The sequence below is a fragment of the Juglans microcarpa x Juglans regia genome, chromosome 2D, assembly GCF_004785595.1.
Source record: "Juglans microcarpa x Juglans regia isolate MS1-56 chromosome 2D, Jm3101_v1.0, whole genome shotgun sequence".
Taxonomy (NCBI): Eukaryota; Viridiplantae; Streptophyta; class Magnoliopsida; order Fagales; family Juglandaceae; genus Juglans; species Juglans microcarpa x Juglans regia.
The window spans coordinates 37,028,042-37,170,810 of NC_054596.1; the positions used below are offsets into that span (position 1 = coordinate 37,028,042).

The window sequence follows — 142,769 nt, forward strand, 5'->3', positions numbered from 1 at the left end:
CTCACAAGTTGGCAAGAGGTGAATTCTACATGAGAAGACTGGTATGCATACAAATATGGCTGAGCATACACTGATAAATCCAATTAGAAAGGAAATGGTCATGAAGGCACTCACCGATAAGATGGAAAACTCATTCCAAGAACAGATGCAACATCAAGGTCTGATGCTTGAACAACTACTCCTTCATCTAAAACACGACATGCCTCATTCACCACCGGAAAGAGTATCATTTCCACTATTTCTTTGTCGGTAACAGATATAGGCTGCCAGCATTAAGATAATCCAGCAAACACATTAGGCGACTTTGTCTCATATGGAATGAAAAGATGAACTCCTCAGAAATGGGACCAGTAACAACTTTGAGGCAGTACTACGCAATTGCATGTAAATGGAATATATGTATTGATGTGGAGCAAGATTACCTTTCCACCAGGCATAATGTTAGCTAGTCGTCTAGACTCCTTAATAACTGGAAGCACAGAGGAGTCAGGCTTTGGCTTGCTTCCCTTTTCATAAATGTAGTATCCTTTTCCATTGTTTTTACCTAAACAAATGGAATGGATAGGCAGCCAAAGTATAATCATAAAAGGCATTAGCAACTTCAAAATCATAAGCAATATTCATATGGGTGGTTCTATAAGTCTTATTACCATTTCTTCCACTTTTGACCAAAAGTTCAACCAACGGTGACATAACTGTGCGATCGGGGAATGCATTAGCAAATTCTTTCGCAACTGCAAGGGCCACTCCATATCCGGATAAGTCTTGAAGCCTGCAAGTCAGGAGCAAAAGGTACTTGACATCACAATTCAAAATCATTTTTTACGTTAATGTTTGAGGCTTTCAATGATAAGGTTCAAACAGGAAGCTCAAGCTGCTTGAAACTCTATTGGTGCCCCAGGAAGAGCTTTGCAGTGGCAAAAACTTGATCATCACATGCACATATGCAAAATAATATTTTTTTGACAAGGCAATTTTATTAAGAGTGCATAGGTGCGCAGCCCAAGCATGTATACAAGAGAAAAACTCAATTAGGAAGATTGCAAACAAAAGAACATAAAATAGAGGGATAACGTTAAGCGAGAATATAAATGCAAAGGATAATGTTAAGGGAAGAAGATTACTGGAAAGGACCCATGGGAAGGCCAAAACTACTGATCACTCTGTCAATTCTGAACACATCCACACCTAAATTTACCAGAACATATGCGCCTTGTGTATAAGGGAAAAATGTCCGATTGACTGCAAAGCCAGTGCAGTTACCAACTACTACAGGGACTTTTTTTATTGTTTTCCCAACTGTCATGAGATCGAGAATAACTTGAGCAGATGTCTTCTCCGTCCTTACAATCTCCAGAAGAGGCATCACATGGGCAGGACTGTTCATCAAAAGATAAACATTTTTTTGATAAGTATGATTCAAAAGAGAAAAATTAACCAAAGGAAATATGAAAGGCATCACAATTGAATAAATGCTTGAACTAAAGAAGAGGACTACCGTAGTAAGATAGCAAAGTAATTGGACTACCATGATGTGTTGCCACAAAACACGACTGATGTAATAAAGCATGAAAGTTAGACACGTAAACCACAAAAGATTATGCTGCCATGGCGAGTTCAAAACAAGGGCATTGCCCTGTAATCACGTTATTAGTTTAATTTTCAAAATCAAAAGAGAAGAACCATATTTTTTATGTCAATAAAAATTATGGTTATTCTTTTTTTAGAAAAGAATTATACTGAGAAAAGAATCTATTAAGTTCAAGATGTTCTGCGCAAATTATACCCCATCTTATGCCATAGCATGTTGAGATTTGAGTTCCCTTTGAAGACCCATAGGTTGTGTTTGGATAAACAAGTTGAATTTGGATTTGAATTTTTAAATCAAGAGATTTAAACTGTGTTGATTCCAAATCTCTTGATTTTGAAAATTTTTGTTTGGATGAATTTTAGAAATGAAGGGATTTTGAATTTCATTGTAACCTATTTGTTAGAATGATTTGAAATTCCTTTTCAATAAAAATATAATTTGAAATCCAAGATTTTGAGGGATTAAGATCCTGCTTGGATTTGATTCAAATCCAAATCCCATCCTTATTTTATGTTCCAAAAATGATATTCGGATTTTAGAGGACCAAATTCAAATCCTCCCTTCAATAAGGTATTTACACCATTTCCTGAGTGAAGAAATCACAGAACCTGTGGGGCGAAGAGTCCTGACTTATCGAGGAAAAAAAGAGCCATCAATGTATTATTTCCAACCAAACAAAACTTCAGGAGAAAAGTTTTCAGAAACTAATAAGTATCCTCGTTTTGGTTTCATGAGAAAGACCTTTCTGTCATCCAGAGAGGTGATTGTGCCTCAGATCATATCTATTTGATGTAAGAATCTCATAGTTCAATAATTGAGTAGTTCTTCTCTTGGCTGAGTGCAACTAAGGGCCCTAAGTGAGTGCGGTACTTACAGCTATTATTGAACATGTACTCAGACAACTAATGAGAAGGTGTAAAAGATTTTTTATTTTTTATTTTTTTTTAAGTAGAAGGTGTACAAGAAATATATTAACCTTTAATTTAAAGAGCATATGATAGCAAGCATGTATTTGTGTAGAGAATAAAATAACCTGAAGAAATGTGCCCCCACGATCCGATCTTGAGAGCTGGTCTTTTCCCCTACCAAATTGAGGTCAATAGTAGATGTGTTTGTAGCCAAAATGCAGTGGGCAGGGCATGCTTTCTCAATTTCACTAAATATTTTTTGTTTTAAAGGAAGACTTTCAATGACAGCCTACAAAAGAGGACAAACCGAATCATGTTAAACAGGCAGCACTAACAAAATATCAAGGTTTTCCATTCATAAGACCTTTCAATTTCAGAAAAACACGATAATGAGTAGATGAAGAGAACATATTGAGCAAACATAATCAGGATAACGCTTCTGCCAGCTGTAGATTAAGTTTACCAAATCAGTTTTACAAACCGAAAACAGTGCTGCTAGGATGTTTTAAGTTTAACGTTCTAGGTTTTCACTATCAGCCCACCTCAATGACCATATCCACTTCTTTGAAGTCTGCATAGTCCAACACACCTTTGACCATTGATAAGGTTTTTTCTGCCTTATCCTGTGTCAGCTTTCCTTTTGTTACTAAGCCTCGAACATTTGCTGTCACACAAAATTCAGTGCCGTAAATTTCTATTACAGGGAAATATTACAATAGTAGCATACGAGAAAAGATTCCTACAGCTCATATTGCTGAAAAATGTCCTTACCAAATAAAGGCAAACTAAATGGGAAATAACATTGAATCTCAATAACCCCATGAATAAAGTAATCACCTTCTATTGTTCTTATTCCCTTGAGAAGATATTCAGAGTTGACTTCCTTGAGAACAACATATATGTTATTCAAAATAAGAGCTGTAGCTATGCCAGAACCCATTAGACCTCCCCCGATAACAGCAACTTTCTTTACATGCCTCGGTTTGAGCCCAAGATCAGTAACATTAGGCACCTATAAAAAAATGTTGAAAAAGAGGAAATGTTAAAAAAAATGAATTCAATTTAAAGAATACAAACAAAACAACTTGATAAAAATCATTCCAAGAATGTTTTTACTTGGTACATTAGGCTTGGATTAATTGTATGTCTTCAAAAGTTCAATGAATTTACAAGGTTCTTTACGACTGTTCAATTTTACCCAAAAACCAAGACATTTACGATGATGGCATTTTTGTTATATGTTTGTTTCTTAAAATCTGGACATACCAAAACTTGAATTTTCGTTCATCCGTGAAAGGACACCAATCATACGATTTTAGGGCTTCACATTGCTGATTATTACCAACTCGAAAATCCAAAATTCAGCATTTCCATTATTAGAAAGGCAACTTTTTTGCAGAAGGTAGCAAAAGATGACAATCATGCTTGTTGAACCAAGAAAGGAAAGGGATCTGAGTTCCTTCTTACAGGTAAAATAAAACTTTATTGAATCAAAATAAATTTTCTCTTACTTGTTAAACCAAGAACAAAAAGGCAATTTGAGTTCAAACTTTTGGAACAGAAATAGAAGATTCCTCAAATGAAGTACATTCTAGGAGCAGCATAAGCAAATTAACAATTCACCCATTGAAAGGAACATCATCTCTTTTTTTATAAGTAGAACTTTATCAATATCAATAGGTGCAGCCAAGTACACTGGATGTATATAACTTGAATAGGCATAAAATACTTTCCTTTCATTCAACATCAAAATTTGAATAAAAGACAGGGTTTGCAAAATTTTAGTCCAATCATATTCTAACTAAGTACTGAAAAACATACCTAGGAAAGAATCCAGACAGATGCAGACAAACTACAAAATATATGGCATGTTTGGAAATCATTTTTATCTCATCTTATTTCCTTCCCAATCATTACTCAAACACTCGTTACAAAAAAAAAAAAAAACATTACTCAAACACAAACACTTTCAAGCTAATCATTACAACTTTTCCAAATTTTCAAACAAAAAATAAAAAACAATTCAAGTTTTTCAAATCCCAAAACAAAAATTATATTCTAATAATATTTTTAACTTTATAATATGTTTTATTCAATTGTTTCTCTCTCATTTCCCAAAACTCAAAAAAACACTCAACTCAAACTATCTCACTATTATTCACAAACCATCTTACTACTATTCACAAAATTCTCATCTCATCTCATCTCATCTCATTCCCCAAGCATCCCTTTAAGTCAGCACATACAAATATCTTAACATAATTCAAACTATGTGTTATTGTCTGGAACCTTATTCTCTATAAGCATCGTGCAAACCAATTTTTTTTACAAGTATTGTGTAAACCAATATTTTAACAAGAATTTGTCGTCCAAACCCAGGTAAAATTAGCATGATTGAATCAAAATATAACATTTACAATAAAAATAAATACAAGACCACTAGCATCCAAGCAAGGATCATGCAAATTGATAAATCCTAAATTTGAAAAACAAGCAAAGGGCCAGAGATAGTACATCATCACTTCTAGTACCTTGGATGTTGCACGCTGGGCAAAAAAGACATGAACAAGTCCTTTTGAAGTGTCTGACAAGACCAACTCCTTGAATAATTTTGCCTCCTGCAATAATTTCAAATATTAGATTATGATTCCAGGGTGACCAAACATGCCTACAACTCCAGTAGCAACAACAAATATCTGATTCCCAGAGGAGAGAACCATAGATTGCTAGTATTATACAGGAGCACACATTTAATGGTAGATCCCAAAACCCTAATTACCTTTAAAACACCACTATATCCTCCATGAACAATGCCCTCCTCCAGCACATCAAGGCAGACCTGGTGCTGAGGCATATTTGGTGCAGTTTTTCTGGCTTGTTGTCTTGCAATTTTTATCATGTCACGGGCTTCAGACAGGGAACCAAGCTTGTCTGTCCTGTAAAGGGAACGTATCCATGGCTTGCGCCTATTTGCAATGTCTAAAGCCCATTGCCGAGATACTTTCAACAACTCTTCAGAGGCCACAACAGCATCAATAAGACCTAGCTTCTTCCCTTCTTCCGACATGATTGGTTTCGACAACTGAAAAGTTTATACACTTGGATTAATGAGAAAGGAATTGAACCACACAAATGAGAGACAAGCTCACACCTTCCAAGATTATTCAGATAAAGAGCGTGTGTTGGTTTCACTCTTCCCACAATATTATTGTAGTAAGAAATGTCAACGCACTTACTTTTGTATTTGAAAATTTTAAAGCATTAGAAAATTTCATGGCTAAGTATCACTAGCGATTGGAATTACATGTTAAATACACCGTCACACTACCATCTAATCAAAGCATGATACAGGGATATGGAATGAGAACCCTCTTAATGTCTCTTCCAACTTAATTCTCCTTAAATCTAATCAAATAGTGTGCTAAAGATGTGATTTTATATTTAAAGCAAATTCGTCACAAAACATTATTATTGTGCAAACTGCTAACTTTCTCCCCTTCTCTACCACTATAACCGACCATGGAGATTCCATCATCATATCTTCTCTCTCCTTCCCCCAAAAATATATCTTCTCCACAAGCAAACAAGCATCTATATCAGTAAGTACGTAAATTGGAAAGTGTGAAAATCAGTTGACAAACTCTAAGCAATTTGAAGTGAGAAAACAAAATGAATAGAATGAAGACCTACCAGCATCATTTCAACAGCCTTTGACAGCCCTACAAGCCTTGGAAGACGTTGTGTGCCTTATAAAACAACCAAGGTTTTAATACTAGGTCAATGATTATAACAGATGAAAAAATAAAGAGTCATAAGAAAGTGTCTGTGTGCGTGCACCACTGTGTGAATACAGGCGTACCTCCAAACCCTGGAATAACTCCAAGTGTCAGCTCGGGTAAGCCAAGCTGAGTTCTTGGTGCTGCAATACGTGCATGGGATCCCTGCAAGAGTCTAACCGGAATGAGGCAATCGTGCAAAGATTCTGACCATCAAATTCAATAAAACAAGAGGATAAAGCAAAGGAAGTAAAATAATGGAAACTGCTCCAGCCTAACAACAAACACAAACCAGTGCCAACTCTAAGCCACCTCCAAGAGCAAGTCCTTCCACAGCAGCAACTACAGGCTTTTTGCAATCTGTGGTTATGAAAAAAAAAGATTGAAAAAGTCAAGCATTTATTGAGAAGATACAAGACTTTTTCTTTAAAAACATAAAACATGAACTTTCGGAAATGAATAATGCCATACAATCCGCAAGCACCACAAAATCCTTTCGAAAAATAGTAGGACTATTAAAAAATTAGTTTCTTTTCATGTAGGTCCGTGTTTTCCCAGAAACAATATCCACGAGACTCAAGGTTAAAGTTGTGAAAATACCTTCGATTGTGTCGACCACAAGATCCACCGATACATCGGGCATAAGCGAAATATCCCCTGCCAAGCCAAACGATACAGTTGGGAATTCTCAAGTACTGACGCCATAATCTAGAATGTATGCTTATATAGCTCAACTGTTCAAGGTATGTCAAACTAACTCGTACCAGTCTTGTGAACCTTCTCGAAAACATTGATGTCAAATCCAGCAGAAAACCTCCTTCCTTTGCCTTCAATGAACAAATATAACCCAAAAAAAATACAACAGAGCCCATTGTCCAGTAAGTAAATGAAAATCTCGCACCGATCACTCTCATAAAACGAATTCCCAGAAGAATATTAGACAATATTCACAAATTTGCGCATGGTACATATTGGAGCAAGATGTGGCTAAATCGAGTTGTCGTAAACATGATTTCCAGGAAAATTAACACCTAGAACTACATAGCGATCACCGGCTTACAGACCGTTCAACTCGATCAAACGCACAAAAAAAAAACACTGAAACAAAGGCGAGCTGAAAGAATGTCATCAAATAAAGAATCGAGGCTCGAAAACGTTACCTGTCAGAACGATAGCTTTCACATCACCTCTCCTCGACGCCTCGGTGAATTTCTCCTTCAAACCTAAAATAACTGCACGGAAAAACAAATCTGAGCCAAAACCGAACTAGACAAAACAACAGTATTACATAATCGGAAAAAAAAAAAGACGGAAAAAGGGAGTGGAGCTCACTTGGAACGGCTAAGGCGTTAACCGGCGGGTTAGAAATAGTGATGACAGCGACACCGTCGCTTCCGACCTCCAAGGTAACCTTAACCTCCCCCATGTATAGCCGATTAGATCGGAGAGAAGCTCTCTCAGTTACGAATGATAGCAACGAAGATGGACCGCTCTACTGGAATTGTAGACGAGCCTTTTATAAAGGACTAGGTGGCCAGTTCACGGCTGTCCAGGCCTACCATCACTGAGAATGGTTGCAGAGCAGTGATCTTCTGTTGCTAAAAAAAAATAAGCATGGAGAACACTGAGTTATGATTGGGCAGTTGTCTCACTTTAAGTCAAAGAAGGGGGATCCTTTTAATCACAGCCAATAGGATCTCGCTTACGTTGCTTACCTGCGAAAGGGTTCCCAGTGGTAGCACCCGCTGAAACACTCCCTGAGATGAGATCGTTTTTCGTGGTTTTTTAGTCTTTCGAGAGAGATAATAATTATATACTGATTGGTGAATTACTCGGAAACGGCGTCGTGGGAACGGCCATCGGTCAAGGTCTTCTTCTACTGAATGTTGAAACATGCTTATAATATGAAACACGATGCGAACGTTGCGAAGGGAACCACTGTCTACATCTTTCTCATAACAACCTATTAAAATATTATTTTTTCTTAAATTCAAGTGTATTAAAAATAAATGAGCTCCAAATAACTTTCATTTAAGCTAATGTTTTAATAGGTAATTATGTTTTTAAATGAAGATATTCTTATAAAATGATTTGTTTTTATAAGTTATTATATCCAAATATTCATAATTGTATAAATAATTATAAAAATAGTTATGTATTTATTATTTTTTATTGCATAAATATTGTGCAATGATTGTCTATTTGATGAATAATGTCATTTCAATTCAACGTGAAAGATGAACAGCTGCAAAAATATTTAACGGTGATACCCATTGCTCAAATCAAAAGTTGAGGGCTCAATGATAGTTAGATATTTGCCTTAATCATAAATTATGTCAATAGGGATTGGAAATTGTTTCTTCAATAACTTTTCATGTCTTATGAGATTAAAATCTTTCGGTTCCAGGGATGGTATGGTCGCCACGTTGAATCTAAAGTAATTGATGGAAGGGGACAATCAAAAGTGAAGCGTGCAATTTAAGGACTTGTTTGTTTTTAAAGATAAAATAAAATGAGATGAAATTTTTTAGAATACGTATAAATAATATTGAGTATAGATAAGATTAGATGAGATGAGATAAAGTTCTGTTTGTTTATAAAAATAGGTTAAGATTAATTTGACTTTTTTTTAAGTATTTATAGCTGTGAGATCCATAACTAATAATATTATTTTATTAAAGACAAGTTAGCTGCTGAAAACGAATTCAATGCCCGCGTATGAACAATGAATGGCTTTTATAGATGAGATCTCGGCGTTTTCCTGGACTTGAGTGCGTTTTGATGTAATTTTTTTTTTCTCTTTTGTTTCATGCTTCATTTATTAAATATCCATGTGTAATTATTATTTTTTTTTTATCAAATATTTTGTTGAGTCATAGAAATATTAACAAAATATTTGTAAGAAATAAAAAAACCACGGCCTCATTTAAAAAATATTTTGCTAAAATATTTTCTATCTATAATCCTTTTATCAGTATTAAATACACGCGTAATTTTTAAATAACACTATCATTGGCCACCATTTGCCTCCCACATAGAAATGGCAATCTCATCTCTAATTGCAACCATATTGTTTTAGGCTCCAATCAACAAGTCTACATTACAAGATGAGGATGCCCCATCACCAACCGCAAGCTCAATAACTGGTAGATATATCGTACTCCACGTCTGAAATATTCAGTCATCGGGAGTGACCGTTCAAATAAAATTGTGCAGCACACAACACGCTGTAATAATAAGTCATTGCCGCCCAATCGAATATGGAGGCATGTTAGAGAGGATGTTGAATCGTTCTTTTATAACACCAAATGTTCGTTCTACAATATTACGAACTGTTGAGTGACGGTAATTGAAATAATCTTTATACCCATGAAAACCCCTCTAGTTGTGACGATTACTTCGGTGATAACGTTCTCTTAGATATGGGGCAGCAATCCCGTAGTGCATGGATAAGCTGAATCCACAAGATAAATTGACCTGAGAGTCCAGTTATTTTCAAAGCACAAACTTAAATTAATATAACGGCAAAAACAATGAAATCCAACTTAAAAATATTTGATAATGTTAGTAAAAAAAAAAAATTTACCCTCTAGTGGCCATAGAAAACGGGCTTCTGGATCACTAGTAGCATGGTGGAACACACGTGCATCATGCGCGGATCCCTCCCATCCAATGTAAACAAATATAAACTTCATATCGAAGCCAACTATTGCCAAGACATTTTGGGCAACTCGGCCCAACCTATTTCAATATGTCCTGCGCAACTCAGTTGGGACAACAGCTGGTATCATTATACCGTCCATCGCACCATCGAGTCAATAAATAAATTCGTCCTCCATCACAACCAACTAATGCATGATGTGATTATTACATTGTATGTTGTAAAAGAAAGTTTGAATTTTAATTGTTACCTGAAATCAAGGATAATTACGATGGTTGCTTGAAATATAAGGGTGCACTCTGTCCCTGGGAGTTGGAACAATCAAATGTCTCCCAACCTCACATAATGCATTAATCACATTTCTCACGTTTTTATTGATTGTTTGTGTCGAATGTTGGAACCTGTCCCCAACAATTCACTAGCCTTTTGCGTGGCCCACAAGAAGGGCAAACATACCCACAGCTTCCTCCACCGTCACTTCTCTTCTAGAATCACGTACCAAGTGATTGTTACGTAACAATGCGCATAAACAGCAGAATGTAGGTACCTCCATACGAAATATAATCTTGCAGTTATCTGGATGACCATTTAAAATTTCTAAAATATATTGATGCCCTCATAGGCCTATATTATGTTGTGGCCTTGGGTGATTCCTTCTTAGTCCGCGGGACAGTATCCTAATAACGTTCATGATATCTATGGGCTCTATCGGATCATCACTATCACTCCCGTCAGTCCAAGAATTGTTATCATCCATGCTCTACTATATGATGTGGAACTTGGCTAAAAACTCAAGACAAGTTGGGGAATATACCAGCATGAGGGACCTATAGCACTTAACAAGTAGTTTTCATGAGTGGACGTTTCCATTCTAGACAAGAAAAAGCAATCTCAATATATGCAAATAATCATGTAAAGCTTTGGGATTCTTGACCATATCCAGTATCTTTCATTTCCAAGCAAATGGAACTTACACTTATTTCACAAAAAATTATTTGATATATCATTTAAAATAAACTTATAAATTCTTATAAATATATATAATAATATATATCAATGCAGCAAAGTAATGTGTGAATATTGGTTGGTCTCTACTATTCAAATTAACATCATGGTCAGTTCTCTTCCATGAGACTGAAAAATAAAAGCTTCTATGAGACAATCTTTACAAAGTACAGTCCAATTACTGAATAAAGTACTCAGTCTAACTATACTACCATGCTAAAATTTGCAGTGTTTCAAACAAAATATGCAACATGTTATGAGGGATAACATTCGTTGGACCAAACTAGTACCCAAATCTAGATCAAGATAGAGGGAATCATCTTATGTGAGCTTTAAAAAGGTAGCACAATCCAATGCACATTCTCTCCTAATAGTCAAGCCAAAAAATGATGAGTTAAGTCCAATCATTCTAACATATTTTTAAAAGAGAAAAAATAAAAAAAAAAATACGTGGCTGCATTATAAACTATTAAGAAATACCCAAGTAATTGGGAGGTCCTCTTCAGTCCAAATAATTATTTGAATTACTAATGGTTTTTTTTTTTCACTATTCTTGTTGATATGGTAGTTTCCGTGGTCCTATGCATCTCTTATAAAAAAAAAAGTTAGTACTGTTTTTTAGGAGAACTTTATAAATGTTTCCTATTTCTATCTTACTATATTCTATCCTGATGTTTAGAGTTGATTTATTCATAGCTAGACTCTGCCGACTGTATGTAGGACTCAACATGGTACATGCTAATAACTACAACAACATTGTGCATAAGTTTGGCACTTTAAAGATTCTCTTGAAGTTCATAATTTTGTAGCTACTAATTTTCTTATTTCTGTTTATATTAGATGGATTTGTGGGTGATTCTATTTGGTGCTTCAGTGGTACAAATTAATGGCTTTTATTTAGAATTTTGCAATTGATACCAAGAACTACCCTCAGAATTTATGTACTCCATGGGGCAATATCAGGTGCTATATTTTTACCTGTAAACTGTCTTCTTAAGTTCTAAAGATCAGTAAGATACATCTGCATTGGAGTTTTGGAATCTCTAAAGTTTACTTTAGAGAAACTTGATATCTCTATTGTCTAATTCATACATACATGGAATCTCCACCTATTTCATTCTCTTCAATAAAGTTACTTCTACTTATAAAAAAATATATATATATATATATATCACTTATTATATTTGTCATATTGGCCTCTTCAATGATCTAAACACTATCCATAATTAGTAAGTTGTGTATCTTATAGAAATTCTTATTCTGATGTTATTTATCTTCCTTGTTCTAGATGCACAGAAGTCATTATGGTAATGAGCAGTGAAAACAAGTTGTATGTTTTGGAAATTGGTATTTTAGGTGATGGATCAGGTCAAGTTTTGAAGCTTTACAGGAGGAATAACTTTCTTTTGTTTTGTAAATAATGCCAATTACTTGGTGTTCTCTTGTGCCTATGTTTTTCTGCCTAATGACTGCTGAAGTGGCTTAATGCAGGAGCTATCTTAAGTTTAGTTTAGTAGCTTGCCATAAAATGGAAGATATTAGAGAGCTGTCAGTTGGTGTTGGACTTCAGATTGTGAGGTTAGTTATTTCTTGTGCTTTTTTATCAATCACATAAGCCATAATTTTTCTAAAACTCTATTTTTTGTGGGTTAGGTTCTGCAATGACAGGGATTCAACATACCTGTTTATAACTAGAAGCATTGAGTAGTCAAGGCAATTATTTAGACTGGTTTTGAAAATTTAAAATGGCAGTTTGGAGCAGGTTCAGGTTGAATTGTTTGATAAACAAATATGTGGAGATTCAAAAGTGAAATTCTTATCCAATACTCTATGGTGCTATTCAGGCGCACCAACAATGAAGGTTTACTTCTCATTAGTTGACCTTAGTTATGATGTATGGGAATGTATATGAACATGTTGTGAGATAGTTCAGTCATCCATTGAAAGAGGATTTCTGAGTGCCGCAAGAAATTCTGATTGCTCAGATTATAGAATTTCTGATGCTCGCACTCCCCTTTTGACTTGGCATGAAACATGTGTACCCTGCCCATGTAATTGGACAACATCCCTTACTAATTTTTTTTTCCACAGCTAAGTAAATACCAGCACACGCATTTTTGTCAATAATTGTCAACATAATCAAAAGAACAATAACCCCATATAAGCTTAACACAGAAAATCAAGACATTGCACTTTCAATTTCAGCATTCAAAATCAAACTATGGACAAGCAGTAGCATCAGTATCACAAAATAATCAGCAATCTCCAACAGCCAGTTTGAAAACACAATTTACAAAGTACAGAAGATAATATGCCTTTGAGCAGAAGAATAACCTTTTTGGAAGGCAACCTCTACCTTTGATGGAATTTTATGCCTTTGAGAAGTGTTGATAGAGCAAAACCTACAGCTGCTAGTTAGGCAGAGCACCAGAAAAATAAGACACCAAAATGTAAAAAGATGGTACGAGCAGCATCACAACTGGATTGAAATAAATTCAAGAGGCATGAAATAAGTGATATAAACAAACTCTAATAACATTTACAAATACATTCACAATTTTGAGGATTTACCCAACATATAACACAATACTACTAATATAAAAAGATGGTACGAGCAGCATCACAATTGGATTGAAATAATAAAAGTCGACAAGTCTTCCCAAAATGTCCATGAAACCAACAAATATTAATAACAACAAAAGACACATAAAAAATCAAATTACATAACGCCAATGAAAAATTACAACTCAACATTAGCAACTAATCAAGCTCTAATGCACAAACTAGTCACTAATCAACTATGCATATCCAATGCGCTCTAATCAACTATGCATAGCCCACGCTCACCTATGGACATCATCCATTACCAAAAATCCTCGTTGTACCAGGGGATTCATTAACCGATCAAACGCACGTGAGAAAATATCGTCAGGCAGTGGGGGCTGAAGTGCCTGTAACAAGGCCACACATTGTGAAAAATAATCGAAACCATCATCACTATCCATGCAATGTGTGGATCCACTACTACGTTTTTCCCCTGGCGCTTCCCCTCTGCCCTCATAACACTTTCGGCGTGCCTCATAGGAACGTGTGATCACTGGAACCATGTTCGATATGCCTTTGTCGTGATGGTTGCTTTGCCCCCTCTTCTGACGTTGTCGGGACGAGCGACTCGACAGTGTCTCCGTGTCCATGGGAAACTGCGACGGGCCACCAAAGAAAAAATTCCGACTGGCTTGGGTGCCAAGTGGGCCCCGATGTCACATCTCAATGTCAAGACGCTCCTCCATGTCTGAAGATGGTGGTGGTTGGGTTGACGCATGGTGGAGTGTGCCCATGGCAACAGCAGCACCAAAAATGGTACAAAGGTCTGCATATCGTGGGCAACCCAAGGTATGAAACTTCTTTACTTGTGGCTTGGCCTGGACAAGGAATTTAGTTCAATATATTATAGAGGGATTAAGGCAAGAAAAAGTGATAATTAATAGAGGGATTATTGTATAATATGAAAATATGCCGTGGTTAGAGATTTGTTACCCTAATGGCATTTGCCCAGTGTTCGTCGCTCCATAGAACCGTTTTGGTATCGGGGGTCCCATCCCATACCATTTTGGTGCATGAGGTCCGTGAAAATTTGTTGCATCATCTTAAGCCGATGTATTTTTCCCTTGATTTGGCTCGCATCGTATGTCCTTACGCCCACAGCTGTAAGACGTGCAACATAGAAAGCATGGTTCCTACAAGTGATCTTCCCAACCCTCAATGCACCATTAAGGGTGTCAGCTAACATCATGTCAATGAAGATGTCCTCTATTTCATCCGCCCAAATCATCGGATCAACATGTGAAATGTCGGTATCGGGGTCCATGTGAAGTTTAATAATATGATATGAAATCCAAAGACATTTATATCATACGTGGCTAAATAAATGATAAATGAAATCCAAAATATTTTTTTTTTCAGAAGTGGGTCATACCTGCTGAGGGTGAGGTAGTGGAGAGGAGCGTAGGTAGAAATGCTAACAAATGAAAAATATTGTTAAAAACAGTTTGTTGGCAACATGGAATCCAAAAAAATGTGTTGTAAAATTATTTACGTGATCACATACCAAACGAGCGATTAATTACCCACATAATCAATGAAGATGTTGTATATAACATTTTTTCTGGGCAGAGGCTTACTAATTATTAGCAAGCATGAATGGCACAAGGTGTATAAGGGTGCAGAACATGCAATTGTTTTGTATAACTATTGTGGGTGGCTGAAATTGCAAGGAAGTGAAGGACTGAATCTGAAAATTAACTAAGCAATCGTTGTCCACTGCTTCATAATAGCTACTAATTTTTGTGACCGCCAATAACTTGGGCCATCACCACTAACATCTAATATATTTCTCTTTGCCCACGGCCACCACAAATCATAGAAGTTTGAAACAAAATACAACCAACCATTTCGCTTGGTGAGATATATATATATATATATATATATATATATATATATAAGCTTATGCTTCATAATTTGTAAACATAATTATTTTCTCTAGACAGAAATGCATGCAACCAAACTAATTTCTTTCTCTCAAGACATTAACGTAAATGGTTTATTCTAACAATATGATATTGATTTTAAATTTATTTCCCTGTCATTTGAGCCTAAAGGCCTAGGACTTTCACGTTAATACAAGTTATGATCAACGAAAATATATATATGCACTCGGGATGAAGCAGTGAAAACAACAAATTTGTATACATTGATATTGTAGCTTTCTAATAATAGCCATTTGGACAACCTTTAAACCAATAATACAATCTAATCTAATCATCATTAAGCAGCAATGACAACAGTTCAAATCAAATCTTCTCATAGTTCTGCAAGTTCAAAAGTTCATGAAATCTGAGGTAGGATATTAAGGCAAGAAATGGAACTGATATATATATATATATATATATATATATAAAATATAATTTCAAATGGAGTAGGTATGAGAATATGTGATGGGAATTTATTTGAGAATTTGGAGTAACTTTTGTGTAAAAGATTACTTGTTTGGTGTATAGATTTTGAAACTCTCTTTTCTTGTCCAGCATTATATTGGCAGATGGTGATCTTCCCTAACTTTTCAATCTATTTTGCTATTTGGTGGTCATCCAAGTATTTTATGGAAATATGTGAAAACCCAATTGGTAATAGGGTTTTTATCTGTCAATAACTTTCAGTTTGACCAAAAATTTTGATATTTGGTGGTCATCCAAGTATTTTATGTAAATATTAAACACAACCCAATTGGTAATACACAATTCATCTGCCCATCAGGATTTGCTCAGTTTAACTTCAAACACACAAGAAAGTCCATTCAAACCCAAAACAGTGAACAACCACTAATCGATCCACATCCACAAACAAGTCAGTCTTAATGCATTAATCGTCAATAATAAACAAGATATTTGCACAAATTATTGATATAAAAAAAAACAAATATTAGAGGGTACCATGGACTACCTGGTATGACCTCGTTGTTGGACCCGTGCTGGCCTTGGAGACGATGTGAGGGACCGTTTATGGCAGTGGTTTTTGAGAGATAAACCCAAGCTGCAGCACCTCACAGTGGTGGACGAGCGGGGGGTTTTCGCAGCTTTCGGCATCTCCTATATGTAGGGTGGTTGGAGCAATGAAAGGGGAGAAGAGGACTTGGCAGCAATCAGTTCAGTGATGGGTGTAACACCCCGCATTTTAGTGTATTTTTACTAAAGGATTATTTTTATTTATTTAAATTTTATTCTCGTATTTTAAAATTGGTTGGATTTTGAATGAGTTTATTTCCATGATTTTTATTTGGTGAAAATTATTTTTTTATGTGCTTTCTTAATATTTATTTATTGTTATGCATTTAAATTGCTTTTAATATTTATTTAATTACTGTGGGATTTAATTATTTCAATTTGACTTTACCATTACGTTTAAATTATTTTATTTAACTTGAGGTTTTGAAATCGTTTCCGTTGGATCATTTTTGTGACCCAAGTTATGAGGATTGGACCTCATTTCTTTTCCCTCTATTTTTCTTTTCCTTTTCTTTTTCTTTTCTTCTTTTCTTTTCTTTCTTTTTTTTTTCTTCTTCCCGGTTTCCTCCCCGGGTGCGCGAGTTCTTCTCTCTCTCTCTCTCTCTCTCTCGCCGTGCATTGGCTTCTTCCCCAGCCCGCCGCCGTGCGCCGGCGGTGGTCGACACCGCCCGGCTCCACCGCTCCCCCTGCCGCCGGCGATCACCCCCCTCCATTTCCAGCTCCTCCATCGCCGCCGTTAACCACCACGAACCCATTGAAGCCGCGGCGTTCCATGCACCACTGCACCGCCGTCGCGCCACCTCCGGCCACCATCTTTCTACCACATCATCCTCGACCTCTTGGCAACCCATTGGACCCAACCCCAGCTCCGATCCGTCACCGGTGAAGCCCCACCAAGTCCATCTCTGATTTGCACATTTTTGGCCTAAAACCACCCCTTGCGCCGCCACCCACGGCAAACCACCACCACCACTAGCTTCACCGACCTCCCTAGGCCCTGCCCTATCAATCTTGGGTCTTCGTTTGCCTCCGTTTGAAAGTTGGTATTTGTGACCCACGGCCACAGTGTATTTTACACTGTGGTATTGCTCAAACGTCGCCTTTTTCAACTTCGTGATCCTCGAAAAATTATTATATTGCACTGTAAGTATTTCTCCAAAGAACTTTCGTAATTTAAATGTATTTTTGCACTAACCCATTTCACTGTGTTTTTGGCATGCCGGACTGAGTCCGAGGAGTTCGGGGGTCGGATGGATTTGTGATTGGAGTTGTTGGTTGATTTGGTTGAATTGGATATTGGTTGTTGATGGGTTGGTTGGATTTGTTGGTATTGTTCATTGATGGATATTAGATATTGTGTTGGTACATGTGCATTTCATTATTTCATGCATGATCATGTTTGTAAAAGAAAACTGGGTTTTCGTGTATTGCATTCATGTTCATGTGATTTGAAAAGCTATGATTTTATGTGATAATATTTTTGGTGCGTGTGTATCACGACCCCAAGCTGAGATGAGACATTAACTCGGTGGAGTTCCTCTGGTTACTCGGGAGCGGAATATACTGAGTAACGTCCCCTGGATTGTCGCCGGGCGACAATGGGATCGGACGAGATGGTCTCGTGCCGACTCCGTGGTCCTTCTGCTGGCGGGGACTAGAGGATGTCTGGCCACGTACGCGCTGGGCGCGGAACTGGGCATCGCTCGTTGCGTAGTGTGAGTGCTTGGCCATGTACGCGCTGGGCGCGGAACTGAGCACCGCTGCGAAGCCAAGACGTGCGGATGGTCCATAGGGGAGACCATGGTGCATATGGAAATAATGCATGGTGCATTTGGGATTAATGCACTATTTTCTGGGAAAATAGTGCGAGTTGATTTTTGGGTAAATCATTTTCTTGGAAAATGTTTTACGGATAATTTGGACCAAAATGGGATTTTGGTGTGTGTTGAAAATTTATCATTTTCGGGGAAAATGATATTTTGTGGAAAAATGCATGTTTTCATGTGCATGCATGTTAGTTGCATTTAATGCATTTTATATTACGTTGTTGTTTGGGTTATACTTACCTGCGAGACCATTTTGTGGTAACGCAGATTTTGATGCTGATGAGGAGGAGGAGGGCGAGCCTGAGGAGACGGCTCTGCCCGAGGAGTGATCTGGGATCACTCGTTTGTATATCTAAAAACTATTGTAAATTATTTTATGGATGACTGTATAACTGCTATTTAAATCTTTACTGATGTTTGATTGTAAATAAATTCTGGTACTTAGTTGACTATCCGCTGCGTTATTTTATTTGAACACTGTTGCATGTACACACACTGGCACTTCGTTGGGATGTGTGACCGTGTTGTCACCATCCTGGTGTCTCAATCCCTGTGTATTTTTTATAAGGGGGATTGGGGGCGCCACAATGGGTAGGGGAACAAGGGAGATTAGCACGGCAAGAACCGCAAAGGTTCCACAAAGACTTCGATTTTTCTTGGAGATGAGCTTTTCTAGGGATGTCGTTTGGAAGACAATCTCAATGGCGAGGATTATAGACTGCGATGGATGCACCAGAATCAGTTTTGAACGAGAGAGATGGGATGGAAATCTTGTGAGATGGGATGACCTGGTGAAAGAAGATTCGCACAGGTTGAAGTTAGCATTGGGGCTTACGGGAGAGAGGAGACAGACTACGCGAGATTCGCACGGTGCACTGATGGAAAGCAGTCAACAGTGTTGAGTCAAGGAGAGAACTACTGAGATGAAAACCTCGGGGTTAAAATTGTGTTTGTTTTCGGGAAGCTATCTAACCGTATGAAAACTGGTTTTAGGTTTTCAAAGTTTTTGGTTTATCTCCCAAAACAAACAGGCCCTTAATTCCGAGAACTTACCATATCGAAATATAGTAAAAAATTGATCGAATGAGAGTTATTTCTGTATTCTATATATGTGGTGGAGCTTAGTTGACAATGCGACTTGTCTTTTAAGTGAAGGTTTCGATAGTGAGTTGAGATGAAATGAGATATTGTTAGAATAAACAACAGAATACCTCAAGCATATCTTATTAAGTTGTTTCACAAGTCTATCCAGCCTGAATAAATAATCCAACAAGCCTCAAGCATCTCCCCTTGGTGGTGAGTTGTACTACGTAGAATAAATTAGAGTAACACTCAATACATCCACAGCCTAGATATTTTCTCAAGAGGGAACAAAAAGAGAGAGATTATGTACTTTTTGGAATGTCAGAGAATCATCTGGGGGCTATATATAGCCTCCTTGTGCCAATAATCGAAGATACGATGTCGAATAGTCTTCCATTTGCTCTCAGGTAATTCAATTTTGGTCGAACCACTTTCTTAGCAATTCCTCTATAGACCGTATCAATCATGACCATAGATAGCACACCAAAGTAGCAGACATCACAAGCTCCATCTTATGACATAGTCAAGGTAAATAAATGATAATTAATAAAACATGAGACTCACACAGTGAAAAAGAAAGGAACCATTTACCCACTTACTCATTTGGTCAAATAAGCACCTGTAGTATGAAATACATGCTACGGTGGATTTCTTTTCCTCAAAGAGCATATGTCTATATCAACACTGTACAGATATTAGTCTTGCCGCTCCTTAAGCGTCGAACCCAAGTTCCTCTATTTGCTCATCTCTAAGGCATAAAAAAGGATCTCGCATCTGGCTAACCACATGCTACATGGATGGTACCCATGCATAGTCCTCTCAATACAATAGATCTCATCTTAACTCCCACTAAGGTGACATATCTTTGTGTCAACCAACTTATCTCCTTAGACAAGTACCTAGGGACACAATATTTCATCTCCACTCGCTACTTAAACGCTAAAGGCAATCGCTCTTGTGAGTGAGCCTACCTAAACTTATTGACATAACTTGTGTATATGTATCTAGAAAATAATACGATAAAGACCAAGAGCTAAATAAAATCATATTATATTAATATTCCAAATGAAAGTTTACATCTCAATTTCAACTGAAACACAAATTACGTTCGCAATCTGCATAGTCCTAGATTCCTAACATGAGCCACAAAAACATTTCTTGCTATAGGCTTTGTCAGAGGATAAAAAACCATGCAACTCGTAGAAATGTGTTTCAGGACCACTTCCTTTTATACTACCATGTCTCTGAGGTAGTGATATCTGATATCTATGTGTTTAGTTATTCCATGATACTTTGAGTTCTTAGCATATGTGAGAACTGACATGCTATTGCATAATATATTCACCAGATCTGAAGTATCCATGTCAATGTCTAAATGCTTGAGGAACCTCCGTAAGCAGACAGCTTCTTGAACTACTGTTGAACAAGCTATGTATTTTGTCTCCATAGTAGATAATGCTATACATGGTTGTTTCTTATTGCTCCATGTAATGGAACCATTAATAAGCAAAAAGACATACCTAATAGTTGATTTGCGCTCATCTAGGTTACTACCTCAATCAACATCACTGTAACCTCTCAGCTGTAAATCCAAACCCTAATAGCACAACACATAATCCACAGTTCCCTTGAGATCTCAGAATCCTCTTTACTATTTTCCAGTGGGCCAGTCCGCAGTTAGATTGAAATATACTCACCAAGCCAACTGCATATCATATGTCTGGTCGAGTACACATGATTGTGTACATCAGGTTGCCCACAGCATTAGCAAAAGGGACATGAGCCATCTTTTACATTTTTTAGTGTTTGGACACATCTCTTTGGACAAACTCTTACCTCTAACAATAAGGGTATCAATAGGTTACATTCACTCATTTAGAAGCGCTCGAGAACTTTCTTTATGTAAGTCTGTTGGGACAAATATAGAAGTTTTTTTTGATTGATCTCTGTTACTCCTAAAACGTATTCTGTCTCACATTACCATATCATTCATCTCAAAATTGAAGGATAATCAATTTTTTGTGTCGACTATCATCTATTTGTCATTTTCAGCGAGTAGTATGTCGTCAACATATAATGACAACATAATAAAGCTCTTCTTAGGCCTTTTGACATAGACACAATGGTCATTCATGATCATCGTAAACCCATTCGAGAGAATGACTCGATAGAATCTGAGATACTATTGTTTAGATGATTGCTTTAGGCCATATATATCCTTTGAGTTTGCACACCTTGCACTCTTGACCTTTGACCACAAAACTCGTGAGTTGATGCAAATAGATCTCCTCATCTAGTTCTCCATTGAGAAATCCTGTCTTAACGTCCATATGATAGAGTTTCAAATTCATGTACACTATTATAGTTAGGATCAGACGAATTAAGACAAACCTCACCACTAGTGAAAAAGTTTCCACATAGTCTATTCCCTTTTGTTAGGTATATCATTTCACCATTAAGCTAGTTTTGTACCTTTCTATCGATCCATTCGACTTACGATTCACCTTTAGAACCCATTTGTTCGCAATAGCCTTACGCCATGACGGTAGATTTACTAAATCCCAAATTGGTTAGTCCTAATAGATTCTATCTCATCATTTAGTACTTTCATCCATTCATCTTTAGTAGAAGATGAGAGTCTCATGAATTGTTCAAGGCTCATCATCGTCTTGCGAAGTTACCATGAAAACTTCCCCTTCAATCTCAAAACAACAATGAGGAACACTTGTACTTCTATGGGGTTGAGGTTGTTGTGGTTGATTTACAAGTGGTGTGTTCTCACTTGTTACTCTCACAATTTGTATGAGCTTGAGGAATTTTTTCATCATTCTCAACTAAATCTCTAGGAGTGCCTTCCTTTTGACCCACAATCACATAGAGTTCGAAACTCCTATCAACCTCACTCCTACTTGGAAACTCATCATCTATGAAATCCACATATCGTGACTCGATCTCAGTAATAGTTCCATTAGATTGTTCACCTATTAGAACTTAAAAAACCGAACCATGCTTATAATGTTTATTCTTTATTTTTTTCTTATCTTTTTCATTAATCAATTTCTCTTTGAGTACATAATAAACATTTTAGCCTTTCAACTTTCTTTATTTCACTGCAATAATGTAATTATGGCTTTTTGCAAAGAATGAGTTTTTTGAATTTGTTAATTTGCTACATTATTAAAAAAAACAAAATTTATATTGTAATGATAGAACCAAAAACACTTGGGACATTCTACCTTTCCAAGAAAAGATAATATAATTTAAAATTTTTTTTTAAATTTTTTTTTATCTCTTTTTCTTTGTAAGGGAGGAATTTTCTTAGTGTTTTGGGAATTATTGTTATGATAAATTTTGTTATTGCTCAAAAATGTAATAAATATGGCAAATTTTAAATCCTTTTTTCCTAAGTATTTTAGTAAAATAAAATAATGGAAGCCATAATAATAATAATAAACTGAAATTGAAGAGCCAATAATAATATAAAATGTTATTAAAAATTGAAGGTTATATGATTTAAAATTTGTATTTCATTCTTTATAAAAAAAATATATAATTATGTTATTGTGACAAAACAAGAGAAGTGTAATAAAATTTCTTGTGTACTCACTGGGGATGGGATCAATGAGAAATATTTGAATAAAATAAAGAAAACAGTTTTAAAAGTGGTTTAAATTTTTTTTCATCATTTCAAAATATTTGCAAAAAACATATTTGAACAACATTTTTATACTTATTTTAAAGAAGTATAAAAAAAATTCGAACCACGCTTATAATATTTTTTTTTCTTTCTTTTTTTTTAATTTTTGTCATTGATCTCCTCCTCTTTAAGTACATAAGAAACGTTTTACCTTTTAGCCTTTCCTTATTTTTGCTGCAGTAATATAAGTATCACTTTTTTCAAAGAATAGTTTAATAAATATTTTAAATCATAAAATTAGTTAGTTACTAGCATATTTTTGAAATTCTAACCGATCAAATGTTCTAATTGTGATTACTTGATTGATAAGAAACTTTTGTTATATATATATACATATACACTATATATAAACAATAATCTAGAAGAGATCGGATCTCCAAATAAAGATGAAACTGAATATAGTAAAACTATCCAAAAAACAAAAACGACTAAATTAAAATAATAAATTGTTTTATGAATATACAGATTAAAGCACATATGGTATTTACAACTTGCAAATTTGTCATTTGAGTTATACTATCTATATTTTTTTGTAAATTATTTGTCATGAAAGAACATGGTTTTTTTGAATTTGTACATTTACTACATTATTAAAAATACCAAAATTTATATTGTAATAATAAAACTAAAAACGCTTAGGATGTTTTATTCAAATCTTTTTTTTTTTTTATCTCTTTTTCTATGTAAGGGATGAATGTTCTCAGTGTTTTAGGAATTGTTGTTATAATAAGTTTTATTTTTGCTCAAAAATGTAATAAATATGCCAAGTTCTAATTATTTTTTCCTAAGGATTTTAGAAAGATTTTGGTTTTTTCTCATTGCTTAATTTATTAAAAGTTAAAAACTTTAAAGTTAATTGTATACAACAATATTTGTTACAACGTACATTTTTTCTCTATAGGTGGGGGCATCGTCGCTCTACTGGACTTAGATAATTATTGCAAGTCGTGTCATCTGAAACATCTTATTTGTCATATGTGTCTTGTTGCAGACATTGTAAAATAAAGCAATTCTATCATGAAACAAACGGATTTTGCTGTGCTGATGAGACAATTTCTTTAGCCACAAATGATGTCCCTAATCAGCTTTATGATTTTTTTACCTCGAACACAGATGAAGCCGTGCATTTTAAAACATATGTACAGATTTATAATAACAAGTTCACGTTTATATCTTTCGGAGTTAAGTTCGATAGAGATCTTTGTAGACGAAATAGATGAATTTATACCTTCCATACTCAGGAACAGATTTATCACTATATCAATGATTTAGTTCCTTTAAATGGTCGTTCTTCTTATGTCCAATTGTATTTCTATGATACTGAGTATGAATTAGAAAATCACATTTTTTATTCAGACAATGAATCTATCAATTATAGCTTAATTCATTGATATTCTTCACATCAATCCATATTTTATATTTTTCTGGTCTCTTGGTGATTTGCCAAATTTGAAAAATCAAGTAATCCATATAAGACCATATGCTGGCCTAGATCAGCATGTATTCAATGTCCCAACATCTTTACAAGTTGCAGCAATGTGGGTTGAAAATGAATATGCAGATCAGTTGAGAGGACTGGACATTTGTGTCTTTAGTCATTCTGGTGGAAGTCATATAGTTCGGTATTATTTTGGCTTATATGATCCACTTCAATATTCGCTGTTATTTCCTTTTGGGATACTGGTTGGCATCAAGGTATTCAAAAGGTCAATAGAGGAAGTACATTAATATGTAATTAAACAACCTGATCAATAGATCTTCATCAATCAATGTCAGTAGAAAAATTACTTACAAGAGAACAACGAGGTTAGAGTGTAATCTTATTTTTTTCATTTTGTACTTAGTTTGCAGACGTCTAATTTTGTAATATTTCATTTCCCTTTAACTTTTGTAGCATTAAACAGAAAAATGAAGGATCCAATTGTTTTGTGCTGTGAATATATTGCTATAAATTACAAATCAGAGAAATATAAGATCAATTTTGTTGTTGTCTGGTCATCTATTGCAACAATTTGTTGTTGATATGTATGTTAAGATCGAGAAGTCAAGATTAGATTATTTCCGTAGCAAACAACATATTCGATCTGAGTTATATCAAGGTATTGTTGATACCATTACACTTTGGAAAACTAACGTTTCTAATATTGGAAAACGGATTATTCTACCTCTGTCGTTTATTGAGAGTACAAGAGACATGTGAAAAAGTTATATGGAAGTAATGGTTTTAGTTCAGCGTTATGGTAAACTAGACATTTTTTTAACAATGGCATGCAATCCAAACTGGCAAGAAATTTCAAATGAATTACGCCTGCACGAGGAGAGTCAAAATTGGCCTGATTTGGTTGTTCGGGTCTTTCGTGCAAAATTAGAAAAATTAAATAATCAATTATTCAAGCTACAGATATTTGGAAAAGTCTCAGCATATGTTTATGTTGTTGAGCACAAAAAAAGAGGGTTTCTACATGCTCATGTTTTAATTATATTACAGATGGATTGGAAACTCTATGCACCTGAATCTTTTGATGAGATTGTATCAACAGTAATACCTGATAAAAATGTGAATTTGCACTTGTATAACGTTGTTGCCAATCATATAATGCATAGACCATGTGTAGTGTTGAATCCAACAAATGTTTGCATAAAAAAAAATGGTTATTGCAAAAGCAATTATCCAAAAAATTTTACATCAGGTACGACTATTGAAATGATTGTTTCCTAATATATAAGCGTTTTGACAATAGAATAATTGTCAAAGTGAGAGGTCATAATTTGGATAATCGTTGGGTCGATCCATATCATTTGTATTTTCTTGTAACATTTGACTGTCACATTAACGTCGAGATTTGTTCTATAATAAAAACAGTCAAATATCTTTATAAGTATATTTACAAAGAGCATGATCGTCTTGCTTTCAATTTGGTTTCTAAACAAAACCATCAAAAAATTGATGAAATCTAACAATTCCAATTGACTCGATAGATTGCTCCGCCCAAAACTATGTAGAGAATATATGTCTTCATTGTTAATGAAATGTACTCAGCAGTATATAGCTTACATTTACATATTGAGAATCAACATCAAGTAACTTTTCGAGCAAATGAAAACTTAATCAATGTTATCTACTCTGATAGGTCTGCAAAATCGATGTTAACAGAATTCTTTGCATTAAATCGAGTGGATGAGAATGCCAGGACATTGTTGTACAAAGAATTTTCAGAATTCTATATTTGGAGCCAACAATACAAAGAGTGGACTTGTCGGAAAAAAGCAAAGTGTTATAAGTTGAATTGATACAGTAAATCCATTTGAAAGTGAGAAGTATTATCTGCGGATATTGCTAAATCATGTTAGAGGACCTTTGTCATTTAAAGATCTTAGGACAATTGATAGTGTTGTGGCTCCAACATTTTGTGAGGCAGCAACTATGCATGGTTTGCTATAGAGAGACAATAGCTTAGAAGATTGTTTACATGAAACATCTCTATATTAAATGCCATCCAATTTGAGGCGTTTGTTTGTAACTATATTGGTTTATTGTAATCCAACCTATTCGAGAGAGATTTCGGAATGTTTTAAGCAATATATGTCAGTTAATTTTAGGTTAACTGAAGATTCTATGTTGAATGTAAGAATGCAAGTTTTGTGTTCAATTTCTTTTACACTTGAATCAATTGGGAAATATATTAATTCATTTCATCTTCTTGATGAAGACATCTATTTTGATGAAGACCAATTCGAATATAGGGAAATCTATGATGAATTGGCTGTTGAAATTCTAGAAGAAGATATTGTTGCATCAGAAACCATTAATAGTGAACAACATGTCTATAATTCAATTTTGGAAAATGTTTTTTTCAAACAGAATTGCCACATTCTTTGTTGATGGCCCTAGTGGGAGAGAGAAGACATTCCTATACGAGGCACTTCTCTCCTCAATAAGATCAAGAAAATTAGTGGCACTTGCAATTGTTTCATCTAGTGTTGCTACATCTATCATTCTTGGAGGTCGAACAACACATTCGCGCTTTAAGATTCCACTGAATATTTATGAACATAGCATGTGTTGTGTCAGTAAACAAAGTGCCCTTGCAAAACTATTACCTGATGTTGAGAAAACAACACATAGAAGTATTAAATAAAATGCTACGAGGTATTAATGATTCAGAGTTAACATTCGGTGGAAAATTTATCTTTTTAGGTGGAGATTTTCGCCAAATTTTACCTATGATTTGTACAGGAACAAGACAATAACAGGTTGACGCCAATTTGGTTTCTTCTTATTTGTGGCTTACATTGATCAAGTTTCATTTGACTGAAAATATGCGAGTAAGATAGAATCCAGTTTTTTCAGAATATGTGTTAGAATTAGGCGACAGAATGACACCAATCACAGTTGACGAACCTATAAAAACTTGATGGCATGCTTGTTCCCTATGAAGATGATTGTACTTCTTTTGATAATTTAATATATGCTATTTTCTATGATATTCATGAATATTCAATAAATATTTCAAGTATGATGAATCGGGTCATATTAACAACAAAGAACAGTTATGTAGATAAAATAAATGCATTACTAATTTATAGGTTTTCTGGTGAGTTCAAGCAATATTATAGTTTTGATGAAACAATAGATGCATCTGAACAATCAGTTATGGAGGATTTATTAAATACTCTAACCCCAAATGGACTTCCTCCTCATGAATTGTTATTTAGGATAAACTGTCTTATCATATTGTTTAGAAACATTAATCATTTAGAATGACTATGTAACAGAACACGTCTAATTTATCAGGCTTTTAATCGAAATATCATTGATGCAGAAATCGCAATTGGGCACCATAGCTGAAAAAAAGTCTTTATTCAAAGGATTCTATTCTTACCAAATGTTGATGAAAATAGTGGTTTCTCATTTAAACAAACTCAGTTCCCTATCAGATTAAGCTTTGCAATGACTATAAATAAGTCATAAAGACAAATATTAAATTTTGTTGGGATATATTTACCTTAACCTGTTTTCTCACATAATCAATTATATGTGGCTTTATCAAGGACTAAGATTGCATCTACAGTAAGGGTTTTAATACGGCTAGTGTCGATTGAACGATCAGAAAAGAACTGTACAAAAAATGTTATGTATACGGAATTATTAAGATTATCATGTTCAGACTAATGTTATATGGGTATTGATTCAATTATATAATTTGAGCTTAACTACTTAAACAAAATTATGCATTTAATAGAATTCTCTTTTCTGTATGTTTAGTATTGTGTTTTTTAATTTATTGTGTTCTTTAATTCTCTTTACAATTTTTTTTTTTTAATTTGGTATTGGATTTACTATACTTACACATTTAATATCTTTGCATGTGAACAGCTTTAAAGATGCAGAAGATTTATATATCGATAAAAGATATCACTCCAAGTATAAGGAATTGGAAAATCAAAATGATCGTGCAGACAAGTCACCCAAATGAACAGGCCAACGCTCACCAGTGAAGTACCAAAGCCTAACATTGATTGATCAAGAGGTATAGTATTTATTTCTATCTATTGTCTTTTATTTTTTTTGGTGTACTAAAAATTGGTAAATGATTTTGTTATTTTGCATCCTATCTATTAAGTTTTATTTTATTTTTTATTTTTTACTATTGATTTGTTGGGTTTTTTATTTTTGATTTTTTAAATCTTTTCATATTATATAAATGTTGATGATGTTCCGTTCATTTAGTTCTCTTCTTGTAACACATTTTAAAAAATATTATTTTTTTTAAATCCAAAAACAATTTAAAATCAAACAAAATTATTATACTCAATTATTCATTACATTTTTTTTTTTGTAAATTATTCGTTTCAATTTCTTATACTATATAGGAAAATCGAGTGCAAGCGACAATATTTGATAAAGATATTGATTCACGAGATGATACTTTACATATTTTTCAGTCATATTACATCAATAATGCATATGTGTGGCCATTGGATCCAAAGTATAAAATTGAAACAAATGAGTATCAATGGATCTTAAATTCTAAAACGATAATTGAGAAAGTTCTAATGGATGAAGAACAATTAAAGCCACCAAAGTACCAACTCATTCCGTTCAATGAATTAGATGCTTACAAAGATTCAATTGCAGAAATAAGTAATTCACTCTTTATTTTAGAATCCTTAATTATCAATATATTAAAAATTTAAATCTTATTTATCAGATGTTTTAACTGTTGCAATCCATATCAAGCCATGTAGAGAGATAACTTCAGCGCATGGACCAATAACTATTCAGGAGTATATGTTATTGATCCAATGTAAAAATATTTTTTTGGTAGTTCACTCTTTTAGAATTAAGTTTCAGTCTTTATTTCTTGCATATTCTATTAATTTTTTTTATTCCAATTTTGTAGTTCAAATCCCATATGTTTAACTATGTGGGGTCAATTTGTGTAAGATGAATGCAAAAAAAATCTCGAATATAATTGGGACAAAGCTAGTTATACTTGGAACAAGAATAAAAGTCGGTTCTTATAATGATATTTTTAATAATTAACAATCTTACATTTTCTTTTATATTGTATATGCTTGCATTAATCATGATCTCTATTTCCAATGAAGAATTATTTCTTTCGTTATGTTCGAAAAGTATATTTATGATCAATCTTATTCTACTTGAGGCAACTTTATTGCAAGAGTGGTAATCGTCACAAATAAGTCATTATTTGTTTCATGTCACTTGTATATTAAAATCTTCATATTTTTATTTCTTATGTTACATTTGTTTTTATGAATTTTAAGGGCTGTGATTAATGATTTATTACTTAAGAGTATTATTGCAGGATGCTTGACATACCCATCTACATCTTTGTCTTCTCTTGGTATTCGAGAAATAATCAAGAATTGTGATATTGCTGAGTTGATAAAAAGTTTGCAACCCATGGCTATAAAATCCTATTTTTTTGTAACAAATTCAAATATTTATACAATCAATTCATTTAAAAAATTATTTCTAATGTAATGTAGAAAACAAAATTTTGGATAAAGGTGAAGATAATTGTGGTTGACTTGCTCCAAATATTTTTTTACATGTCATGTATTGGTTGTAATAAAAGAATTGGGTATGATTACAATGATAGTTTCCTTTGATACCATTGCGAACACCAAAGCATTTCCTAACCACGGTATGTATCTTTCAAATTTTTTATTCTATTTGATAATTTATGTGATAGATTTAACGTATAATTTTTATTGATTCTAACTTAAAATGATATTCCTATTAATTTTATAGTTGTTGAGTATATGTTCAACTTGACGATGGTACATAAAGACTACCTATTGTTATGTTTGGTGAAGTTGTAGATGAAGCATTCGGTTGTTCGGCAATTGAGCTTATGAATCATACTGATGATGTACGTTTTCTTATTTTCCATTGCCTTTATTGTTATGAGTAAAAAAGTTCATTTTAGAAGTTTTGACATATTTACTACATTATATATAAGTACATTGAGATTTATATTAAAAGTACTATTAAAAACAAATTATAACAAAAATCATTTAAATTGATTTTTATATACTTGTCTGTTATGCTAATTTTATTTTTATTTATAACATGCACAACAATTTAATTAAGAAAATTGCATTCAAAGATTTGTGTTAATTTACAAGACATCAATTTCTAGCAGATATGTTCTTTAAATTTTTATTAATCATGCAAGGCTTTTAAAAATTTCCTTTATAGAAACATTTGTCATATATAGAAAATCTTGTAGCACAAGTTTCATAGAAAGAGTGAATGATTGAACTTTTAGTAGATCCCAATTGACTCAACCAACAACAGCACAATAATTTCAATGTCGTCTTTATTGATACAGTACAAGATGATACAAAATGATGGATCATAGCAAAAAATCAAAGGACTCATATTTTGAACTGATGTTTTTGTTGAGTTTGTTGCTAAAACTATCGATGTTATAAATATGTGTGGAATTATGTTATATTTTGAATTAATGTTTGTGTTGGGCTTATATTAAACTTATTGCTTGCAACTTTCATAAAATGATGTTATAAATATGTCTTGGACTATATTATATTTTAAACTAATTTTTTATCTTCTAATCTATGCAAGCATGTAATTATTATACTCTACTTAACTATCATTACCTCTAAAGATTTTCTAGATTTCACATTTTTTCTCATTTGTTTTAAATTATTGATTGAAATCAATTTTTTTTATGAAATATATACTATTTTTTTAAAATAATTATTTCACCGAACTAGGCAAACGTGCTTTGTATGTTGTTCCGACCTAGTATTAATATAGCTATTAATAAAATGTTATTAATAATTTAAATATATAACTATACTAATAGTCTAATATTAATACTATTATATAGTCTAATATATTATATAGCTATAACTAATACTAATATTTATTCTAATACTAATACTTATACTAATATATTTATACTAAATTACTATAATTAATACTAATATATAGCTATACTAACAGTCTAATAATAATGTATAGTCCTAATATATTATATAGCTATAACTAATACTAATATTTATTCTAATACTAATAGTCTAATATAGATTATAGTTATACAAAATTACTGATATAGATATAGACTTATAGTATAAGAGTTTAGTCTAATTAGACTATTAGTAATAATTTTGATATTATTACTAAACGGCGCCGTTGCACCTCCAGTCTCCCAAGCCCTAAGACCCGCCCCTCTCTTCCTCACTCTCTCACCCTGCCTCTCTGCCTCGCAGCCTCTCTGCATCTCTGCCCTCTCACGCGACCACCGTTTCACTGTGCACATCTCGCCGTCGCCCCCTCAGCCTGAGTCCCCTTCCTCTTGCCGTCGCACCCTCAGAAACACAGACCCGCTCTCTCGCCGTTGCACCTCCCCTCACGGCCTCACCTCTCGAGCCGTTCCCGTCGCACACACAGCCCCTCGGCCCCTCTCTCAACGCTGCGCTGCCTTCTCTGTCTCTCACCGTCTCACGCAGCCGGCAGCCCCTCTCTCACGTCTCTCTGTCTTCGACGGTAATTTTTCTTGGAACAATCTCGGATGTGTATATCATTTTTAATCTCCGTTGGTTTAATTGTTATGGGAACTTTTTTGTTTCAAAGGTTTATTGGTTAAATGGGAACTTTAGACATCTTTGAGAATTTTCGTCTAGGTGTTGCTCGTTGGACTTAATTCCTATACAATTTTGTGCATCTTTCTTTGAGGTCAGGATTATTTAGACATATGCTCCCAGTTTTTAAAAGAAAGCAGAACAGATAAACTATTTTACTTTGGGTTGTCGATTTCAAACACAACAAAGAAAGTCTAATACTTCCAAGTTGAGTGAGACTTACGTCTGCAATGATATGGTTGGGTTGCAGACTTCCTAAGTTTTTTTTTTCTAAGGACTACGTTAGCCTAAAGCTCTGTTTGTTATGTTTGATTAAGCATTTGAGTTGAATGAAAGCTTTCAAGTGGCTTTGCTCCATTGCCTTCAGTCCCATATCTCTTGTATGACTTCCAAAGATGAAATCTCCCATTTTTACTAAGTCAAAAATGAAAAATAAAACGTCTACTGAATTGTAAAAAAAACCTACCTACCAGTTGGATGCTCTTTTGAAAGATTTATTTGCTCTCATACGTAGATGGATTCAAGATATTAAAAGTTAAAAAAAAAAGCAGTTAAAATCATCGTCTTGAGGTTCTTTATTTGTCTAACGTCAATAGTGAAGATCATTATTTTTTTATAAACTTACTAAACATATTATATTCTTTTCTAGGAATTTGTAAAATTTTTGGGTTTCTTAAATTTACTATTATTATTCCTTTCTTAAATCATTTTTTTATAAATTTACTAAACATATCATTTTTTCAGAAGGTTTATGCAAATGTGGGGTAAAGAGCAGCCTTTTACCTCTTAAGATAGGATACATTCCTAAGTATTGTATTGGGCTCTCATCCATAAACAGTACTGTTCCCCGAGAGCACCTGCTTTCATATATAGTGATGAATCTGATCCGTTATAATATTCTAGCTAGGTATCCTTTTGATGCAGTTTCAGATTCCATGCATTTGTCTTCAGCTATTGGTCTCTCTCTCACACATATCTTTGTTCCAAGTTCCAGATTGCTAGCTACTTTCAATGCTTCTCTCTCCACAAATCTCATGCATTCACTAAATTAAAATCAGAAAACCGGACTGAACCAGAACCGGTAAAACCGGATGTACCGGTTTAGGGGGTAACCTGTACGTAATCGGTTTTTGAAAATGCAAAATCAGTACGTATCGGTTCGGTCCTAAATTTTGTCCAAAACCGGACCGGACCGGACTGGTTACACCCCTGAATGACAAAAATGATAAATCACATATTGATTAGGTGAATGTATATTGTGTAAGTCTTCCTTATAGCATTTCTCGTCTTTCTAAACTTTTTGTTTAATTAAACAATTTTTATCTGTTAGAGTTTCCAATATTTTTTCAGAATTTAAAATGATTAATTGATTTATTGAAACTATTTATTGAAACTATTTGTTTTGAAGAAAATGATTAGGAATTTGAATTAGAGAATCCAGCGGCGTCGTTTTATACATTGGTGTCGACCACCTGAGTAAAAAAAACCCCTTTCTCAGTCAAAACCCTTCGTTACCTCGAAACAACAGCACAGACCAGGAATAGCTAGCAGCTCTATACGAAGCCAACAATGGCGTCCTCTAAGGTGATTTCAAGGTTGTCGTCGAGATTACAGCCCCTCGCTCTCAAGCTGGGTAAAAGATCGCTCGCACCTGAACTCTCTCCTCTCAATTCCTGCTCTCAATCGCACACCTCTGTCTCTGTGAGGCGCATTTCTCGGTGAGATCCCTTAACTCTTATCTCTAGGTATTATTTTCTTACATTATGCTCAGTTTCTGAGAAAAGGCAGTGAAAATTTTGAATATTTTCGGATTTTCCTTTATATGAGAACCTAATATAACTGACCTAATAAATGAAGAGTTTTCCCTAAATTGAGTCTAATAGAAAAATGTTTTATTCCTTTTCTTTTCCCTTTAATCTTAAAGAGGGAAAAAAAAAAAAAAACGAGAGCAGAAGATTCAACTTAGTATTTTGCCTTCCTAAGTTTTCCCTTTAACTACTTATAAAAAAAAAAAAAAAAGAAGTTTTCCCTGTAACCGAACAGCGATTAACTGTTGCATTTGTGGTAATTTATTTTTGCTGTGCTTAGATTGCCAGTGGAGTTAAGCAGCCTGGAGACAATGATGCCATTGCACAGCGCGATAGCGTCAGCTCGACTTACATCTAGCTTGTCCGTTGAGTCAAAGAGCTGGAGTTTAGTTCCTCAAGGTATGTCACATGCACCATTTTTTTTTTTTTCTTTTTTTTATGCTTGGTCATTAACTTGATGTTTCAATAGTGGTAGAGAGAGAATTTGCATTAGAGTTCTTTGCTGAAATATGCATTCACCTGGAATGTATAAGAACAGGAAGCTTAGTGCAAGTGTGACTAGGAGAAGTTCATTATGGTATTTCCAAATGCAGATGAGTTTTTCTCTCATTCGCCCTCCTTGCATTGAGACTTTCGGAACTGCAACTCTATATGGTAGGATAGATATTGATCATTTTGACTTGACTTAGACCTGTGGCAATTATCTAGGCTTGGGGATATTTACCTATATAAAAAAATTAATCTAGGCTTGGGGATATGAGTCGTTTTATATTCCAGGCTGTTAAAGTGTCATGCCCCCCTTCTATTCAAATTATCCTATATGGTACATGCCCATTCTAGTTTTCCACAAATGCTTTTATTGAATTCTATGACAAACTTCTAAACAGAATCCCAAAGGATTAACCTTTGTCATGGTCTTGTTCAGTGGAGAAAGTAGACCATTAATTGGAGAATTCAATATTTCGAATTGTGGAACTCTCAAATCATGCTTGATGAGTGAACTAATACGAAATATCTGGACTTAATAAACCAACCTTTTGTATGAAATCTGTAATGTATATTTATTAAAATCGTAGAGGGGCACAACCCTAGTACACATGAAGTCTAGAAAAGGATGCACTGAACCAGTGCGAAAAAGAAAAAGAGTTAAAGTCTTTGAAGTCTTTAGTGCTGTCTGTGTTAAAAGATTTAAATTACTTCCTGATAGAATCCCATGAAATTAGCTCCCCATTTTCTTAGAGAAGTTAGTTGGAACTTGCTCTGAGTAAACTGGTGATTAAGGGTCTGTTTGGCAACACAACTGTTTTAAAGTATTCTCAGATATTTCCTTTCCAAACATCACAAAACACTTTTCAATTTCAAATTTTCAACTTGAGATTGTTTAATAGAGCATTACTTGGCAAATGGCTTTGGAGATACCACTTGGAAAGAAATACTTTATGGAGAAATGTTATTGATGTAAAATATGGTAATTTGTGGGGATGTTGGTGCTCAAAAGATACAAGAGGTGCATACGGGGTGAGTTTGTGGAAGTTCATTAGGAAAGGATGGGGGGAATTTTCTAATCATATTAGATTAAAGGTGGGAGATGGGAAGAGGATACTTTTCTGGCATGACTTGTGGTGTGGGGAGTCTAGACTTAAATTGGATTTTCCCTCTCGTTTCAGAATTGCAAGGGATCAAAATGCAGTTGTGGGATATTCTTTCTTTTGCATTGACAATAATATTCAGTGGAATGTTATTTTTTTGGGGATGTTAATGACTGGGAAGTGGATGGTGTTAAGGCTTTTCTGGAAAGACTTTACAGTTCAAAGTTGATGCTAGGTAGGGAGGACAACATGTTGTGGATTCCTGCAGGAAATTCTAAGTTCCCAGCTTCCTCTTTTTACGGCATATTAACCAGTCACAGGAGCCGTGAATTCCCCTGGAAAAACATATGGAAAGTGAAAGTTCCTTCAAAGGTTGCTTTCTTCTGTTGGATGGTATCCCTGGGCAAAGTGTTGACAACTGTAGATCTTAGAAGGAGAGGTATGTACATTGCTGATTGGTGTGTCATGTGCAAAAAGGATGGGGAATATGTTAATCATCTCTTTCTTTATTGTGAAGTGGCCAGGTTCTTGTGGAATGAGGTATTGAATTGGTTTGGTCTTCTTTGGGTAATGTCTAAGGAAGTAGTGGATTTATTGGTAGGGTGGAAGGGAGTGAAGGGGTAGCAAGAATGCTGTTGATTTTTGGAAGATGATTCCTTCTTGTCTCATGTTGTAACACCCTGTTCCCATAGGATAGAGATGTCACTAACATTCATAACATAATGCCCGGTAAAGATATTTATATCTTGAATATACCTCATTTATTGAAAAGCGATAAAATGTTGAAAACTGATTTGAACATAATCATCTCAAAAACTGAACGTAAAGTAAAAGAACATAAATTAATCCTAGGAATGACGTAAAAGACGTCTTATTCTTGTGTGAATTATCATCTATTCCTTCCTAATCCTTTGTACTAAATTTACTCCTGGCCATCCAGCTCTACATCGTCATAAACATCATCTGTAACAATTAGACATGAAAGAAACAAGAAGACAAACAAGAATGAGTCGAATACGCAGTAAATAGCACATTATATTGTAAAACATAATCTGGCCTAGCATAGATTTAGTTTCTGAAGACTCTTAACAACATATATACATATATCGTCATATATTCACATAGCACATATCTATCCATCATCATGAGCGGAAGCATACATAATTAGGGCAAATATGTAACGTGAATGTATAATAACTTGTTTATCTTGTTTAACATGGAGTGAAACACGCTTGAGTCCGTGTTTCACTTAACTGGCATAACATGGAGTGAAACACGTTCGGGTCCGTGTTTCACTTAACTGAATATCATGGAGTGAAACACGCTCGGGTCCGTGTTTTACTTAACTGAATATCATGGAGTGAAACACGCTTGAGTCCGTGTTTTATTTTACTGAATATCATGGAGTGAAACACGCTTGGGTCCGTGTTTCACTTTACTTGTGGTTAACCACGCTTGATCCGTGGTACTGTATTAAAACTTCTTATCTTTCTTAATGCATGAGAATTCATTAGGCTTCATGAACTTTCTTAAAATGGCATATTCTTATACATGGCATAACATAACATGACATAGCATAACATAACTAGAACTGAACATTTTATGACATTCCATGGCATACATGATTTACGTGCTACATGAACATGGCATACATGATCTAATTATCATATGAACATGGCTTGCATAATTTGACTATTCTATTACATGGCATATTTGACTTGAATTACTACATGAACATCTCATGGCTTTCATATGATTTTAGTAACATTCAATCAATCAAATAACAAATTCATTCATTCAAGCATAATCTCATATTTCATCAAAGATCGTGAAAGGAATCTAACCTTGACTTGTCTTATAGCGTAGTATAGATAATCATCATAAGGACATCATATTTTCATACATAACAATAATATTCACAGTACGCATGCATTTATATGATCATACTATTTACCTCTTAGCGTTGCTTCCTGACTTCCAACTTGTAGCGCGTTACCTATAAGAGGTACTAGACATTAATTTTCTAGAAAAGTGTGTCGTACTATTCCATGTAATTAAATACATATAGAGGAACTTAACTAAAATAATAGGCTTCATAGCATACTTTTTTAAAAACATATTTTAAAATCCCTTCAGACTTTCTGCTGTAAAATAGTTTATAAACTTCGCCCTGATTAACGAAATGTGGACTCTTAGAGCAATAACTCTTACAACACAGCCCACACTTAGAGTAAATTCAATTTAAAATCACATGTTTAATTGAATTCGCCCAGCCCATATAGGAAATCAGTCCATGTAATGCACAGATTTAAAACATGAAGTTTCCCATAGACACTGTAAGCTACACTGTAATTAAAAAGAAAATCTCATCAATGAGATTTACGGAGGCCTAGAACAAGAGTTATAAAGGGTATTTTGGGAATTCATCTTAAAGGTCATGGTTATTATGGGGAAAACTGATTATAAGGAAAAACTATAGGCTTACAGGGGGAAAAACTCTCATCGTGTACAGAGGGCTGAACTAAAACAAAGAAGTGGTTGTGCGATGCTCACCGAGAGAAAAAGGCTGAGGCGACGGCGGCTCTGGGTGGTTGGAAGTGACCGGCGACGCGACTGGGTCCTCTGGGCAGTGGTGCGATGCAAGAGAGAGAGAGAGAAGGGGAGAGAGAGAGTTAGACCGAGACGGAGAAAAAATCACGGGAAGAGAGAAATCTCGTCGGGAACTTACCGGAAATGATTGGGTTCAACGGGGTTGGGTTGGCCAGCGTTTTTTGGCGCTGTGGGTGGTGCTCCGACGTCCTAGGGTGGTCGGCGGTGGCTGGGCAGAAATAAGGCTTGTGCGAAATTGTTGGTTCTCTGGGTATTTCGATGTTTAAAACAGAGGCTTTGCCGTTTCTTATAGGCGACGGGAGGGAAACCTTCAGGAGATTGGCTGAAATTCGAAATTGCCTAGACTCTAGGAACCTATTCTTACGAGGATATAGATTTTGAGAGGATTTGAAAAGTTTGAGTTGGAGTTAAACTCAAACTAGAAACCGAATCTAGTACGGGAACTTAATGGATAAGAATATGAAGATTTTGGATAGGGAAAATCACTAATTTAAATCTATCTGTTAGCACAATTTCTAAAATGAAAAAAAAAACAATATAAATAAAATGTAAAAATAAATAACAAATAAATAAAATACTAGTGTTTAAGCCCTAAATTTGGATCCGTATGTTACACATGTGGTGTCTATGGCTTGAAAAGAATGGGAGATGCTTCGAAGACAAAGAACGTTCTTTAGGAGACCTTAAGGATTTTTTCTTTAGTACTTTGAGTTTGTGCACTAAAACTTTTGTAATAGTTGAGAGTTTCCAAAATTTGTTTTAGATTTTCCTTTTGGTATTAGAAAGTAGTAGGTATATCCTTTGTATAAGTCTTGTGTACTTGGGCTCATGCCTATTCTTGGGAATAAAATCTCTTATTACTTATTAAAAAAAAAAATCAAATTTTCAACTTTTTAATTAAATCATTACTTAATCATTACAACTTTCCTAGACTCCCAAACCAAACGCAAAAAACAATACTAATTTTTCAAATTTCAAAACAAAAATTATATTAAAAAAATTATATTCAAACAATTTTTTAATTTTATAATATTTTTATTCCACTTTTTCTCTCTCCTTTCCCAAAATCCAATAAAATATCTTAAGTCAAACCATTTCATTACTATTCACAGATATATTGAGATATTCTAACTATCCAAACGGGCTCTAAGTGGTCTACTGGAGGTAGACTGTGGATATGCAGATACCAACAGTTTATTTGTTCAGACAGAATGGTGAGCTGAAGCTCGGGAGGTAGCACAGGGATATTTAAGCCTCTCTTTGATCCTGTTTGATTCTAACCTAGTAACTGGAGCAAAAGTTTTATCAAGATCTATACCTTATGACTGTGTGTATCCTTCTGCCACTTACCCAACCTTGATACTGTTTTCATCAGTTTTGTTCTTTAAAACCCATTTGGTATCAATGATATTGGCATATTTAGGTCTAGTGCTTCTTTGCCTTCGCAAACTTCAAATAAACTATATGAGAAGTTCACTGGTCAAAAATTGATTACCATTCCAGTTAAGTAACTCTATTTAGTCAAAAGTTAAGTGATCAGAAAGCGTTTAAGTAATACTTGAGTTGGACAATTCTTGCAAGCTGTGATGATAGATTTAAAAAGGAAACAATCTCTTCGATGCTTTGGAGAGGGGTCAAAATCCCACATGAAGTGGCTTGCTATGCTCTTTTTTGCTAGCTGCGAAAGGGCACACAGTTGTTCCCAAAACAGAAAAATATACAAATCTACAGCAGAATGGACACCAATCATGTGTCAGTCAACCATGAGTTATGTTTGCTCAATATGAGTGAGTTATGAACACAAGTGTGTATGGAGGCAACAATATATACATCATCATGCTTCCTCTAATATTATTACCAAACTTTTCTATTGCAGGGATATCAATGCCTTTATGACCGTTGCAGCACCAACTTCTTGCAAGGCAGCGGTTTCTATTTGATGGCAATTTCATTTTTGTTCTTCTTTAGAGGCCTGTCTCAAACTGTTCTTCTGCTATTTATAAAGAGCATTAGCTTCAACGGATGTCAGTTAATGCTTAGACTGCTCCCCTTCAAGTTAATTTTTTCTTTAGATATAGTTTCTGGAACGTTTATTTCCAGGTGCTTGGTTGAGTTTTTGATAACCTTAATGAAGTATGCATTGTTCTGTATGCCAACAAAGTAGTATATAGCCTTTTCTCCTGCTATTACATGTTATATTAACAAATTTGCGCAGGCATTTCTGAGGTTATTCATTTCCATTTGAGAAACTGGTCTTACACTACCACCTGTTTAGAACTACTGTCATATATGTTGGAGAAAGCCTGCCAAAAATAAATAAAAGGTGGGCTCTCATAATAGGTGGAAAGGGTAGTTCTTTGTGGCACAATCACAGTCGCTCTGTTGTTCAAGATAGTTAAATCCTTTGTCACTTTATTGTCTGGATCTGGGTGGTTTGTATAGTGAGATGAGATGAAATGGTTTTAGATGAAAGTTGAATAAAATATTGTTAGAATATTATTTTTAATATTATTGTTGTTTTGAAATTTGAAAAAATTGAATTGTTTATTATATTTTGTGTAGGGATTTGAGAAAGTTGTAATGATGAGATGAGATAAGATGGTTTCTGTATCCAAACGGGGTCTAAAAGTTGTCTTAGCTACTTGTCAAATTTGATATGCTTTTTGGTTTGAATATTTTGACGATGAGCAATGCTATTTTTCATCTTGATTTTTGTCATCTGTCCAATAAAACCAACTGATGTGGCACATTTTAAGTGGATTTATATGTTATTCACTTGAATGAAAGTCCTGTAAAATATGACACATCAGTTGGTGTATTGAGAATGACAAAATCTATGACGGAGGTCAACATTTATTTACGAGGATTAGTGGCCTTGTTGTACAAAATCCATTGATAAAAGTATGTAGTAAGAATATTTACAATACTTGCGGTGTTCAGTTGTAGGCAGACGTTGCTTAATGAGTACATGTGCTCTTCTCCCCTTCGCCCCTTTTAAAAATCGTACTTCTGATGTGGAATATATGAAAAATAATAAAAGGGCATAGTGGCATTATGATTTATTTTCAAGGAAACCAATGGGAGGGGTTGTCCAGTTTGCTACATGGGGAATTTTTGGTTTTTGTTGCCAAACTTGGGAATGCTCTTTGAAAAGACGATTAACCAGCTTTGAAATTTTTACAGAGGAGGGGATGATTTGATCCATTGCTACGGATCCAGCAATTTGGAATGGATGAATTGAATCAAGCGGGGTGTATAGAGTGGGATTGGGGGAGATAATGATGTTGATTCAGTTTTGGATGGGTTGAGTGGAGAAGGTTTCAATATTTGAGAGGCCAAGGGATTGGCGCCAAATAACAAGAGATAAATGGAATCCAAGAAGGTACGCTCTAAGGTGGGATGATTGGAAAAGAGGGCATGGATTGGTTTGAATGAAATTGGAAACTAGAGTTGAGTCATCAAGGTTGGTGTTAGGGATAGGTGAATGACGGTTGGGGATCCAATTATCAATGAAGGCTTTGATGGACCGCCTATTCTTAACAATGAAAAAAGTTCCTCAAGAGATAACAGATTTTGTTTTGCATGGTCCTTTCCAATATTCATTTAATATTGATATCTACTTGTTGCGATATAAATCATTTTATAAAATCTTGATATGATCTATGTGATATTATATAGAGTACAATATTATCATACTAATGTGATGAATATTCTTGTCTTCTATATTTCAATTTGATTTTAAATACTTCTTACTCATTAATACTTAATATATTTGTTATAGATTATGTCAAATCTTACAAAACTCGAATTTGCTGCCCTCAATGTTTCTGCCAACAATTATTTATCATGGGTCCTTGATACTAAGATTCATCTTGATGTAATGAGTCTTGAAAATATTATTAAGATAGAAAATGAAGCATCCATGTAAAATTGTGCCAAAGCAATAATTTTGCTTCGCCATCATCTATATGAGAACTAAGAATTGAATACCTCACAATATAATATCAATTAATTCTAAGGAATAGTTTCAGGGAGAGATATAAGTACCAGATGACCGTTATCCTCCAAAAATTTCGTTATGATTAGATGCACTTGAAGTTGCAAAATTATTAATTAATACAACTCTATACTTTAAGAAAAATAAGTTCACAATTAAAACCGTTGAGAAAATGTCAGTGATAGGGATATGCCGGAAAAAACATATACTATATTTCATGCCTTGAATGTACTCCTGTGGTAGCAATATCGAAGTGAAAGTTTACTAAGTATTTTGAATTAATATCGTGTTTGCTAGTGACTAAACAAAATAACGGGCTGTTAATGAAAAATCACAAGTCTCATCCAACCAGTTCTACTCCATTTCCTAAAGCGAATGAAATCTTATTTTATCATAATAAATGAAACTATGGTTGTGGTAGAAAAAATATTGAAATAAAGGAGAGCATACTCAAAGTTTTTCAAAGAGAAATGCTACACACTGTCATAAGTGGAACCACATCGTGATAAAGTAATATGAAAATAAAAGTTTGCAGAATAAGCTAGTAAAGAAATATAGAGATAAACGTCACATGTATGGTATTAAAGGGCATTGGTAACGTACCTGTTGTACGTCAAAATATTTGGTGGACCTATTTACAATTCTATGAAGAAAAAAATAGATCAAAACAAATTTTGCCGAATAGAATGACTCAGAAGATCATCTAACTTATTTTGATAACCCAAATGGAATGGATCTTATCCATCTGAATGTTTTTTTTTTTTTTTCTGTGTGGATATTAACGGAGGTTGTGATATGTTGATTAGTGTGGCACAACAAGTAATTTTCTTTATTATGTAATCACATTATGCTTGAATTGATATATTTTAATTACATCTTGTTAAACTTTCTTTTGAATTAATTAATTTATATATATATTTTGGTTCTATTGATGAGTTGACCAATTTCAAGGAATCAATGAAGATTTATGTCTGGTAAAAAGTTGCACAACACATTTCTTATAAATATTTTTAATGTTTAACATTAAGTAATGCCAACATCAATACAATATTCGATTCATCGAATCTTATTGAAGGCTCTAGAAGAGCTAATATCATGTTACCAAAAAGAATAAAAATTTATATTTACTATGCTTTATATTCTTAAAATTTTAGAAAAGATTTACTCAATTTAAAATATTTGTTAAAATGGTTATGATGTTAAAACCACCAATGAGGACAGTGAATAATATCCTTATATTACAACAATAAATTTGGACTATAAACTCATATTAGAAAAATTGTCAACTTTCTCTTTTGGGTTATAGTATACAACAATGAAAACAATTGAATCACATGTTATAGTACACCAGAAGTGCTCTGATCCAAAGATCTTTATACTTTTGCATGATTATATTGGTCATTTGAGGATCAATTATGATGTGTCAAATAATTGAAAATTCATATGGACATCCCTTAAAGAACCAAAAGATTTTAGTATCAAGTAATTATCTATGTATAACATGTTCAAAAGCAAAGCTAATTATTAGACAATCCTCTTCCGAAGTAATTATTAAATTTCTATCATTTCTACAAAGAGTCCATGGAGATATATATGGACTTATACATTAATCATGTAAGCCATTTAGATATTTTATGATTTTAATAGATGCATCAACTAGACGGTCACATATTTGTCTACTCTCTAATCAAAATATTGTATTTGCTAGATTTTTGGTACAAATTATTAGATTATGGGATCAATTTTCTGATTATCCAATTCAATCTATTTGATTGGATATTGTAGAAGATTTTACATCCAAAACTTTAGATGATTATTATATATTAGTTGGAATTAATATTGAACATCTTGTTACCCATACATACATTTAAATGTCTGCAATTAATTTTCTGATCATTAGTTTTGAAAACAAAGCTAGTTGTCTCTACTTGGGGATATGCAATTTTATATGCCGCATCATTGGCTAGAATAAGACCAACTGCCTATAATAACTATTTTTCATTGCAACTTACATTTTGTCGACCACCAAATATTTTTCATTTTCATAATTTTGGTTGTGTTGTGCATGTTCTGATTATATCTACCAAACACACTAAGATTGGTCTTCAACGTAGACTTAGAATTTACGTTGGTTTTTATTCTCCATCCATTATTGGATATCTCGAGCTTTTAATTGAAAAGATTTTTAAGGCAAATTTGTCATTTTGATAAGATAGTATTCTTACTATTAAGGAGAAAAAAGTTACTAGAAGCACAAAGACTAATAATATGAAACACTTTGATGTCATTTCATCTTTATTCTCGTACAAATAAATATGAACTAGAATTTCAAGAGATTATTCATTTGCAAGTTATTGCAAATCAATTACTGGATAATTTTACTGTCAATAAGAAAATAGTGAAGTCTCACATTCTTGCTACTAATACTCCAGCAAAGATCAATATCTCTATAAGATAATTAAATAATATAACAGTTAATGAGTTTAAAACATGTATGAAGTGTGGAATTATTGGTGCAAATGGTAATAATCTCTGGAAGAGAAAAACACAAATAAATGAAATGGGTGCTTATGAAGAGGCCATAAACACAAAACATGCAATAAGAGCAATAGATTTATCAAGATTTTTGTACAAAATTTTTCTATAATAGAATCTCCTGAAGTGGAATCTCCAGAAGAGTCATCCCTAAAGAGGAAAAGATATATGAAAATAAGGAGAACTCGATATATAAGGTTGTAAGAAAAAACCAAAAAACTGGTCATACTGAACCTACTGGTTCAATCAATTTCAGTTCCTAGAAACCAAAATTGATTAAAATTATTTCGGTACCGATTTTCAAGATTTGAAAATCGAATTGGACAGAACCGAATAAAAAATATATATATTTAATTTTTTACTATATATATTATAATTTTTTTAATTTGTATACTATATATATTACACATATTATAAATTAAAAAAAGAAGAAATTTTAATCTTATTATTTATGCTTCCTTGATATAAACTTAGTTTTAAATATAAATATTAATATTAAGTTATTAAGATGTTATTATTTATCCTTATATATTAAGTTAAATACATATATAATAGGGTATAAGTATAAGAGTATATTATATATATATATATATATATATATATATATACACACACACACACAATTGTAAATTTCTTAAGCTAAGTAATTGGTAATTAGTTATTCTATAACTCTTTTTTATATATGCTTTGGAGTTGGACCATTTATTTTGGTGGTTGCATTTGCAATTATTCTAGAGTAATTTTTCTTAGATTTTGTTTATTTGGTTAATTAGTTGTGTGCATGGTGTTTTTTAAAATCTTTTTTTAGCTCTATCATAGTTGTGATAAAAAAAAAAAAAAAATCATTTGAGTTAGAAAAACCAGTTAGCCCAACAAAAAGCCCAAAATCGAATTACACATATAAACCAAATCAAACCGGACCGAAATCGAAAAAATTGAAAGTTTCAGTTTCTTAGATGAATCAGTCTGTATCGATTTTTAGAATTTTAAAATCAACATAGACCAATGCGATTTCAAAATATGTCCAAAATCAAATCAAATCAAACCGATTACACCCCTATCGATGCATTATATAAATATGAGAGAATTATTCGATATAAATAAAATTGTTCTCAACAATATATTTTCATTTAAAATAGGTCTAGATATCATCATAAGTGATGACGAAAATTAACCAAAAACCTTCAAAGAATGTCAACGTAGAAATAATTGACTAAAATGAAAAAAAACAATTCATGCATGATTGATGTCTTTAGCAAAGTACGAAACATTTTGACTTGTAGTCCAAATACCTAAATATGTGTTGTATATTTGGATATAATTGGATATTTGGACATAGTAACGACTTGTTGCACAAGGTTTCTCGCATAAACCTAGTATTTATTATAAAGAAATATATTCCCTTATAGTAAATACAATTATATTCATATTTTTTATTAGCTTAGTAGTCATAGAAAATGTGGATATAGGTTTAATGGATGTTATTACAATATATTCATATGGATTACTGGGTAATTATATATATATGAAAATTTATGAAGAATATAAAATGCCTGAAGCATGTAATTCAAAATTTCAAAATATTTATTCTATCAAAATACAAAGATGTTTATATGGTTTAAAGCAATACAAAAGCATGGGCATAATCGTCTGAACGAATATCTAATAACATAAAGATTTAAAAATGTATATATGATATTTGTGGATAATTGTTTAGATTTCACCTCTTAGAATCTAGCATATTCATGAATCAACTATTGGAATTTCTAAATTTATCAATATATCTCATTAATTTAAGTATCGTCATTTCATATTCTTTATGCTCCAATGTTTGTAAAATGGTGCCTTGAGGATAATTTGTATAATATAAAAAATTAGAAGTGAATGATATTGAGCTCCTAAAAAGCTAAGTTTATATCGAAATCTTTCCATTTTATTACTACTTCTATTTAATTTCACAACAAAAACTACATTTTTATTTTTAAAAAATTTAGTCGGGGTGGTCAATCCAAACGGAATGCCATTTATTTTAGGAATTTCTCATTAATTTCATTAAACCATTAATATTTTGTGACCAAATAAAAATTTCAAAAATAGGAATGAATAGAATTGCTCCAAACCAAAGTGTGAGAATAAAAAATGCACATCTTTTCTGTTACTCTAGGTAAGTACTCGTAGACTCCTAAGTCTATTGAATTCAGTTGCCTTTCTCACCTCCCAAATGCACTATACTCACGTTCCCCATTTCTAGTGTCTGTTACGGACCAACCTCAAATAAGAGAAAATGTGAAGAATTTTAGTGGTTCTGCAGCCGAGAAGATAAAAGAAACTTAACGAAATGTAAAGTCGCAAATAAACCTTTAGGTTTTAGAGAAATGAGGAAGAATGGTTCTAGGAGTTCTTTTTTGAGGTCTAGAGATAAGAATATAATGTTTAATTCTTCAGAGGGTGGGGGTAGTTTAGTGATTGATAGAAAAACACAAAAGAAACTCAAGAAAGATGATGATAATCGGATGGGATAAAATGGAAATAACCAATTCATGCATAATTGAAATAAGTAGTACAGCGTAAAGTATTTGAACCTGTCCAAACACCTAAAGGTGTGATACCTGTTGGATATAAGTAGGTTTCTTAAAAAACCTAGTAGTGATTATGAAAAAACGTATTTCCTTATAGTGGATGCAATTACATTTAATTTCTTTTTAACGTGGTACTTACAAAAAATTTGGATATGCATTTAATGAATGTTGTTACAACTTATTTATATAGATAATTGGATAATGATATATATATATGAAAATCCCTGAAGGATTAAAATGTCTGAAGTATGTAATTCACAATCTCGAAATATTTACTTTATCAACCTACAAAGATGTTTATAGGGGTTAGAGCAATCTGAATGCATGTGGTACAATTATTTCTGTGAATATTTAATAAAAGAAAGATTTGAAAATAATCCAATTTGCCAATTCTTGTTAGGACTCCAGAAAAGTTCATGAAAACCACAACTTATTTAAAAAATGAGTTTGAAATGAAAAAATATGAAAAAAAAATTTGTTTTAGTCTACAAATTAAGTATTTTTCAAAATAAATTCTTGTCTATCAGTTAACATATACATAAAATGTCTTGAAGCATTTTCACTTGGACAAAATGCTTCATTTTAGTATTTAATGGTTGTCTAGTCACTTGATGTGAAAAAAAAAAATCGATTTTGCCCTAAAAAAGATAGTGAAGAAATTTTTCGTTCTACAGTACTATATTTAAGAGCAATTGGTGTATTAATATATCTTACAAATTGCACACAATCAATCATTACATTTTTAAACAACTTACTAGCAAGATACAATTTTGTACCAACTTGAAGGCATTTGAATGAAGTCAAGCATATTCTATGCACTTTCATTGAGCAGTTGACATGTGAATATTTTATTCAAAATGATTGTATTCCGAATTAATTGGTTATACAAACTCAAGTTATCTTTCCACTTCTCCTAAAAAAAATCACAAACAAGATACCTATTTATTTGTGGAGGTACTGCTATTTCATGGGGATATGCCAAGCAAACGTTAGTTTTTACGTCTTCCAACCATTCAAAGATTATTATAATTCATGGGATAAGTAGGGAATGCAACATTTGGTTAAAATCAGTAATTCGACACATTCGAGAAAAACATGATTTATCTACAATTAAAGAAAGTCCGAAAATATTATATGAAGATAATGCAACTTGTATCACTCAAATCAAGAGAGACAATTACATTTAGATTTTTTATTAACTTGATAATCACAAAAAATCTAGATATGCGTTTAATGGATTGAATCAAGCATAGTCAACCAATGTTTTTTTTTTTATACACATGAACCCTAGAAGAATGGTGATATTGATGTCAAATAATTATGATTATGTGATGATTTGATAGATATATTCATTAAAGTATTACCAACTACAATATTTAAGAAGTTGGTACACAATAATGAAATGCGTAAGCTCAAGGATATTTTATTATAAACTATTGAAGTTCTACATAGTTTTAATGGGGAGAAAATGAGCATATGGATTGTACTATTTTTCCTTTGCTAAAGTTTCTTTCCATTAGGTTTTTCTTTGGAGGCAATCTTAAAATATTCCAAGGTACATAAGAATATTATACACTTTTTCCTTCCACATTGGTTTTTCTTCTATTGGATTCTTTCTTGGCAATGTTTTAACGAGACATATTATTCATGTATGGTCATCCTAAGGGGATTGTTGTAAATGCATACATGAACTTGGTGGATGCGCATTTAGAGCTGGTTTAGATGTTGAGATGAGATGAGACAAGAATGTTTGGATGTTGAGTTAAGATGAGAAATTTCTCATCTCATCTTAACATCCAAATACTCAAATACAAACACTTTTTTATATTAAATTTTTAATTTTCTCATCTAATTATTACAACTTTTTCAAACTTTCAAACAAAACACAAAAAATAACTCAATTTTTTTAGATAAAAAAATATTATATTAAAAAATTATATTTTAACAATATTTTAATTTCATAATATTTTATTCAATCTTATCTCTCTCATTTCCTAAAACCTCATAAAATATCTTAACTCAAATAATTTCACTATTATTCACATATTTTTCATCTCATATCAACATCAAATGAGGCCTTAGATTTGACCTCCTAGAATTCTAGCACATTCATGTATCGACTCTTAGAATTTCTAAATTGTCAATATATCTCATTAATTTATTTATCATATTTTCATATTCCTTATCTTCCAATACTTACAAAAAGGGTACATTGAAGATTATTTACATAACACAAGAAATTAGAGGTGATATTGAACTCATGAAAAACGAAGATTATATACGAATCTTTTTTTCTCTTGCTATTTCTCTTTAATTTCACAACAAGAACTACATTTTTAGTTTATAAAAATTTAGTGGTGGTGATGCCATTTCTTTTAGAAATTTATTGTTAATTTTATTAAATAATTAATATTTTGCTACCAAATAAAAATTTCAAGAATAAGAATGATAAAAAAAATGGCCTAAACTAAAGAATGTGAATAAAAATTTATATTTAAGAATTATCCACAATAGTTCAACTTATCATTATATAATAGTGATGCATATTAATATTACAAGACGTTCTTCCAATGGCTACAAATGACTTCCTTTGCTTTCAATATCCTGCAAACACACTTCTTTTTGTTACTTTAGGTAAGTACTATTCTACTCCTAAATCTATAGAATTTAGTTTATTTTCTCACATTTCAAACACAATAAATCCATGTTCCTCATTTCTAGTGTCTATTATGAATCAACCTCAAATAGGAGAAAATGTGAAGAACTTTGATAGTTCAATGGTCAAGAAGAGAGAAAAAAATTTATCGAAATGTAAAGTTGTAAGCAAACCTTTAGGTTTTAGAGAAATGAAGAAGAAGGGTTTTGAGAGTTCTTATTTGAGATCTAGAGATGAGAATATAATGTTTAATTCTTCATAGGGTGGGAATAGTTTAGTGGTTGATGGAAAGACAGAAGAAATTCAAGAAAGGTGATGATAATTGGGTGAGAAAGGAAAATAAGTGGAATGGATTTAAGAAAACTAAATCTTCAGAAGTTTCTTTGAGGATTGCATTGAATATGAGCTCGAAAAGAGGGCATCTATTGAGCACAATTCAATTGTACGATAAAGCATTAAGTGAAGGGATTAAGATGAGATAATATCATTATGCTGTACTTTTGTATCTTTGTTCTTCCGCGACTGTGGGTATTATTTGTCCTTCCAAAAGTGGGAATGGTAGTAGGACTTTGAATGCAATCGACTCAGCAAATGAAGTTTCTAATTTAAATTCCATGGGATGAGTGCATTGCAACATAAAGGTAATAGAAATTCATGTATTACAGAGTTGATTATTGAAATAAATAGAAACAAAATTAAAAAAAAAAAATTACATTGTTTGATAGAAAAAAAGTGTAAAAGTCTCTGTCACCCTAGCATCACTCGTCCAGAATTATTAGTAGAATGAAATTTCAACATTTATTTATTTTTCTTATATTTTTACTCACTTTATTTATTTATTGTTTTGTTTTGTTGATGATGTTCATGAAAAATTTCAATTATACAATTCATTCTAGTCTAAAAATAATCGATCTAAACTTATAACCTTGACTTCGTCCTAGCTTTTAATTGTGTTGTGTATGTTCCAATTATACTTTTCCAACGCATTAAGATGGGTCCTTAATATAGACTTGAGATTTAAGTTGATTTTAATTATTCCTCAATCATTAGATATCTCGAGTTTTTAACTGAAGATATTTTTAAGGCACGTTTTGAAAATTGTCATTTTGATAAAACACTCTTCCCATAATTAGGAAGAAAAGTTGTCAAAAGCATAAAAACTAATAACATAAAACACTTTGATGTTGTCTCATTTTGATCCTCATAGAAACAAATATGAACTAGAAATTTAAATGATAATTTATTGCATACTATTGTAAATATATCATCGAATGCCTTTATTAACAATAAAAAAATAGTGAAGTCTCACATTCCAGCTTCTAATATTGCAGCAAATATCGAAGTTCCTATAGAATAATTGAATAATATAGCAGCTAATGAATCTAAGATACGGTTGAACTGTGGAATATCTATTGATGCCAAAAATAAGACTCTTTGGATGAGAAAAATACAAATAAAAGAAATTTGTGCTCTTAAAGAGGCCATACCCACAAAATAGGCAACAAGACAATAGATTCATCTAAATTTTCTATGCAAAATGTTCCCATGTAGAATCTTCCGAAATAGAATCTCTTGAAGTGTTATCTTCTAAAGAGGACAAGAGATATGAAAATATCGCAATCGCAATACATTATGACATTATGTAAGTACGAGAGAATTGTTTGATAGAAACAAAAATGTTGTTGACAATATATTTTCATTTAAAGTAACTGTAGATATCACCAGAAGTGATAATGAAATTGAACAAAAAATCATTGAAGAATACCGACGTAAAAATAATTGACCAAAATAGAAAGAAGCAATTTATGCAAAATTGATGCCAATAAAAAATACGAAGTATTTAGACCTATACTCCAAACACGTAAAGGTGTGATACATGTTGAATATAAATTGATATTTGTATTTAAACGTAACAACTTGTTGCACAAGCTTCTCGCATAAATTTGATATTGATTATGAAGAAACATATTCATGTGTTTTGGATATAATTACATTTAGATTTTTTATTAACTTAGGAGTCAGATAAAGTTTGGATATGTGTTAAATGAATGTTGTTACACATATTTATGTGGATAACTGGATAATGATATATATATGAAAATCCTAAAAGAATATAAAATGTCTAAAGCACGTAATTCAAAATTCTAAAATATTTATTCTACCAAGCTACAAAGATCTTTATATGGATTAAAGTAATCCAGACGTATGTGGTACAATTGTCTTAATGAATATCTAATAAAAGAAATATTTGAAAATAATCCAATCTACGCATGTGTTTTTATTAAGAAATTAGATTTATGGATTTGCTATTGTTGTGATATATATAGATGACTTAAATCTTGTTAAGACTTAAGAAGAGCTTATGAAAATCACAACTTATTTAAAAAGTGAGTTTGAAATGAAAGACCTTGAAAAAATATAATTTTATTTTAGTCGGTAAATTGAGCACTTTTTAAATGGAATTCTTATCCATCAGTCGACATATACAGAAAAAGCCCTAAGCACTTTTACGTAGATAAATCTCATCCTTTAAGTACTTAATTCAATAGTTGTTTGATTACTTGATGTGCAAAATGACCCATTTCGTTCTAAAAAAAATGATGAAGAAATTCACAATCATAAAGTACTGTATCTAAGTGCAATTGGTGCATTAATATATATTGCAAATTGCACACGACCAAATATTGCATTTCTAGTCAACTTACTAGTAAGATACAATTCTACATCAACTTGAAGGCATTGTAATGGGATCAAACATATTCTACGCTAATTTCATAGAATAGTTGACATGAGATTTTTTTATCCAAAAGGATCGAATCCTCAATTAATTAGTTATACATACTTAGATTACTTTTATGATCCGCATAAAGAAAAATTACGAACAAGATACCTATTCATTTGTGGAGGTACTTTTATTTCATAGAGATATGTTAAGCAAACATTAGTTGTTATTTCTAGGGGTTTAACCGACCCGATTCTATCCGATTTTGGACTTTTTTTACAATCTAATCAATATACATCGGCTTTAAAAATTTAAGAACCGGTATACTGAATTTGGAACTTTTGATTTTTCAAGTCTTGGTTCAGTCTGGTCCAATTTTTTTGGTTTTAAGGATAAACAAAATCACACCCCAACAAAACTTTAGCAAATGATTGATCCATATCCTTCATTTTATTTTATATTAATTTTATTTTATAAGATTAAATTTATATATTATATTAAGATTCAAATATTATACTAAAAATTATAAGATTAATTTATGTTATATCATAATAAAATGTTATATTAAGATTCATAATATTAATTTTATGTTATATAAAATGTTAGGATTAATTACACTTTACTTTTTTAAATTTTCACTCAATTTACAACATGCTTCCAAAACTAATAATTGCATTAAAGTGGACCCACGAACTTTCAAAACCTACCAATCCTCCCTTCCGTCTACCAGCGCATCAAATCTAATGGAAATTTACTGAAAATATATAATTTTCATCTAATTTATTATTATTGACAATATAAAATATAAAATAATATATGCTATCAATTAATAATAAATCATAAATCATTAACCATATATAAAATTATTTGATACCTAAGTTGCAAGCAAGTATGAATAATCTATGTACACAATGAAATTATTTGATATTCATTAACTATATATAAATTAATAAAAAAATATTTAAATTACTAAATTAAAATTAAGTGAATTATTAATGTGGATTATGTAACTAACTCATTAAAAAAATATTTTACTATAATTATATTTATGATGTTGATAGTTTCTACTTACTAATTTAGACTTTATTGTTTAATATGCATAATTATTAATAATATCATACATTTTATATATGGTTAATGATTTATGATTTATTATTAATTGATAGCATATATCATTTTATATGGTCAATGATAATAAATTAGATGAAAATTATATCTTTGCAGTGAATTTTATGCACATGAGCAGCACATGTAGTGAATTTTTATTAGATTTGACTCTAGTGGTAGACAGAAGGGGGGATTGGTAAGTTTTGAAAGTAAGCGGGTCTACTTTGATGCAATTATTAATTTTGGAGGCATATTGTAAATTGAGTGAAAGTTCGGCAAATAAAGTATAATTAACCCTAAATATTATTTTAAATTTTATGTTACAAGATCAATAGAGTACATGAATAATAAAATTTTAAAATTTTATATTATATTAATTAATAATTTAGCATATAATATAAAAAATTATATATAATATAAAAAATTATATATAATATAAAAATACTTTATATATAATATAAAAAAATTAAAAAGAATATATATATGTTTCGGTTCGAATTGGTATTCTAAAAACCAAAATCGGAACCGGACTGACTTTCAACCCGTTTTGCTAAATAGGAACTGGTATCGGACCAAACTCACTAGTTCGGTCCAGTTCACTAATTTCTTGGGTTTTTTTTTTATTATTATTTTATAATTTTTTTAATAGCCTTAGCTATTTCTTCCAACTACTTATAAATTATTGCAATTCATGAGGCAAGCCGATAGTGCATTTAATTAAGATGGGTAACTCATTACATTTGAGAAAATTATGGTTTATCCACAATCAAAGATAGTCCAGAAACATTATATGAAGATAATGCTGCTTGTATCATAAAAATCAAGGGAGACTATATCAAAGGTGATAGAACCAAACATATTATGTCAAAATTCTTTTATACACATGAGCTCTAGATGAGTTGTGATAGTGATGTCAAACAAATCCGATCATGTGATAATTTGACAGATCTATTCACTAAAGCTTTACCAATTGCAACATTTAAGAAATTAATACACAACATTGAAATGATTCAATACAAGGATTTTTTATTATAAATTATTGAAGTTCTACATATTTTTAAAGGAGAATATTTTTCCTTCACTAAGGTTTTTTTTTTTTTTTTTTTTCTTGTTCTTTACAAGGTTTTAATAAGATAATCTTAAACTATTTCAAGATACACATGAATATTGTACTTTTTTTTCTTCACCATTTGTTTTTTCCCGTCGAGTTTTCTTTAGTAAGGTTTTAACGAGACACATTCTTTTTATATAGTCATCTAAGAGGGAGTGTTTTAAATGCATACATGAACTTGGTGGTCTTTTAGGCTTCTAGCTCATTCATGTATCAATTCTTGAAATTTCTAAACTCATCAATTAATATTATAAATTTATGTATCACCCTTTCATATTCTTTATCCCCTAATGTCTATAAAAAGATAATTTAAGGATCATTTGTACAACACAAGAAATTAGAAGTGAATGATACTGAATTTCTAAAGAACTAAATTTATATTGCAATCTTTTTATTCTCTTAATATATCTCTTTAATTCAACAAAAAATATATTTTTATTTTTTAAAAGAAAATTAGTGGAGGTGGTCAATCCACCCGGAATGGCATTTATTTTAAGATTTTTTTTTTATCAATTTCATTAAACTATTAATATTTGAGTTTTGTTACTCGTCATTTCTACATACTATATACTACATTTTTATTTTTTTTTATTTTTATATTTTTTAAACTAATTGAATTTTTCTACTCATAATCTATATATCACACATTTGACAAGCGAAAAAAATAAAATAAAATAGTGCATAAGGACGATGAATATTATTTTTTTAATATTTTACTATCAAATAAAAATTATAAGAATAGGAATGAACATAAATTCCCCAAACCAAATATTCATATGTTGGTGTTATCCACAGCAGTCAAACTTATCGTTGATTCGTTATATAATATTGCCTCGTACCAACATAAGAGCAAGTTCTTCCGACGGTCATAGATGGCGTACTTTGCCTTCAACACTCTGCAACCCTTCTCCGTCACTCTCTGTAAGTCTTCTTCTACTCGAAGTCTTTTGAATTCCTTTTTTTCTGCATTTTCCACTTACTCACCTCCCCAACACAATAAAACAACGTCCCCTTTCTTGTAGTTAGAGCACGTGTTAATCACATTGAAACCAGGGTGTCTGTTACGGACCAACCTCAAACAAAAACAGTGAATTTAAGAACTGTAAAAGAAGATGGCGCTGGCTTTTCTTCTGCAAGGGCTATAGATGGCAGAACAGGAAGAAAAAATGTGAAGAACCTCGGTGGTTCAGCGGTGGAGAAGACAAAAAGGACATTAACAAAAGATAAAAACGCAAGGAAGACTTTGGGTTTTAGAGAAATGAGGAAGAAGGGTTCTGGGAGTTCTTCTTTGAGGTCTAGAGACGAGAATATAATGTTTAATTCTTCAGAGGGTGGGGGTAGTATAGTGATTGATGGAAAGACAAAGAAGAAACCCAAGAAAGGTGATGATAATCGGGTGGAAAAGGAGGGGAAGGGATCTAGGAAAACTGAATCTTCAGAAGTTTCTTTGAGGATTGCATTGGACATGTGCTCGAAAAGAGGGGATGTCTTGGGCGCAATTCAATTTTACGATAAAGCATTAAGCGAAGCAATTAAGATGCGGCAGTACCATTATACTGTACTTTTGTATCTTTGTTCCTCAGCGGCTATGGGTGTTATTCATCCTTCCAAAAGTGGGAGTGGTAGTAGGACTTTGAATGCAATCGACTCAGCCAATGGAGTTTCTAGTTTAAATTCCATGGGGATGAGTGCATTGCAACACAAGGGTAACAGGAATTCAGGTGCTACGGAGTTGAGTATTCCTTTCTCAAATAATGAGCATCTAGTTGATTTTGCTACAAGTAATGGAACAAAAAATAAAATGGAGTTGGCTTCTAGTAATAGGTTCAACAATTTAGGTAGTACTTACAATGAAAAGGAGAGCTTTAGCCAGTATTCTAACAGGCTTACAAAGTTGAATTCTCAACCTTTGGATGGAGTAAGTAATCCAAAAAAGGGTGGTGATGATTTTTCAAGCACAAAATATGGGAGTGGTAACCAACAAGATCATAAAATTGAAGTTGGTGAAGATGTCAAGAAGTATGCACTTCAAAGGGGATTTGAGATCTACGAGAAGATGTGTTTGGATAATGTCCCAATGAATGAAGCAGCATTGACCTCAGTGGCTAGAATGGCAATGTCGACAGGTAATGGTGACCTGGCATTTGATATGGTGAAGCAAATGAAGTCATTGGGGATAAATCCAAGATTGCGTTCTTATGGTCCTGCCCTATCTTCTTTCTGCAGTAGTGGCGATATTGACAAAGCATTTGCCGTTGAGAAACACATGTTGGAGAATGGTGTCTATCCAGAGGAGCCTGAACTGGAGGCACTCCTAAGAGCAAGTGTGGAAGCCGGTAAAGGTGACAAGGTGTACTACTTGTTACATAAACTAAGAACTAGTGTACGGAAGGTCTCATCCACTACTGCAGATTTGATTGTTAAATGGTTTAATAGCAAAGCAGCTGCTAGAGTGGGTAAAACAAAATGGGATCAAAGTTTGATAAAGGAAGCAACTGAAAATAGAGGTGGAGGCTGGCATGGACAGGGTTGGTTGGGGAAAGGAAGGTGGAGCATTTCCTATACGACAGTTGGAGTTGATGGTTTGTGTAAATGCTGTGGGGAGAAATTGGCAATGATTGATCTTGATCCTAAAGAAACAGAGAGTTTTGCTGAGTCTGTTGCATCTATTGCTATACAGAGAGAGAGAAAATCAAGCTTTCAGAAATTTCAAGTATGAAAATTTCTTGATCATTATTGTTCTAGCGTTGTATGTGGTCTTAACATGAAAAGTAAACAACTTTTCTATTTGCAGCAATGGCTTGACTATTATGGACCTTTTGAAGCAGTCGTAGATGCAGCCAATGTTGGTCTTTTTGACCAGAAGAAATTTGTACCATCCAAGGTATGTTGTCTGATGGCTCAAGTAATGGGATGCTGATAAGACTTTCCTTTTCTTTTTTTCATTTTTAATGTTTTTATTTTTGTATTTTTGGGTTCTTAAGGTCAGTGCTGTTGTTAATGGAATACGTCAGAAGCTTCCTTCAAAGAAATGGCCTCTTATTGTTTTGCATAACAAGCGTATAACTGGACAGAAGATGGATGAACCAGTAAATAGGGCCTTGATCGAGAAATGGAAAACTGCTGATGCACTGTATGCAACACCTACTGGGTCAAATGACGATTGGTGAGAAATATGTACCTTTGGAATCCATTTAGCTAGCATGATATTCATTTATGATTTACTTTAATTTACTAAATTTGATGATATATTACTTCGATGATGCATTTGCATTTACAGTATTCTTGTTAATAACCTGTCCTTCAGGTACTGGTTGTATGCAGCAATAAAGTTTAAGTGCTTAATCGTGACAAATGATGAGATGAGAGACCATACATTTCAACTTCTAGGAAATGACTTCTTCCCAAAATGGAAAGAGAGGCACCAAGTGAGTGAAGCTCTTGAGCCCCAGTGCTTTCAAGTAGCCTTTCTCAGCTCTATATGGTTTATGTTGCAGATAAATAATATTTTGAGTTAATTTGTTTTCTTTTCTTGATAATTTGGTCCAAAATTGCTTTCTGATTTCTGCGACCAGTAGTTAGTTTTCTTCTAGAAAATTTATTTTAATGCATTTGTCCTAACAAAGCATCTATTTTTTGAATATAAGGTGCATTTCAGATTTTCTCATGCTGGTCCAGTCTTTCACATGCCTCCTCCTTGCTCTGTTGTAATTCAGGTCAGAACCAATTGTTTCCTGGTATGGGGTACCATTTATTTCCAAAGTAAACTAAAAAATGGATGAAGGTTATGAGTAGTCTGATATTTGTATTTCTGCAGTTATGAGTAGTAACTATTGAAAGGAGATAAATCAGTGATCTAACTACAATTGGTGTACATGTTGACAGGAATCTGATTATGGCCACTGGCATATTCCAGTTGTATCAGAACATGATTATGAAACAGAAAGAATATGGCTGTGTTGTACACGTGCTAAATCGTTTATGGCAAGGCAAGGTTCTGCCTCTAGCCCTGAAGGTAATTCACTAATTTCAATCAAATTAATTATTTGTTTTTTAACCATGTTGGTCAGCAACACTAAATTCACCATGCCTTGTTGCTTAATAATAGCAACCCTCAGAGCATATTTCGTCCATCCCATTAAAAATGAATGCGTTAAAAAATGTCGCTTACTTAGAATTTGAAATGTAAATAGTCACAAGATCTGGAATGAGTGTAATTTACTCTGGGGAATCATTAATATTCGATAGGATTTTAGAAATTTTGAAGTATATATCCAGAGATTATTCTCTAAGACGGATTATGGTATTCTGTGTTTAATAATCTTGCAAGGGAGCATTATGTATATTTAGATCCAGATGCCAAAGTGGTGCAAAAGTGTATCTGAAACTTCCTAGACAGAGATACATTGCAAAATTCTTAATGTGATTTCACAAAGTCATAAGACGAGAAATTGCATTGAAATAATAGAAGAAATCTTATAAGTTACTCTTGAAGTGTTTTCACATTGTGTAAACACTTTGTTGATGGGTCATTCCTATCCTCTCTGAAGCTAGCGTCTATCCACCTTGGTAAAAGTGCCACACGTTGAGATTGTTCTTCAATGCTCGTCGCATCTAGCTCAACATATACCTTTTCCTAATTGAAATTACCAAGTCCCTCATCTTCTCTCTAATCTAAACCAAGGAAAAAGAGTCCTTTGTCCTTATTCCATTTGGTTGCCAAAACAGATTGCAGAAAAGAGAAAATATTAGGTTTTAACTTCCATTCCATCACAGGTTGTTATAAATCCTAATAAATATTCAGTTCTTCTGTTCAATCTCCACTGTCCTCTAGAATCCTAACAATGAAATAAAAATGGTTGCAAGCAAAAATAAATAAATAAAATCAAATATAAATGGTAAATGCCAAATATCCTTAATGATTTCTTTCTTCTCTTGGAAGAAGTCAGAGGCTTCTTTATTATGAAGAAATCTGAGAACTGGGTTGGGACTGGGAATTTTTTCTTGGAATGGTCAAACTTAAGTATAGGTAGACAAGTCAAGACAAACTCGGTAATTTTTGTATTTTCCAGCAGGATAGAAATGCAGAGAAGCCTTGTGGGAAAGTAAGTGTAGTAGGTTGATATTAGTTTGTTTCCAGTATTTATTTTCAAAATATTGAATTTTCTGATATAACCTGCCGTTCATATAAATTTTATAAAGACTACTAAAGAATTTCCATGTCTTATTCAAATTTTATAATTGCAAATGTAAATGGGGCTTTGACATAGTTTATATGGTCTATCTTAACCGAACCCCAATGCATTATGAAAACTTCTTTGAAACTTCAAGTCATTTTATTTTGGAGAGCGTCTTGGAATCTTAATTGAGGGTATAACATGGCACCGCAGCCTTGTCCCTGTCTGGGTATGATAGGATTTCGTGACTTATTGTGAGTTTTTGCTAGTCCCTTTTCGCAAACTTCAACACAATCTGCCTAACTTGGTAGGAACTAAAATATTGAGAAGCTTCCATGCGTAAAATTTCGTTAGTTTTTGTACGCAGTGTTCTTCACATATTTATTGAGATTTAGTTTTGTTTTTGGCCTAGAGGTATGCATATGTATTGTTAAAGCTGGAAATTGCTTTTTACTCTCACGCACACAGTCACACCTGTTCATTGTCATCTATGAGTTGATAGTAACCTTCTTTTGTGTTAATGGATTCAACTCAACTTAACTTCACTGCTGATAGACTGTCCGACTGTGCTTGCTTGTAATAAACAGAATCTCAATCCCTTCAGCATAACGAGGGACATGCTAGGTCAGCTGCTCAAACTGAAGTGAAGATAAATTCACAACCTTCTGATGCAAAACGTGAAAATAAAAGTCCAACTCAGGAAATCTACAAAAATCTGAGAGAGATCCTGTTAGCATCTGCATGCTCGAATGATCATCGCACTATACTACAACAGATTGAGGCTGCAGAGATGTATGGTAACTGTGTACTTGATTTTCAAATATAAACCATGTGGCTTTCCTGCTCGGGACCTCAAATGATGCTGTGGAAAACCTAACTCCAAACCAAGATCTCCTTGAACAGTCACGTGGCTCATGCAACCGGCCATCTTGCTCGACAGAAAGCTCTGCAGTTCAGAGTACTTTTTTTTGTCGCTGCTGAATTTAAATGCACTTCTTTGAGTCTTCTTGGCATCATGATGTTAATCTTATCAGAGGAGTTTTTTTAGGGGCTGCTGTGAAATTCTTCTGGAGTTCCTCTCACGTTAGTTGGGGGCGAGAGGACGTCAATTCATGCAAAGGTGTTGTCTTCTTTATTCAGAAAGAAGTAGTAGTCTTCTATTCTATCTTCCTTCTGTATAGTCATTTCATCTTTTAGCTAGTATTAAAAAAAATAAAAATAAGAATTTGCAGAGAACTGCTGCTGGAATATTTTACAGCAAGCCTTGTCTGCCAGCCGCATGGCCAAGATGCTTTAGATACTAGGATTTCTTGGGCAAAATCGTTCGGCTCAGCCATTAACCATGATCAATCAGGTAGAATCCTACGGAAGCCATGCGTATGATTCATAAATCATTTATGTCTCTTCGCCAGTCGTTCCGTTTTGCAATGTTCATCATTTCACTGCAAATTATGGGTATTCTTTAGTATTTTGGTGCAGCCAAAAGAACTGAAGAAGGAAAACAAAAAGGATAGAAATAAAAAGGGCAGTAGTATATCCAGCATCTTCACCCTTACTTTGGGTAGAAAAATGACTCCACTTAGGCTTTGTGGGCTTATGAAAAAAACTCCATGCATGTTCCATTTTACCAAATAGCTCATGAGGGCTATTAGGTCATGCTCCATTGTTCCTATTATTTAAGCTCCCATATTAGATAATGCTCTGTTTTTTCACAACTCTCTAATAAAATAAAATTATTTTTTGCATTCAACAAGGAGCCACTCTTTATAGGAGCTGGGGTTAGAACCTAGTCGAGATGTTGTTTCCGGATACTCAATGCCGATAAAAAAGGGTTTTGCTATACATTATTCACTCTCACATCCTATATCTGACAGTTTTTTCTTTTTTCATAAGGTGTAGGGTGTGGAACAGTAAATAATAGTTGATGAGAAGAATTATTCATAAAAAAGATCACGGGTGTTTCCCACCTCCTGGTGGGCCACTCATTGATGGTCATCAAGGAGTGGCTACAACCCAAGATGCCAATAATCGGCAAAGATTATTCATAGCATTTAGCAAGGACGTGTAGTCTATTAGTCTTGCATGACTTTATGTTCATGTGACAATATTTCTGTCAAATATTTAAACAGCGAAAGATGAAAGGATTTATTGATAACAACTAACAAGCTGAATCTCTAGGAGGCGATAAAGAATGACTTTAGTAAGGAAGAAAATCACACAAGACAAATAAGAAAAAGCTAGACAAAAGTTTTCTTTCATCTTTGCTAGACAAGCCATCGATAGAGATATAGCATAGACCTGTCACATTACGTGATGATCAAAAAAAATATGTAAGAAAAGAAAGATAATGAAAAATAATTATTGCATGATATCAATATTGATATGTCTATCGGTGTGGTTTGGATTGAGTAGGGAGATGGTTTCATCTCATCTCACTTGGTACTGAGAAATTAATTCTTATTCAAACGGTCATCGTATGCTGATTTGAAAATAATTTTTAATATTTTTACAAGACGACAAAGTTTCAAATAGTAGCTTTTCATAAGGTAACAAAAAAGGAAAAAAACGTTTGTATGACTCATATCTATCTCCTTTCCAATAATCCAAAATTATCTCATCTCTCTTTCAGTCCAAAATTTTTGAAAACTATTTCAATTCATCTTAACTCACAAATTTCACTACTATTTACAAATCATCTTAACTCATCTCATCTGATCTCTCAATGCAAACGGACCTTAATCGTGAAAAACAAAATTGGCTGCATTTGGATGTTAAACTGAGTTGAGTTGAGATGATAAAATATTATTAGAATATTATTTTTAATATTATTATTATTTTAGAATTTGAAAAAGTTGAATTATTTATTATATTTTGTGTTAAAATTTAAAAAAAATTGTAATAATAAATTAAGATAAATTAAAATAAATTTATCATCCAAACGTACCAATTTAATTGGCTATCACAGCAATTTTGAATCTTTATTAGCAAATTATTTCATAGGCCAAAAAACAAAATCGGCATTATACTTTCTTAAAACAGAAAAATAAATAAAAGGATATTTTATTCGAAAGATATGGCAGTATACACTATACAGAGGAGTCTGGCACTCGCTGCTGAGCATGCTCTCAGTGACCCACGGCACTTTCTTTTAGAAAGGAATGAACACGAAATCACGGGGCTGAAACTGTTTTTGTCATCTTCCACCATGAACATGTATGTACGTGCTCTGCAAGCCTTTGGTTGTTTTTCCATGTTCAGTCCATTGTGGGAAACTCATCATCAGAACTTCACGAGCCTCCAGTCACCGACCTCTCTTTCTGTCTCTCGGCCCCATCTTTTATTACAACCCGTACTCATCCTAATCCACCACTTATTCGAAATACAGCCGGAGAGAGCGAGACAGAGTTTTTGTAGTATTTGGAGGCTGTTCTCTCTTCAGGCTTGAAACCCACCTGTTTTTATTTTTTTAATCTTCAACTGCATTTAGCTACAGAAAGAAGCAAAGAGAGAATGCAGGAGTACACTGTGTCTGCTTCTTCTTCTTCTTCTTCCTCCTTTCAAAGTCTAGAGGATGATCCCAGGCCTGACGATATCATACGCTTTGAAAAGTCTCTACAGGTGCACGTTCATCTCCACTAAATTTTGCAGCTTTTGTTCATTTCATGACAATTAATTAGTTTTCTGATTGCAGGAACTTAGAGAGTTACGTGCTCAGCTTCATTATGCTGCCGATTATTCGGAAACGACGTTCTTGAATGCCAAAGAGAAGAAAATGTGAGTACCTTGATTAAAATGAGTCCTCCCAATCCATCATAGGATGTGTCATTTAATGATCGGAGATTATTTATTATATTTCACTTATAAACCTATCATTAAACATTATGCGATGATGAGAGGATGATGGAAGATAGGATGATGAATATATTTTTTCGATTAAAATTACCTAAACGGTTGGCCGTTTACTGGTAGTTTCATTAGTTACTCCATTTGAAAACGGTCCACTGTTTCTTGTATTTAAGAGCCGGTCAGTCTTTTGTATGCAGGGTGATGGAAAACACAAAAGAGTACATATGCAGGTCCGTGGTCACTGTTGTTGATCACCTTGGGACTGTCTCTGCTGACCTCAACTGCCGAATTTCTCAGACTAATGCTTTTTCTGATGCCGAGCTTCGGATCAATTGCTTAAAGCAAGTTAGTACTGATATTATTTTGAAAAATTTAACTTGTTTTGTAAATCAAATCATGTCAATTAGCAGGACAGTGTCAGTGAGTGTGTCCTCATATCGACTCATTGTTCGCGCTGATCATGGTGCATGTCAATACAGTAAGATGATATAGTTATAACAAGTACTTAAACTTGTTTGGTGCATTTGGCAGAGACTTCTGGTATGTGAACAATATGCTCACAAGCTTGCTCTATCTAGACTACGGTGGAGTGAGAGTATGAGAAGATATCATCGTCGTTATTTATCAATGCGTAATTATCTTGACAAAACTTCATATTTGCTACTAGTCTAGCAAAAAATGTGCATAATTTATTCCCTATTTAATTTAATTAATGCTTTTTATGCCCCCACTTTGGATCAGCAATTACAACCGTTGAGAAAGCATGTGAAGAAGGTTCAAGGTAAAAGTTTTTCCTTTCTACACCTCCTCTAAAACACTGAAATTAAGGTTGTGGGGATTGTTGGGCTGCATGCATGGCTTCACATTGTGGCGTGATTAAGAGGCTTCAAACAAGAACACATTTTCAACCCTGTGTTGAATTCTCTTATCATTCCTCGAGTATAACTAAAATAGTAGCAATTTAAGAAGAAACAAAAAAGGCACATGCTCGAGTGTGTTGTGGATTTTGTACATGTAGTGCACACATAAGCTTTGCATTGCAGCCTGCACAATGACCTTTCTATGACAGCAATTAATCTGGGACAGAACTGGAGTTTCCATTGCTATAATAGATTCGATATAAATACAGGGATACTGATGATCAAACTGATGGCAAGATCATAGACCAACAGGAACTTGAAAGAGAGGACGTGCCGCTTTTCTTGTACACATACACTCGTAAGCCCTCTCTTGAGAAAGGGGACAGCGACTTAGCATTAGGTAATTTAGAAGGAAAAAAAAATAAAAAAAAAAAACTTCTCTTTTCAACAAGCAATGGATGGGCTGTTCTCTTTTTCGTACAGTACTAATTTTGTTCTTTCACATGGTATAGCATTGCCTGTTCGTGATGGTTTGTCTGTATTGTCAAAAGGTCTAAATACCACTTTTCATTTCCAGGTGAGTGAGGTTTTATATACAGTATTGCCTCTGATACCACTCCATAACCACGGATATGGATTTCATTTTTTGCTCTTTTGTTGCAGGGTGTTCAAAAGATTGGACGAAGTCGAAAGTCATTCCAGGGTAGTGACATCTTATCCCTCATTCGGCGAACTAAACGAACGACATGAATAATTAAGGATCTCCACTTCCATCTGTTTATTTTGCCTGCCTTGTATCATTGGTGGAAATGCTTTATTGAGTAGAGATTTGAAGTTTCTCTGTGGGGAGGAATCACAAAATTAGGACAGCCACCCAAACGCCATGGTATTTGAACCAACTTAGGGATTTCTATTGCGTTATGACTGCTCCTATTGCTAATGGTATGTTGCTTCCTGAGAGATTTTACTCTTGAAAGTTGCTTTCTTGATGGTTTAAATTCACCGAAGTTGTCATTTCCAAGAGTCTACTGATGTGATTAAAATCTGAGTCTGTACTGTATTTTATACATTGAGTCGAGATTATATAGCAAGCCAACTTTTGTCTTTTTTCTGAAGTTTAATGTCAAGATGAAATCTGGAGCCTTCAGCAATTTATTTATTTATTTTGTTCTCTTTCCTAAACTAAATAGGCCTCATGAATCTGATCAGATACTATCAAATTCATGGACATGTGTTAATATCAAATTTTCTTTTCTTTATCTTTCTGACTTGGGTATTGTGGCTAATATCGAGCTGTCATCAAGACCAAATGTACAGAAAAAAAAGCTGAAACCAGAAAGGAGGACGAGAGAAAAAAAAAAAAAAAAATAGTGTACAAGTCAAGAAAGCCAGAATGAAAGTGCATTCCAAGTGCATCAACCGCACTAATAAAATGCAGACTTCCCTTTCCACGCTCGGAAGGAAGCACAAAGACAAGAATTACTAACTCAACCGAATCCTACATGGGTCTGGATATTTACACTTTTAGCTTTTAGCTTGAGTCGTCCTTCTACTTGCAAGTCTGTTTTGTAAGACACCATTTGATTTACAGCGTATGTCTTCCACACTGACTTGCAGACATAATTTGTTAGCCCTACATTTCACTCCATCTCTATCTCAATTGTATTTTTCTTCCGTTCTTTGTCATCTTTTGCTACTGGCACTAATGGCGAGCCGTTGGACTTCTTAGTCCACTCAGGTTCTCAAGCTTCTCTAAATAGGACATCTTCTTGGCGGTCACAACGTTCCCAAGTTTGCTCTTATACCTGTCATTTTCTTCTTTAAAGTAGCTGTCCACATTGCCTGTTGGGTAATTCTTCTTCATTTCAGTTGCTCCCTTATCCCAATTCCAACCCATGAAATCCGATAGTGTCCTTGAATTCGGTGCCTCGGAAGAACACCACTTGTCTATCTCTTCACGAGTCAATGGTGAAGAATCCACTGCACTGTTGCTGTTGGGTTCTGCTTGTAGTAGTTTTTGAGTGCGAGAATCAGCATACAGGACATCCTCAATTCTGGACAGGACATTGAATGCTAAGCTTTCTATTATCCTTGAATAGCTCTCTAAAATAGCCTGTCCCACATCCTGTGCAGATTAAGTACAAAAATAATGGGTTTCTTAGTTCCATGTAGTTTGAGAAATAGTAAAAGCTAGAAAGGAAAAAAAAAAGAAAAAAAGAAATAATGAAACAGAAAAGGGGCAGTTGAATGTTGTTCTTTACCATATTATATTGGATCTTCGATATGTCAAGTACAGATTGTGGAAGTCCTGGAAACCGCTGCTTAAGTAGGAGTAAGATGGTTTCTGCTCTTTCTTCAAAGAGTTCTCTCTTCTCCAAGCTCACACCTGAAGCCCATGCAGACTTTCCATCCTTGCTGTGCATCTTCCTCTTCCAAATCACAATCGAGGCCTCGATTCTGTTCTTAAGGTCAAGCACTTTATGCTCCGTGGTCAAGTCCATGGTTGAGAGGAATTGCCCGGGATCAAAGTACTCTACTGTAATGCTCTTATAGATTGAGTCTCCAAGGCTTGCTCTCCCATTCTGTTGAAATTTAACAGCACAAATCAACCTATGTAACACAATTACACAAGCCATTGTCAATGAGGGTATTTCATCTTATTACCTTTGGCAGGGATTCAATATAGCTTTCAGGGATCTCCATTTCTGACAGTACTTGAGCATTTATTGCCATGGCTGCCTTTAGTACTTGGTTCACAGATTCTTTCTGAAAGAGCAGCCATTTTCGGAAGACATTGGATAGTCCATTCGATGGAACTTTAACAGTGGGTAACCACCATTTATCATCATTTCTACCGGCGTTACCATTCTCAGATTCATTGGCATCTTTGGACACATACCAGAACTCGTTTTGGCTTCCAAAGTTTTCCAGGTAGCCCTGTTCATTATAATTTCATCAGTCCAAGTTGTGAATTGATCTAGGCCATATGAAAGAATGATCCTTCTATATAGAAACGAGAAGTACTTACAATGAGCATTGCATCAAGCTTGCGGAGTGCAGGAATGTTCATGAGCAGATCACTTCTTTGTTTTGTCACCATAATCTATGAAAATAGGGGAAAAATGTTAGAGGAAAACAAATATGGTCAAAATTACACAGGTTGTGTGTGTGTGTGTGTGTGTGTGAGAGAGAGAGAGAGAGAGAGAGAGAGAGAGATTTATCACCTCCATATTTGTTCCATCCATGGATTTCTGTTGTGAAGGAACAAATTCCACAATGTGATCAGTTACAGATAAAAGCCACTCAATTTCTTTTCTCCATCTTGATTTCCTCTCTGGAGACATGGGCTCCAGCTTCGATTTTTCTCCAAAAACAGATGCTTCAATATTGCAGGAAAACAAGAAGGACAAACGACATATCTCAGCAATTGCCATTGCTTAATTTTATTTCCTCTTCCTTCAAAACCGAAACCTTATCCATATATGATTTTAATGAACAAATATCAGAAGGGAAAAAAAAGTACCAGCAAGGTTTGTGATGGCATTTGACAAAGCCAAAGCCGAAGAAACACCCTTTCCACCACCCGACATATCTTCACCAAGAAGCAGCTTAGAAAACCTGTCCTTCATCATATCCATATCTGAACAAAGCCACAGAAAAAATTTAAAAGAAGAAATTATTGGGTTAAAGAGAAAAATACATTATGCAATTATATATGATTTTCTTTTTGTGTCATCGGATTGACATGGAGCTATAGCAACTTAAAACTGCAAGCCAATTAAGATGAAGATTCTACCTGAATTTGGCCTGGCAGCTTGAGGACTTCCTGCCCCGGCTCCACTTCTATCCAACCGTGAAATTGGACCCATGTAGCGATCAACCGACGAACCAATATGGTGGCGCTCCAATGGACTTCCTAAAAACCTCGTTTCATGACATCTTGAAAGCACCTTCTCTTCTGCAGCCTCTAAACCTTCCTGCCCATTTTCAATGATCATACTCTGAACCTGCCGGCCTGGAATCTCAAACATTCTCTTGAAATTGAATGATCTGGACTTCTGTACGCTGTTTTGGTGTCCGAAGGCTCGGACCATAGTTTAACAAAAAGAAACCAAGGGAGAAACAAACCAAATGACAATGATATGGGACAAACTAACTTAGGTTACAAGACAGCTAAAGTTAATGATGTTCTATAGGAGAAAGGAGGAGAAAGAGGAGAAGAACCCCTTCTCCTAACTTAATGAGAGGCTAGAGATGGGATTTGCATGGCTTTTTTTTATTTTATTTTTACAAATGTTGATGAGATTATGAGAAGGAAGAACTGTTTAGTGCAAATATTCTATTTTTTGCAAGTATGGAACGTGGGGTGCATGTTTGAGGAAGAGAAGCATGGGGTGGTCAGCATACGAAACAGGTACAAAACGAATTAACAAAACGTTAAATGGTAATTTGCTGGGGTTTGTTCAGGGAATGAGTGGATGGGAGGAGGCTGGTCGGACAAAAAGCCCGGGAAAAACATACAAACTTAACTGACATTTTCTACTTTTATTTCTGCAGACCCTAATTTTATCCCACCACCAAAGAGTCTTATCAGATCTCACAACTCCCATATGATCAGGCTTGTTTGGGGCTCAGATTAGAGATAAAATTTTCATCTTATTTCATTTCATTTCATCCCATCTTACTCCTATACTTAATTCAAATACACAATTTTCAAACTAATTATTACAAGTTTTTCAAATTAATTATTACAACTTTTTTACACTTTGAAACAAAAAAAAAAAATCCAACTTTTTCAAATCCTCAAACAAAAATAATATTATAAAATTATATTTTTACAGTATTTTAATTTTATAATATTTTTTATTCAATTTTTTTTCTCTCATTTTTCAAAATCCAAAAAATACTCAACTCAAATTATCTCATTACTATTCACAAATTATCTTACTATTTTTCACAAACAATTGAGGTTTTTCGTCATAAAATGTTTGTTGTTTTAATAAAGATTTTGGATTTTAATAATTTGCCCGGAAAGAAACTTACATGTAAGGTTAGGGAATCTGTTGCTTAATTAAATTGAATTTCATTACTGCTGCAAAGTATTTACTTGGGTTTTGCTTTTATAATAATTGGATACCATAATCATATGCTCACAGCACGTCCAAACCTCGTTGACCCAAGATGTCTGACGAAAAAAAAAATGTCGTTGTTCTGTCTATTACTTTGTCTAAGCTTCGATAAAAACTAATAATTCAAGCCAATATCATAACAGCAAGCACTTCTAACTTCAAATGTTAAATCAATTATATAAGCCAAAAGTCAATGCGTGTTCATGATAGTGATGGAGCACTACTACTCAGGCTTCTTCAACAGCAACTCCATCTTTTTCCTTCTCTTTTAGGGGAGAGAATTGGCTTATGATTAAAGAAAACTAGTTCTGATTCTTTAAACCAAGTCAAACATATTTGGTTTAGGCTGCATTTTGTTGAGCTGAGTTTAGCTGAGTTGAGTTTTTTATAAATAGTAATGAGTTGATATGGTTGAGTAAGTTTTGTGGAGTCCACTTAAAATGAGTTTAGATGTGTTTGGATGTTAAGATAAGTTTAGATATATTTATAGGAAGTTGTAAAGTAAATGGGTTCCATCATTAAATTCAACTGTTCATCTGACATACCAAAAATAAACTGCCAGCGTTAAATCCTATAAAGGGCAAAAAAATTTCTCCAAGCTGCACTTGCAGCCATCCACCTCAAGTCAAGTAAGGGCAAAATGGACAAAACCTGACTTTTTTTTTTTCCAGCCTTCGGTTTGCAGGCATTATGATACCCTGCCACAAGTCAGAACTGGTTACATCAATGTACAGTATAGATCCACTGAACTCATTTACGATGCATCTCAAGTTAGCGTTTGGATGGTAGAAGATGCTTAAAAATGAATTGTACTGAACTCAGTTGAGGAAGCAAATGAGACAATGTAATTGGAGGAATCCTATGTATATAAGCCTAGTGGGTGGGCGTAGGAGTGTAAAAAAAAACTGGAAAACCAGTTGGACTAAACCGAACCAGGTCGAATCGGTTGGTTCAGTTCGATTTGTAAGCGAAAACCGGTCGTAAAGTGATATGGTACCGATTTTTATATTTTGAAAACTGGTTTAAACCGACTGGACCGATATATATATTTATAATTTTTTATATTATATTATATATATTATGTGTTAAATTTTTAATTAATATAACATAAAATTTTATAAATATTAATATTAAGTTATTAATTTTGATATAGATATCAATATTAAATTATAAATATATTTTTGGCATAATGTATAATATATATATTCCTTTTATAAATACATTTTTACAGATTTGGTTATATACTCGTATAAAAATTCTAGAACTTATATAGACTCTAGTTAAATAATGTACTTATTATAAAATAATAAGTAATGTACTTATAGTATAATATAAATAATGTACTTATATTATAATATAAATAGACTAATAGTTTTAAGTATATGTAAACACCATATTATTACTAACATAGATAATCCGTGAAACAGGACCGAATCAGACAGAAACCGAAAAAATCGAAAGGTTCGGTTTCAATAGTGAATCAGTTCGGTATCAGTTCTTAAATTTTTAAAATCGATGTATACTGATTCAATTTTAAAAAATGTACAAAACCGGACCGAACTGAACCGATTACAAGGTTTTCCAATTCCCAGCTAAGCTGCTTCAAGCTGTTGAATTCAAGAGGTAATGAGAAGGGTCGAGGGACATTAGTCATGATACTTGTAATCGTTTCCCTACTAAAATTTCTAAGAAAGTCGCTTTGCCATCTGAAAGTTATCGAGTCCCTTTGATTCATGACTCAAAAATTCACCCCATAATACGAAAATATTATTAATTACAAAGAATCTCTACTAATAAATTTGACATATTCATAGCTTACATCACTCTTCAAGTCTGAAAATCAAGCACAACTTTAAAATGTAATGGACAAACTATACTATATACATCACCCTGCATAACTTAGAAGTTGGCACTTCCACTCAAAATATCATATAAACTGCACACATATACAAACATAGCTACATTCATAAGGAATATAAAATAACTACACCCACTATCTGTATCAAGTGAGAGAGTCAATTATCTGCAATTCTTCGTCAGATACGATGAGGGGGTTGAAAAGCTTGTAGCACCTGTGTGCTCAAGAAACTTCTTGTCTGTACCCTTCCCAGGCGTCCCACATCCACTGAAATCAGGAACACATTGCTCTGCCTATACAGTTTACAAAAAAATAAAAATAAAATAAATGAATCGAAGACAGTAAGTAAAGTCATGAAGAAATAAGGTTAGAGTTCCAATGAAAACACATTTATACAACCAGGTTCAAAAGCTACAAAAGAAGTATTGATTCAGAATAAATATGCACGTGCAGACTGCAGTCCTTAGATATGCCCCTTACCAAGTCACCGGGAGGAATGTTCTCCTGCTCGTTATGAAGAAAACAATTATCCTCCCCAGATAAGTGTTGGTCGCCGGAGAATACTATCTTTGAGGGCGTTACAGGATCATCACCTGCCAAACCGTCCCAAGCGTTGGCAAATACAGTTGCGGTGTCCTCATTAAGCTGTCTCATCAACCCAATGGCATCATAGCTTCTCATCCCAGGGCTCAAGAAGTATCCCAAATCCTGCAGAGGTGGTAGTTGAAAATGTCATACAAATTACAGTGAATATTTTGCTATCTAGTCCATCAGGGTTTAAATATTTGCTTTACGCAGGTGATCAGAACTGCCAAGAATGAGATCCATACTTCTAACTATTTTAATATTGTCACCTTTGTTCTCTTGGCTAGCATGTTGCCCCCAACTAAGATATAAAGTACAGCAATCTTAAACTTTGAATCTTCACCAAACTGAATGAGCAAGAGATTCATTGAAACAGTGGCCCCCTTCTTTTTACTAATTTCTCATGATGAAGTAGGGGTGTTCCATGTTAAAGAGGCAACAATGCATTGCCTCTCGAAAATGTTCTTCTTATCTGCCTTAGTGATTGTCACTGCATCTGTAGTATTATTCTCCACCATATTTTATCACCCCATTCTAGAAGCAACTCAAGATTCTTTGCTCTTTCTTCTTGAACCTTTCACCCACTGACTTAACATGAGGAGAAAGGTCTACTCTTCTCACTGACTCGTGTGCCAATAAATAGTAAGTTCATACCCTCACTTTTATGTTTAACGGAAAACCTTCATTCCTAGAGTAATGGCGTCATATAGCTAGCCGTTTGAGAGTTCCTTGTGTATAATTTAAAGCCCGTTAGTTATAGTGTGAGTGTATCAAGAATTTTGTTCAGTGCAGTCTACATGTGAGAAGTGCTCTTTAAGGTGTGCCTTTTAAAGTTTGTATGTGGCTTCGATATTAGCGCTTGTATATTTCATCTTTGCTAGTTGCACTTTTATAATAAAGTGCTCTTTTTATTCCATGCATCTGATATCAGAGTTGGAGATTGTTTGTCAAGGGAAAGTGTGGGGAGATTCTTGCTCAAGCGCAATTTGGGACTATGACATTCATCAGTCATGGACGCTGCTTGCTTGGAAGCAAATGAGATTGCACCAAGTCACAATGAATGCCGTGCTGATAGCACTTTAATTTTGCAACCGAGAGAACAATAAAAAAAGATGTTGGAGCACATTCAAAATGTCAGCACACTTAAAGAAGTGATACACTTAAAGCTCATTTGTCAAGGAAAATGTTATGAACCTTCAACTCCTCAATTTCAAATTAATGTCGACAACTAGTGGGAGGTCACAGTATTTTTACAAAGGTAAAGTCTTTTTGTTAAGAATTTTCTGCGTTAGATTCTTCTGTTACGATTAATGAACAATGCATTAGGACGTCATTATCCACGGTTTAGATCAAAATATTGAGGATCTATTACACTCAGCCTTCCCTACAGTTGAGTTAGAAAAGTTATTAACTAACCAAGAAACTTTAGCCAAACGGTTGGCTGCAGTCTCATTGAAAAGCTAGGAGGGGCAAATGTTGAGTAGCAATAGGAAAGGTCGACCCAAAAGACAAAGGAGCTCGTGCCAAAGAAAGAAAAGAGCAAGGACAGATTATAAGTGTTTAAATGATAAAGAAGAGGAATGCTCCAGAAATTACAAATGAATAAATGATAAATGTTTCAATTGTAGCATGATAAGCCACTTGCAAGAGATAGAAAAGATCACCAAGAAGCATATGTCAATAAGGGTGAATTCATGCATCCCTTGCCACAGTAAATTTTGAGAGAGAAGTTTGTTCAGAAGGAAGATACTTGGACAATGGAGCAATTGACGAGCAATGTTTCTAAACTATAATTAAAGAAGAAGCAAGAGCCTAAGTATAGAGATAGAGAAACTAGCTCTTGTTGCACACAAGCTATGGTGGTAGCGACAAAGTTTGTGAACACAACATGATGATTTATCGGTGGTCAACATAGCTAAGAGTTTAGAACTCAAGAGGGGATGGAAACTCTTCGTTAAATGTGCTCAAATGAGTCTAGGGCATGATGAAACACTTTAGGGATATTGTAATTCTTGTCTTCTCTAGGGTATGAATCTAGTGCTTTCACTATTTTTTTCCAAGTGCGCTTAGAGGTCATACGAGAATCATGCTTGGGGGGCCATGCCCACTATGTGTGCGAGTGAGAGATGTAGTAATGAGAAGGGGCACCCTTAGCGGGCATGCTTAGTGTGGGTGTGAGTGGTTCTAGTAGTAATGAGGCCACTTCACTACCATTAATTTTCGGGCATAATGCCACAAGTGAGCATTGCTATATGCAAATGCAAAATCACATGTTTTGGAGATTGTCTGAGCCAAAATAATAATAAAATATTATTGTATTATTATTATTTATTTTTTCCTAAAATTAATTTTTTTATATATATTTTGCAATTAGCACCCACTACATATATATTATATTAAAAATATAATAAAATGATAAAAAAATATATAATATATTATAATAATAAAATAAAGGTTCTGTTCTGTTCTCGAGGGAGAGAGGGAGGGAAAAGAGGAAAGGGTTGTGTGAGAGAGAGAGAGAGAGAGCGAGTGAGTGAGGGACTAAGTGAGTGAGTGGGAGGAGAGAAAAAAAATTAATAAAATAGCATTTGTGGAGTGAATAGTGCATATGCAAAGATGTATTGCTATGGAAATATTTACATATGTATAATCCAATGTAGTCAATTTAATGGTCTAGTTATGCAAAAACACATATTTGCATATAGATAAACCAATGCCAATGCTCTTAGGTTGTGGATTGATCAAGTGTTACTCTAGAAATTGTTTGGTGGGTACACTCTCAACCATTGTGATGAGTAGGGGTGTAAGAAAAACCGAAAAACTGATTGAACCGACCGAATTGAATCAACCGTTCAGCCCCCCCAACTCTGGTCTCCTCAAAGGGGATTTGGAATAGTGCTTTCACTATTTTTTTGCAGGTGCGCTTAGAGGTCACACTAAGAATCATGCTTGGGGCCATGCCCACTATGTGCGAGTGGGAGATGTAGTAATGAGAGGGAACCCTTAGCGGGTGTGTTTAGTGTGGTGCGAGTGGTAGTAAGGCTTTACTACTAGGACACCTATGCAATGAGGCCCCACTTCACTACCATTAATTGTTGGGCATAACGCCACAAGTGTTAGGTTGTGGATGGATCAGGTGTTATTTTAGAAATTTAGTGGTACACTCAACCATTGTGATGAGAAAGAAAAACCAAAAAGCCGACCAAATTATATCAACCGACCGGTTCAGTCCGGGTCACAACTAGTTCAGTCGGTTTCGGTTCCTAGTTTGGTCCAATTCAATTTTCAAATCATAAAAACCGGGACTGAACCAAACCGAAATATATATTTTTAATCTTAATTAATATAACATGAATTGTAAACTTATTATTTATGCTTCCTTGATATAAAAACTTACTCTTAAATATAAATATTGTTTTCTTTTTAATAAGTGACTCTTAAACATGAATACTAATATTAAGTTATTAATATGTCATTATTTATCCTTGTATATTAAGTTACATACTCAGAATATGATATAAGTATAACAGTATACTTTTGACACATTTTTATAAGTACATGTTTACACATTTTTTGTGGTTATGCATGGTGTTTTTGAAAATAATGTTTTTGGCTCTATCATATTTGGGATAAAATAAAAGAAAAAAATCATTTGGGTAAAAAAAAAAACCAACTAGCCCAACAAAAAATTCCAAAACCGAATCACACCTGTAAATTGAACTAAATCGGACCGAAACCAAAAGTTCCAATTTCCTGAATGAAGCAATCCGTATCAGTTCTCAGAATTCCAAAATTGACTTAGACCAGTTCGGTCCAAAATATGTTCAAAACCGAACTGAACCTAACCGGTTACACCACTAGTGATGAGGAACAATGATGATCCTGGAAAAGGAATCCGTGAAGTGAGACGGTATTCATGGTATTCATGCCTTATTCATCTTCTGTTGTGCAATTTACATGAGCTTTAACAATTGTCAATCACCCAAATTGCTCTTAGGTTGTGGATTGATTGTGTTACTCTAGAAATTGTTTAGTGGTACACTTAACCACTGTGATGAGGAACAACAATCATGGCAAGGGAACACGTGAAGAAGGTATTCTCGTGCCTTATTCATCTGCTGCTAAGCAATTTACATGAGCTTTAACAACAACTATCACCCATATTGGGTCATTTGTTGGCATGAATGAGGATTTGTTGTTAGTATCACAACTAATAGCCTCAAGTACATGGTTACACAGATGAGATGAGAAATCTGTGAATAGTTGTGAAATGATTTGAGTTAAGATTTTTATGGAGTTTTCGGAGAGGAGAGAAAAAATTGAATATAAAAATTATAAAGTTAAAAGAGGGTTAGAATATAATTTTTTTATATTAATTTTGTTTTGGGATTTGAAAAAGTTGAATTGTTTTTTGTGTCTTGTTTGGAAGTTTGGGAAAGTTGTAATGACAATAATCAGATGAAAAATTTGAAAATTTAAAAATTTGAAATTGAAAAATGTTTGTGTTTGAATAGTGTTTGGATGTTAAGATGAGATGGGATGAGATGGTTTGAAAGGTTTGTGAAACCAAACCAGACATAAGTTTAGGTTGTAAATGGTATGTATATGGAGCAAATTTGACAAGAAGTCGATTCATTGCAGTTTACCACGAGATGTTTTGACGAAGTATCATCTTGGTAGTCACATCAAGCAATTTGCCAGATACTAAAGAGATTGGAAGATAAATTAAGGGTGCCACAAGATTGTATACAATCAAGTACTAAAACCATGGGGATATAGGTACCCTTAACTGGTCAAAGAGAGAGCAGCAAGAACCAAATTTTTTTGAAGCTCCATAAAGAGTAGCAAAAGCTTGTGGAAAACTGGTATGCATAAAACATCATACAAGGAATAAAGAGGAAGTTAGATCACCACTATAACCCAGAAGGTCAAGCAGACAATGAAGGCTGCTTAAGTATGCTAATGCAGCCATCATTGAAGAAAACAGCATCCAATGGCACACCAGGGAGAAGATAAATAGAAGAAAAATTATAGACACTAAATGGAGTTAGTGGAGATGAAACCCATCAACACAGATGACCAATTTGCAGCATATTCACAATTCTAAATTCTTCCAAGTCTCCAGAATTTCTGGAATGAGAAGAACTCTGTGTTGGGAGGGAGCAATTTTTTACAAGTACATTGAGTGGTAGTACTTACCTTTCCTTTCCAGAAATTTATTTTTTACTTCTTTAAGCAACTGTCACTGCATATCTACAGTTATCCATCAGATTTCTCACCTCCTAGAAGCAGCTCAAGAATGTTTTCTCTTCCTTCTTGAACCTTCTACCCACTAAGTTAACACGTGGAGAAGAACCATTCTTCTCACGGGCTTGTGTGCCTATTGAAATATGAATATCAAGATCATACCCTTCCATTGCATGTGTCAATGTGAGCCTTAAAGTCCTAGCGTGAGGGTGTCATATAGCTAGATGTTCATGACATTCTTGAGTAGCTTGATAAGTTCCTTGAGTGTAGTTGAGAGCCCATAAATAGTGTGATTTTTGTCAAGAATATTCTGTTGGGTGCTATCCACGAGTGAAGAGAAGTGTGCTTTTAAGTGTCCCTTTCAGTTTGTCTGGCGTGTATTGGTGCTTGTATTTGTAGTCATTGCTAGTTGTGCTTTTATGATCAGTGTACCTTTTCAGTCTTTGCTAGTTGTACTTAATTAAATTGCTCCTTTAGAATATTTTTCTCTACATTCCAAAACCAAAGCATTGAAAATTCATCCACCTTAAGTACTGTTGAAAAATGATTCGAAAAAGGAAGAACACACTTTATTATGGAAGTATAGTTACACTCAGACTACCACAGACAAAAACCAGACAAACAAGTACTAACGTTCAAGTCACACACGCAGGATACTTCAAAATACACTTATCACTAGACACTCACTCTTGCACCTTAAGTGCTCTCATGCACCTGAGAAAATCCTCATACTGCAGCTTACACATGTCACTTAACAGATCATACACCCCCCCCCCCCCCCCCCCCCCCCCCCCCCCCCCCCCCCCAAGGCAAGACAGGTCACTTTCACTGAGACACAAGATGAAAGCTTAAGTTGTCCACATATTACGTTGGCAACGGTGAAAGAAAAAATCTGTAAATGATTCTAGGTGGAGGAGGCATAATCTGGTAGAGCTCTATAGAAAGAAAAGGCAGTATGTTTTAGGCAGTGGAGAAGAACATTCTAGAGGGAATGAAGCCGGGAATGAAGCCTGTGTTGCCTTTTTTTATAGTTACAAATGGCATTCCCATGTTAAAGTATTCCCATCAATAACCCCAATCAATTCACCATCCAAATGATAACAACCTACTTTGTATTAGTGGTACTCCTATCACAAATGCCTTGTAAATTTTATTTTAGTAAGACATTATTATCCTTTTTTTAATCTGGTCAAAGCAATTGGGCATTAAAGATTCTCATAAATTATCAACTACTATGCTACCACATTCTCATAATAAGGCAACTGAACAGTATCAGCAACAATTGGACTTTCAAATTTTAAATTACCTCAAATGTCATATCCATATCAAATCTTGGTCCAGGAAGGAAAGTATTCACGAACAAAGGAGACTTCCATGCTGATGGAGATTCGATTCCTCTTTTTCTATTTGGAGTCTCCTCAGACCTAGAACTTGAAGGAAAAAATAAACAACAGAAAAGAAATTTGATTAGAACCACAAACTATCAAAAAGAAATATAGGCTAAATGAGCTATGGGAATTTTCTCAGTTTTACTGAGTTCATAACTCTCAGCCAAGAAGAATATGCAACCAAGAAGGCACGATGTTTTAGGTATTAAAATTTTCAAAAGAACATACACAGATGCATAGATATACATAAACATACATATCATATAGATGGCAAATCCTGCTGCATTCTTGACATTAAATGTGAAGGGGAAATAGTTTATATATGATAAAGAATTTGCACGTACAAGTACTCTCTTCGATTAACAGTTGTATCATGTTACCTATCATGTTTTTTGTATGTTAAGTAACTGGGAAAGAAGTACAGGTTTTGTAGAGTTACTCATCATGTTATATCAAATAAAACTATAACAATCTGCTCTGCTCTATTAAGTAAATTTCAATAAGTTCAAGTTTCTGCAACAATGACTGATCATCACGTTTTATGATTGTATCTGTAAGAATACAGGAAATATATATAACAGCATTCCCATGATAAAACACAAGTATGGTACTTGGGCTAAGCATTTGAAATTTTTTCAATAAAATTTTTATAAACATTTGAAAAAAAACACAAGAATGGTAACTTACATGCTAAATATATCAGCATCATCCCCAGCATTTCCACTAGTGGTTTCTGGAGGCTGTGATGATGGTGCACACTCTGTAGATGCAACAGCTACAAAGTTCTCATTTTTCAAAGATGATGGCTCTAAATTGCCACCCCGGTATGCTTTAGCATCCAACCTTATAACATATTGGCCTCTGGGACTTAAAACTGCCATACTCAAAGCTCTAGTTGTTTGGTGTTCATCTCTATTGGGAGAAAATACCAGCTGTTCATCTATGTTACGTTCAACAAGCACTCCCGTAGGCTGTAAAAGAATTAAAATAATTTATTTAAACCAGGAAGTAAGTAATAATATGCACAAGGGTGAACAAATAACAGAAATTTCAGGCCAGCTAGTTCTGCAATACAAGCGAAACTTTAGTTAACATGTCTTTGCTTCCAACTCATAAGGGATAGGATCCAATAGTAAACAATTGTACTAGCTGCAGAAAAGAGTTTCTTCCACTTTATAATATCAGAGAATGACCAAAATTGTGAAAATCGTTTTCTCAAAACATGCTCCATCACTACATAAGGAAATTTGCTCAGATATTTCAATTATCTATATTCTGATATTGTAGGATCTCACTAGAAAACTCCAAAAGGGACAATGAAGAAACAATGGTAACTCACAATTAAACTCATCCATTGGAATTGCAAGAAATCAATATGTATTAATTTTAAAAACAAAACAAAGCAACTGATGAATAAATACAAAACAACTCACAATTAGGACAGAAGTGCCATCATCGATCTTGGACTTAGGATTGATGCTCATGGCACCCTTCTTCACAATCTTCTCTGGAGAATTAGTGATCCCAATGTCTTTCTCTGATATTCTACTCTCCAAATTCCCAATGCTCTCTTTTTCCTCTTCAAAAGCACGGTCCGTATTAGCTTTATCCTGCATGGAGTCTTCAAAATCCACTTTTTGGTCAACTGGAGAATCAATAGAACATATGGACATTGCAGAAACCCCATTCTCTTCTAAAAGTGATTCCAGAGAAGAAAAGGTACTGGTCAAGCTAAATGTCCTCATATTTGTATCCTTTTCATGTTCTTTGTCTCCTTTTGTTTCTTCAACGGGTGACAAGGGTTCTTGCAGTCTCCTTTTCATGATGGATGTTGTACATGTGAAGCTTTTAGCAGCCTTATCTGATATAGCATCTGGAGTACTTTTATGAATTGGTGAATCCCACAAGCTACGTGGTGAGGCAAAATTCATTGGATGCATCAGCAGTTGGCGAATCCCAAAAGGACTGTATGCTTGCTGCATATCAACACCAGATGTTATGAGATCAACGTTGAGAAAAGGAACATCAAAGCCTGGGAAACGGAGAGGCCGGTAAGATAGAGCTCCTGAATCTTGTTCTACTGTATTCACTCTAGCATCATCATCCATTGAGGGGAGGGCTTGCATAGAATCTGAATTCACCAAACCAAGAACGTCCCCAGGAGCCAGCTTCGAAGTAACCTTTGCCTCATCCGAGTTTGAAAGTTTTGCATTTTCATCATTGGAGGAAAAGGTTCTGACAGAGTCTGAGTTTACGGTACTAAATATATCCACAGGAACTAGTTTTGGGGCATTCTTTGCCTCATCTAGTTTCATACAGTTGTCTTTTTCATCTGCATCTATACCAAGTGAGTCTACATAGATGAAATCATCACTTGAAATTGGAATGGCCTCAAAACCTGAAATTCCTCCTACGACATCCTTTAGAGGGGCACATGACTCCAAAGCAAAAGTTCTGGTGGTTGCCGAGCTCTGAGAGTCAGATTGGCAATTTATCATAGTTGTGGCACCATCCAGGTCATTTGATTGTTCCGTCACATTCCCATGAAAAACACATTCAAGACTTCTTGCCTCTGATAATGTAATGTCAAGAAGATCACTCTCAGATAATAGGTTATCCATTTTAGCAGAACCAACAAGCATGTTTTCAATTGTAGCAGAGGTGTTCAATCCAGCAGAGGTCTGTGTCTGAATACAACCTTTGTTGTGGCTTTCATTTTCACATTTACCTTGTTCAGATGTTCCAACAAACCCTGGTGATTCCTGCGAGACATCCACAAAGACGTTGGGCAATTTATGGGAACTATACTGGCAATCTTTAATATCAGGAGCTTCAGCCGTTTGTAATAAATACTGCTCCATATTATGCCCCTTTCTATGATCAGATTCTTCACTCCTAACATTCTCCATTGCATCTGCAGTTCCAGAATCAAATTGAAAGCAATTGACTGCTAATGATCCTCGACTACATTCTGAAGTTTCAGCTTCTTCAACCCCATCCACTTGGCTCTGTTGCATCCCCACAGACAATGAACTTGGATGTTCTACATAAGGCAGACCTTGAAACTGTTCCAGTAATCCTGATGCCAAATAAGATTCCAACTTCTTTTTCACGGAGCTGTTCCAATGATTTTTTATTGCATTGTCTGTCCTGATGCAAACAAGCGCAACGATGTTTCAGAGGAATTATTATTTTGGCCAAAGATTATTTATGTATTCATGTCAGTAAATATGCAATTTAAAGTTACCTGCCAGGCAAAAATTTCTGTAACTCAGCCCACTTGTTCCCATAAATTTGATGAGCACGAATTAAAGCCATCTCCTCTTCCTGTGTCCAAGGTTCCTTGTTTATGGCAGGGTTGAGATGGTTGTGCCACCTAAAAACAATGAAAATCTGAAAAACTAAGCCACGGTGTTGCATCAATAACCCTTTCAATATGATCACATCCAGAAAAAGTAGATATCACTAGAACTGATATTGCACAGATATTACACATAAAACAACATTCCCAGGAAGACCAATTCTTCAGTTACAGGTGTGTCCCTTGTAACGCCCCCTACCTTATGGTCTTATCATATGGGAGGGATATCTCCCCCCTTAAATTCCCGACGTCCTTGTCGGACCCATCCATCGTAGGTGGCACAGCTCAAGTCTCACTTTTCTGGTTGGGGGATACACCACCTACCTTATCCTCTTATCATATGGGATATCACATCCCTAAACTAAGGAGTAATAAGTCTCACTTAAAAAGTTCCACTATAGGTAATCCATTTAAATTTAAGATTTAATTTCAAGTCATGAGTTCGGGGGCCGGTATACACCTGAGGTGGGCAGGCACTAGCCCCCCTAGGGAAAAAATGAGGGGCAGGTGCCAGGTGGGGCACTGCCCCACCCGAGTTTATATTATATATTATATTATATTATATATGTTTAAAAAAACAATTTTTTTTTAATAAAACAACATTTTTCTATTTTAGGTTAAATTTTAAATTAAACCTTCACCCCACGCCAAATTCTGATATTTTCCAAAATCAGAAGTTAGAAAAAAATTGCAAACAAGTGAAACCAAAAAGTCCACACCCAGCATTTCAGAAGCTAACTCTCAAAGTTGTTTGGAACAAAATCTCTTTTAAGGTGAAGGGGGAGGGAGAGAGATAGAATGAATAAACAAATCAATGATCACACCTTTCTCGACATTGCTTTCCAATACGTCCAGGCAATGCTTCTGCAATGGTTGACCACTTCTTTGCCCCATATCTATTAACTAACTCGATTATCATTTGATCTTCCTGTTTATAATGTTACAAAATAAGCCACTTATACCATGGAATCACAAATGGCATCAGTTAAAAGTTAGAGAAGTGTCAACTATCCGCAAACCAGCAATTTGAAGGCAGGATTATAGAACAGTCTATGTGTTTCCAAAACAACATACCTCTTTAGACCATGGGCCTTTGACGAGTTCAGGATTTAAGACCTTCTGCCACCTGTGTAGACACTGCACATCTGTTCGATCTTTAAAATATGCCGCTGCATGTTACAAAATAACGCATGAAAAAGGATCTTTGCAGAACTTTTAAATTTCCATCCTCCACTATCTGAAAGCTCTAACACATATTTTTTCTGGATCATAGACTGAACTGAATTATCTCAAAATTTCATAAATCGTTCAACCAAATTTGTCATGTCCGGTGTTTACGTTTCATACACATATTAGTTTTCAATTATATCTTGATTAGTTAACATTAAGATAGATGTTGGCATGTTGCCCACGAAGATTTGTCACTTCCTTGAAACATACCTATTTTTTTCCAACTTTTTCCTTTGTAATGTTCAACCGCCCTTCGCAATACCTCGTCCTGCATATAAGATACAAACATTTGTCATAAGTTGTTCATGAAAGACAGAACGCATACCATCTAAGGCTCATCCGAAAAAATACCTCTTCGGCAGTCCATTTTCCCGTTGTGGAGCGTCTTGTAGGACCAGTAGTTCTCCTAAAACAGTCATTTTGTACTCCATAAGAACGCATATATCGAAAGGATGACGCATACTAATGTGTCAAATATGACTGTGTACATTTACCCATGCCAAGGCCTCATGTGCTGAGAACCATCACTTTGTCCGCCAGAAGCAGTAACCGGAAATCGGGCTCGCTTGCAATTTGTCGTCCTCAACCTAGTCATCGTTCTTCCTCAACAAAAAAATGAACCCGCATGCTTCAATTAACTCTCGATGGCGACTAGGTCCACAGCAAGCCACCGCGAACATTATAACCCTATCCAAAAGGCTTCAGTATCCACAGACACGGAGACCAGATAGACCCTGAAAGCAATCGAATCGGTTGACAAAGCATCACCAAACTCAGAATCAAAATTTTCAAACGGATGGTGCGCGTTTTTATAGATAAATCTGTATAAAAACTCACCGAGCAAAAGGCTTCAGATTCACAAAGAGAATTGAACCGAGTCTGTGCAATTTGCAGATCCTATTGAAGAGATATATGTTCTACTCTCTGATGCGTACAAGGATCTGCAAACTCACCGAGCAAAAGGCTTCAGATTCACAAAGAGAATTGAACCGAGTCTGTGCAATTTGCAGATCCTATTGAAGAGATATATGTTCTACACTCTGATGCGTACAAGGATCTGCAAATGCACTATCAATTCTGCACAGAGAAAGAGAGAGAGAGAGAGAGAGAGAGAGAGGGAGTGCAACGGTCGAGAAGAATTTGAAAAGAATAAGGTGTCCCTGGTTTAAATATCGAGCAAGTCGTGGAAAATCAAGGCCCTGGGTAACGTATATTAACGGCTCCCCACGGTAACTTGTCACTTTGAAACTACTTCTATTTACAATTATATTTATTAAGAGAGACGATAAAACAACAGCCTTTATAATTCTTCTACAATTTTGAAATCAAATAATATTTTAAAAAATATTTATTTTAATTTTAATTTTGATTTGATGTATTGAATTTTTTTTTTTTTAAAAATGTTATTGTATTGATAAATTGTAAATAAAATTTATTCTATCATTGCTCATTTTTCTTTTTCACGACAAAGAACTACAACTTCATTAATAACAGACTGTTTGTTACAAAAACAAACTGATCAGTATCAAACTTATCATACAGATCAACAAGAAAAGTGGGGAAGGAGGGTCTTTTCCGCTATGAAAATCTAGCAAACATTGTGAAATTCTTATTAGAGGGATTTTTCCAAACACATTGCTGGAATGTGCCCATTGTGCAAGAGATACCTTGCTATGCCTTCTGTTTCCCAATTATTAACTTTATGTGGCTGGTTGATGCAAGAGATGGCATTTGAGGATTCACCTTCTATGATTTTTTTTTTTTTGATATGCTGCGTGTGTGCTTCCTACACTCCTATGAAGGCTGTCATGGTCTCCCTTTGGTTTGGATTAGTGCTGCTTGTGAAATTTGGTTACCACAAATCTCATGGATCCATTGTGTGATTTGTAAATTGTTGATGTTGTGTTGCCTTATTTCTAACTGCTACATCAAATGTGATTGAAAAGATATCTTCTAAAGAGGGTGGAATCCATTTGGGAGTAATTTCAGCATTTTTTCATGTCCATGCTTTACAATGCTTCTTATAAATTTTTGAGGTCTTTTTGACAAAATGATCTGTTGTTGGGATCGTGACATCATGAGCAATTTTATTTCTAGTGAATCAGAGATTATCCATTGCTAAAACATCAAAAACTCGAAAATGATGGGATTCACTGACTGTGAGGTATAACTGGTTTATGGGATTCAAAATCAAATTTATCCAGTTATTGATACCTAGATGCAGAAAAGATGAGATGTCCAAAGGCCAGGGAGATTGCCTCCACAAGATTATTGTATAAGGACAATTCAGGACAAGATGATTAGTAGTTTCTACTTCTAATTGGTAGATTGAATAAAGTTTCTGGTCTTCTATTAAAGAAATAGAGTTACTAAGCAAGAACTTAGTGGGCAAGATGTTATTTGAGATTTTCCAAAGAAGTAGCTTTAAACAATCTTGCATTTCTAAGGACCAAAGTTTTTTCCAATCAGTGGTAGGCTGAGATTCATTTTGTTCATTGGATTGGAGAATAATTGTAGCATAGGCTGATTTAACAGAGAATTTGCCTGATGAATGATGAATCCATTTAGGGATGTCTGGTTGATAATAAAAAATGATATTGAGTGAGATAGATTTTTTGGATTTTAGCTCCTAATTCTTGTGTGAACAGAGCTTAGAGGAGAATAGTGTTCATCTCCTAGGTTCCTCTAATATAAGTTCTGAGACTCTCAAATGAGGATCTCACACTATATTGGAGACTGAGGTGCAGGAATTGATGAGTTTAGTGCGGGAATCCAGGGATCAAACCATACTTTGGTATCAACCCCATTGTTAATCTGGAAGCAGACACTAGAAGCTATGAAATCTCTTTGTTTAATCACACCTTTCCAGAATTTAGAATCTGTGGGTTTAGCAGTGGCTGATTGCCATGAAAGGTTTGACAGATATTTTTGAGACAGTTTTTTTCCAAATGTTGTTTTCCCTACTAATTAGGTGCCAACCTAGTTTGCTTAGCAATGTTTTGTTAAAATTAGCTACTAATCTAATGCCTAGACCACCTAATGATTTAGGTTTACAGATTGATTTCTAGGATTTTGAGTAAAATCGTGAATTTTGTTAGGTTCAAAATCCCACCAAAATCTCATTAAAGCTCTATCAATTTGACTAGAAACATTTTTTGGGAGCCAGATGGTGGACATGGTATAGGAGGGTATAGCACTAGCCACTGATTTGATGAGGGTATAGCTCTATCATTGCTCATTTATTAATGAAAAACTCTACTCATCATCCTCAGACTGCACACCACCAGTGGTGGAATCATGAATTTGTTTTAGGGAGCCAAGCAAAGCTAAAACTATAACAAAATATTTTTTGTTCTATATCTATACATTTTTTCCTGCAGTATAGAACAATCTAATAGTAAGATCTAAAATAAAAATAAAATTCGTTTAATACAACCTATGTATTAAAAAGGTATATGATGTGTCAAGAACAATATATCATTAAAATAACATAAAGATACTCATACAAATATATCAAACAAAAGAAACACAGAGTGTCTAAAATTGTAACTTGCGATCTTTTAAAGAAACAAAATCATCAAGTATTGAATCTAAATCAAAATTCTTAGCTATTTCTCTTTCAATAGAGACAATTAAATTATTTGCTAAAAACTCATCTTCAATTTTATTGTGAAGTCTGTTGATGCGGTAAAAATCGCTCAACAGGCCTGAAAGGGAGTAAGAGTCATTCTCGGCCCACTGGGGCGACTTGAGCCTCGTTCGGTGTTGTTTGGAGCTCCCGACAATGTTTCGGGGCAGCTGTACGTGGTGATGCGTAAGTCCATGGCGGTGGATAGAAAACATAAGTGTAGAGAAAGAAAAGAGATTAACATAGATTTACGTGGTTCGGCATAATGCCTATGTCCACTGGAGTTTGGAGAGGAGAAATCTACTATAATATTCTTGTTTACAGTATCTCATGGTCTCTCATATCTCAATGTACAATGGTGATGTTGTATACAAATTCTCTAGAGAATAGGCCTTCGTTGGAACTTCCCTGTTTGAAGGAGCCGTTGAAGAGGAAGAAGTACTGAAAGAGAAGAAGAAGAAGAAGATCCCCCGACGAAGAAGAGAGAGCCCCTATTTATATTGAATGTCATTTCCTGCGTGCGCCCCCTGCAAGTAAGGCCACACCTTCTAACCGCGCCCCCTTGACATGCCATGCGCCCTGGTCCCCCATGACACTTCTAACCCTTTTGGCGCCCTGACCCCATGACTCCCCTGATATCCCATGACCCTTCTTGCCCCCTCTTGTCCCCCACTCATCTTTTTGTCTATTCTCCTGAAGTGACCAGGTGGCTGGGCCTTGGGCTTTATTATTTTTACTCCCTCACAAAGTCTTATTTAACAATCTTTATAGCTGAACAAAACTCCATTGCAGCACTGCTAGTCTGCTGCTTTGCATTGCACAAGACTTATGACAACTCCATGGCTACTTTTCCCAAAAGAACCTACGTACAAAAGGCAACTGACACTTAAAAAAGAATTCTTAAGTGTCTTCTTTCAAAAACAAAGATCTCAAAAAAAAAAAAAAATCAATTAAACTTTTTAAATTGAACTTATAGGTAATTAATCTATAAGATAAAAATAATTTTGTAGAGAGAGACCAAGATAATTTTTTAGAGAGGGGGTCAACACAAGATGCTTTTTTTTTGGGGGGGGGGAGGGGGGGCGTATGGCCCCTGCCCCTTAATGGTTCCGCCACTGCACACCACACATAATTTTTTATTTTTTCTCTTATCAAATGTATAGTATATGGATGATAAGTAGAAGAACTCAATTAATTTAAGAAAAATAAAACAAAAAAAAATAAAAATAAATTTGGTGTGTGATGTGTAGAGATGATGAGTAGAAAAACTCTTTATTAATAACTGAATAAATAACTAATGTAAGAGTTGATAGGAAAATTTATCACATCAGTTAGCAACAGTGTTGGTTGGGCCCCGTACCTAACCTGTCCGACACATTGCTTAGGAAAAAATGCAATTTTTTAATTACTCACATATTTTATTTATTTATTTATTTTTAACGGTTAAAGAAGTCACTACTAGTGAATTTGTATATATTTTTTTTTATCTAAAATGGTTAAAAAATATTTGGAAGAAAAAAAATACAATTGCACTAGTGATAACTTTGAGGAGATATAAAATGATGGAATTGAGTAGTATTACTCATCGCTTGGACCCTAGTAGAACTAGGCAAGCAAGCAACCCACCCCAACTTTGAGTGCGAGTGCGGGCTGGGGTTAAGTTACTTTTTTTACAATTCTGCTACATATGCGCACCCTGTTGATGTCAGTTGTAATACCCAAGCCCACGGAGGAGCCAAACGGCATCATTTAGGCAAGTAAATTTTTTTTTTCTCTGGTTCTCTTTTCCCCACCCTCGACGGTTTTCCCTTCCCCTTTCCATCTTGATTTTCAGTTTTCTCTGCATCTGATTTCCTTTCCCACATTGTTGTAACCTCCACCCTAGCTTTATTCAAACACCCCACTCGAACCACATTCTATAACTGACCTATTCATTCGTGGGTTCACCTTCCCCGTAGGTACTCCCTCTCCTCTCATCACCGTTCAGTCTGATGCCATTCTCCATTCACGCTGGTAAGGATCTCACCTACTATCTCCCCATTTTACGCTAGCCTCCACCATTGCCAACCAGTCTCCACAATTACTCCTCTACTTTCAGTAGCCCCAAAATAGAGCAACAAACCTCCATCTCGAACAACCACCCCTCAGCCTTTCTATCACCTAGGTCTAAGACACTACACCACCATAGTGCCGGTTGCACCACCATGGAGACCACCGTAAGTCTTGGTCGTCCCTTACAGCAAGCTGAGTTACACCACACCAAAATCAAACCGAGCCCATCACCTATGCATGACCCACTTGAGTTCCTCGCGAGGCAACCCATCGGACGCCACCACCCAACTGTTGTTAACCCACACACGAACACTATTTCCTAACCACTGTGCCCAACCACCTTCACCCAATGCAACCTATGTTCTTGCCCCACACGAAACTGAGAACCACCAAGCTTTTGCACTGTCTAGAACTCAACCTGCTTCCCCCATACAAAATCGATGCAACCCATGCACGAAGGTCCCTTGTTTTTATACAACCAAAATAGAGCAAGTTTTCTTAGTCAGCCCCCCACGATGCACTACCGCGGCACCATCATTGGAAGGTTCCCACGTTGCTAAGTGTTTCAAGGATACACATACATGAATCACGTAGCCCCTAACCTCCACGCTTCACACTCGATAGCCACATGGACGTGCCGACGTCAAGCTCCCTCTCTCATGTTATCTCTCTCTCTGTCTCCGTGCTCTCCCTCCCTCCCTCTCTCTCTCTCTCTCTCATCAATCCACCTTGTTGCCGTTGCATTGCTGTCTCTCGATCTCTCTCGGTAAAAATATTTTCCTCCCGACGTCAAGCTCTTCTCTGGTTTTCTTATTTCTCCAGAAAAGTATGTTGCTTTGTAAAAATTATTTGGGTTAAGTTTATCTTAGATCATGAGCTGTTTACGTACTGGTATCTTTTTGGAGTGGATTATGTTATATTATTATGAAGTTAAACATGTATGTTATTGGGTTGGACTCGGGATCTAAATTATTTTTGGGCCGAGTAATATTTTATTATTACGGCGATTGTTTCGTTGTTTAAGTGGGTTGGGTTCGATTTCTTAAATAGATTGGTGATTGAGTTTAAATTAGGTTAAGTAAATTAAGTGGATATTGATGAATTTGGAAAATGATGGTATTTTAGGATTATGAGAATTTTAGGTATTGAGGAATTAAATAGGTTAATTTTTAGCATTTCTAGTTTAAATATCGAGATACGTGTTTGACCGAAAATTTACTGAAATTATGTGATTATTTTATAGGTGACAATTTATATTTATTCGACATTCTTGAATAAAATTTCTAAAAGATTAAGAAATCCAGGTAAGCGGGATTCCTATGCTAGATTTGCATAAAAAGAAAATGAACTGAAGTTGGTTTGTAAAAATTTGCATGTTATGTTTTAAAAGGAAAATATGAAAACAATCTCAGTTATGTATTCTGCATTCACTCATAAAATATGTATGAAATGAGAAAAATATTTTTGACATGAATTGTGTAGACATGAACAATATTTGACATGTTTCTGAAATGTACAAAAGAGCGAATATGATATCTGAAAATTTTTATACATGTGATATGAAAATGTTTGGATCTGTTTTTGGATCATATGAAATGATATTAATATGTTCAGCATGTGGTTTGATATGATATGTATCTGAAAAACCTTTGGCATGACTTATCTGTTTTTATTTTGATTTTAATTCTGGTTCTGATATGATGATACTGGTTCTCGTGATATGTTTGGTACCAACATGATATGATATGAGTGCATCCACTTTAGAAGCAAAGTGGTCTTTTATGTTTTCTTTTCTGTGTGCACACTCGGGGCTCCAAGAATGAATAAGGATGAGCTTCACAATATGATATTGTCTAGTTTGGCCACTAGGAATAGCACAATCCTACCACGAGGGTTAAACATGATATATGATATGATACGATACGATATGATATTATAAGATGAAGATGTTCAGTTATGTTATGCCAAAACGTTTTTTAATATGAAAAAGGGTCTTTGAATACGAAAAGACTATTTGAATATGAACAGTTGGTTTTTTAGTATGAAAAGATTGAAAAGTTGCTCTAATTTTCTGATAACATGTTTCTGAGATCTGCATATGAAAATTAAATGTTTTGTTTTTGCATATTGAACTTTCTGAAAATGCTCATGTTTACATACTAGTATATGTTATCTGCTTACTGAGTTATTGATAACTCATATCTTATCTCCATAACAATTTTCAAATAATTTTGATGGTACAGTCGGGATCAAGACTAGAAATCCTATATAAGGCTACGTGAACATAGTGGAATAAGTACAAAAATGATATTTTGGTTATTGGAGATTTTATTCTATAGTTTTGTTCTGCTCTGTTGACTTGGTATCTTGGAATGTCGATGTTAAATTTGAGATTTTTGTGGTGTTTAGATTAATCTTATTGTTGTAGTTGATTTGAAACAGTGAGTTGTACGTGTCATTGAAACTTTGGAGTCTATAACTATATAGTTGAAAAATGATTTTGAGTGACAAGGAGTAACTCTCTGATCCATCTGGGATCGGTGCGTTACATCAGCAGTTATATTATTAAAAAGAACAAAAATAATAATAATAAACCAGGAAAAAGTTCATTCGAACTTCATCTATTCATTCAAGCTTCATCCAAAAAGAAGAAGAAAACATAGCGAATACTTCCTTTCTCTCATAAATGAAATGAACATTTAACTCACCACCACATTTTCCTTTGTGAGGCATAACGAAATTGGACTGAAAACTCATTAATGGTGTCAAATTCAAAAGCAACTTACATTTCCATTCAGGATTGTAAATGAATCAGTTTGTTCGATAGTCTGCTCGGTTAAACTCAAATCGAACTCGACTCATGAAAAAAAAAGTTCATTTGTGAAAGCAGATACCCGCTCCATTTGTAAATGACACATACCCGACAAAAAATTACTTGACTCGGCTAGGCTTGTTAAGGCCCACTCATTTATGCTTGAATCGACTCATTAACTCGACTCGATTAAAACTTATTCATATATTGATAAATATATACATACACATATGTATATATACATATATATATATATGTATTAGCTAGTAATATAAGCATACTACTTTTATAATTAAATATATAATATGTAATCTAATTACTTATATCTATATAATGAATATATTTCATAGGTATATTTTATAATTTATATAATAATTAGTCGATAAAAATTAATAATTGCATATACTAGTATGTGGAAACCATATATGAAATAGATATATGCTATCATATTAAGTATATGTATTAATAATATATGTAGGCATATAATATTTTGGATAAATATCAACTAGTTAGATATTAATTATTTATAATTTTTTTAAAAATTTTATAATTCAATAGAGGTTCTACTTATTAGTTGTATAAATTCAATATTAGATCTTTTATTTTTATTTTTTTAATTTATTAATTGTTAAATCTTATTAAAAAAATAAACAATTAGAGCTCGAACTCGAGCTCGGCTCAACTGGAACTTGTTTGTGGGATGAGCTCGAGCTCGAGTTAAGAGTTTAGCTTATTGAGTCGAGCTCGAACAAAGAATAAAAAAAAAAATCTCAAATATTTTGAGTTGAGCCAAACTCGACAAGTCAAAGATGGGCTCGGCTCTGCTCGACTCGATTACAGCCCTAGTCCCATTACAACACACACATATGCATGTAATATAAAGGAAACTCAATGCAGAAGAACTTTTTTTTTTTTTTAAGGTTGATTTCTTTTTCTGAGTAGTATTTTCTTTATAGATTTGCTTAGCCTTCTTCACATGAGTTTTCATCCCATCTGTTTTGGGTAATTGCCAATGGTTACCGTTGTGGATGAGATAGATCTGCCTAGTGTTTCCATGAGCATGGTAAGCACAGTGAGGATGAATCTTCAGGGCTAATTTCTGATAAGCTACTGGCGTCGGGATCTGGCGGGGGTACCTATCGGCCACCAGCACTGAAAATCTAGAAGCGGAATTGTGAGATGACGATGACGATCTTGATAAAGATGAAGCCGACGAGGACGAAGGAAGAGGAGAAATGATTTTTTTTTGGGATTTGGCCAGTGATGGGAATGCTCTGATCTTCAGAGACAAAAGTGGCGATGCTGCTCGATTGTATACCTCGATGAGTTTAGCGAGATCCTTATCGGACGTGATCAATATTAGAGTGTCAAGGTCCTCCGAAGGCAATCCAAGAAGAAGGAGAGGGAATCATCGTCTGCCAATAGTAGCAATCTTAAGAGGCTCACAATTTTGAAAGGGTCATCGAGATTCAGAGGGACGCTACAAGATTCAGAAGGCTTAGGGTTTTGTAATGGAAAGGAAAATGGAGGCTCTTCACGTGAGAAAGAGGTTGGAGCCTGGAGCCTGGAGGCCACATGGTGTTTACATGAAACACACCATTTCATGAAGCATTAGTAGTGAGGAACCCGATTGTGGCATTTTGCCACCCTGGAAGGTGTGCGTGCACGGGGCCTCCTCGATATGCCTGATTTTAGCATATTTCCTTTTTTTTTTTTTAATTAAAAAATCATATTTCATTTCTTCTTCCTCTTATTTCTCTTTGAGTAATGCTACGGCTCCCGAATTTTTGTCCCGAAAAAATGTCCCGCATGCTTCAATTAACTCTCGATGGCGACTAGGTCCACTGCAAGCCACCGCGAACATTATAACCCAATCCAAAAGGCTTCAGTATCCACAGACACGGAGACCAGATAGACCCTGAAAGCAATCGAATCGATTGACAAAGCATCACCAAACTCAGAGTTTGCTCGTCACCCGCTCGACACTCAGCTCAAGCGGGAAGCCAACCCGTGAGTTCACTCGTTTGTTGCTTAACACTCATCTCGAACCCAACGCCAGCCCTAATGTTTGCTCAAGCACCGCTCAACACATCGTTCGAGCGAATGTTCAATTTTAGGGCTTCTCACGTCATGGAGTATATATACATGCTATACTTTATATATTTTACGATTTGGAGAACTTTGAAGCAGCTGTATGATATATATATATATATATAGAGAGAGAGAGAGAGAGAGAGAGAGAGAGAGAGAGAGAATCATTTTGTAAAGAATCTTGAGAGTTCATTGGGTGTATTTGAGATTGAGGATTTTGTGATTGATTTTTTATACTTTACCTTTGTTGATAGTGAATTCATAAAAATCGACCCAGCTAGTGGATGTAAGCTCACATTGAGCTGAACCACTTAAATCTTGATTTTTTTGTGTGATTATAGAATTTTATTTTGTTTACTTCCATTGTTATATTTCAAATTAGCCTTTTGATAACCAGTTAATCATAACAATTCTTACCACCAATAGAAGGATAAAAGAAATCACAATTCTAAAATAAATATTGGGATTTTATTTACTTGACCATAAATATATATTTCTTTAGGGATACATGTGTGTGTATGTGTGTGTGTATATATATATATATATTAAGATAAATACTTTAGTTATAAAAAAATTTCATAAAAATAAATTTATAAACTAACGTGACTTGATATCATATGTTAGATTATAAAGCTAATTATATTACAAAATATATCTAACGTATTATATAAACTCATATTAGTTTATAAATTTATTTTTATAAAATCTTATAACAATTCTCATATGCGAATGGACATTAAATCGCCATGAGATCAAACTAATTAAGAAGTTTCATAGTTATTATCCAGATTCTAGGATCTAAAATCTTATTATAAGATGGACATTCAAATTAAAGTATATAACATTTATTAATGTAAATGTAGATCTCATAAACAGCATTAATTGCTCAATCCGTCATATCAAATTGAATGAAAGGGATGGAAGAGTACAAGTAAAAATATAAGTGTGGTGTAGCCCGACAAATTCTTCCGAGAAAGTTAAATGCTTTTTTTTTTTTTTTTTTTTTCACATATGTTTTAATATCTTTAAATATTTTTTTTAAAAAAAAATTATAATATCATTCAAAAATACTTTTTTAATTATTGAGTAAAAAAAAAATTGTATCGAGATACATTATCGGAAAGAAACAACCAGATACAAACCATTTCCCAAAATATAAAGCCCATAGAAGCCATAGCTAAGGACGAACTGCCTGCAAATTATGTCAGCCTGAGATAATGGACGGCAATGCTTCAAAGGCAATACGGCCAACTTCAATGTCCAATATAAATGGCATTATTCACAAGATTTTTTAGACCTTTATGCCTTTTTTTACTTTCACAACTTATCTCAATTCATTTCATTTCATTTTATTTTATTTTATTATTATAATTTTTTTAAATAAAAAATATTTTAACTACAAATAGATCATATAAAAATAATCACACAAACTGAAATAGTTTTATATGATTTGTCAGATTGTAAAATTACTTTTATTATAAAGTAAATCAAACAGATCACATAAAATCACGTTAGTTTATAAAATTATTTTTGTATAATCTTTTTGTGACTATAATAAACCTATTTTTAAATTACCATTCAAAAAAATAAACAATTTAATTTTTTTAAATTTTAAAATAAAATAATATTAAATAAAATATATTTTAATAATATTTTATTTAACTTTTAATTTTAATTTTAACTCATCTTATCTTATCTATAAAAGTAAACGAGAGATATGCAAAACGACACCAAATGACTATAGAATTAGATACCCAATTGACCATTCCAACTCCAAATTATTAATTTATTATTATTTCAAGACATTACCTTAAAGACACTGATTTTTTTTTTATTATTATTATTATTTGTTCTTTCTGACGAAGAATCTCCCCAGTCCTATCTATCATTTGAGTACATAATCAATACATAATTATCAGGGCCTCCCAAGTAAAAGGCTTTATCTTTGATAACAAAAGATTCTAGGAAAAATAAAAAAAAAATATTAAATCACTCTCAAGTCTCAATTCATATATGTTATGTCAAAAAAATTTTAGTATCTCATTTTCGAGAACAAAACAAAAATCCAATCAACTCTCACAAAATAATTAAAAAAGAACAACCTAAGATTTTTTACGATTCTCCATTCCAAACATTCCTTCTGCAATTAGAAAATAGAAAAGCACAATTTTTAATTCGGTAATATTTAATATTTATTATAAGAAAACTGTTTATTTGTGTCCAGATATTTCCTGTTAAAATGACTATTCTCTATAAAAAATAGTATATTTTCGTTACAAATAATCATTATCGTCGCAAATAATCTATTACAAATATTTATTTTTTTTGTAGTGATATTATCCGTGGATAATATAGATCTCAACATTAAATAAACATTAAATATTATAAAAAAAATAGTTTAGAGAAGTAATTATAGGATCCCAATCCATTTAGAAATATCTCAAATTGTATCAGTTATCAAACTTCCCATCCCTTTTCAACTGTACTAAAGAAAATGGGTAAATTTATTGACTTAGCTTTCGAGTGGAAGTTGTAGTTAAACTATTAAGTTTCAAACAACGACTAGAACCATAAATTATTAATGTAAAGTGGTGAGGATTCTGAGTGCATTTATGATAGGCACCAAAAAATGAGAATAAAATGGCAATGTGCAAGAGTCCCGTGACTGCATTTCAACCCCCTCTTGATTTGGGTAGCTTTGCGAGTATCTACTACCCACTGGCCAAATTAAAGTACTCCCAAGTGAGGTAAATCTCATGCCAAATATTGGTTGATAAATTTAGCATGAAGAATTTTATACATCAGTCACTGTTCACTTTTATACTCTACATTTATATATATATATATATTCATAAGATGTGTGGGTATTTTTTATAAGGTGTGAGTTGTGGAGTAGTAAACAGTGGTTGATGAAAATAATTTTTCATTCAGCAATATGTATAGATTTGTTTAAAATGAGTGATTTTTCATCATTACAGTGAGGTTCACATGAGAAAAATTATTATTTTTATTTGAAAATCTCACTTTTTTAGAATATTTGTACGAGACTTATATATTGTCATAAGCCAGTATCTAGTATTACTTTTTGTTTTAAAAAGTTATTCTATATTATTCTTATGCACGTTATGTCATTATAATAAAATGTTTGCGGAATACCGATATATATATATATATATATATATATATATATATATATATATATATAGCTCTTATTGAGTTGTAGAATGCATAGAATATTTATGTTTGCATTGTCCTAATGCTTGTTTGAACCTCTAATTATATCTTCTCAATCGATTAATCTATTGAGTAATTTAGTTTGTTTAAGAATATGGGGGAGACATAACATATGAAGAAAGATACAAATGAAAGAGAGAATAAATTTGAATATTCAATATTTTCTAATAAGAGAAACAAAATGTATGTAATCTTATGATCTTCATATAAATATAAGTCAATATCAAGAAGGCATTAGCCTCTTAAAAAGTCATATGCTTCAAAGGGTAAGAGATGCACATTAAAAACCTAAATATAGTTAAAATCTTAAATCCATCTTTAAATCTACATTTTTTTTTTTATAGATTTTGATTATTTAAATTGAATATCGTCATGCATACAAGTTAAGTTTAAATAGATTATATACATTATCATCTTCATAAATTATATATTATAAGCATTGAAATAAGGCAATATTTCTAATAAAAAAAAAGGTCTTTTTATCTTAGATAACACTATTAATTACAAGGGACTAGCTAAACTAATCATTAAATGAAAAAAGAAAAGAAAAAAGAAGATATAAAAATACCCCAATTTTGGCTGTATTACACCAAAAAGATTAAGGTATCGTTTGGATTCGAAGATGAGTTGAGATGAGTTGAGATGGGTTATGAATAGTAATGAGATGAGTTGTGACTAGTAGTGAGATTTGTGAGTTAAAGTTGATGAATAATAATGAATAGTAGTGAGATAAGTTGAGATGAGTTGAAATGAATTGAGATGACTTGCGAATACAAACTGGACCTAAGAAGAAGAACTAAGACCTCAATCAATATAGTATATATATAAAAATAATGATATATGTATAATTTTTTTTACAACTTTTTATATAAGCATGTTTTAAATTGAGAGTAGTTTGTAAAACCATGGTACTTTTATGGATTATTGTCTATATAAAATATCTTTAATTTAGAATATAGTTAGATGATTGTTTAAAAAATAGGAAAAAAATATCGGGTATAATATTATTATTTTTATATATAATTAAAAATGACGTATGATCTATTAAATTTATTTTAAATTAAAAAAATTATAATTTAATCTATCATATCAAGTTATGTAATTATTTTATTATTAAAATATTATTATTTTTAATTAAAAGAGACAGTCCGGCAGAAATCGTCAGAAACGACCCATACTACTCCCTCTACGTTAAACTATTAAAGACATGAATAAATAAACTACGAAGACTGGAGAGGTAGTTTGACGGCAAGCTCACATCTTACAAGTTGCCATTCTGTTGTCCTATCTTCACTTCCCCCCTCTTCATGGTTTTGAAGAGGTTTTTTTGGCTACTTTATCACTCTGAAACACGCGTACTGTCACAACCAAAATGCTCCCAATAATGAGGCTAGAATCTCTTAACGATTTCCTCGTCCCGAAGCCCCAATAAACAAAGCACCAAGATCACCATAGCCTTAGAAATCTCTTTGCTTTGGGATAACAAAGTCGGTTCACTTTCACAAAGTCAATGCACCGACTGTTTTGCTCCTGCTCTGTGGATCTAATTAAAGTCTCTCCCAGCTCACTTGCAGGTGAGCTTTCTTTTGAAAGCGGTTCTGGGTCTTGATCTGCTTTGCTTTGCTTTTGTGACTATCCTTTATGCGTCTCATCTGGGTTCTGTGTTCTGCTCTTGTTATCTTTCTGTTAGTTCGGTTTTGAATAGATGCTAAAGGAGAGATTTTGGTCGTCATTGCTTAGAAAGAACAGGTCGGGAAGCTATGCACGCATTCTTTCGGTAACTATTTTTTACTTGTTTTCATGCATTCTCTCTCTCTCTGAAATTTTCTGACTTATATATTTGGTTTTGATGCTAGAGCAGAAGAGTTAAATTGACCAATGCCAGGAAAGAACAACCTATGAACTCAGGTAAGTACGCTTCAAGTTTTAATGGGTTGATGAATCTTGCGTTCAATTTGTTAAGTACATCTTCAATTGCTATAATTTTCTTATTTTTATCTCAATTGTCAGAGAGATATAACATCCACGCCTTCAATCTTTCAAGTCCTTTTCTTATCACCCCACTCCGAAATCCCCCATCCAGGCTCCTCTTTCTCTCTCTCTCTCTCTCTCTCTAAGAAACATGGTGATTAGCTTGTTAAGGATTAATAGGGATGAGAAAATAGTGAACAAGGAGGTGGGATTTCATGCATGGGGCTTGCCCGGTATTTATGTTTGAAAGTTTCAGAAGGAGAATGATTTATTCGTTCTTTTTAGAAATTGCTTTCATTTATTTTGGCCGAACCTTATTATTTGTTCCTCTGCTTTTTTCATCAGAACCGAACAAGTATATTCTTGTCTCCTACAGACAACATTGCAACCGGTTGGTTGGAGTATTCCGGACCATGTAAGTATTTGAGTATTTTATTAGGATAGGTTCTTAAAGTATTGGCTGCATTTGACTCTGTCAATGCAATTCTTTGGCGCAGAATATGCCTCAAGACAGTCTGAGATTAGCCGTGTATAGATCATTTGTCAAATGTCATGATCGAAAAGGATTTGTAGATTGTAAGACAATCAGAAGATCAAGGAAAAGTTCTCAGGAAATGGACCACAAGATCGAAAGCCAAAGAACACCAAAGGACTCGCATACATCTATGGCGTATAAGGCAGAGAAAGGGGAGGTCCTCTCTAAAGGGTTGAAAGAAGTTCATGGTCCATCTTCCTTTCAACTCATGGAGGTCTCCAGAGGAGCTCAGAAGCTGAACCAGATGATTGACATGTGGTCTAAAGGAGTGAAATTTAATGGGCAGTCTAAAGTTATTGCAAAAGACTTGTTGAAAAGTTCTCTTGATCTGCAGGAGTCTCTAATCATGCTAGGAAAGTTGCAAGAAGCTTCAGATTACATGGTTCAGTTAAAAAAGAAGCAGAAGGAGAAGTCGGAAAGTAGGAGAATAGATGAAGTGGGGAATGAGAGAACATATTCTAGGCAATATGAGGATCACAATACATCCATAGCATACAAGGCAGAGAAAGGGGAGATGCTCTCAAAAGGGTTGACAGAAGAAGTTCATAATCCATCTTCCTTTCAACTGGTGGAGGTCTCCAGAGGAGCTCAGAAGCTGACCCAGATGATTGACTCATGGTCCAAAGGAGTGACATTTGATGGGCAGTCCGAAGATATTGCAAAAGATTTGTTGAATGGAGCTCTTGATCTGCAGAAGTCTCTAATCGCGCTAGGAAAGTTGCAGGAAGCTTCAGATTATATGGCCAAGTTAAAAAAGCAGAATGAGAAGTCAGAAAGGAGAAGAATTGATGAAGTGGGGATTGAGAGAACATATTCTAGTCAACTTGAGTATCACAATTTCTCAATGGAACTTCAAAAGCCACGACTTTCTGTTGATGGCTCTTCCAGGAATCACATTGAGGAGCTTAAGAAAGTGATCGTTGACAGCCTTGCTAGGCAGAATCTGTTGCCAAACCCAACCTCTAAAGAAACAGATTTTCTTCACAAAAGATGTTTCGACTCAGCTTCAGAAACCCCTTCGACAAGCTCGAACAAGTCTTTGATGGTTCATGCAAGTGATATTGATTCTACTGACTCCTTTCTTTCATCAACAGACCCACAGCGCAAGACAAAAGCCCCTAATTTGATTGCCAAGCTTATGGGTCTACAAGAACTCCCTTCAAAATCAATGCAGGCCACCTTACAGAAACATTCAGAGAGTGGAAGAATTCCAAATCAGCAAAGGCCTATGTTTGACATCGATATGCCAAAGGGAAGGAAGCCCCTATACACGGCACAGAATGTGGATCCAGAGCGGAGGAATCTGAAGAAAACACTTGAAACCATGCAATATAAAGGACTTCTGAAGAGCATTTCTGCCAGGGATCTTAATCCTCATTCCTACCATTCCAGTTATTTCAATTCCAAACAAAAGTTGATTGATGAGATACCCCCCATTGTTCTTATTAAGCCTACGCGTGTCCCACGTCAATTGGAGAATTACAACAAAGCAGTGCTTCAGGAAGACGAATCTTTGAACACTAAAGAGATTCTCCCAAAACTAAAAGTAAAAGAAGAGCTTCATTCCAAAACTCGCAAAGAAGGGGCTTTGAGTTCCAAGAAAATTCGTTCCAAAATGGATGCAGCAGAGACGCCATTCAAAATGCATAGCTTACAAGGAGCTAAGGATCATAAAGTAGTCAGGAAAACAGAAGAGAAAGAAGTCAAGCCTAAAGAAAAGGCTTCAAATAAGCTGAAAGCTTCTGGTCCTGCAGCTCACGAACGGCAGAAAAAAGATTCAATTGACAAGGCAACTGGTAAGATTCAAAAAGTTGCTGCTGCCAGCAGGGGACTACTGGGGATGGAAAATGTGAAAGCTAAAATTGTCCCAAGATCTGAAGTTCATGCCAAGGTGAACTCTATAAAGCTGAAAAAGCCTGAAAATGGATTGAACCTCATAAACAACCAGGCTCCTGGGCAACCAACTACTACCAAAAAGACCATCTCAAGACACGCAACAAAAACTCTCATTTCTAACTCCTCTGATCAGAAAAAGAATCAGAAGAAGAAGAAGAAGATGAAGCCCGTCAGGGAGCCTATAGAAGCTAAATCAATTGTAAGTCTTTCTTATAACAAGTCTCTATGACTCAGCCCTAATGAATTTGATTAAACTTTTGTTTTTGTTGTAAAACCCACTGAAGCTGATTCAGAAGTATGTGAACTACAACCTAGTATTTAGCTTTTCGCAAGTTATTGGAACTTTGAATGAAGGAGAATTTTTGGGCTGTGAAAATTAATGCATTCTTCTTTGCAGATCGAAAATTCTGGATCCAAAGAAGATGGCAAGATGATCAATCTTAATAGTGAACACTGCTCTCCTCTGATGAGAACTAACACTGCTCTTGTGGATAAACTCCCCATGGAGGAGGAAAAGGAAGTCACTGAATCCCACTTTGAAGGTAACATACTATTGTATGATTATGCTGGGTCAAAGTCTGATACTGAACTACGGTGAATTGGTGATACTGGTGAAATAAGTGGTGTGATTGCATATGAAGGCTGAGTTTTCAGTATATTTAGGCATCTGAACACATGCATATAATATGGCATTTGCATGTTTAAGGCATCTCACATGTCTCGATCATAGACATGGATACATACACTCACGATGTCTGAGTCTTCAGTATTTATGAAAGTAGAACAGTCAAGATTTAAGAGAGCCTAAGATAGCTTTGTCCAAGCTAGTATCAAGTCGCCTTGCAAACATCTTGACAAGTGTCTTTATGAAACACATTAGAAACTGCAGAAAAGATTGAGTTTTACTGATCCGATATGCGAAATTGGTAATATATTTATTTCCAAGGCTCAAGTATCTACATGTTCTACCTCCAGAAATCAGGAAAAGAACTACAATACTGATTCAATTAAGAACATTTCCCTTGAAAAATTCTAATACTGATTCAATTACGAACATTTCCCTTGAAAAATTAAATTTGTGTTTTCATGTGCCCAATTTAGATGTTATGTAACTTCATTTTCTTTTTTTATTGTAGAGCATTGCAGTATTAGCCAGAGTTCTCTTTCTAAAGTCACACCATCAAGCCCCGAACATGAAAGGGATGGTAAAACTACTGCAGTGGAAGTATACAATCACATCTTTCATAGTAGAACAGATATCAAAAGCTCTAAAACTGGAAGTAATCTTAGAGCATTGCTCTTGAGCAGTCCATCATTCCTCAGTCGTGTGGAGGAGCTTTTTTATCTCAATGAGAGCAGTTCTGCAATTTTACAAACACCTGACATCGATGATTCCATAGTAGCCAATCATAGACTCTATTTAGAATGTGCAAATGAACTCATTGAACGCAAAGGCCTTCGAGTGTCACAGGCAGTCCATCATTCGTTACTGATGCGTGTGGGCCAATTCAGAGCATGCATATCAATAGACAAGTTAGTGGAGGAAGTTTGTAATGGTGTTGAAAATCTGAGAAGCTACAGCAAGCTTACTGGTGGCAGTCTTCCCGTAGACAGTCTTTTTGCAATGTTGGGGAGAGATATAAACTGCAATGGAGTGGAAAATGGAATTTGGGAGTTGGGTTGGAGGCATGAAGTCTCTGTGGATTATGCAGAGCAAGTGGTAAATGAGATAGAGACGCTAGTTTTCAATGGATTGATTGAGGAGGTCCTTACATAGATTGTAAATCGGCATATTATAGATATTTGTTTGGATACATAGGTTTGAGAGGCTAATAGCACTAAGCTTTTTGTATATACAATGATGCAATGCTGAATACAAGACAGGAGAGCTGAAACTGTTAACCCTAGTGCCACAAGGCTATGATCATTTCTAAATGTCTTGATTGTAAGCAATCAAATGAATATCTTCTAACAAATGAACCGTAACTTCGAACACTGGCAGTTGAGTGGATATATGGTCTTTGGATTGTGCAGATCATTTTAATTCATTCTGTTCTCAGTAAGTACAAATGTATTAAGGATTCCAGAAGAAGAGATTTTGTATGGATTATCATTGTTTTTATGATTTACGTCGAAAACGGTCATACAAGTGGAGCAGGACGCTGGACGTGTACTTCTGTAAACAAAAATCATTTCGGCCTCGTTTTCGCAACTCCTCTACAATGTTTTTAAATTTTCAAGTAAAATAAAATAAATAATTCAACATTTATAAATTTCAAAACAAAAATAATATTAAAAATATATATTCTAATAATATTTTTTTAATTTTTTTATTTTAATTTCAACTCATCACATCTCATATCATCTATGAAAACAAACGAGATGTCTTCTTTAATAACTTTGATGGCCATCAAGAAAAACGACCTAGATCTTTTTATATTATATAGGCCGGAAGTCTTTCCCAATTAGCCATTAGAGCATTAGTATTGGACTAGTCAAAAGTCAATGAAATATAAAATATAACCAAATTTTGTATAAATAACCTGCATTGAACTAACTAAAAATCTATAACTTAGACTTTGAACTACAGTAATTCTAAAAGAATTTTTAAAGTTGAAGAGTTACTATTCACTCGTCAAATTCATATTTTATTCACAAATAATCAGCAATGCTTTATTAAATTTTTTTAAAACTTTCATTAGTAAACGACTATATTATGTCCAGATTTTTCAACAAATATTTTTTGTAAACAAGGCTATATATTGTTGGATAATTAAGTTGATATAAAAAAAATTAAAATAAAAATTAAATTATTAATCAAAATATAGAGTGGATTTGTAAAACATATAAACAAATTTTATTAAAAATATTATTATTATTAAAAAATATAATATTATAATATTATTTTAATTTTAAGATAAATAATCCAATATAAATTAATATATTCAATACTTTAGCTTTAAAATCTAACTTTTAGCCAAATTTTAATCCACAATCGCTGTACCGTTGCCGATCCTCTTAAACCTCCATCTGTCATGCCAAGATTTACGATTTCAAAGGACACGGAAGCTAAAGACAAACTAGTTATGTCTTGTTGCATAGCTTGGCTCAATGCAATTGACTTGTTGGAATTTTCTGTATACAAGAAACTAGAAAGCTGCCCCCATTGAAAGTGACAAGCACAGAAGAAAACAACAATACATTCCTCCAGCACATGGCCACGATCATCATCATCATCATCATCGTCATGCATTTGAACTTTGACTAAAAAAAAATAATATACTAATATATATATATATATATATATGCCAGATTAAAAAATCGAAATTTGAAATAAATACACATTTCAATTAAACAGATAACAGATGACATGGTTCTAAACAGGTTCTTTTCTTTCTCTCTCTCTGTCTCAATATACATACATACATACGTACATATTATAAATTTTAGGAAGAGGCTCCCTTGAAGATAAGGAAATTGAGGGTCTCCAGAGCAAAATACATGAAAGTCCCGGGTGTATGAGCGAAGAAACAGCCAAAATTTGAACCCACCACACATTGCCATCCACTCCCATACATCTTATCAAACTCCTGAAAACACAAGAACCCATGAAATGAAGAACATTCAATAATCAATATCAAACCACAAAATGTATACAAAAAAAATTTGAAAATTTTTTTGCTTTAGGTGCAAGAAGTTCTTATACCCTCTTGATGGGCAGTGAACAAGAAGTTCTTTAATCGAAAAAAAAAACAGAGAATCGTTCTTATACCCTCTTGACATGAGCAGCAATTGAGATGCAATCAATCACATCGTGGAGATCTAGGGCCTGAGAAGCACAAGCCATGGCTTGAATCTGCATCTTCTCTGGCATGTCTGTTTCCTTAATCCGAGCTTTTCCTTCCAACATCTTCTCGGCTCTCCTTTTGGAATCCCAGAAATGATTCTCTCAAATACAATATGATATATATCCGTAAGGAAGAATCTATGGCTGTGAATCTGGAGCACAGCCAACAAGAAGATTTCCTATCTCCTCCAATGAATGAATATTCATGGCCACGGTCCAAAAGGACTGATTTATAAGCGTATGAGAATATTGAGGCTGGCACGTCGCCCACCTTTTTGTTCACTTTTTTGTCTGCATCCTCCACTTTTCCCACCTCTTTTTCATTCCAGCACACATCACTTCTGAACTGCAAGGAAATTTCTTCTGATTATTAGGCATCCCATGTTTTTTTATTTTACGACTATTGTTACTTATCTAACGCATCACATTTATTTTTATTTATTTTTTATTTTATTTATTTTATTCTTCTTAAATTAATTAAATTCTTCTACTCATCATCTATACACCACATATTTGATAAAAAAAAAATAAAAAATAAAAAATTATATATTATATAAAAATGATGAGTATAATTTTTCTTTTCTCGAATATATATATATATACATTCTAATGCGATTAATGAAGCTCTGTTAATCATATTAAAAACGCATATCCTTTCACGTACTTCTTTAAGTGTGTTAAAAATTTATATACTTCATTAAGCTCTATTAATCATGTTTTTCTTAATGGCCATTATTATTATTATTATTTAAAAAAAAAAAAAAAAAAAAAAAGGAAACTTTGAAGTGCATGATGCTGACTTGGTAGACTATTTCTTTCCATACGGATGCTCATCGGTGTGAATGCAAATGCAAAATTCAAAATGGAAAATCTAAAGACAAATCCAACATAGATTAGAACCGTAGGATTGTTTGTTGTAGAGTAGACGACATGAATAATCATCTGATACTTTTGGCGGTCTGTTCTCTGCCACAACGTAGGCCATACGTGTAAGTTTCAATAGAAGGATGATGAAAATTAAGATGATGAGTAGCATTATACAATCTGCTACCTTTTGTTATCTACAAATCGAATTGATGTCCAAGGAGACTTAAACAAATACCCTCCTCTTGAAATCTGGCACTTCAACTACCACTGATTGAAAGTCTAATTACAATTTTAGCCTTATCAAAAGATTGGTACTGTGATTACTCCAACTGAATATGAACCGAGTTACTAAACAAACAACTCCACTACATCTAACATCTTCACTCCTAGCCTCTATTAGGCCTGCTTCTATCAACTGGCATAACCCGTGAATCCAGAGTCGACAGGATCTGAGGCATTGACATGCCCCCAGACACAACGATTTCTGCAATTGAAGAGCAAATTATCACGTCAACCTAAACCAGATGGTGACTGCAAATAAAGAACTTTTTCTTTGTTTATTTTCTAAAACAAAAAACTTATTATAGGACCCCCCCAAACTATTGCTAATGGAGAGCCCCTCAACCAATAAAAGTATCTTCAATTTTGCAGTCTTTTTTGTTCTATGCTGTGATGAACAACATGGGCTTTCGGGTGCCGTTAAGAGAGAATTCTAGTTTTGGTCTGGTTACAACACAGACAGAAGGTGATATCAGGCTGACAACAATTCACTTTTTTCCTGCCTCTGCATTTAAACCATAAAATAACAGCTAAAGGAAATAAACTACTCACCAATTCCTTCACGGACGGATAAGCTTGGTCTGATAATATCCTTGGCATTGACCAGAAACATATCTCCAATGTAAAGATGGTTTGTTGGAACATAGACACAGCATAGCTCCTCCTCTCCAGAATAGTTCTGCATTAATTTTTTTATTTAAAAATCAGTACAAATGCTATATATTTCTGATAAGCATAGATCAGCTTATGCTATAATTCCATATTCAATACTTTCACAGCTTTCAACTCGTAGAAGACATGCCCAATTTACATAAGCAACCAAGGACCGGTGACGATTTTTAGCAAGAAATAAGTTTTCCTTTGTGACCTATCCAAGGTCAATAATTGAAATAAGCACTAAAAAATACACTTCAAGAGACAAACCAATGGTTCAAAGATAGAGGAGTTAATAATTGTACACCCTAGGGGTTGGCCCAAGTGGTAAGGGCCATGGCTTGGACCCTTGGTGGTATGCTCCTTCAAATCTAAAGTTCAAACCCTTGGTGTAAACAATTTCTAGGGCCACATCCCATTGGCGAAAAGCCAATAATTTACCCAATCCATGTGATGCGAATGTGTTACACAGGTCCGAGGTTTAGCTGGGTAAAAAGACACTGTTTGCACGGTCTATAGAATTCCTCGCCATAAAAAAAAGTACTAGTACATCTACAGAAGAATTATACAAAAACAATCCTACAAACTGACATGGCTTCATCTGATCCGTTATATTTACTTTACAATAAAAGTAACTCTATAATCTAACAAACCAGATTAACCCACGTCAGTTTGTGGGATTACTTTTGTCAAAAGACTATCGGGTCGCCTCCATCATGGAATAATAGAACATCAAAAAGAGAACAAAATACAGGCAACTCCCAACCCCAGTCCAGGAGACATTGTGTACACACACTCATGTGTCTTCATATAGAAGAAACAAGGGTCAATCCTCATTCTGCAATGGGAAATCATGCTAAAACAAAGGTGGAGAGTAATAGACTCAACCCAGGAAATTCAAGTCTCGTTTGGATAATGAGATGAGATAAAATGATTTGTGAATAGTAGTGAAATGGTTTGAGTTAATATGCTTAATGGAGTTTTGGGAAAGGAGAGAGAAAAAGTTGAATAAATATATTATTAAGTTAAAATATTATTAGAATATAATTTTTTAATATTATTTTTGTTTTGGTATTTGAAAAAGTTGAATTTTTTTTTTTGTATTTTGTTTGGAAGTTTGGAAAAATAGTAATGATTAAATAATGATTAGATGAAAATTTTGAAAATTTGAAATTGAAAAGTGTTTTGTGTTACTGGTGTTTGGATATTGAGATGAAATGGGATAAGATGAGATGATATGAGTTGAAGGACTTTGCTATCCAAACCAGTGAGATACAAGCAGCATGCAATTGTGCTTTACTAGAGTAGAGCATCACACAAGCAACAACAATATTATACATATTGTATTAACTTTTGCAACATCTGAAGTATGCAAGCAAGAAATATACTATGCAAACACAAATATGAAGACAAATCGTGAAGAACGAGAGTGAAAAACACCTCCACCTATATAAAAAAAAAACAACCCAAGCTAATTTGGCCAATTGAGTTTGCTTCTTTGGGTTGACCAGAACAGTGTCAAACCCTATGCACAACCCCCAAAGTTAATATAAAAGATAGCACGTATGGCCACGCACATTTATGAAGAGCATGGTAAATTTGAGGTAATAATAGTTCCACACACTAATGATAAAGTTTAATGGAGGCAGTTCGATGACGATCATTTCAGAAATAAATTTTTTTCAGACCTGGAGGGTGACAGATGAAGTAATGAACCCGAATGCATATTCACCGATACGGGGATGCCTTATTATGGCTACTTCCTTAAAGGCCTGTGTGTTTTGATCTGCAACCAAACAGATTGATATAAATTGTCCACTAAAACTGATTTACTCAAAAATACAAACAATAAAATGAGCACAAACCACACCTGGTGATATGGCAGCACTAATTTGCTTCGAGGCATTGTAGATATGGCGAACAAATGGCATCCTTTTGATAAACCATTCGCCAAGTGCAAGGACAGATGTACCCAACCATGATGACATGAACACCCCAACCAAAAAGATGAATGTTATAGAAGTTACAAACCCAAGACCTGCACAATTTTTTATATATAAGTAATTCACGAGAAGTAAAAGACAGGTGAAAACTTCAATAGGATAATGAGGTTCAGATCATTATGGCAAAGACAAGATGAACTTTTTTTTTTTTTTACAACATAGAACATCACCAAGGCAGGGTCTGAACCCACCAAGGGGAGTAAACCCTAGTTATACAAGTCTATGATCCCACCCGCCACAAGAAATTTAGTATAAACTATAGAAGCATGTTTTCAGATACATGAGAAAGGTGCTCAATGCATGAAGCAAGACAGCCACCTCACAACAAATGAGAGCAACTTTAGAAACCCCACAAAGTTAAATGTTCCTCTTAGTAAACTAGGGGGCAGCCACCTCTGTGACGCCCTCAATCTCCACTTAGGATGGAACAGAGACTTAAGAGCGTTGGGACATGCAACATATGGTTACATACCCCCGTTCATGACAGTTAATATGCAATGCATCCTAGTATGCAACTAACAATATGCAATAATTGCACGGAAAAAGGATCACTCTAATCCCGCCATCTTCACCATTCCCCCGGAATGGTAATAGTTGTGTCAGGACCAACCTTTGACGAACAGGATGGTGATGAACTCCACCCCATGGCTTTAGATGATTGAGAACAAGCGTGACACCGACCGAAATATGGAGTTAAGAGTAATGTTCCTAGAGATGGTCCTATTCACCATGGAGCATATTAAAGAGATGTTTTGAGTCACCTTTTTATGAACCTTGTCTGTAATAAGGAGACAAATTGTAGTAGTGTGGAAAATGGTCCCCACATGCCTTATTTGGTGCATATGGAATGAAACAAATGATAGAATCTTCACGGATCGCAAACAGGCAAGGAGGAGCTCAAGAATTTCTGTATTCACATTCTTCTCTTATGGACTGTATCTATAAACTTTAATGGTCTTAGTCTAAATGATTTTCTAGAATCTTTTTCTTCTACTAACCAGGTGTCTCTCATGCATACTATGTGCAAATTAATAAAATCTTCATACTTATCAGAAGAAGAAAAAAGGTTCCCAATCCCTTAACCTGCATATGACAGGAAATTATAACTAGAGGCTAGAGCAATAGAATTTACATCTAGGTAAGTATCTTTGTTTCCTCACCAAACAGAACATAGTAGCAAAAAAGATCTCCCGGGAAAAAGAATCGTTGGAATGCATGTTGATAGAGTGGCATTAAATTCATATCATGAATTTGAACTTTCAGAAAACAAGACCAAAGGTTATGTCTATATTAACATTTATAAAATTATACATCTTTTTTTTTATAAGTAAAATTATACATAAAATAGAGCTACAACATGTGTTTAATCAACAGAAGCACGTAACAGCAATTGACAATCAAAGTAACAAGAATCTCCCACTATCATAAAAGGGAAATAATTCCTCAGAGTAGTCTTCATTCTGCAGAAGCAAAGCAAGCCATGCACCTGAAAATGCTCCCTCAGAACTCAGAAGATCATTTCTCAGAAATCATTGATTAATACATCTCAGACATGTTACCAAGCTATGAATGGAGGAAAAGATACCGATTTCACAGTAACAATATACTTACCAAAGATATCAATTCCAAGATGAGCATAGATAGGAGAGAAAAAGCCATCAACAAAGTGAATAAACCACCATGTTATGTAGAAAGTAATTGCTATTGGAAGTAGGATGACACTGCAAAACAGCTCAAAGTAAGCAACTACTATAATAGAAAAAAGTACAATAAGCCCACATCTTAAAAGTAGAAAACATCCATAAAAGAATAGCCATAAAAGTATAGCTTTTATAATAGTTGGATGCCATATGACTAAACATAAATAATAAAAACAAGAACACCATACCCATAGTTTTCCAAGTACAATTCTATGCAATGAAATCAAGTATCAGAGACTAAAACTTCCAAAATTGTAAGTTCATCTAGTGGGATGGCAGTCTTATTTACTAAAGGAACAACTCCTCCAATACACTAGGTTATATTCAAATTACTTAATCTTCCAATATACGAAAGTCTAGACTTGTGAGTTTAAGATAAGCTCCAACACCCAAGAAGTCCTCCCAAGTGACATGACCAGGAAATGCCACATTTTTATATCTATCTACCAGAACATTTTTATTTCTGTTTCCAGATTAACCTCTCTTATATAAGTCCCAGGGGACTTAACATGTTTTCAACCCCTAGCGGTTGGCTCAAGTGGTAAAAGCCTTGGTTTTGGTAGTATGCTTCCTCCAAGGTCTAAGGTTCGAATCCCACTGGGAGCAAACAATCTCTATGGGTCATCGGACTGGGGGATTTTCCCCTTGAATTACCCGAGGTGCACTTGCGGGAAACTCCTTGCTGAGGGCCTGTGCACCCCCAAGATTAGTTGAGACACTATTCTCAGACACTTGGTGCCAATAACAAAAAAAAAAAAAAAAAAAACATTTTCATTCAAAAAGCTAATGGTGGCTGCTGCTGCTTCCAGCACAGAAGTTTATTAGCATCGTCACTCTTTTAAAAGTCCTGCTTCTCATATATAAAACACTCAGATCATGAACCGTTACTAAGAATCTATACAAGCACCCAAAACATTCATAAAATGCCAAACCAAGGTAAAGATCCACTTATATGAAAACAATAAAACTTCTGAAGTCCCAAAGGGTAGGTACCATATGTATCTTTAAAAAGTAAAGAAAAGGTAAGTTGCCGTTTCTACAGTTTTAAAAGAGTTTTGAAGAAAAAATCATCTTTGTACTACAACTCATATGGTCCATCCATTGAGTAAACAAGGTAAGGTTAATTTTTGCAACAATGTGCAGGAGCTATGGTTTGAGACCCTCTCTTCAAGAAATATATCCAAGTAGTTGTTCAGAATTAGATTTATTATTTACATATCACCATGGTTTCTGCAAACCTAGAGACTCCTAGACAACCCCTTTGAGGAAAAACTAATAAGGTTAGAGATGAAATTCTGTGGTCCGAAGTCGAGATGAGCAAGGGGAACAAGTACAAAAAGAATGCCACCCCTTCACAGTAGAAAGCCAAAACATGACGCGAATTATCCAAACCATGACACATGTGAGTAAAGAACAGGTAGGAACTAGAGTTCCCCTTAGTGAGGATTAGGTTCCTTTCAACCTTCTTGAGCTCATATATTAAGCAATCATTCTATGCAAAGAATATTAAGTTCCCGAGGAAACTACCAACCCATTTAAAACTAATTCCTAGAATACAAATTCTTTTGGGACAACCCACAGTTCCTATAATTGATATTTCACTGCTGATAGTTTCACTGCTGGTATAGTTAAAATTTGAATACATGCCAACGCAATATGAATTTATCCCAAACAGATTCCTTCATCCGAAAAAAAAAAAAAAAAAATTGTTATGCTGAACCAACAGAAAGAAGAAAATTTTCTACAGATTTGATGTGTTTAGATGTGTGTTCATCTATGTTCCTCTGCATAACTGAACAAATATAATGAGTGTTTAGTAGATTTCTTGATGAGAAATGATGAGGAGAAGAAAAGAATTGCGCACCATCCAGTCATGAACTTTTTTGAAGCCCAGCTCCTAATAACTTTGGAAAAAGTCTACACAGTGAATACAGTGTACAGAAACTGTCAGTAGTGTATATGAACATGAAAATGGAGCCATTCAGAGCACTAAGACCAACACACACATGTATTTAGGGTCACAACTAAAACAAGGAATGTCAATTTGTGTAACCCACAACGGGTAGACAAGACAGTTGAAATTAGTGAAATAACATTCACAGTACTATGTTGAATTAGTAACGAACACACTAGAAGCCTAAGAACATAGTTGTCTTGGTAAAAGCTATTTCAATCTAACACTCTATATTCGAGTATGAGCACGTGTTGCTGATGCATTTTGAAAAACAACGAATACTGCCAGCAATTGTCTGTAAGGTTTCCTGAAAATCCCCTTATTCAATTCCGTAACTTGTAGGGGGTATGCATAGTTCAAGTGCCCAGAACAATAGAGTTTATAAATAGAGAACTACAGATTCAGCCTTAGGGTGTACAAGCCCAAGCCTGGTGCAGGTCCTTTTGAAAAAAAGTGGGACCCACCATAAAATAGTTAATTTTTTCTTATGGATCTCACTTTTATAAAAGGGTCTATGCAGGTTTTGCACACCATACGTCTGTACAGATCATTTTCCTTTTAAGTGTCTATTGAATTCCTGCAAAAACCTATTCAAATCTTTCAGATTCTAAACAAGGTCGTTCTACTCAGAATTTTTTTTTTTCGATCGATAAAAAAACTACTCAGATATAAAACCTAATTCCGAACAAACCCCGGATATGAGTTGTTTAAACACCAGTCTTTCGGTCATATCAGAATTAGCTGACAATTTGAGCAACCGAGTTCAAGTTTAACTTGTTTTATTTATGAATGCAACATCTAAAGCATTAACATTAGTACCAAAATCAGCATAAAACAAAAGCATTATAAGAACAGGTAAACGGGGGCAAAAAAGTAAGTTACAAAACCTCCACATAGCAAAAGATAAAAACAGTTGAAGCACAATCCAAACGAGAATTTCAATTTTCCATCACTTTTGCAAGGAGCAAACAAAGATTAGAAAATCCCAATAGGAAGAGAAGAGAGAGGGGGAGATCACCTCCCGGCCAGCGTGGTGCGAAGACGAGAACGAAGAAGAGGGCTTGGAAGCAGAGGAGGAGGAGACGTCGCCGTCACTGGAGCTTGCCACAGGGATGAGAAGCTCTCGATCTCTCTCTCTGCTGGCCGTGACGATTGCCGATTTCTCGTCCCCCATAACAAGAAAAGCGACGCCGTTTAAGGAATTCAAACAAAAAAGTTAATAACGGCCTACGACGCCACCCCCCAACGGTACAGTGCCGGTGAGCGAGAGAGATAGAGAGAGAAGGGAAGAAGAGGAGGTTGCTGAAGAAAGATCAATGGAGTGTGAAATAAATCTCTCGTCCTATCCTGCAGACCTTTTTCAAATTTGGTAACTTCAGCTGAGGTTGGTTTGAGATTCGTAGGGATTAAAATTTAATAATAAAGAGAGTATTAACGTACTTATAAATCGTCACCGTAATACACCCGGAAAGCGACTTCCTCCTTATTTTATTATTCTTTTAAGTGCATTTAGATAAGTAATATTTTTAATTTATCTTATATCACCTCATTATTATAATTTTTTTAAATTTTTATATAAAATATAATAAATAATTTAATTTTTTTAAATTTTAAAATAATAATAATATTAAAAAATAATATTCTAATAATATTTTATTCAACTATCTAAAATCATCTCATCTTATTTTATCTCATATCTAAATAAACCCTTAATCTGTCTCATTTTAAATTATTTTCTATTTTATTTATAGATTTGTTAAGATAATTAAAATGTTTCAATGATATGTGGTTACAAATTATATTAAAAGATAAAACATTTTATTTGCAAATTACTGAAAAATACTCTTTTCATTTTGTTGATATATCTTGATTTTATTTATCAAAAAAATTTAAAACTCAAAAACTGTATTTTTTCTAAATACTCATAATATTTTTCTTGAATATAATTTCTTTCTATTTTTGTAAAAGTTGAGAAAAATACTAATCTTTTGTGACTATTTTTTTCTTTTATATAATCTTATTTGAGATATTTTTTGTTAATTTTAAATTCTTTTTTATTCAGGATATATATTTGGGCATCATCTCAAACTACTTGTGAAAATGTTGGAGAAGAATGTTCCTTTCCAGGATTATGAGAGGTGGATGCCCTATCTAGATGGTTAACAGTATATATTAGTGTATCAATAATATTTTTGAAGATAATTTCCCAAATTTGTGTGTCTAGACTCTAAGATCTGATGTCAAAAATTTGAAATCTATTCCGAGAAATTGATGCAAGAACAAATCTGGGTGATTGATAACTAGAAGATGCTGAAGAAAAATAATGTGACAGAGATCTTCTAAAAGGTTGAAAAGTTATTTGGAATGTTCCGTCTATTTTTTTTATCTATGTATTCAAGATCATCTTTAGAATTATTTTCTACTTTATGTAATGGAGTAATGTTTTCTGACTGTTATTCATTAGGGAGAGTAATTTGATTCCAATTGATTTGTTTAGAAATTTGTATACTAGAGTTTTGTATACTAGATTGTAATAATAATGTATATTCATTTGGGCTGATAATAAAAACTTGTGATTCTAATATTTTTTTCATAAGTTTATAATGAATCATATATACTACTGTTAAAGGATGCAATCATTTCATCATTTGATAACCGTTTGTTTTAATATTTAACATTAAAGCATGTAAGATATTAATATCAAATAATGAAAGAGAATAATTGGGATAACGTAATACTGAGATATTTAATCCACTTTTGGTGAGTGGTTTTATAGCTACTTGGACTAGTCCAATATATATGAAAGAGCATTTCTGTTCTTTGTGATGTTTAATAGTTTCCTTTGTTAATAGTTGTAACGATTCATAATCATTATTTAAACTAATGGTTTTTTCTACTGTTTTGATAGTATAATTTGTAAGAAATGATAATTTTGAAGAAAAAGTAGAATGTTTGTATATTTGGTTTTTTGGAACATTAGGAATTGTCTAATCTTGTAAATTTTTTTCTATATCTATTATATTGTAATCTTCTTGGTTAATATTATCGGGTTCTATTATGATACTAGCAGTGGATTCATTAGTTTTAAATAAATAATTCATTGAGACGGGTTTTTAAACAAAGATTTTATATATCTAAGGAGAAATAAGTAAATTAAAAACTTGAGAGAACACTACTGAAACCACCCTTAAAGTCTTACAGCATGAATGGGTTGACTAATGGATTTTCATGACTTACCAACACAAAATATACTTCATTCTCTTTTACTATGGGTTATCTTTGTAAAAATATGTATCAGTGATTTCTTACTCTTTTTTTATTTATTATTATTATAAAGCAAGGATCCTCAAATGATTTTTTACACTTTTAATTTCATTTCTTAAGAAGTCGCAATCGGCTTCATATAATTCTATTGCCGCTTGTCTACTCTAATATACATAATATTTAGATATCATTAATGTATAATTTTGTCTCATCAATTGTTGTTTTCTCTTAAGATCCTTTATGTTATTCATCAAGTTTTCTAATTCAAGTCTTAAATTATAATTTAGGCGTTTTAACTCATATATATCACGAAAACTAACACTATGAGCATAATAATAATTCATCATAAAATATGTCATTCAAAGTTAAATAGCAAGATAACAATAAAATATAATAATATAACAATATAATCACCAATGGCTCTGAAAAATACACTTTTCATTTAATTAATTGATATAAGAAATCAAAATAACTTAAAATGCATCATAAAAGTATATACAATTAAATATCATAAAATTTAGGATAAATAATAATATTATTAAATAAATCGGTCTGGGTAAGGACGGGATGCCATGTTGTGACGTATATAAGAAAGAAAATGTGTCTTAACGACAGGTTTGGGGTTTTAGATGAGACACAAAATTTTCATCTATCATATTTCATCTCATTTTATCTTATTTCCAAACATAATTAAAATACAAAATTTTCAAATTAATCATTAAAATCTTTTCAAACTTTTAAATAAAAATTAAAAAATAATTTCAATTTTTTTAAATACCCAAACAAAAATAATATTATAAAATTATATTATTACAATATTTTAATTTTACAATATTTTTTATTCAACTTTTTCTCTCTCCTTTTCCAAAACCCAACAAATATTTAACTCAAACTATCTTGCTATTATTCACAAACTATTTTATTACTATTCACAAAATTTTCATCTCATCTCACTCTCCAAACAAGCTTCGGTGGATTAGGCGATGTTCATATATAAGGCTGTTTATTCGGATTGGGCTGGCCAGGAAAGAGCTCGGCCCCAGCCGAAACCTATATTACAAAATCCGGACCTACCCGATTCGTGTGCGAGTATGAAAATCAGGTTATGGATTTAAAACCCAATACCCGAGTTTATATATAAAAAAAATCACCAACCTTGGCCCTTAAGTTCTTAACCCACACCTCTCTCTCTCTCTCTCTCTCTCTCCAAAATAGGGATGGCAAATCATATTTTCGTGTCGTGTTAAGTTATGAATATTCGACTATATAGGTTAAACCGAACCCGACCCGTTAAGCTAAATGTGTCAAACTTTCAAACTCTAGCTCAACCCATTTAGATAACGAGTCGTATCATGTCACCCATTTTGATCCGTTTAATAATTAATTAGAAATAAATTAACACAACACTACCCATTTAAACATGTTTCATGTAAATAAGTTAAACTAATATGCATAATTCATTTGATCTGATTAACATAATTTCACATCAAAGTTAAAATCTATATTTATTAGTAGCAACAATATCTTAAAAATATATATTAATATTTTTCAAATTTTAACATATAATAAAACTAATATTACAAATCATACAATAACAAATATGAGTATAGGTCTAAAATTACAATCACAATAATAAAAATAATACAAACATAAGCATACTGAGAAATATCAATATTATAACTTAACAATAATAAAGTTTTAATTTTGAAATAAAATCTAAACGGGTTGATTTCATGTTAAGCGGGTTGACCCGTTAATAAATCGTGTCTTAACGGATCAACCTGTTTTGACCCGAACCCGTTAATATCAAACTCAAACTCGTTAAATTCATGTCATATATTGCCACTCCTACTTTAAACCCTAGCCCCGCCTCTCTCTATTTCAAGCTTCGGGCGTCATCGCTCTCTCTCCCCGCAGTATCTGTATCGACCTTTTGATAAGACTCTCTCTGTCGATCTGTGAGTACTCCAATATGTGAACAATTAATGGTAAACATGGTGATCTTTGGGCATGTGGGAAAGGATTAGTGGTGCTCATCTTTTGAACAAATCTTATGTGGATATAAGTATATGTTGTTCTTTTGCTCGATCTTTTCTTTCTTTTAAGAGACACGTATTTAGTGGGTAGATCTGCTGAACTGGGTCTCTTCTTTGTGCATGGAACTTGTCGAATGATGAAAATTATACACTGTTCCTAAATCATGCATTTCTTAAGAGATTCACATTTACTGGGTACCAGGGTAGGTGTGGTATTTTGAGGAGAAGGGCTGGCATTCATTTTAAGTTTGAGGAAAATATTGGGTTTTGCTCAATTTATAGAGAAAAGTTGAGAAATTAGTGAGTTGGTTTTGGAATTCTTCTTAGGGGCCTGCAGGAACTGGAAATTTTGAGGACGGAGAGGAAGGGGAATAATCAATAAAGCGAAGGTTTAAAGCTTAAAAAGGGCAAAAGGCCTTTGGAGGATCATTAGCTGGCTGATATTGGAGTGATATCAAGTACAAGGAGGACGACAAAAGATGGAAGAATGAATAAAAAAAAAAAAAAAAAAGGTTTCTGGAGTAGTTTTTCTGTGTTGGATAATCTAGTACTTCAAAAGCCTCAGAGATGGGTCCTATTAGATTGCTGTTATACTCTAACAAGGATTGAACATAGTCAAGTTTTTATAAACTCTATGGATAGTAGTTTATTCTTTAGAAACCTCTTCTTTGGTCTTTAGGGTGCAATAGCTTCTTTTCTTCCAAATTATGTCTCATTGTTGCTTAAACTAATCTCATTGAACTTTTTGTTTGGAAGTGCAATGTCTGGTCTGCAGATATAATAGCCTTCTTTGGAATTTATGCATGGAAGGTAATATTCAGACATGGTGAATTTGGGGTTCATTGCCTTGATTTGTGTATTTCTCTATTGAAATACATTCTCTCTCTTCAGTTTGGGTGGTTGCAGTCTACAGAGAACAAACTTGGAATTGATATTTGGTGTGGGATTAAATTACTGATGGAAGACCAAGTTACTGATATGTTACTCATATCTTGTAATTTTATGTTTTGTAATGTAACGTATAAATACAAAATAATGTAACATGTAGTGGTTTCCATTTTGTATTGCATGCATTTTACACAATGAATATTAGATTTCTTTTTCTTTTTTACACGCATTTAGTTAAAAAGGTAATTATTTTTTTCTAGTTTTATTTATTTTGACATAAAATTTAGTTTTCTATTTTAATATATTTTTGTTATTATAGAAAATGTTCAATGCATTAGTATATTGTTTTCAACATGACTTCTTGAAAAAACTTTAATAAAATATAGATTTTTATATAAAAAAAAATTATACTTTTCAAAAATCTTTTTTTCTTGAAAAAATTGTAACAAAAAATTGGCTTTTAGATAAGAAAGAAATTATGCTTTTCAACATTATTTTTTTCTTAAAAAAAAAGTAATAACATATAGGCTTTTGTAAAAAAAAAAATCAAAAAATCAAAAAATCAAAAAAAAAAAAATCAAAAAAAAAAATTGGGTACAGCCCAAACCAGGATTTTCGGGTTTTAAAAACCCATTTTCATCCGGATTCCAGCCCAAGTCATAACCCGATTGTAGTAATGTACTCTATAAAATAATTTCTAAAGTCTTGGCCAATCAACTCAAGCTTATTTTGCCTCATATTATACCAACAAATTAAAGTGCTTTATACCTGATTATCTCATTACTGATAATGTCTTGGCCTATGAGACATTTCATACCGTGAATTATTTTTTTAAAGGAAGAGAAGGTTACATGATTGTGAAACTTCATATGAGCAAGACTTATGATAGAGTTGAATGAGATTTTTTAAAACTTGTTTTGGAAAAAAGGGGGTTTGGGACGAAATGGGTACATTTAATTATGAAACGTATTTCTTTAGTACCATATTCCATTTTAGTCAGCGGTGAACCTCGAAAGGTTTTTCTTCCTTCAAGAGGAATCAGACAGGGAAATCCTCTCTTTCCCTATTTAATCATCCTCTGTGCTAAAGTATTAAGTCGACTAATTTCACATGCAATATTGAATGCTACTCTTACTGGTGTGCTAATTTCAAGAGGTGTGACTCGAGTTTTCCATTTATTATTTACTGATGATAGTTTGCTTTTCATCAAAACAAACTCATTGGAGTGGAGTAGATTACAAGACATTTTATAATGTTATAAAAGGTCATCTGGTTAGCAATATGGCTAAGACTTCTATCCATTTTAGCAGTAATACATATAAAGCAATTAGATATAATTTTCAGCACACTTCAGGCCTTTGACCTATTAATAGTTTTAAAAAGTATCTTGGTTTGCCATTTATGGTGGAGAGAAATAAAATAACTACTTTTAAAGGCATTACTGATAGAATTTGGGAGATGATTAATAATGATGTTTGGAGTATTTATAGTAAGAAGCTTAAAAAATGTAGACTACCGGGCCTCAAATTCATGGAAACTATGATGTAGCTAGAGGGGTGTCTCGAGATTGTATAGTTTTTGAGAATGATGATCATTGCTAGGTATTTATGGCTTGGACGAAATAAGCTTATTTATGACAATATTTTCCAACATCCATCTCAACTATCTTTATGGCTCTCAATTCTCTAGAGGAGTATCAAACTATCAAATAGCCTTTAGTCACTAACTGTCTGCAACAACAAATATATGCAGTCTTGACACCCACCAAAGTCTATGACATAACTTTGGATAGTCACAACCAGAAAATGGGAATTGGTATTATCTTAAAAATGAAAATGGAGATATTTTAGCTTCTAAGCATATATGTAACGCCTCAATGGAAGGCTCAAACCGCATGACTTATACTCCAAAAAGACTAGTCAATAATATAATTGGAGCCTCATTGGAACCTTATAAGGAGCAAGAACTTCTTATTTCTAAGTAATGTGGGATCTCATACACCACCTACTTTTATCTATATCATATGGGGTTTCACAATCTACCCCTATTAAATTCTCGACGAGATGTCCTTATCGGGCCTGTCCATTGTAGGTGGCACGACTTAAGTCCCATATTTCTGGTTGGGATAGTCTCTGATACCATTTGTAACGCCCCAATGGAAGGCTTAAATCATATGACCTATACTCTAAAAGGACTAGTCAATGATACAATTAGAGTCACATTGGAATCTTATAAAGAGAAAGAACTTTTCCTTCCCAAGCAATGTGGGATCTCATACACCACATACCCTTATCCATATCATATAGAGTATCACAATATACTAAATTGTGGCAATCCTAAACCACAAATTTCTGAAATTTATAGAGCTTTCATGGCTATTTCTTTTTGTTTGGAGTTGAGTTTTGATGGAGTTATTTCTCAAGGTGATGCAAAGAATATAGTGGAGTTCATATAGAGATCAGATGGTGTTCATACGGCCTCGTTTGTATTCAAAACCCACCTCAACTCATTTCAACTTATCTCATCTCATCATTACAATTTTTTCAAATTTTCATACAAAATATAATAAACAATTCAATTTTTTCAAATCTCAAAATAAATTTATTAAATTTTCACATAAAATATAATAAATAATTTAACTTTTATTTTACTATTCACAAACCATCTCAACTCATCTCTAAATCTAAACTACTCCTAGACACTGCTGTCCAACTTGTAGGAATGAGAATTTCGATATTTGAAAAGGAATGTAAATTATGTGGCACATCAACTAGCAAAAGTTGCACTCGATTTAGATTTTGAATCTGTTTTCATAGAAAGTGTTCCAGATTGTATTCAATGCCTTGTATTTTCTTATGCAAATTAATGAAAGTTAGTCTGTTTTTATTCAAAAAAAAAAAAAAATATGATATGTATGATGTGTTATATACATTAATTTGAGAATAAAATAACTCTTTACAAAATCATATTTCTTTTTACATACTTACATTTCCATGTAAAATACAAAAGAATAATGCTACTATGCTTCCTCTATTTATCCTCTTAGTTTGATCGTTCATGTATTTATTTTTTATAATTTTTTTTAATGGTTAAAGAAGTGATTATTACTGTATTTGTATTTGTTTTATTTTAAAAACGCTTAAACATGTTTAAAAATGTTTGATAAAAGTCAAAAAAAAAAATACAATTTACACTAAGGACACACCAAATAAGTAAATTGAAGAGACATAGTAACAATAGTCAATACAAAAACTGATGAGAATGCTATTAGTTATACTTTTTTTTTATGTTTTTGGTTTTAAATTTCGAGACGTACTTGGTTTATTTATTTTTTCTCTTGAGGAGGTACCCATGTGCCAGAAAACCAATAAAACCGATATAAAGAAAGAATATTAGTTTTTAGTTTTATTTTTTGAAACTTTGAAATTTGAAATTAATTTTTATTTATATAATGAGAAATGATATTTATAGTTTACGATGTATAAGTTCCATACACTCTTTTTGAAAAAAGTGGTAGATCTTGTACTTATATGAAAAAAAGAATAATTCTTCTTATTAGTTACTATCCACTACATACCTTACACTTTATGAAAAAATAAAGAAAAAGTTATCAGGTGTGGCCGTGTGGGGTATGAGGGTGAATAGTAGTTAATGCACAACAAAACTCATAAAAAATTTATTTTTTTAATAATATACCTTACTTTTTCCTAAAGAGAATGAGCAAAACTTATACGATCTTGAATTATATTTAACATTATTCTATTACTCTTTTTGAGTGATTTCATGGACATGACTCATTATTGTATCGATGAGTCCAATTGGATACGGGAGGTTTGGATACAAAAAATATTTTAATACGTCTCATTTCATTTCATCTCATCTCATGATTTAATCATTACAATTTTTTCAAGTTCCTATACAAAATACAATAAATAATTCAATATTTTCAAATTTCAAGATAATAATAATATTAAAAAAGTAATATTTTAATAATATTTTATTCAACATTCAACTCACTATCCAAACCTCCCCTTATAATATTTCAATATATTTGTAAATAGTAGTGAAATTGTTTGAGTTAAAATGTTATATTGGATTTTTGGGAAAGAAGAGAGAAAAAGTTATTAAAATTGAAAAAATTATTTATAATATTAAAATAGTAATATTTTAATAATATTTTATTCAACCTTCAACTCACTATCCAGACCTCCCCTTATAATATTTCAATAAATTTGTAAATGGTAGTGAAATTGTTTAAGTTAAAATATTTTATTAGCTTTTGGGAAAGAAAAGAGAAAAAGTTAATAAAATAGAAAATATTATTTGATTTTTTTTAAATAAATGATAGTTGCAATCATGTAGTGGTCAAACGCCACGCAATTCCTATGAAAAAAGTGAGTAAATATGAGATTCACGTTAAAAAAGCTTATTTTTTAATAGTGAACCCCACAATTTTTTAAAAAAATTGCATCGTGCTTAAGCACTCTACGACTGTATGTAGTATTACTTTTTTTAATATTATTTTTATTTTGAAATTTGAAAAAAGTAATATTGTTTTTTGTGTTTTGTTTGAGAGTTTGGAAAAGTTGTAATAACTAACTAATGATTAAATAAAAATTTTGAAATTTTGAAAATTTGAAATTGAAAGTGTTTTGTATTTGAGTGATACTTTTATCTCATCCCATCATATTTCATCTCAATATCTAAACAATACAAATACAAATACTTTTCAATTTCAAATATTTACTCTTTCATATAATTATTACCTAATTATTACAACTGTTTCAAAATTTTAAATAAAACACAAAAATAATTAACTTTTTTCAAATCTCAACATAAAAATAATATTAAAAATTTATATTCTAACAATATTTTAACTTTATAATACTTTTATTCAAATTTTTATCTCTCATTTTTTCAAGACTACATAAAATATTTTAACTAAAACCATTTCTAATTCATCTTATCTCAACTCAAATATCTCACTACTATTTCTCAACTCATTTTATCTCAACTTACTATCCAAACCAGACCTTAAGTGCATGTTTGGAAATAATTCTCATACCATCCCATCTCATCTCATCTGATTTCCTTTCCAAAAATCACTCAAATACAAATGTTTTCAAATTAATCATTGCAAATTTTCTAAAATTTTAAACAAAAAATAAAAAATAATTCAACTTTTTCAAATTTTAAGATAAAATAATATTTTATTTTTAAAATATTTTTTATTCAATTTTTTTCTCATTTCCTAAAATTCAAAAACTAATTAAGTCAAGTTATCTTATTACTATTCACAAATCATCTTACTATTATTTACAAAGATGCACTTAAGAAGTTTGTTAATATGTAATGAATGTAATTCATGTATTGGACACTCAAACTATTGAGGCAGGGTTTGCATTTTTAGTAATTTTCTATATTTGCAAGTTCAAATATATTTGAGGAAATGCAAGTGCCTGTGTGTGTTTTTGGGTTTAGTTCAAGCTACAAGTTTTATGATTATGGAGGTGTACTGGGAGTGGAAATCAATAAAGGTACATTGGTAGTGAACCTGTAATGGTGGTTGTTGGTTTTTGTAGTGGGAGAAAATGAACAATAGAAAAGACACCTGCAAATTGAAATGGGACCAAGCATTTTTCTTTATATAAACACACTTGCAGAATGAAATGGGACTCGTGTCCTGCAATTATCCTTATTGCAATCACCAAGCATTCAACTAAAATACCAAAACTCAAAAAATGACATTTTCATTACTTAAAACCTGTATTCCAACTGAAGGATAAGAGTACCACTTGAAGGTCTGATTCAAGAAAAAAAAAATGGAGACAAAACCTGGGGACTAACTCCAGCATAAATAAATGTACCTATCTGTTTTGACCATACAAAACCACAAGACTCTTAACATTTTATCTTAGTGCCAACCAGCACAAACTATAATAAGAGAGACTAATTAACATTAAATGGGAATAACTCATTTTCCCACTTCTATTCTGGCCAGTTTGGGAATAAAGCTAAATTACATATATAATTAAACATAAATGCATTTGCTCAAAGTGTGGCTACTCTCCATTGCAGCTTCAACATGTCCTAAGCAGCACAACCTCCATAGACAATACTCCTTCAGTTAAAATAAGAATATTTAATGAGAAGTCATATCTAATAGACGATTTTTATGCACATACTTATTATGGCATCATGCCATATATTGAGTCCATGATTGGGTTGGGTGTTCAACCCCCCCCCCCCCCCGAAAAAAAAATTCATCTACATCCATAAAGTTTCAAAAAAAAAAAATTTGCAGAAATTAAAATTCAACCATATCATTGCATCGGGCATGATCTAATACCTTGTACACGTTATTCAATATCCACGGTCAATCTTTGAGAAGAATATAATATTAGAAACATGCTAGCCCAAAGAAATGAAGTATGAAGTATGAGTATAATATTTGAATCTGAATTTTGAAGCTTCTAAACTCAAATAGAATATATTGTGCTTGCATGCAGCTCTTTCTAGGGAATATATACTTTAGCAGTTTTGAAGTGGTTGAATAACTAAAACCAATGACATGATTGAGACCTTTTTAGAATTAGTCCCTTGAAGAGACTCCCGTCAGTACTCTTAAATTCCTGCATTTTCATGATTTTGTCTTTAGGTATGTATGCCCAAGTGAAACAAAATTCGTGCAAAGATACTTAAGTTTAGCTGTATTACTAAAATGACATAATAACTGCAACATTAATAAGCATTTGTAATACTTTCCTAAAGAAGTACTGCCATTAATAAGCATTAGTGGTTTCTTACCTTGAAGGGAAGGGGTACCCACAGGCATAAAAAGATGGTGGCTCTCCTTGGCTTTCAAGTATTTGTTTGCAAACAACTGCATAGAGGTGTTTGAATAGCATCCATTAATTAATTGATTAATTGATCGATTAATTAATATCACCCTCATTATTTCTCTCCTTTGTGCATTGACTGTACCCTGGATGTTTGTGTTTTGTTTTCGGCTTGTGAATTTACCCCCTACCCCACCAATTTCCAATTGAAAGACTGGCTTATGTTCAATTGTTTAAGCATAATGATACAATGAGGCATTTCTACCGAAAGAAGTTTGTGGTCCTTAATTCTCTGTTTTCATATCTTTTTACTTAAGTTGAAAAATTAACACTCCTTTACTTCCAATAGTTAACTCCATCCGAACTATGATTATATGAATTATAGCTTAATTTCGACTAACTTCTTTGTAGATTTTGGAGTATACTTTAACATAAGATGTTACAAGACAATATATTGAAACGCATAACAAATTTTCATACCATAATAACTAATTAGTAGAATTCATTCATTCCTACAGCTCTAAGTTAGAGTGGATATGGCAAACAAGATGGCCTCGAAAGAACTTCAGCATGTATTCCCATTCACAATCATCCTAAAAAGAAATGGAATGTGAGTTTTGAGAAACTTGCAAATTCTGGGGTGCTCCTTTTTTTTTTTTTTTTTTTTTTTTTTTTTTTTTTTTTTACACAGAAGCATGAATTTCATTCATCACCAATAAACTCAATCAATGTGCAATATTGTTCCTACCAACAGATTTTGTTAATATTGTTCCTAAAACAACAACTCCCAAGAAATCATGAAACAAGAGCAAGTAAAAAAATGTGCTTTACCATTGTACAGTTTCTTCAAATTTTTACTGGGTATTTCGCACGACTATAGCCCACAAGAAGGAGAAGACCAAATACCCTTTATTGGGTATTTCTTCAATTTTTTATTGGGTATTTACAATGAACAAATACCCTTTATTGATTTGAAACTTTCATGGAAGTCTACACTTACAAAGCCGAAGACCCACACTTGAAGATTTGAAGATGACCCACGCAAATGGGTGAGCATAGATCCATGTGTAAATCCCGGACACCAACCTCTCCTATCAATCGTAAGTGTGTAAATCCCGGAGCTTTCGAGAGAGAGTCAAAGCTGTCGTGTTTGGCGTCTTGCTGATTTGAAGTCGAAGACCCACATGAGGAAGATGACCCACGCAAATGGGTGAGCACAGATCGACTTGAAAACCACAATGCAAGAAGCCGAAGACCATAACAAAGAACAAGTTTACGATCTGAGGAACAACACCACGAAGCCGAAGACGACTGACTAGACCACCAAAGCAAAGCGGGAATTCGAAAAAAAACAGAGTTTTCTTCTGTTTTGCATTTTGTATTTTTTTTTATAATATCCATTTCAGCCGACTTCGAGGCGATTGTAGCTGACGACTGTACCTAGCAGAATTGATTTAGAAAATTTTCTTACAGTACTGCTACATACAGGCACAGACCTGTGCTTTTATGCGAAAGCCACTGACGTGGCGTCAGCGATTATATTTAAAAAAAAAAAAACAGTGGGAAGAAGAATAATCCACGTATGCAAATAGACTTTTTCATCCTTCCGTTCATTCAAGGCTTCAAGCTTCAAAGAAGAAGAAAATGCGGCGGCAAGAAGCAGTGTTTTAAATTTCGTACCGTACCGGCCGGTACTGTCAAAATTTTTCGTTTCAGCCGTCCGGCCGGTACAGGTACTATATCTGTTCCGTACCGGCCAAAATACCGGCCATACCGGCCGGTACTGGTCGTATCGGCTTGAATTTCGGCCTGTACCGGCCTATATTTCGGCCGGTACTGGCCGATATTTAGGCCCATGTTTTTTTTTTTTTTTCGTTTTTTCAAACTACAAGCTTATTTTTTAACCCCCAATTCAGATTAGACTATTTATAATTTTTATATATATGTATTTATATATAATTTATTTATATATAGACTATTATTTTAGAATATAATTTTTATATATATTTATATATATAATTTATTTCGACTATCCCGAAACGTTATTCCGATACGGTACCGGTACCGAAATATTTCGTTCCAGTGCCTTGACTGGTACGGCGTCCGGTACGGTATTCAAAACATTGGCAAGAAGACACCATCGTTCATTTGAGCTTCATCCGAAGAAGAAGAAAACTCAGCATCAGATCTCGTGCATCCTCTCTCTCATATCTCATAAATATCTTCTCAGTTATCTTCCTCGGCGTAGCATCTTTCCTCCCAGATTCCAAAACTTATTTGTCTTCTCAACTATAACATTACAAGAAACTGCAAATATTATAAGAGGATGACAACTAACGTTCAAGAAGAAACTACAATATATTAAAATATAAGTGCAAAAGAATATTTAAAAAAAAAAATCTTCTACACGGACAACCAAAACATGTCCAACTGAGAATTTAAGTAGATAAGTCATTTCTTTAGGTGAATATGTTGAATCTACATATCTTCCAAAGTAGAATCCATAGATCTGCCGAGATTCCAAACATTTCGATGTTATCAAACCAGAAACACCTCCAAAAATGACGAGAAAATAAATCAAGATCAAGTAGAACAAACGTTCAAAATACCCAAAAAATTTAATAAATAACTATAAAAATTTGAGAAATTCAAGAAACTTCATAAATCTGCAAGTTAATATTAACTGAGAATAATTTAAAAACCAAAGCCACTATCACGAACCAAATACTAAAAACAGGTAATATGGAAGCTGGAGCAAAGCTACATTGGTATGATTAATGACCCAGGATTGCACCTTTAGAAGCACAAGACTTCATTACCGAAGGAGAGAATTGAAGAAGAAATCTGAGTACTCAAGCAAAATCCTCCAGCATATAGGAGAAGAGCGGTGCTACTCAGCCGCCCGAGTAGCACCGCTCGGTTTGACCGCTAGTTGTAAAACTAGTTTTTTTTTTTTTTTTTCTATTCACATTTTTTTAATGTATTTAAATATTTTTAAAAAATAAAAAAAATACATCAATACATTTAAAATTACTTTTTTCATCCTTCGAAAAAAAAAAAAAAAACACTGAGCGGTAACATTTGGGTGGCATAGTAGATTTTTCCATAGGATAAATGGTCTGTCGCTTTAGGGTTATGATTGGGAATGGGAGTCGCAGAGAGGGCAGGCGAGAGAGAGAGCAAGGGGAGAGAAACCAATTTTAGTGAAAATGTGAAACGCACCGTTTTGTTGAGGTATTTACACAATTTCAACTTTAACTAAACGCACCGTTTTATTTACTCTAAAACGGTGCGTTTGACTCCATGTAGGATGCCGTTCCGGGGGCTTCCCTCCGTACGCCTGGGTTTAGAGTTTTCATTTTGTTATCCATTCTCGAAGTATCACGACATTTGGACGCCTGCCAAAGCACACCGTTCGAGGGCGCATGTCAGTGCCAAGTTGCCAACTCCCCAAGCCAAAGGCCCAAAAGCACCCCGCGTATTATAGCAGAATCGAAATTCGAAACGAAACCCTATCAAAACGCAAACCCTAGAACATTGCCACACGCCGCTCTATAAGTAGCAGCAAACGGCACTCAGACCTCTCAGTTATGGCGTCTCTGATGCGTTAGCTTCTATTATCTGTCTCACTATTTTAAGATTCAAAAGTTTTTTCCCTAATCCTTTTTAGCTCTTTTAGATTCGTGTTTGAGAGCTCAGGGGACGATGATATTCTTTGTAACTTAAGGGCTTGTTCGTCGTAATTGGCTCAATGGGTCTTGCCGATCATCCTGATATATCACCACCCATATTCTGAGGTGCTTACATGGCAAGAGAATCTTTATTTTCACCCCATATTTTTCCATTCGTCTAGTAATTTATTAATTTTATTTGGTTTAATTTTTGTTCTGAGTTCTGTATTTTTTCGCATATCGCGTCGGCCGATGATTAAATAGATATTTTAAAGACAAGCATATGTCTGAATCAATCTATGTCGATTAATCTAATCTTCTCTCTGAGGCCTGCTGTATGGTTGCTGGGAAAACTGATAAATAGACATCTAATTTTGGGTTTTGTTAGTTTTGGTTTCAAATGCATGAAGTTAGTTTGTAGTTGGAGAGTAAAAGCTGATCTTTTTATTAGATTTATTTATGATGGTGGTTCAACTTTACAATTCTCTATTTGCCATCAACTAAATCTTAGTGTTGTTCAATTAAATTGCAGCCGATGATGAAACAAACGGTATTTGCACAACGTATGACAGTTCATGATTGCATTAATACCTACTGCCTTCCTTCTGAGGCCTTGCATTTCTTTTTTAATTTTGCAATTACTTCCTTTATTTTTCTTTGAATGAGGATTGATTGATATGGTTCTTATTTTATGGATAGCATATGGGTCGTGTGATGAACAGTAGCATAGTTCAGATGATACTCTGTGATTATCACATTGCACGTCTTTCGCTCCTATCTGATGACCCATTTCTCCATTGCCCTTTATGTCTTTTTGCCAATGGGAAAAGTCGTTTAACATTTCATTTTATACGGTAAGGTTCCTCTTGGTTGTGAAAATAATCGTGTTCATCTGATACCTCCAATCCTATTGGATGTATAGGAATCATTGTTTTATTTGCGTACCCGTTTGTTTTGTTCTGGATGTGCTGTGGATTGGCCAATGATTATTTACCAATTTAGACAAGCATATGTCTGAATCATTTGCTGTTGACAAACTAATCTTCTCTATGAGGCCAAATTCCCCCTTCACTCTTCTCTTCCCTTGAAAACAACCCTATTCTTGTTATAGATTGGATTTGATGATGCACCATGCTCATCTGAGGGATTCTCTGCCTTTGTTTTGTTTGGTTGACGGCAGTCTTATTCTTTACAACTTCTATAAAGCACTAACTAGGTATGGTTAATGTAGATGATTACCTTCAACACGTTTTATAATGCTCTACTATTTCGTTATTCATAACAAAATGTTTGCTAATGCTCTTTTTCTTTTTATTGTATTAAATCTAATCATGTATTCCACAAGGACTGTGAGGATTTGTGTTAATGGTCTCGTTCGTCGTAATGGCAGGTTTGCCTTGCCGACCATCCTGATATAATCTGAGTCCCACTTTAAACAATATAATTGTCAGTAGATGATTTCCTTCAACAAATTTTATAATGCTCTGCTATTTCGTTATTCATAACAAAATGTTTGCTAATGCTCTTTTTCTTTTTATTGTATTAAATCTAATCGTGTATTCCACAAGGACTGTGAGGATTTGTGTTAATGGTCTCGTTCGTCGTAATGGCAAGTTTGCCTTGCCGACCATCCTGATATAATCTGAGTCCCATTTTAAACAATATAATTGTCAACATATCTAGTTTCCTTTATAAATGATGTTGAGTTTTATTCTTGTTGGGACTTTTCTTTCTGATTAGTGTATGTTGGTAACTCAGGAGCATGTGGTTTGGAATACATGGTTTTTGCCAAAGCTTTATTATAAAACTTTTCTTGCTGATTACAATTGTTACTGCACCAGTATTGTTTCGCTCCTTTGCAGTCATTCCTCAGCCAAGTAATTGGTCTGCGATTGTTGCTTTGAAACACTCGGAAGACATTTCTTACAGCCATTTGCTATAACACGTGAGTGATTTCGGATTTCGGATTTTGGATTTTGGATTTTGGCATGTCCGCGTACATAAGATTTTCAGCTCATATGGTTCTTGGTTCAATTGCCTGGGAATCTCCTTTCTTCAGTCACGTTGTATGCCCCATTGCAGTGTCCCAAGGGAGGGAGACCGTGAGATGGCATGGCATTGCAGCATACCAACTGTAGTTTCATCATTGTGGCAGTTATAATCGGTACTCGAAATCAAATAAAGCTTGTGCTGGGTTTTGTAACGTTATAATAATCTTTACCTGCTGTTATTCAAATTCTTTTAATGGCATCGATAATTATTGTCAGAATGTAGTTGGTCACTGAATTTTCGCTTGTCATGGAAATCAAAACATGCAAACGGTCGTTGGATCCCAAGCTGCAAATTAACTGCACAACTACATAACTAAAACGCTCATAATGTCGGAAACTTTTTTAAGGTTTGATCAATGCCAAGTAACTTATTCTCATTTTGCACTTGAAAAATGGAAAAAAGAATTGAAGGAAAAAAAAAGACCTCTCCATTGTGAATGGATCAAATATATACGCAGGAATTAGAAAGAATTCCAGTATGTTAGTTGTGACAGTAATCTGAGTGAATATGTAACCGACGGAGACAGCATCGTTGGCAGTACGCACGCCACCTGACAAAAGAGAAATGATGTCCTTACAGTTACTACTCATGATATCCTTTACTACAATTTTTTTACAAGGAAAACACTATCCTTTCAAGTTATACCGTTGAATTTAGGCGTAGTTTATTTTCAGAGATGAGATGAGATGAGATTAAAATTAAAAAGTTAAATAAAATATTATTAGAATATATTTTTTAATATTATTTTTGTTTTAGAATTTAAAAAAATTAAATTATTTATTTTATTTTGTGTGAAGATTTAAGAAAGTTGTAATGATGAAGTGAGATAAAATGAGATGAGATGAGATGTTTCCTAAAAACAAACGAAGCCTTAAAGCTTGACAATTTTTTTTTTAATTTAGTGATTAAAGAGGTGTTTTGAAGTGTATTGAGATTTTTTTTTAATTTGTTTTAAATATTTAAATTATTAAGAAAATATAAAAAAAAATCAAAAATAACATACGATCAATTTGAGTTGATTTTTAAATTACTTTGCCTCTCAAATTGTATCGTTCTATTTGACCATTCGGAAAATTTTTTTATTTTTTTGTTTAATGATTAGAAAAATAATTTTAAGTGTATTGATATATTTTTTTTATAATTTTTTAAAATATTTAAATATATTAAAAAATATAAATAGATAAAAAAAAAAAAAAAAAAAGTTATAACAGCAATTAGCGACAGAGCCCGACTCTTTTACAATAATATCGTCGCTGTCTATCCTGCGTCGGTTCCTGCCGACACTTGTTACCCGAGCCCACAGGCTCGATTCCCAACACGACCGTTTTGTATCAAAATATCTCGTCCCCTACCTTCCCTAAATAAAATACGTTTTGCCTTTCGCTCAACAGCATAGCGTAGCACCACTGAGCTATTATAAATAACTCTCACTTCCATTTTCATCTCTCTTCTGCTCTTTCGAGAAGCCAATTGATTCCTACCTGCTTCGCGATTGATGTTTTTCAATTTCATTTTGAAGAATTCTACCCCCGAACCTTGAGAATTTTACAATGATGCACGCCAAGTCCGATTCCGACGTGACTAGTCTGGATCCATCGTCGCCGAGGTCCCCAAAACGTGCCGTTTACTACGTGCAGAGCCCCTCCCGGGATTCCCACGATGGCGACAAATCTTTGTCCATGCATCCCACTCCGGTCTCCAACAGCCCCGTGGAGAGCCCCTCCCACCCCTCCTACGGCCGCCACTCTCGCGCCTCCTCCGCCAGCCGATTCTCTGGAACTCTCCGCTCCGGTGATGGGCGTAAGGCCGTTCGGAAGAGAAACGACAAGGCGTGGCCCCAGTGCGACGTGATCCAGGAGGAAGGGAACTACGACGAGTTCTATGGGATTCGTAGAGGGTTTTCCAGACGTTGCCAGGCTATGATTGCCGTGTTTGGGTTCTTCGCCATTTTCAGCGTGTTTTGTCTGATCCTTTGGGGTGCCAGTCGCCCTTACAAAGCTCGCGTCAGTGTCAAGGTATTCCAAAATGAGGGAAAAAAAAAAATACGAGCTTTCTTTAGTTTCGAGTCTATTTTGATGTCAATTCTAATCCTCTCTGATGGGGACTGCTTTTTTGTTCTAGAGCTTGACTGTGCATAATTTCTATTTTGGGGAAGGATCGGACTCAACGGGAGTCCCGACCAAGATGCTGACAGTAAATTGCTCAGTGAAGATGAGTGTTTACAACCCAGCTACATTTTTTGGCATTCATGTCAGCTCCGCTCCTGTCAATCTTATGTATTCAGAAATTGCAGTAGCAACTGGGCAGGTAAGATTACATTGACCACCACTGTTGGATTTGGTTTGATAAGTAGAATTAAGCTAAAACACGAACAATATAGCATTGCAATTGCAAATAGCACGTGATTGGAAACACTCTTTTTATGTAAAACAGGATATATTGCTTGTGAAAGATCAATAAAACTTTAACACGTTGAAGTACAGACGTGAATGCAATTTGCGCGAGAGTGAGAGGGTAGTCTCACAATAGCAGTAACAAGAGAGACCAATTTCACATGATTTGGTCCAAACTCATGGGCTTCAAAAGAAAAAAGATCTTAAAACTAACTTCACACAAGGGAAGTTGGAAATTTTGGACTCTTTTTTGTACCCAGTTTGGGTAGAAACTTGAGTGAGTGAAGAATTGTAAAACTAATTTTATATATGCATCATTGTTTTAAGCTATTCAATTCAGCTTATGTCGCTTTTGGGGACGTATTTTTGCAGTTGAAAAAATACTATCAACCAAGAAAGAGCCACAGGACAGTGACTGTGAACCTCCAAGGAAGCAAGGTTCCTCTATATGGGGCTGGGGGGAGCTTGGCTGCGTCTGATAATAATGGAGAAGTCCCAATGCTGCTAGACTTTGAAGTGAAATCACGAGGGAATGTGGTGGGAAGATTGGTGAGGTCAAAGCATCGCAGGCATGTCACATGTTCCTTACTTATCGATTCTCATAACAACAAACCCACCAAACTGAAAGAAAATTCGTGTACATATGATTGAGTTATTTTGAGGTTTTGTTGGAAGCTGTAGAAACTACAAACATCTCTGAAGGTGTAGTTTTATTTCATTGATTTTGTTGCTCCTAACCCAGAGAAGAGAAGAAAACGCCTCAATTTCTATGTAATGTTGTAATAGCCAAAATGATAATTTGGCCCTTCCCCTTGCCATTAGAGCAGGATGCATGTTGAAAACTGAAAAGGTCGCAGTTATTTATGGAGAGCTTATTATGCTAATGTTGTGAGCAAGAACGAGCGAAGTTCATTGTTGTTTTTGTTTATATATGGAACACTATGGTAGCCGGAAAACTTAAATTGATAGGTCCTTCAGCAATTTTTATGTATTTTTTATTTTTATTTTTAAAGAATAATGCTACTTATTTAAGTAAATTTGTGCACGGTATCTTATCAGCACGCAAAGAAGACTTTCTTTGCCTCCAAAGTTCAAGCAATCTATAATAATTGAGTCTTATGCATGTAAGTTTTGACTATCTTACTACATTATTATTAAGTAAAACTTAATCATTACTTTAGTACTTATATTATTAATTGAGAATTAAATACTCTCCTTTGTTTTTTTTATAACTTGTGACTTTATTTTTGTAACGGATGGATTCATAGATATTAAATCAAAAGAAAAAATAAAGATAACTTGAGGTATGTTAACTCAGTTGCCTAAAGATGCTTATAAATAAAGAGAAATACTCGTCACAAAAAGATTTCAGAAAGTAAACTACAGACTGCCATAGTTTAATGTGTTATGTTAGTTGTTTCCATCACTTTTGTGTTGATCTGCAAAAGGATTTAGCAATTAATTTTAATGAGACTAGGGATGCATATCGATTCAATTCAAATTTACATAATCTAAGATCGAGAATGAGGGCATCTGGAAAAAAATAAAGCCCATCTTATAAAAACGTTATGTTTCCTTATAAACAACAGACATGAGGAAATCTGCACAACGAAAGGTGATTTCCAAGGAGGGAACACATGGGTGCCATCCTCAGGCGGCTATTTCACTTTGTCACTGGACTGCTCTCCTGCCTGTCTACAGCACAGCCAGCCCCAAGAACTGTGCTCCCAATCCTGTTTGGGGGCCAATACCGAAGTACTGATCTTCCTATTATATTCTTGGCTGGCAGGGGACCCCTATCAAAATTCCATTCACAAAACAAGCAAGAAATAAGAAAACAGGATATGGGAAAGAAAACCATGGTATCGAAGACAAAATGATTTTTGTAAGTGAGAAGTTTTTGGGATTAGATAATGTTACCAAGCGTGTGAATCGTAGCTATTATTACGGTTGTCACCCATCACAAAGACATAGTTTTCTGGTACACTCTGGAAGGGAAACGCTAAATATTATCAGTTTTGAAATCACGAGTGCTTGCCAAGATTTCACAACCCATGGTTCAATAAGAAACCACCACCAATTTCTGGTTCGGATGGTATTTTTCTTGTGGCTTATACTTGAGATTGGTTCGGATTTTCCGATACTAGAGATATAATGGCAAATGCTTCCCATTTCCTATTGATGACGGGAGGGGGGGGGGGGGGGGGGGGGGGGGGGGTGGTGGGCCGAAGGAAAAACATGAAGGGATTACTTTACTTACAATTGGTGTCATGTCATAAGAAGGTGGTTCAAGAATAAAATCTTCATTTCTCTCATCTCCATTAACTATAAGCTTCCCTTTATGAACCTGCGAGCAGACAATTACCAATAGTTGGATTCTAGCAATCAAGATATCAAAAGACAGCTGTGCTTGGTAACAAGGACTTATTTACCATAACATAATTTCATTACGAACAATAAATTCTAAGCTACAATTCCATGTACACGCGCACAAGAACAACGAGATAATGTATAAAGTAAGGCCAAACCGTGTGTGTCTCTTTATGAACAAGAGATTCAACAACATGCAGACAAAAGATGGTAGTTGTAAAAATTATGAAATAAAGTAGCAAACTACAGAATGTTAATCAGGGAAGTACTTATCCATCGATCTCACCTCCACTATGTCACCTTCCTTAGCAACAACTCGTTTAATAAAGACGTCATAATCAGTATATCCCACTTTTTGAAGGACTGGTGGACTTTTGAATATCACTATATCATTTGCACATGGCTTTCTGAAATAGTATGAGACCTGAGAATGCAGAGACATATATACTTGTTATGTGCATATACTTCAAAATTAAATATCTCATCAAACAGTCACAACACAGTGGTATTGGACTTATGAGCATTCAGACTATAAGAGTTCCGATGAGGAGTCACTCACTTTTGACAGTTCTAGGATTCCGATTGTAAACAGCATATTGATTAAAGTGTTTGGAAATGAAGATTGAAGCTTACAAGTCAGCAGTCTCACCCTATGCATAACCGAATAAAATTTTTGGCAGATAGCTTTTGGGGTTAAATTCTTAAAAGTTTTGTCATATAACGAGATTCATGAATAGAGAATACCAAAGCTTGTCTGGCAATTGGCATTCTTTACTTACGTGGCAACAAAGAGAAACACCTACTTACATGGCATTCTTTACTTTCATTTGCAATCATCTAGTAAAAGATCCCACAAAACGATTCTACACTCAAGTCAATTCTTTGCAACTCCTTCAAAAGTATTCTGTGTCTCCCAAAACTCAACCCTCATACATCCCACCCCATTGTCACCTTCAATTTACCATCACCTTAACTGATCTCGTTCTTCAAGAAGCCCAATGATCCACCATAAATATAAAACAAAAAGAACGTTACCTTTGCTGTCAAATAGTTTTTTTTTTTTTTTTTTTTTGTTGCATCATGCATCAAGGTTCTCTCATGTTATTGTCCAAACTTAAGGGCCTCAAGTGGAAGAGAGACACATGAAATGAGCCCCACAACATTTATTACTTATTAAGATTGTCCGAAATATTTATATGGGCAATAATAAATGTTATAAGGCCCAATTCACGTATCTCTCTCCAAGGTTCAAGTTCGAGCAATAACTGTAGGGAAAACAGCCTATCTTGACTTAGGCATTGTATTGATTTAAGAAACAATCTATTCATCATCCATTTTCTCATCATCCTCTCATTATGACATTAGATGATAAGTTCATAAGTGAGATAGAATAAATAATCTCCAATCATCTAATGACACATCATGGGATGATGAGAATTGGGATAATGAGTAGCATTGCTCATTGATTTAAATAGGAACTGACATGAATCAAATAAAGATATTTACAATAAATGTACAGCTATATATTTCCCATACAAGACAATTTGTTCTGCTATATATGGTAAACAAATATGCTAGAATAATGTAGAGGAGTGGATCACGCTGGAGAGAATAATGCAGAGGAGTGGATCACGGTATAGAGAATATCTTATCAATAACTTGAGGGTATATTTTTCGGCCATCACAGGTTGTTTATTACTTTTCAGTTTTGGCACATTTTAAAACGCTTCTTCTCTTTATCAATGGAGCCTATATATACATGGCATTACAACTCCAAACATAAGGCATAATTGTCGTCGCCAAGTTGTATAATTCAAACCTACATAACAGTCAAACATAAACACCCCCTTAGATTCTTAAATAGCGACATTGCAATCCAGGTCCGAACTTAATAAGTTAATCACCTCCCTGAATAGCATATTACCAGCAAAACCTCATCAACATACATACAGTAAAAATTAAAAAACACAGAATACGGAAAAAAAAACAAAGCTTCACCAAAATAACAACCGCACCTACCTTTTCTGCGACGATTCGATCTCCGACATCAAATGTAGGATACATAGACAACGAAGGAATGTACCTCGGCTCAGCTACGAAGGATCGGAAAGCCAGCGATATAGCCAGCACCGCAAACAGCGTCTGCGCATCGTCAGAAGTGAAATTCAACCAATCTGGCAAAGGCCCAGAACCCCCACTCTTCTTCTTCTTCTTCTCCACCTGCCCATCATCCCCATCTTCACTACCGCCACCACCTCCTTCTCCCCCTCCGCCATCTCCACTAGCAGACTCCAAAACAGCGTTGGTATCTTCTACAGCGTCCTTAGAAGCACAACAGTAGAGAGTTTGGAAGTGGGTCACGTGGTTTTGGAGCTTAAATCCTAGGAAATTTGGAGTTATGGAAAGACAGGTGCATTGGGCTTGTGTGGTGGGATAAGGAGCGGATAAAATCGGGGGGATGTTGAAGATCGGGAAAAAAGGACTTATGGTGGGTTTGAGGAATGGGGTTGAGGGGTTATTAGAGTTTTGAACCGAAACTAATGGATGGAGGACATGAAGACAGTGAAGAGATAGCATCTCTCTAACAGTCTTAACTCTTCCTGTCGAGCAATACAGTTTATGAAGTCTTTTGGAAGAGCTGAAAGTCAGAATTTGTATTGATGGAGTCGAGAGTTTTTGCGTTCAAATCTAGGGGCCTATATTTGATATCGGTACGATGGCCGCCTACATTTTACGGCGAAACTTATCAAGTTATCATTGATTTGGTAAATATCTTTCGGAATGCAATGTATCAACTATTCCCATCCAGATCTTACATTTATGATTTTTTCATATAACATGAATGAATTTTTTATAAGATAACGAAGGTATTTTTTATAGAATGTAAAATGTAAAGTATGAAATAATAAATAGTAATTGATGAGAAGAATTTTTCTTTTTCATAACCCTCAAATTTGAGTAAGGATGGATTATAATTGTTTGATCACAAACAATTTATTTATTAATCGAGTTGAGTTATAATTCATTTTAGCAAAATAAATTATTTATAAATAATCTTATCTACAAATTTAAACAAATAAATTTTGAAATTTTGTAACTATCTTTAATACGTATACACACATCACTGACTATATTCATAAAGATTTATGCAATATGAATTAGGGATGCTACCTGCATAGGTGGGCAGGGTCAACCCTTTCCCTCACCATACCCTCGACAAGGGGTAGGGTTGGAGGTGCAAGCGGGCCCCCATCCCGATGCTGGGGGCAGGATTGGACACCTTATCCACCCCGCTCCCTACCCAATCCAACGGTACCCATGACCCATTGGGCCTAAAAGCTATTTTTGGATCCAAAAATATTTTTTTGAACCTAACTTATCACATAATTTATATTAAAAATTTAAATTTGTAAATATAACCATAATTTAAAAACTAATAACATAGTTTTTAAATTTTTAGAATTGTATTCACTTCATTGCATTGCCTTGCCCTTATAAGCCAACCTTTATATAGGAGGTCAAGATAATTCAATGAAATGAATACAACTCTAACAAATTGTATATAAATATGCATAAATAAATATTTATATAAATATATTTATATAAGTCCCAGCGGGGTGAGGCAAGGGTTAGCACTTGATCGGTGCAAAACTGCAAGTGCATATTATCGTAATTTTATAGTAAAGTGATGAGAATAGTATTGTTCTCAGGGATTGGTAACTTACTTTTGACAAATACTGAAATTAAACTAATCTTGATTTTATTTAGAAAAATTACTAAAATTTTTGTTATTGCAATTTGAAATGAAACCAATTCAAAGAAAATATTCAAAAGAAATGAAAGCTAATGATTGTATCAATGAGAAAAAGAACTTTTAGGAAACTGATTTCACATAATCTCTCACTATATTTTTCTTATCTAACTAATTGAAATTAATTCTATCTATTTGTTAACAAATTATTCAAAATCATCCAAAAGCCTCTTTTGATAGTCAGTTGGATTTATTCTTGATCATTATTTTATACAAGAGTATGCAAATTAATGAAACAAGATTGGATTAAGGTCAACAATTTTAATAGTATATGGGTTTATATAAGTCTTTCGATCTCTATACTTACCTATGCTAAAATATCCAAGTTCTATCTTATAATTCACTCTTTCGATAACAAATTACAAGATCGAAATTATCTAATTAATGGCCAATCAATTAGAAGCAATAAGGTTAGAATAAATCAGACAAACATAAAAGATAGTTACTTTAAATTAGTATAGAAAAGTAAGCATAATTTGAAACTATATTACATCATTTTTCTTAAATAAAAAAAAATTAGTTTATGTTAAAGGTTAAATTCAATATAAACGAATTTACTATAATTTTTGTTAAGAGAAATGAAAGAAAATGATAATTGAATAATCCTCGTCACATTCATTGCATCGTCTTCGATTCCTGCATAGCCGTCTTCTTCAAAATCTTCAAAACCTTTTTCTTTTTCTTAAGTCCCTATGTAGGTGCCTAGGTGGTAGGTAGACCAAAAAGCCAGGTCCTTTCTTTTCTTTTTGAGCGGTGCTACTCTGCCGCCTGAGTACCACCGCTCGTTTCTACCGCTTCTTGCTTTTTAGTTTTTTTTTTTATTTTTTTTTTACATTTTTTAATATATCTAAGTATTTTAAAAAATAAAAAAATATATACAAATACACTTAAAATCACTTCTTTAATCACTAAGTAAAAAAAAATATAAAAAAAAAAATTTGCAGCAGTACACTAGAGCGGTACATTTTGGGCGGCATACAAGCTTTTCCCTTTCTTTTTTCCAACTTATCTGTTTTTTTTTTCTTTCTTTTTTTTTTTATTTTTTTAATTTCGACTTTCTGTCTTTTCCTTGAATTTACACCCAAGCAATGTTTTTTTAGTTTTTCGATTCTCCATCCATACTTTGAGGTCAAGGATAGTGCTACAGTTATCGCTCAGTTTCCGTTTGAGCTTCCTGTTGTACGTGGCATGCCACGTCCTTTAAAATCATTTTATTAACAAAAAAAAAAAAAACTTTATCTCCCGCCCAATCCATCCACCCCTCTCCCCTCCCCTGCTCCTCATTCTCATTTCGCGTTTAGAAGTGAAAATCCCAAACCCAACGTTCATCCTCTGAGTTAGACGTCCGATCCCGACCATGTTTTAAAACCAAGAAAGTTAGCCACTTTCTTTACGGCTCCTCTTTCAGCTCTCCTCCAATCCATGAGGTACATTTCTTAATTTTTTTCGTCGTTTGTGATTTGTCATTGACTGAGAGGGCATTCAGCCATGGCCTTCACCTTTAGTACTCTTAGCTAATTAGTGTTACCGTTATGTGATATTGGGACAAACTCTGTTTGTTTTGAATGAAAAACCTATGATGCATGTGATAACAAAGCACAGTGGAGTTGGTTTATTCATGCTTAAAACCTATGAACTGGGAATTTTTTTTTTTTTTTATTATTTGCCATAAAACTAGAAATTCTAGATCCAAAAATATCCAAAAATAGATTTATCAATTAACTAAAAGGAGCTATGAAGGAAATTATCCACTTTCAGGTCATGCTTTCAAAGTCCATTGACACCTAGGCAGTGAGATTATTTCAACGTACCAATTATCACATCACTTTACATATAAAGGAAATTATGCAAAGTCGTTGATTTGCAACACACACAACTAAATTATAAAATGAAAAATTTAATTTTCTTATGTTGGGAGGGAGATGGATAGCCATCAGCTAGCTGTTCATGTATTGATCTATTAAGGCCAACTATCCGATACCCAAACCCAGTTATCAAGGCCAATGACACAATCAAGCTGAACTTGGAAGCCAACAAAATTGTATCTTTTCATCAAGTTTGATGTTGGGAATGTTGTCATGGTGACTGGTGGAAGAAATAGAGGTCATGTTGGAATAATTAAGAACAAGAAGAAGCAAAAGGGAAGTTTTGAAACAGTTTACATATAGGATGCCCTTGGTCATGAGTTCACGTTTGCTTGAAGGTCAACCTATCATTGCTGCTTGATCAATATTGTTTATCAATTATAGTTTTAGAGCATTACCTAGGTGGAGTTCAC

At 33.9% G+C, this 142,769-nt stretch overlaps 11 protein-coding genes, 1 long non-coding RNA gene and 5 other non-coding genes across 26 annotated transcripts in view; 10 read left to right on the plus strand and 7 right to left on the minus strand.

Annotated features, from left to right (window-relative positions):
• Nucleotides 1-7,803, minus strand: part of LOC121251058 (peroxisomal fatty acid beta-oxidation multifunctional protein AIM1) — a 9,555-nt gene extending 1,752 nt beyond the window's left edge. The window contains exons 1-16 of the mRNA XM_041150360.1: nt 7,608-7,803; nt 7,436-7,507; nt 7,040-7,102; nt 6,876-6,932; nt 6,568-6,635; nt 6,359-6,440; nt 6,190-6,245; nt 5,279-5,581; nt 5,031-5,117; nt 3,337-3,511; nt 3,042-3,163; nt 2,625-2,788; nt 1,125-1,379; nt 651-772; nt 423-544; nt 115-263 (exon numbers count right to left, since the gene is read on the minus strand). Coding sequence (XP_041006294.1) covers nt 115-263; nt 423-544; nt 651-772; nt 1,125-1,379; nt 2,625-2,788; nt 3,042-3,163; nt 3,337-3,511; nt 5,031-5,117; nt 5,279-5,581; nt 6,190-6,245; nt 6,359-6,440; nt 6,568-6,635; nt 6,876-6,932; nt 7,040-7,102; nt 7,436-7,507; nt 7,608-7,701 — 1,991 coding nt within the window. The 5' untranslated portion in view covers nt 7,702-7,803. The remainder of the gene's footprint in view (nt 1-114; nt 264-422; nt 545-650; nt 773-1,124; nt 1,380-2,624; nt 2,789-3,041; nt 3,164-3,336; nt 3,512-5,030; nt 5,118-5,278; nt 5,582-6,189; nt 6,246-6,358; nt 6,441-6,567; nt 6,636-6,875; nt 6,933-7,039; nt 7,103-7,435; nt 7,508-7,607) is intronic.
• A 25,893-nt stretch (nt 7,804-33,696) lies between these two features.
• On the plus strand, nt 33,697-40,412 carry LOC121251185. The gene is made up of 3 exons (XM_041150547.1): nt 33,697-33,967; nt 34,338-34,456; nt 40,133-40,412. Exons 1-3 carry the CDS (start codon nt 33,819-33,821, stop codon nt 40,150-40,152), a joined length of 288 nt encoding a protein of 95 aa, XP_041006481.1. The 5' UTR covers nt 33,697-33,818; the 3' UTR covers nt 40,153-40,412.
• Nucleotides 37,601-38,520, minus strand: LOC121251186. Its single transcript, XR_005937928.1, has 3 exons — nt 38,375-38,520; nt 38,200-38,268; nt 37,601-37,642 (listed from the first exon to the last, which is right to left on the minus strand). It is a non-coding gene; the product is annotated as an uncharacterized LOC121251186 (long non-coding RNA).
• Nucleotides 40,413-55,745: 15,333 nt separating the features above from the next.
• On the plus strand, nt 55,746-61,376 carry LOC121250508 (proteinaceous RNase P 1, chloroplastic/mitochondrial-like). 2 transcript variants are annotated; one of them, XR_005937800.1, is made up of 9 exons: nt 55,746-55,884; nt 55,986-57,676; nt 57,758-57,847; nt 57,948-58,129; nt 58,271-58,391; nt 58,611-58,679; nt 58,849-58,978; nt 60,728-61,098; nt 61,189-61,376. XR_005937800.1 is itself a non-coding variant. In XM_041149638.1 (8 exons), the coding sequence occupies exons 1-8, from the start codon at nt 55,836-55,838 to the stop codon at nt 60,964-60,966; spliced, it is 2,571 nt and encodes an 856-aa protein (XP_041005572.1). In that variant the 5' UTR covers nt 55,746-55,835; the 3' UTR covers nt 60,967-61,376. The 2 variants fall into 2 exon arrangements, 1 of the variants encoding a protein (XP_041005572.1); XM_041149638.1 differs by having other exon boundaries at nt 60,728-61,376.
• A 1,973-nt stretch (nt 61,377-63,349) lies between these two features.
• Nucleotides 63,350-65,961, plus strand: LOC121250659 (probable protein ABIL5). The gene is made up of 8 exons (XM_041149843.1): nt 63,350-63,758; nt 63,832-63,914; nt 64,184-64,331; nt 64,518-64,617; nt 64,728-64,767; nt 65,116-65,246; nt 65,359-65,423; nt 65,510-65,961. The coding sequence occupies exons 1-8, from the start codon at nt 63,651-63,653 to the stop codon at nt 65,594-65,596; spliced, it is 762 nt and encodes a 253-aa protein (XP_041005777.1). The 5' UTR covers nt 63,350-63,650; the 3' UTR covers nt 65,597-65,961.
• Nucleotides 65,962-66,242: 281 nt separating this feature from the next.
• LOC121250658 (rho guanine nucleotide exchange factor 8-like) lies at nt 66,243-69,148 on the minus strand. Its single transcript, XM_041149842.1, has 7 exons — nt 68,643-69,148; nt 68,370-68,486; nt 68,071-68,225; nt 67,875-67,949; nt 67,511-67,783; nt 67,108-67,428; nt 66,243-66,971 (listed from the first exon to the last, which is right to left on the minus strand). The coding sequence occupies exons 1-7, from the start codon at nt 68,938-68,940 to the stop codon at nt 66,549-66,551; spliced, it is 1,662 nt and encodes a 553-aa protein (XP_041005776.1). The 5' UTR covers nt 68,941-69,148; the 3' UTR covers nt 66,243-66,548.
• A 2,572-nt stretch (nt 69,149-71,720) lies between these two features.
• LOC121248492 (transcription factor MYB3R-1-like) lies at nt 71,721-84,779 on the minus strand. Of its 4 annotated transcripts, none has more exons than XM_041146968.1 (12): nt 84,598-84,779; nt 84,139-84,378; nt 83,996-84,050; nt 83,855-83,912; nt 83,489-83,583; nt 83,239-83,342; nt 82,301-82,429; nt 80,487-82,203; nt 79,741-80,024; nt 78,972-79,095; nt 72,314-72,541; nt 71,721-72,126 (listed from the first exon to the last, which is right to left on the minus strand). In XM_041146968.1, exons 2-12 carry the CDS (start codon nt 84,237-84,239, stop codon nt 71,995-71,997), a joined length of 3,027 nt encoding a protein of 1,008 aa, XP_041002902.1. In that variant the 5' UTR covers nt 84,240-84,378; nt 84,598-84,779; the 3' UTR covers nt 71,721-71,994. The 4 variants fall into 4 exon arrangements, with proteins under 4 accessions (XP_041002902.1, XP_041002901.1, XP_041002904.1 ...); XM_041146967.1 differs by lacking the exon at nt 84,598-84,779 and adding an exon at nt 84,482-84,597; XM_041146970.1 differs by lacking the exon at nt 84,598-84,779 and adding an exon at nt 84,482-84,591 and having other exon boundaries at nt 78,972-79,089.
• Nucleotides 84,780-98,705: 13,926 nt separating this feature from the next.
• On the plus strand, nt 98,706-103,839 carry LOC121248494. Of its 6 annotated transcripts, none has more exons than XM_041146976.1 (8): nt 98,706-99,035; nt 99,152-99,210; nt 99,318-99,369; nt 99,472-99,637; nt 99,778-99,847; nt 99,930-102,062; nt 102,261-102,405; nt 103,000-103,839. In XM_041146976.1, the coding sequence occupies exons 6-8, from the start codon at nt 99,933-99,935 to the stop codon at nt 103,638-103,640; spliced, it is 2,916 nt and encodes a 971-aa protein (XP_041002910.1). In that variant the 5' UTR covers nt 98,706-99,035; nt 99,152-99,210; nt 99,318-99,369; nt 99,472-99,637; nt 99,778-99,847; nt 99,930-99,932; the 3' UTR covers nt 103,641-103,839. The 6 variants fall into 6 exon arrangements, with proteins under 6 accessions (XP_041002910.1, XP_041002909.1, XP_041002908.1 ...); XM_041146975.1 differs by having other exon boundaries at nt 99,323-99,369; XM_041146974.1 differs by lacking the exon at nt 99,472-99,637.
• A 1,450-nt stretch (nt 103,840-105,289) lies between these two features.
• LOC121248497 (dynein light chain LC6, flagellar outer arm-like) lies at nt 105,290-106,025 on the minus strand. The gene is made up of 2 exons (XM_041146979.1): nt 105,636-106,025; nt 105,290-105,453 (listed from the first exon to the last, which is right to left on the minus strand). The coding sequence occupies exons 1-2, from the start codon at nt 105,771-105,773 to the stop codon at nt 105,310-105,312; spliced, it is 282 nt and encodes a 93-aa protein (XP_041002913.1). The 5' UTR covers nt 105,774-106,025; the 3' UTR covers nt 105,290-105,309.
• A 696-nt stretch (nt 106,026-106,721) lies between these two features.
• On the minus strand, nt 106,722-114,580 carry LOC121248495 (protein CONTINUOUS VASCULAR RING 1-like). The gene is made up of 7 exons (XM_041146978.1): nt 114,186-114,580; nt 113,078-113,130; nt 111,125-111,234; nt 109,381-109,548; nt 109,199-109,296; nt 107,409-107,535; nt 106,722-107,061 (listed from the first exon to the last, which is right to left on the minus strand). The coding sequence occupies exons 1-7, from the start codon at nt 114,339-114,341 to the stop codon at nt 106,964-106,966; spliced, it is 810 nt and encodes a 269-aa protein (XP_041002912.1). The 5' UTR covers nt 114,342-114,580; the 3' UTR covers nt 106,722-106,963.
• A 15,314-nt stretch (nt 114,581-129,894) lies between these two features.
• LOC121251342 lies at nt 129,895-129,995 on the plus strand. The gene has a single exon (XR_005938008.1). It is a non-coding gene; the product is annotated as a small nucleolar RNA Z43 (small nucleolar RNA).
• A 400-nt stretch (nt 129,996-130,395) lies between these two features.
• Nucleotides 130,396-130,478, plus strand: LOC121251274. The gene has a single exon (XR_005937944.1). It is a non-coding gene; the product is annotated as a small nucleolar RNA U83 (small nucleolar RNA).
• An 89-nt stretch (nt 130,479-130,567) lies between these two features.
• Nucleotides 130,568-130,655, plus strand: LOC121251334. The gene has a single exon (XR_005938002.1). It is a non-coding gene; the product is annotated as a small nucleolar RNA snR60/Z15/Z230/Z193/J17 (small nucleolar RNA).
• Nucleotides 130,656-131,209: 554 nt separating this feature from the next.
• Nucleotides 131,210-131,292, plus strand: LOC121251341. Its single transcript, XR_005938007.1, has one exon. It is a non-coding gene; the product is annotated as a small nucleolar RNA Z43 (small nucleolar RNA).
• A 140-nt stretch (nt 131,293-131,432) lies between these two features.
• LOC121251340 lies at nt 131,433-131,515 on the plus strand. The gene has a single exon (XR_005938006.1). It is a non-coding gene; the product is annotated as a small nucleolar RNA Z43 (small nucleolar RNA).
• A 1,687-nt stretch (nt 131,516-133,202) lies between these two features.
• On the plus strand, nt 133,203-135,346 carry LOC121250020. Its single transcript, XM_041148922.1, has 3 exons — nt 133,203-133,932; nt 134,039-134,224; nt 134,683-135,346. The coding sequence occupies exons 1-3, from the start codon at nt 133,468-133,470 to the stop codon at nt 134,959-134,961; spliced, it is 930 nt and encodes a 309-aa protein (XP_041004856.1). The 5' UTR covers nt 133,203-133,467; the 3' UTR covers nt 134,962-135,346.
• Nucleotides 135,347-135,760: 414 nt separating this feature from the next.
• Nucleotides 135,761-139,337, minus strand: LOC121250018 (chloroplast processing peptidase-like). Its single transcript, XM_041148921.1, has 5 exons — nt 138,700-139,337; nt 136,967-137,104; nt 136,571-136,657; nt 136,231-136,298; nt 135,761-136,106 (listed from the first exon to the last, which is right to left on the minus strand). The coding sequence occupies exons 1-5, from the start codon at nt 139,255-139,257 to the stop codon at nt 135,974-135,976; spliced, it is 984 nt and encodes a 327-aa protein (XP_041004855.1). The 5' UTR covers nt 139,258-139,337; the 3' UTR covers nt 135,761-135,973.
• Nucleotides 139,338-142,769: the final 3,432 nt, after the last annotated feature.

What these genes read in the sequence shown, in the direction of transcription:
- LOC121250508 (XM_041149638.1), top strand. Translation starts at nt 55,836, where the DNA reads ATGGCGTACTTTGCCTTCAACACTCTGCAACCCTTCTCCGTCACTCTC. An exon ending in AATGGAAAGAGAGGCACCAA is followed by an intron (nt 58,392 to 58,610) that starts GTGAGTGAAGCT and finishes TTTGAATATAAG; the next exon opens with GTGCATTTCAGATTTTCTCA. An exon ending in CTTGCTCTGTTGTAATTCAG is followed by an intron (nt 58,680 to 58,848) that starts GTCAGAACCAAT and finishes ACATGTTGACAG; the next exon opens with GAATCTGATTATGGCCACTG.
- LOC121250659 (XM_041149843.1), top strand. Translation starts at nt 63,651, where the DNA reads ATGCAGGAGTACACTGTGTCTGCTTCTTCTTCTTCTTCTTCCTCCTTT. An exon ending in GGATCAATTGCTTAAAGCAA is followed by an intron (nt 64,332 to 64,517) that starts GTTAGTACTGAT and finishes TGCATTTGGCAG; the next exon opens with AGACTTCTGGTATGTGAACA. An exon ending in GGACAGCGACTTAGCATTAG is followed by an intron (nt 65,247 to 65,358) that starts GTAATTTAGAAG and finishes CACATGGTATAG; the next exon opens with CATTGCCTGTTCGTGATGGT.
- LOC121248494 (XM_041146976.1), top strand. Translation starts at nt 99,933, where the DNA reads ATGCCTCAAGACAGTCTGAGATTAGCCGTGTATAGATCATTTGTCAAA. An exon ending in CTATAGAAGCTAAATCAATT is followed by an intron (nt 102,063 to 102,260) that starts GTAAGTCTTTCT and finishes TCTTCTTTGCAG; the next exon opens with ATCGAAAATTCTGGATCCAA. An exon ending in CACTGAATCCCACTTTGAAG is followed by an intron (nt 102,406 to 102,999) that starts GTAACATACTAT and finishes TTTTTATTGTAG; the next exon opens with AGCATTGCAGTATTAGCCAG.
- LOC121250020 (XM_041148922.1), top strand. Translation starts at nt 133,468, where the DNA reads ATGATGCACGCCAAGTCCGATTCCGACGTGACTAGTCTGGATCCATCG. An exon ending in AAGCTCGCGTCAGTGTCAAG is followed by an intron (nt 133,933 to 134,038) that starts GTATTCCAAAAT and finishes TTTTTGTTCTAG; the next exon opens with AGCTTGACTGTGCATAATTT. An exon ending in TTGCAGTAGCAACTGGGCAG is followed by an intron (nt 134,225 to 134,682) that starts GTAAGATTACAT and finishes GTATTTTTGCAG; the next exon opens with TTGAAAAAATACTATCAACC.
- LOC121248492 (XM_041146968.1), bottom strand. Translation starts at nt 84,239, where the DNA reads ATGACTAGGTTGAGGACGACAAATTGCAAGCGAGCCCGATTTCCGGTT. An exon ending in GAAAATGGACTGCCGAAGAG is followed by an intron (nt 83,913 to 83,995) that starts GTATTTTTTCGG and finishes TCTTATATGCAG; the next exon opens with GACGAGGTATTGCGAAGGGC. An exon ending in ATGGCACTTCTGTCCTAATT is followed by an intron (nt 80,025 to 80,486) that starts GTGAGTTGTTTT and finishes ATTCTTTTACAG; the next exon opens with CCTACGGGAGTGCTTGTTGA.
- LOC121251185 (XM_041150547.1), top strand. Translation starts at nt 33,819, where the DNA reads ATGGCGTCCTCTAAGGTGATTTCAAGGTTGTCGTCGAGATTACAGCCC. An exon ending in TCTGTGAGGCGCATTTCTCG is followed by an intron (nt 33,968 to 34,337) that starts GTGAGATCCCTT and finishes TGCTGTGCTTAG; the next exon opens with ATTGCCAGTGGAGTTAAGCA. An exon ending in CTGGAGTTTAGTTCCTCAAG is followed by an intron (nt 34,457 to 40,132) that starts GTATGTCACATG and finishes TTTCTATTGCAG; the next exon opens with GGATATCAATGCCTTTATGA.
- LOC121250658 (XM_041149842.1), bottom strand. Translation starts at nt 68,940, where the DNA reads ATGGTCCGAGCCTTCGGACACCAAAACAGCGTACAGAAGTCCAGATCA. An exon ending in TGGATGGAACAAATATGGAG is followed by an intron (nt 67,950 to 68,070) that starts GTGATAAATCTC and finishes CTATTTTCATAG; the next exon opens with ATTATGGTGACAAAACAAAG. An exon ending in ATATTGAATCCCTGCCAAAG is followed by an intron (nt 67,429 to 67,510) that starts GTAATAAGATGA and finishes AAATTTCAACAG; the next exon opens with AATGGGAGAGCAAGCCTTGG.
- LOC121248497 (XM_041146979.1), bottom strand. Translation starts at nt 105,773, where the DNA reads ATGTTGGAAGGAAAAGCTCGGATTAAGGAAACAGACATGCCAGAGAAG. An exon ending in TTGCTGCTCATGTCAAGAGG is followed by an intron (nt 105,454 to 105,635) that starts GTATAAGAACGA and finishes TTGTGTTTTCAG; the next exon opens with GAGTTTGATAAGATGTATGG.
- LOC121250018 (XM_041148921.1), bottom strand. Translation starts at nt 139,257, where the DNA reads ATGCTATCTCTTCACTGTCTTCATGTCCTCCATCCATTAGTTTCGGTT. An exon ending in ATCGAATCGTCGCAGAAAAG is followed by an intron (nt 137,105 to 138,699) that starts GTAGGTGCGGTT and finishes CTGCATTCTCAG; the next exon opens with GTCTCATACTATTTCAGAAA. An exon ending in AGCTACGATTCACACGCTTG is followed by an intron (nt 136,107 to 136,230) that starts GTAACATTATCT and finishes GAATTTTGATAG; the next exon opens with GGGTCCCCTGCCAGCCAAGA.
- LOC121248495 (XM_041146978.1), bottom strand. Translation starts at nt 114,341, where the DNA reads ATGGGGGACGAGAAATCGGCAATCGTCACGGCCAGCAGAGAGAGAGAT. An exon ending in AAAAAGTTCATGACTGGATG is followed by an intron (nt 111,235 to 113,077) that starts GTGCGCAATTCT and finishes GCTGTTTTGCAG; the next exon opens with TGTCATCCTACTTCCAATAG. An exon ending in ATCCGTCCGTGAAGGAATTG is followed by an intron (nt 107,062 to 107,408) that starts GTGAGTAGTTTA and finishes CTTCAATTGCAG; the next exon opens with AAATCGTTGTGTCTGGGGGC.